We start from the raw sequence: 144,179 nt of genomic DNA on the forward strand, positions 1-144,179 counted from the left end.
AATTTAAACGATGCTTGTTTGATCGAATTTGGTGACTTCGTAAAATACTTGTTTCCATTTTCCCCATTATTTTCAAATCAAAAGAACTCAATAAAGACATTTTGTGGGCATAAAAGATTTAATTTATTGGTTGGCCGACAAGACATTCACAAAAGAAGAATGACTTTGGATTAGCAAATAAAAGACGTGTTTGGAGAGGCGAAGAAAATTGATATTTCCACACAAACACGAATTAATTTTGCTTCATTTGAATGGCTGTTAATCGATTTTCTGTCAGAAAGCGATTTTCTCTCAATATTTATTTAACAAACACAACAGTCTGAGATTTCGATTCTGTCCATCCACTAATTTATTATTCACTTGTACGGATGCAATAATTTCCATGTGTTTGTGTGTTGCTTGTTTTGTGCAGTTTTGATATACTCGCAATGCTTATGCAGCATCGCTAGTGTTCAATATAATGGAGTTGCTTTGCACCAAAGAAGGCGTTGTACTATGCACAGCGACATGGCTTGCTTTATAACTCCAGAAGTAAATGAATACTTCAAGCAAAATATACCTGTAGAGTTTTATTGCAAAAGAATGCTCTTTAATTATAGAAACTCATTTTGCCGGGTGATGCGTTAGCATAATTCGTACATTTATCGTAAACGTTCCTCATTTAGGTATGTGCGTCCTTACAAGCTGTTGGTAACATTTACAGAAAACCAAATTCTAATTTTTGAGTTTGTTTTTATTCGCATAGATCTATGGAAGGCATTTGATACGAAACTAGTTCGAGCATCGTTATCACGTATTCTGTCAGGTTCACTAAATTCTCCGTTTCTGAATGAGACAACAAACATTTCAGTTACAAAAAAGGGGAATTTCAGAAAGAACCAGCAGAGCTGCATGCATGTCGCTGCCTGCATGGGCGTGATCTCTGTTCAGGATTAGGGGACAACACTACACATTAATTAAATACAACTGCCGTTCTTTCATGTTTCACTTAATTTTATGGATGTTTCGACAAGAGGGATCCGATGCATTGAAAAACAGCATTTCGTTTGTGATTATGTCACTTTTAAGACGATAAAAAAATTTAAAAAAAAGAATAACTTCACTTTGTTCTGTGACAAAAGAAATCAAATTAGGGTTATTCGTTAAAATTAGAGCGTTATGCAACTACAATAAAGCTAGCCTACAAATACGAATGAAAACAACCTGTCTACAGGGCTCTTTTTCTTTTCCACAAAAAATGGAGTAAACTTATTATTTCACCAGACTTTTATGGCGAATTACGTTTCTGCAGCACACCCAATGGTCATAAAGGGCAAAAGGTAAAAATAAAACACGTAACAGTTTTGATAGAAATGAAAACTTGCAATAGATGTTGCTATCGGAGTGAGTATCCAAAAAATCAAAAATCGATATGCCGAAGTAAAAACATAAGCCTTAGACACAATCGCAGAAATAAAAAGAGTGCCGCTGAGACGTGTTTGGAATTTCTAATTCGGGCACTTTCGTATGGGGCTGTAATCTTCTCACGTTCCCTTGTTTTCTTAGATCCCCAAGATGTATTCTATACGGAGAACTTCGGTTTTATAAGGATGGCACTGGTTGGTCCGTCAAATATTTCAAAGTTATTGCATTTTTCATCTACAAGAATCATCGTTTTGATTTCTCTTCTTTTCTGAGTAGTCCACCATTGACGATTCAACTGTAAAAAAAAATCCCTTTGCTGACCAGAGAAAGAAATTCGAAGCAAGAAACTCCTGCAACATAATTTGTCGTAGAGAAAAGCCTACAATCGCATGTTGGCGCTTACAGATGCTTCCTTTTTTTAACATATCACTCCTTGTTACAGTTACGTTTTTATGCACTAAGATAAATCCTTAAAATCTGTTAAAAGTTTGGTAATTATTAAATCTATTACAATTTCGTGTCTTAAGGTGATAGAAAGGTAAAGCCTAAAAGTTAATTTAAAGCTTTGGAAAATCGCATGAGTACGTTTGATTTTATTATGGTTAAGTTAAAACAAATGGCACGGCTGACAAAGCATCTTCAGCCAGTGTCAGATTAATGTTTATACTTTATGAGAAATTAAAGCTATTTCTCGAAATTAAAGATATTTCCAAAAATAGATTTGCAAACAATCTATACGTATGTTCTATCTTAGGAGTAATGTTTATCTTCAGGGAAACAAGAATGCGTATAAATGTAGCTACATGTAAAACAAATATTTAAATTGTTCGCTGGTTCTCTCCAGGTAATATCTACAACAATTTGATTCATATCCGTACTATAAGGACAAACAAGAGCCCAGTTTTATATATATCGTTAAAATCAACTAAAACGGAGAAATAGTGGAATGATGAAAACAAGTCCGAAAAAAAGCATTCCGAGGATAGATGTTATTAAAACACGTGATCAGAATTAAGTACACAAAAATACACGCTATGTTGACAATTAAACATTTTGCTGACTTTATTACGTGACTCGCCTTCTGTTGCCACGATTCGATGTCACTTTTCTGAGAAAAACATTGATTTCGTTATGACAATTATAAACCTCCCAAAGTGTACTTCATTGAGTTAAAATTAAGACTTGAATTCGAATGTGGACTTCACACTTCCATTCCCTCAACTCCGCAGGTCTTGCTGGTGTATTATGTTCATATCTAATTGGGCCACTTCGGTATAACCAACCCCACAGTATAAGTAACATAGAATTGTCTAGAATAATATTGTAATGTCTGGTTCATTTATGGACATTACAACAGGAGACTAAATTAGGAGAAACATCTCATACCATATTACTACATTTAGTAGGTGGGGGCGATTCAATCTGTTAATTATCATTCTCCTGGTTTGAACAAGTCATCCGATTGGAAACCTATGTTTCATGAATCAATGTGCTCCCTAATAGGTTTAAAACCATCTATTCTACGATTATGGCAATCTCTACACCGCGTAATAAGTCGAATCATGTACTTTTTTACGTCATGTTGATTACTTATGGCAGTTTTTCCATGAAAACAGAAAGTATGGAGTTGGGTATACAATACTCAGTCACGAATCTCAACTTCTGTCCTAACAGTTCATGTTCTATTGCCACACAGCAGCTTCTAGCATTCTTGATATCATCCTTTTCTGCCTTTGTGGTCTCTCTGACTACCTTACACGATTTTAATGATGTCAGTCACAATCACTTTAGCATGTTTGCCATATATATTTATATTTCAATTATGCATTTTAAGAAGTTCATTAAGAGTTTAAAATACTCATCAGATTTTTGCATTCCTGTTTATATTCTTAACTGACGTTTGAGTGGCCATTTCGATTTAATTCAAGTTCCTAATAACCAAATTAGGAAAATGTGCATGCTACTAAATGATGATATTGTAGCTGAGATTTTTTTAATCTATTCCCTAAAGAGGATAATAATGAAGTTCATTTTGCCTGAAATTTTAGTTTGAAATCATTCTGAGTTTTCACTAACTGATCTTCATGATGAAACAGATACTTTGCTCATCGCTGTGTATACATAATATGCATACCGGCCACTGAATTAGAACCTTTACGCAGATGTACGTAAATGTCACTTACGCAGCATGTATGCAAAATACTTAGTCACGTACATCACCAATTTTTCTAGGTAACTACTTAAGAATGTTGCTAGTCGGTAATCGTCAATAGCGTTGATCACAATGGGAAAAACAAAATATCTTTCGATGAAGGGCTTATTGTGGATACAACTCTAGCTGAGCCACGATTTTGAAAACAGACTGACTGATTTTTCAATAGGTGAGTTATCGATGGTGTTTAATCAGTGGTAAAATAACCCACATTACTTGTCTAAGAGGCGTAACTGTGTTCCTAAGAAAGTGCCAGGAAAGAGATCCCCGTAATCTGAGAAGGTTTCTAAGTACAAGCAGAACTTTCTGTGTGGAGCAATTGACAGAAGCATTTAATGATGGCTAATCCAAACGCATATCTCATCAAACTATGTACAGGGAATTAGAGGGGGGTCAGTATTATCTGTCGCCAAAGGAGGCCGAACACGGTATTAAATAAAAGTTTAGTTCATTATGCGGTATGTGTACAAACAAAGTATTTTTGCATGTACGGATCTTTTCGACAGCAAAACAAATTCACATTATTAACAAAAACCACCCAATGATTTTTTGTTTTCATTCCAGTTCTGCATTGTAATTCATTTCAAAGTAACAAGGTTTGTGTATTACCGGTTTCGAGTTCAGATTCTCTGTAACATGGAATTTCATTGCAGTGGAAATAGCTAAAGAAAATTAAGGGTTACACAATGCAACATTCCACTCTGCTACTCTATTATTATTATTATTATTATTATTATTATTATTATTATTATTATTATTATTATTATTATTATTGATAGTAGCCGTAAATTGATAAATGTGCTTCGACCCGGAATGCTCCAGTCCCAATGGATCATGAGTTAAAATCCGTTGATACTGAGCTGTAATTTACCATATAAGGAATGAGTAACATGAATTACAACCAAATGTTATACTATTATAATACTCGCCCTGTAAGCTATATAAATACTATAATTGCCTTATATTTATTGTGGTCTCTGTAAGTAGTGTACAAGGGCGCGTCAGTAGTGTCCGGCGCCTGTGTGCAAAACTTTACTTGGCGCCCCTATATCCAGTAGTGGCCGGTGCCTGTGTGTAAAACTTTAGATGGCGCCCCAATACCCCTCCAATAAAAAAATCACTTTAAAAAAAACGTTTTTTTTTTAAGTATTTCCTCCTCTTTGGCGCCTTTACTATCCTGGCGCCTGTGTGCGTCGCACACATTGCACACATGGCCGGCGCGCTCCTGGTAGTGAACATTAACATGTTCATTGCCAATCACGCGATATCGCGCGATGCGAGTTCTCGCCGAACGGCCGATCACGCGTTATCGCGTGGACGTCGCTAACTAAATAAAACAATTAAAAAAATTTGGCCACCACACGAAATTCCAATTTTCAGCTTGGCAATGAAAGTGTTAAGGAGGGCTTTCACTACCAGCATTAAACGACCATTTAGTGCTGAGCACCCAATTAAACATGCTACCCTACACGCAACACCATTCATTACACCCGCTTGTTTGTATGGAAACATAATCATTATATATCAATATCCCACATGAACGGTGTCAATTCTGTAGCACGACAGTGCAATGAGAAGATATGGTGTTACTTTAAACCATTTTAGGATCTCGAGGATATGAGGAGACCCAGCTGATGATGTGTTTCGGGGCTAGAGGAAAAGAGGAAAAGAGCGTAACGTGTCCGTTGACCACGGGTATGGGAATGATGAAGTATTGGTGGGGAAAGGGGATAGTGTTGGGGTGCCAGGTACGTGTTCGTTGTCCCCTGGGTACTTCCTATTGTGTGTGGAGAACACGGATGGTTTTGTATCCCTTAGCCTTGGATGCGTTTACTTTCACCGGAGGGTGCGTCATTTTGTGGGATGGTGGTGTAGTTGATTTTGGGTGGGTATGTTGTCCTCGTGTTTCGCCTTTTTTTGGAAGGTAGGATTAGGTAATTTTGTTCATTCATACATTTTTGTTTAGTTATTTTAATGCTTAATTAGATTGCATTAATGTTTTCGATGAACAAATATCATCACTGGGTTTTGCATTTCTTGCAGAATGTAATTTATAAATTTCAGATTGTCATTGATTTCTTGAGGATTTAATGATTTTTCCATTGTAGCATCATTTACCAAACTTAAGAAGAAAGCAGTGAAAAATACAGAATCATGTTCAAATCATCCGCAGAAAGAAAGAAACATAAAATCATCAAATAGACATTTTTCCACTTATTCATATTTGAGGCAAAGAGAAGTTATATTTCATGTTAGTGAACTATTAACTTGTTCACACAAACAATGCATCTAAAATCAACTCGCACAACTATGGAATTTGTCAACTGAATATAGGAAAAGGTATTATTTCGAAACAAAAAAAAGCATCATTCATAAACAAACCACTACCACCTATCAGCAAACTCCCTTTCATGAAAGGGAACTGATTCCAACTCGCCGTGCACAACTACGTAAACTCTGACAGTCAAACAGAGCAAAAGCAAATATTAAAATGTAACCTCGAAACGAAAATCAAGAAAAAAAACATGCGTAAAAACCACACCGACACTTCTCAGAAACACAGGCGTTATTGTGCGAACTGCAAAACAAACTGCTCTTCCCCCTACAAAAGTAGGAAAACAGACAAATATTTAAATTTTATTTGAACTCTGTTGTAGAGGAACGTTTCTTTTCTACATGAATGTATCGATATAAATTAAGAACTGCGTTTTCATTTAGCTTGTTTCTGCACTAAAGATTAAAACAAAGTACTTCATACGTTTCCAGAAAAAAACCGCCTTCATAAGTTACTACAGTGACTGACTATTAAGAAGCAGATTGCAAATTACAGTTAGAAATAACATTTGCATACTTTGTGAATTTCTCTTTCATGCTTTTCTGCGTGTTGTACTCGTACTTTCTTGGATAACTGACTAACAGAAGGACGATGTGGTACCTACACTGCCTTCGTCTGTACTGAGCTGATGGGAGATTTCTGAAAGTCGGCCAAGAGTAATAAATTACGTCACTTCTCAAACATAGACACAGGGTGAAAAATACATCACTTCGTTTGCGTGGATACCTGTGTAGACTGTAATTTACCTCTTTTCCCCCGAGTTGGGACACACGATTTCTCTCTATCTGTTTGTCTCTCTCTCTCTCTCTCTCTCTCTCTCTCTCTCTCTCTCATTGGATCAGGTTTTCATACTGATGTATGAAAATAGCTTTCTTGACATGTTTCAGCATACAAAATTTCTCCAACATGGGGAGTAAGCATTATTTCACACTATTAATATTAATTGTTTGTTTCTTTATTCTTAACAAGGATTATTGGTACTGTATATGTTATTACTACAACACAGGGGTTATTACTGAAACAAATGAGTAATATTTCCTTTATTGCAGTCTTTGTTAATTAATTTTTTTATTATTTTTGATATAACTTAATACATCAATTTATACAAATTAATACAAAGTTTTAATCAAAGTCTTCTCTTGGGGGGAACTTTACAAAAGTTAAATCAATTTCATTGAAAACAACTGAATTTTTTTTTAAAAGTTCACTTTTTTCAATCTCAGAATCTAAAATTTACGAGAGACTTGAACGAGTATTGCCATCCAATAACATTCAGTTAATGTATTTAATATATCCTTTTGTCAAATTTGAAAAGTAAAAGCTATCGTTTTTACTTTTAAAATTTGACAGCATACAAAATCTGTGTTCATTCTAGTAAAAAAATTGGGAGCAGGGTTTTTTTTTTAAAAACTACAAATACCTTTGACATTTACCAGGAAGTGATTCAATATGTAACTGAAATAGTTTTCACTACTTGTGCAATCCTCCTCTCATTAGCGTTTTTGCTTTTCAAAAATATTTGGAAGTTTAGAAAATCAGTAATCACCAATCAGTCGGATTTTCTGACTACTTTCTTCAATATTCAATCATTGGTATCATTAATTATGGTTGCAAAAAAGAAGTTCATTTTATGCAAATTATTATGTAATAGTTATCACAAAGCAATCTTAAGCTGAATTGATCTTAACCCTGCTATATGTAGGAATTTCGAAACGATTGGTAAGTATCAATTTGATTGTGGTAGTTATGTTAAACTTGATTTTGTAATTTAAGAGCAAGCGTGGTACATGCATTCGTCCAGGCTGCGTAAGATATGTCGATTCTTGTGGTTTGTTTCGTTTTGAAGGTTCCATAAAAATTCATCGAAAAAACATTTAATCGACAGACAATTGATCGAATGAACAATTCATCGAACGACAATTCGTCGAAAAAAACCAATCACCGAAAATTTAAACGAAAATTTCATTAAATTGATCCAGCCAAAGAGGATTTGCTAATATCATTTCGAAACTTTTTTTCGAAAATGTTATGATCAAAGTGATCCATTTGGAACAAAAAACTGAACCGTGCAGACAGCTTCTTGAACCGACAACTTGTACTAATTCCGCTAAGTCAGAGAGTTATTGTAATACATAATTTGAACACGTTATTTCTTTGTCGCCCCGAATATAGCCGAACTGAAAACTGGAAAAGTTCGACATTTTCTTGTAAAAGTTTCAAATAGTGAATCTGAATCGTTATTTGAAACTTTTATCCATCCCATAATAATTGCTGTATTGAAGTCGCACATTACTACTACTAACAATAATAATAATGGAGCCTGCGTAGGCTGGGCTTTTCCTCCCGGAAACAGGCAAATCAGCCCCATGAACAGACATGAAACAGTTATCGGACAAGAAAGACAATAGGAAACCATTTGTTCCATAATTATTCCCTATTAAAGTAGCATTGCTATTCTCCCTATGCACGGTTAAGTATTTGTTCTAAAATGGATCACTTTTATCATAACATTTTCGAAAAGTTAAAATTTTCGGTGAATTGTTTTTTCTGTGAATTGCATTTTCCACGAATTGTCGTTCGATGAATTATTCATTCAATTAATTGCCTTTTCGATGAATTGAATTGTCTTTCGATTAAATGCATTTTCGATGAACTCTCCGGTTACACTTTTGAAACTCACTTCTTTTGAATTTTATCTGTTTTGTTGAGAACGGTAACTGAAAATTATCTTTTATAAGTTCAATGAAACTATTTCGCTTCCACCAACTCTTATTAAAGACCATCGTATTATTCGAAAAACATAAATAGGAAGGAAAGAATGTGGGATGTGTCCGACAAAATTTCGATTGTGAATTGAAACTTTTCTGGGCACGGATTAGTTTTATTTCTTGAAATCCATCCCTGCATTATGTCAATTATTAACCTTAATTGATAATTCAGGTTAAGATTACTTTTGAGACACCTTTTACATAATTATCTGCATACAATGAACTTCTTGTCTTGTGAACATAATTAATGTTATGAATGGTTGAATATTTAAGAATCTACAGTCATAAACAAGACTGAATTATTTTGATAATTAGTCAGTCTTTATTTCTAAGGTGAGCATGTTTTTGATGGAAATGCGGAAGGTGTGCTGCCCTGATGTTTAATTATCCATTGTGTGGTTTCTGCTTGTTTTCCTAGTATTCAAAAGGTAAGTTGCATTCAAAAAAGAGGGCACACCTATCGCTAAGTAGTTTTTAAATTTCCAACCATGCAGATGTCTCATGAAAAGGAACGACATTTTTCCTTGTTTTCTAATTGGTGTTTCTTCTTTAAACATTATCGAGGCAGAGAGTGATTCTTAAAAAACGGAGATGCAAAACTATGGTTATTTCAATTAACAGTGATTCCAAATAACAGTCTTCACTATTCTTACGAAGTGGGTTGTTATTAAAACAAAATTGGTATTTGTTGATGTACATGAAACGCAAGCAAAAATATGTTCAGGAAAAGAAACTTTTATCAAGGCTTTGAGGGTAAAATATCGACCTTCAACTCGAGCTTTTCTGATTCTTAAAAATTGTAATTCTTGATTATAGCAAGAAACGTGTGAAAATTAAAAAGAAAAGAAATGAAAATGAAATCAGAAAATCAGTTTGTCTTCTTTTCTGACTCGAGTTTCTTAAATATTTATTCATTCATAATAAATATGGCTGCAAAAGAATTTATTCTATGCAGAGTTATGTAAAAGATATCCTAGATTGAAAATGTAAGAAATTCCAGTCAGAAAATAACAATGGCTGGTGATTACTGGTTTTCTAAACTTCAAAAATTTTTTGAAAAAGTAAAAACGGTGTGGGATGATGAAACCGCACAAGAAGTAAAATTACTCCGGTTACACATTGAACCCAATTGTGATAAACACCGCAAGGTATTTGTAGTTGTAGAACAAATGCGTGTAAAATAGAAAAATATATTTTCCATTAATTTAATCCTTTCATACTTGTTTGAAGAGGCCCCTATTATGGTAGTGTAAGGATATTAAATGGAATTGTAACAAAGAAATCGTCGTCTGCCTCAAAACCTTTTTTAAAGAAGAAACAGCATTTAGAAAACAAGGAAAAAGCATTTACTTAAGTAAACGTTTACACGACTCTCCTGCAAAACAAAAAAACTTGAGTAATTAAATTATAAAAGAGCAACACAGTTCGCCAGTTCACGGAGTTCCTTTTAATGAGACATCTGCATGGTTGAAACATGTAAAACCTACTTAGAGATAGGGGGTGTGCCCCTCTTTTTGAATACAACTGATATTATGAAAACAAGCAGTAACCACACAATGAATAATTAAAAATATGAACCGAACACCTTTCCATCAAAAATGCTAATTTACTCCATTTATTAAGGCTGAGGGTGAAATATCAACTTTCTAGCCAAGCCTTTCTGATTCTTGAACATGCTAATCCTTTATCTTTAAGCAAGGAATAAGTGAACATTCAAAAGAAATGACAGATATCTGTGCAGTTTAGAAAATTTGTCTCGTTTTCTGAGTAGAATTTCTTAAATAATCAACCTGTCATATTAATTATGATCACAAGAAAAGACGTTCATCGTATGCAGATAATTACGTAAAAGTTATCTCAAAAGTAATCTTAACCTGAATTATCAATTACATAATGCAGGGATGGATTTCAAGAAATAAAACTAATCTGTGGACAGAGAAGTTTCAATTCACAATCGAAAGTTTGTCAAAATGGACACATCCCACATTCTTTCCTTTCTGTTTATGTTTTTCGAATACTATAATCTGTAATAAGTTGTTGGAGGTGAAATAATTTTGTTAAACTTATAAAATATACTTTCCAGTTCGCTTTCTCAACAAAACTGATAACATTAAAAAGAAGTGAGTTTCAGGAAGAAATAAACCAGAAGAATCGACATACCGTACAACCTGGAAGAATGAGTGTCACATTGTGGTTGTTCTAAAATTACAAAAACAAGTTTACAATAAAAATACCACAATCAAAACGATACTCGTGTACCACGCGTAATACCGTGTATATCGTAAGCTGATAATTCAGCTTAAGATTGTTTTTGTTATAAGTTTTATATAGTAATCTGCATAAATAAATTCTTTCTTGTAATCATAAACTCTTTCAAATATTTTTGGAAATAAAATGGTAATGAGAGGGCGAAAATCGGACAAGCAGTGAAAACTGTTTCAGTTACATATTGAATCGAATTGTGTTAAACGCAATAACGTATTTGTCGTTTGTAAAACCCTGCTTGTAATTTTTTTTTTACTAGGTGGAACACGAGTTTTATATGTTGACATATTTGAAAGTTTACTCATTTTAAAAGTAAAAGTGATAGTTCGAGTCTCACTTAAATTTTAGATTCCAAGTTTGAAAAACGTGAAATTTTTTCATTCAGATTCTCCATTTGTAAAACTAGCTGAAATGACGAAAAACGAATGCGTTAGCAAAATATCTTTTTGTTAAATTTTAATTCTACATTACGAAACACAAGTAAAATAGTTACTTAGAAATTCTTTTTTTCAGAAAAAGAGAAAGTACCTTTCATTATGTATTAACCTCAGAATAGCGACTTTTTTTGGAAAAAAAGCACGATTCTTATTATCAAAATACACAAATGAACACGCACAAAAACATGAATTAAAACTCAGTTTTAATTCATGTTTTAACAAAATTCAGTTAAATTGAAATTTTAGAAAAACATGCAACCAACACAGACGCTGTATCTTGTTACTACATGGATTGAAAAAGTACAAATGCCTTTAGAAAACAAATATAAGACTTGATAATATCGGCTTCTTGACAGATTATCTGGAAGAAAAAGGGTGGCGAGGATTTAGCAATGATGTAACTTTTTCATCTAGTACTATAATTGTGTTCCTATAAACCCACTGTGGATAGATGGCAAGACATTGATGACAAGGATTTGTAATTTTGATATATTTTATTTATTTTTATATGAAATAGAAAAAGATTAGTTTCTAATTAATGGTATTCAAGGGAAAATTCTTCAGAATAATAATAATGGTGGCTGTTATCTAAAAAACCACATCAGGATATTTACCCCATTCATAGGCACAGAAGCAAATAGCTAAGATTGTTCAAAATTTCTATATGATGACCAAACTATTTCCAAAACTACGGCTCTGTGAAATGTTTGCTGACAAGAAAAAACTTTACATGAATTAAATTATTTATTAGGTAAAAACAGTACCTGATGCTTTTAAGCTACATCAAAAATAAAATAAAATGTTAATTAACCAACAGACTGCATTAAAGGAAGTATTTTCTAAGTAATACCTGATGTGTTTCAAGTAATAGCATATACAGTACTCATACTAATAATCCTTGTTAAGAATAAACAAACAATTTATATTGATAGTTTGGAATAATTCTTACTCTTAACGTTAGAGAGTTGTGCTTGTTGAAGCATATACACAAAGCTACATCAGCGTGAAAAGCTTATAAAAAGAGAGAGAACCACGTAATGCGGGTTGTGGGGTAAATTACAGTCTACACAGGTATCCACGCAAGCGAAGCGACGTAGGTTTTACACTGTGTTTATGTTGGTGAACTGACGTAGTTTATTATATTTTGTTTACGAATGTGAAGTGATGTAGTTTGTTACTCTGAGCTCACTTTCAGAAATCTCCGATCAGCTCAGTACAGACGAAGGCAGTGTAGGTACCACATCGTCCTTTTGTTAGTCAGTAATCCAAGAAAGTACGGGTACAACACGCAGAAAAGCATGGAAGAGAAATTAACAAAGTATGCAAATGTTGTTTCTAATTAGCAATCTGCTTCTTAATAGTCATTCACTGTAGTAACTTATGAAGCAGGTTTTTTTTTATATGTATGAAGTACTTTGTTTTAATCTTTAGTGCAGTAACATGCTAAATTTGAATATACGATTGTATAAAAATATTGATATATTCATGTGGAAAAGATGCATTTCTCTACAACAGAGTTCAAATAAAATTAAATACTGTATAGGTATTATTTACTTACTTTTGTAGGAGGAGAAAATTATTTTTTCAGTATCACTCGATGTCTGTGTTTCTGATAAGTGTCAGTGTGGTTTTCTACACATGTATTGTTTCTTGATTTTCGTTTTGAGATTAGATTGTAATATTTCCTTTTGCTCTGTTTGACTATCAACGTTTTTATAGTCGTGTAGGGTGAGAATCAATTCCTTGCATGAAAGGGAGTTTGCTGGTAATGGTTTTATTTTTTTAACGATGTATTCTTTTTCGTTTTGAAAGAAGATTTTAAAATTTCGTTTTCGTCTATTAGAGAGGTGGCTAATTTTAGATGTATTGTTTATGTGAACAAACGAACAGTTTCCTTTCCCAAAAGGTACCTCCTCCTTGCCATCCCGTCTGAAGGAGTAGAAAAATGTCAATTTGATGATTTTGTATTTCCTGTAGCGGGTGTTTCTTTCTTCCTGAAGGTGATTTGAACTTAGTTGATTTTGTATTTCTCACTGTGTGATTTCTTAAGTCCAGAAACGATGCTACAATAGAAAAATCATCGAATCATCAAGAAATCACAAACCAGTGCATCTAAACATCAATAAATAAATAAAACTTATAATTCAATTACAACCTTACCAGTTTTCAATCCTACATACAGAATTCTTTTAATCCTCAAGAAATCAAATAGAATCGGAACTAACTAACCCATCTTTTGCAAGAAATAGAAATCCAAGAATGATATTTGTTTATCCGAAACATCAATTCTACACAAAGCTACATTAGCGTGATGTAGTTTTGCGTAGTAACTGACAAAAGTAACTAACCCATCCTCTTCAAAACATACGAGAACAACATACCCACTCAAACTACAACATAAATCAACAACACTTTTGCAACTTTTGTATAAAAATATACACTACCATCCCACAAAAATAGATGCAGCCGCCAGTGACAGTGAACCCCACAAAGCTAAGGGATACAATAAACATCTCCGTTCTCCACATACAACGAGGAAAACACCAAAGGAATATCGGGCATGTACCTCTCTCTCACCGCAGCAGCTCCCTCCCACACACACGAGCGTGGAGATATCCGTGGATAACGAACACGTCAGATGACTTGCATCTCCAGGAAAGAAGTTCATTCTACAAGTGGGAAGCTTTAAGTGAATTCAAGAAACATACCAATTTATTATATAGAACCGGAGATTTTCTGACCCATGGCCATTCCAGTGCCAAACTTGCTTTATATTTGCAACCTTTCATGAGAGAAATATTCCATAAGAAGATACAAAGGAAGTTATTTAAGAATTTAAAAAAAAAAAATTGATTGGAAGAACTGACACTTTATCAATTACATTTAATTTATAGTTTCTTTGTATAAGATAGTTTTTATCGCTACTTTTGCAGATAAGCTTAAAATTGGAAATTTTAGGCTTATCTGCAAATAAGATACACCGGAGTATTTGTCTTTACATCCCTTACACCAGAGTATTTGTCTTTATTCGTTATTTTACACAACTTTCATACTAAGTTTAGGATATTATTCTTGATTTTAAAAAATATAAACGTATCCCTACCATTTTAAGATTTCTATATTTTTAAAGATGTTGATTTACTTGTTAATTATAGATGAAGGCCATTTTATACTGATGTAATTCGTCTTTTTTTTATTTCAAGGTTCTGATTAAAAATGTTATACAGTACCGAACATATTAATCCGAACAAGTCGAATTTTCAGTTTTCCTTTTTGGTTTGGTTTTGCTTTCGGTTTACTATTCTTGGGTTTGATTGAGTGCTGCGTGTTTTAACTGTCTTTATGATGTTTATTAACAGTGTTGGGCGTTTTTAATAGTGTAAACAAGTTGACATTCGTAATGTTTTATTCATTTTGTTGAGTTATAAAATTGATACAACTCCACCAAAGTGTTCAATTATATGTACTCTTTCTCAGCACACAGCCCTGCTTCAAACACAAATTTCCAACGAGTTTGGTGTTGATTTGGGTACTGTTAATGCGGTTTTAAAACGATTTAGGAGGCAGGTACCTTTTCTCATGAGAAAAAAGGAAAACTAAACTTGCTCAAGATCATTTACTAGTTAGGAAAAGCAAAATCAATCTAAGATTGTATGCTGCAGACTTAAAGACTTGGAAGCCAGTGAGATTAATGTTTCTGACATTAAAGTCCGTTAACAATTGTTGGAAGCCCGTTAAAGATTGTTGGAAGCAGGGAGGACTCTCCACAGACCAAAAACGAAGCCATTGTTCTCGAAGGCTTCAGTGGGCAAATGTGTACAAAGATTGGACTGTTGAGAAGTGGAACAAGGTCATATTTTCAGATGAGAGCTATTTCTTTGTCTAAGGAGAGCGAGTACTCCATGTTTGCAAATCAGCGGCTGAGAAGACTTCTCCCGCCCACCTTCAACAAGCTCCTAAACACCCAGCTAAAAAGAGATTATTGGGTTGTTTTAAAAATGATTGTCCGGGATCACTTGCGCTTGCTAAAGCTGTGATTAAAAGTGACCAAACCAATACATAAAAATGTTGGAGCAAAGAGTATTCACACAGATCCAAAAGGACAGAGAACTCTCTTCCAAAAATATCTCGCTCTATGTCGCCACACTTTAAAAAAGTGACAGAGTTCCTCGAAAATCATACATTCAAGTATGATTTTCGAGGTATAAGTGCCCAGGTAACTCTACTGCCATTACCCCAATAGAAATTTTGTGGGCCATGGAGAAACAGACTTGCTAAATTAAATTGCAACAAAGGAGAACTTAATACAAAATGGTTATAAAATTCAGAAATAAGAAAAGCCTGTTCTGGGGCGTTGGTAGAGTCCATGCGAAAGGGAATTTATGAACTTATTAGGATCAAAGGAGCACATATGAATTATTAGGTAAAGTTGAAGTTTAATTTTTGTACTTATTTTCTTGAAAAATTAAAATTCTTTAAAATATGAGTGCTCGGATTATTTTGATCGCTACTGAACGTCTGTTTGCATATTTCAGTGGAACGGGTAGGCTAAGAGTTTGTCAATGCAAGAACCCTGCTTATGGAACAAAATAGGAAAGCTTTCCCAGTCATTTCAGGCTTCGTTCATATATTAGGGTGGGAAGTCTCGTATCGGATGATGAACATTATCTACCTCTGAACTTCAAGAAAATCTTGTGATAATACCAGTTGAAGATGCTATTTTAACATATGAAATGTTAATGTCATAGCTCTCACTCTCGCGTACACACACACAGACGCGCGCGCGCGCGCGCGCGCGCGTGTGTGTGTGTGTGTGTGAGTGTGTGATATTCTTTAATTTAGCTAAGACACATGGAAAGATGCTTGTAGTCTAAGCAAATGAATGCGCGCACTTCGATAAATGCATCCTCAAAAAATCCGTTTCTTCAATGCGGATGTACCAAGAATTTATGCATTTTAAAATTTTCACAGTCAGCTCAAAAAATACTGCACAATCCGTTCTTTTTAGAGAATAAGAAAGAGACTATTCTATCAAGAAGAAGAAAGAGACCGCTTTCTGGAGGGACAGCAGAAATTTGAACTCAGACTTATGAAATTTTTATCATTCACGAAAATCGATTTGCGTGCGTGTACTGGTTTCAGCTTATATTGGACGCACCAACAATCGGACTTGTGTGAATGCCTCCTGTGCGACTTTTAGGCGATTAATATTCTTCTGGTCGTTTTCTGAATATTTCTCCATCTGTGTGCTCCTACGTTTCAGCTCCCTCGATTCCAGCTGGAAACCCTGAATGTGTGACTGCGAAGGACGCAGAGTCGTGAATTATAAATAGAGCTTTTCTATATTTCATTTTCTTCACTTCTGACGTAGAATTGAATTTTCTTTTCCCTCTCGGCCATACATTTCTGACAAAGTGGGTAGTGAGAGCACACATCGATGTTATCTTTGATTTATTGAACTCATCCTTGGCAACTCGGACTCTTTGTTCAATAATTTCCACCCGCCTTCTTCAGAGTGGACATCATTGCCTGAACCAACATTTAATTCCATTCCAAGTTAAATCAGCCCGGTCAAGTCGGTATCGCCAATTAGAATAACTCGATGTTCATCCTGATCTCTATTCCAAATTCAAAAATATGTAAATTGCAAACATTTTGCCTGAGAAGGTAGGAAGAAGATCGGTGACCTGTTTTACCTGTTTTCATGAATGGAGCTGTCGCATCTTTTGCTTATTTTGATTCTAATAATTTATGAATACGCAGTTTTATCTGGAAACATAAACAGCACTCACTAAATTTCCAAACCACAATCGTTCTCTTTTATTTTTTGATGATAGCACTTGAAGAGGATCCTGACTCGCAAGGGCATCAGATGTCTAGGCTGTAATGCATATTTTTTAACCCCAAAACAGTCATTATTTTCTCCAAAACATTTAAGTACATCCACGTGCTTCTTAAGAGAACTTTAATTAAAATGCTTTATTCGAAAAAAAAAATTGAGTGCAACCACAGCGTGCTTTAGATTAATGCGTTTGTTTAACCTAATATTAACATATTAGGAAACTCAAGATTTTGTCGGAAAAATTCTAGTAAAAGCGTTTAGTGTTAGTCGACTGTTGGGTCTGAACTTTCAATAATATTTCAGCTATTCGTGGGATGATGTCAATACATAATTCATAAGATTTTTTCGAACTACAAATATTCACACCTCGTTTTCTTGGCTGAAGAATTGACTCTATACTTGAATGCTGTAATCGATCTTCCAATTAAACGGTTTAACAAGAATGGTCGAAGTAGTGAAACCTCAGTTCTGTGAAAGGGAAAGAACGAACTGCGCAGATGTTCAAGAAAAATTGGAATAAAGAATGAGTAGTTTATATTATTACAGGCTCATACGAGTAATATGAATCATTGAATCGGCATTTGTCGAAAACAACCCTAAGAACAAGTCCCTTGTTCTTAGAGCTATTTTCGTCCCTTTCACATTTGTGTTATTTTTTCTGTAAAGTGCTCCATTTCGCAATAAGCGATTATAGCACAATTAGTATCGACGATACGTTTAGGCTGGAAATTTCGCATGGGATTTGAAGAGCCACTTTTTAGGTGAAAGTTAGTTTGGCCTTATGCATAGGTGGCAGGGGTTCCCCTCCCGGAAATTGGTTTTTCACACTGCGACACACACAAATGCACAGTATGTGTATGTGTGTATCTTGGCCTCATGTTGCTTCGGTAGGCAGTAATTCAAACCAGTAAGCTGTTTCAATACACGTTTTTCATCTTAATTCAGTTTCAACCAAGAATGACGTACTTGGCCTCAAGCTAAATGATGGAAGGGAAACTAGTTTTCCTTCCACCTTGAACAATAAACTGATCTCGGTACACATGACATAGAATAACTTTCAGTATGTGTGTGTGGAAGTGTGCAAGGTGTGGCTATTAAATAACGAGACTGGTTGCAAAAATGTGGTTTATTATTACAATTGTACAACTTAATTGTTATCCCCTTCAGGCATACTCCCCTCCTGAAGCAAATAACACCTGATGACTTGCAGCACTGCTTCCAACAATGGAAAATTCGTATTCAACAGTGTTTAGATAGAGGAGGGGAGTATGGTGAAGGGGTAGCAATTAAATTGTGCAATTGTAATAATAAACCACATTTTTGCAACCAGTCTCGTTATTTAATAGCCACACTTCATGTGTGTGTGGGGGGGGGGATTCCTCCTGATAGTAACCCTACCAGGAAGTAATTTATTCCTACATTCTCCATTGCATTACAATGCTTATATTACATGTAGCTTATAAGTACTGATTAACATTTCTATTTATATTTTTGTATCAATTTTCATATTTACATTTATATTTTTATATATACATATATTAACACTATACAGTATAATTCATATCATAACAGTATTTATGTTAGATCGCAGGGACTGGGAATTGATTTTATTAGCAAATTAATTAATTCTATGTAATAGTTTTCAATAAGTCTCTGTCTTGACACGGGCCACTTGTCTCCGGAAGTGATGATGTGTTGTATTAGGGTCATCCGGATGGAGTCCAATAGCTGACAGTCGTAAAGTATGTGGTCAACAGTCTGTTGAAGGTGTGGATTGCAAATGCACGATGGTGATTCCAGGATATGGAATCTGTGAAGGTAGTGTCTTAGTTTTCCGTGTCCTGTTAGTAGCGTGGTTAAACCTGAAGAAATGATATGTGTTTTCAGCCGGAGTCTGTTTCTGATGCTAGGAAAGAATTCTTTTGTTGTTTATCCGTTTTTTGATGTTTTCTATTCTTCTTCACACATGTCTAGGCTTTTCTCTTCTGCAAGTGTTTTTATTGCAGATTTCTAGAATTTCTCGTAACTTCTTTCTAGCCGTTCATTTCTAGCTGCTTCTTTAGCCAACTGATCCGCTCTCTCGTTTCCTGCTATTTCAGTATGCGCTTTCACCCAGCAGAACTTGATTTCCCATCCCTCTAGAGTAAGACTCGAACCAGATTTCTTGTCTGTTCTATCAATGCAATATGGTTGTTCTGGTTTTTAATGCCGTCTATAGTGCTTCTACTATCGCTGTAGATTGCTGCTGTCTTTTGCTGAGAGGTGTTCAGTTCTAATTCCTGGAGATATGTGAGTGACTGAACTATAGCAAGTTGTTCTGCTTGGTTGTTGGAACAGAGAGGATGCCGTCTAGAACAGCGTTCTTGTATTATGGACTGTCTGTTGTATGCAGTAAACGAACAACCGACGTTCCTTTCGGTTTTGCTTCCGTCAGTGTATATTTGGAATTCGTCACTTTCAGAGCTTTCCTTCTCCTTAATATTTGTTTTCTTTGCTGGGTGAGGCCACTTACTGTAGTGAAGCTGACGTTCGTAGCAATTTGGATCGATTTAGTAACTTTCGATATATCTTCCGGAAGTGACTTCATATATAAGGGATAATTCTTGTATTTTCAGGCAGATCGGTGTTAGAGCTGCAATAACGCACGCTGCCTCGAAAGATATTGTCCTGTATCCTTTGATTATGCATATGGCTATAAGGCGTTGAATTCTGTTTAGTTTTTGTCGGTTTATCTTTGATTTTAGTGTATGTTTCCAGGCAGGTGCAGCATAAGATATCAGTGGTAGTATATATCGTTTACATCGCTCGTTGGCCTAATCACCACTTAATCCTTGCCGACTTAGCTAGAAGGTTTACTATTTGTAAGCTTTTTTCGGCAACATATGAGATGTGCTTATTGAAGGTGAATTTTTCGTCTATTGTTATTCCTAGGTATTTTAGCTCACTGGCTACCTCGAGAACTTCTCTGTTTAGGAAGACTGTTACCGGTTGTTTTGATTTTTTTCGTGAGATGTGGAGCACTTTAGACTTGGTGCTGTTGAAGATTACTTTCTTCTCGCGTGCCTACTCTGCAATTTTAAAGAGTTCTTCGTTGGCCGTTACTTCTAACTGTAAGCCGTCGCGTCCCCGAATCATTATCATCGGCGAAGGCTATGACTTTTGTTTCAGTTGTGACAGGCAGTCTTAAAAGCGAGTCGTACTAGATGTTCCAGAAACCTGGCCCATAGCAGGAACCTTGCGGACAGCCACGTTTGACTTTTTTCGTTACAGTTGTGTTTTTTAGTGTCGTGGTTGCTCTTCTGTCTGAAAAATAATTTTTTGTAAGGTTGAGTAAGTTTTAGGGCATTTTAAATCTATTAATTCATTGATTATGGCTGGCCACCAAGCAGGAACGAAGGGTCCTTGTACATCAAGTGAGATCAGTAGTACGTCTTTTTTTTTTTTTTTTTTGCTCTAGACTGTGTTCTGCGAAATCTTTTACTTCCATAATTGCGTCTATTGTGCTGGACTGAGGTCTGAATGCGTATTGATTACTGCTTAATAAGTTTCTTGAGTAGACGTGGTGCATTATTCGGTTTATTAGAAGTTTTTCTAGTACCTTACCGGCAACGTTTATGAGGCTGATTGGTCTGTATTTGTTAATTTCGCGGATGTTTCTTTTCCTGGTTTGATTATAGGTATAATTTTTGAGTGTTTCCATATTGAAGGAAATCATGCTCTTTTTAGGCATTTATTGTAAACTGTTGTTATGAATTCGGGGAATTGGAGAAAAGCTGTTAAGAGTATGTCGCTGCTTAATCCGTCTTCTCCAGGAGTTTTTTCTTGGATCCAATGATCTTAATATTGACTCGATTTCATTAGTTGTAAATGAGACGTCATTCGGAAAGTCTATATCTATTTCCATTCTTTGTCTGCAAGTTTTGTGGATTTCTTCATCTGTGGATTCATCGTCATCGGGAATAAACTTCTCTATCATAATAGCTGCAGTTTCTGCTAAGTTTTCAGTATAGGTGCCGTCTGTTTTCTGGATAGTGTTGTCTTGTTCTTGTTTTCTGCTAATTTATATATGCAATTCCAAGGATTCGATATGGTTGAAACTGTACAAAATATTTTCGATGATTCTGTTTTCGCGTTTGTAATTTTTGGACTGATAGCTGTATTTGGCTTTATAGTAGTTCTGTCTTCTGCTCTCTCTTAAATTGTGGTTACTGTATGTTCTTTGGTATAATCGTCTGAGTGCGTTGACACGTTTTCTTAGGACTGTTAGTTCGTCGTTCAACCACGGTACTGATTTTCTTCCATCGATGTTTAGCTTCTTGGTTGTTTTGGGTGTTTGATCGCTGAATTTTTTCAGACTGCATGAGAGTGCAGAAGCAAGGAAGTCTATATCGCTTTGTGCCGATGCCCAGATGGCTAGGTTTTTGTCTAAGCTGAGCTGTTTTTCGCTGTTCGCATTAAAGTGATGTTCTGAGATTAAGAGTGAAAATTCTCTTTTTAATGCTTTTATAAATTTCTCTAGGTTGGTTTTATTGGTGAAGTAGTTCATGTTAATGCGGCGGTTTTTGTTGTCTATTCCGTTTAAATTTTTGTTACTGACGATGAAACTTATTATGCGATGGTCAGAACAGCTTTCCTCTTCTTCGTATTTCCATTCAGAAACCTAGGGTAAAATGGCGCTGTTTACCATTGTTAGATCGATGTGCTTCCTCTGGTATTTTTGAATGATGGAGTGTTACAGTCTTCGTTTAGTATGTGTAGGGAATTTGATGCTATGAACTTTTCCCAATTTTTACCTCTATTGTTTGTGCTCTTGTTAAACCATAAAACCGAATGGGTTGCTATCTATTCCCATAATTAAGCTGTGGTTGATGGTAAAATCCACAATGTTGCTAATTTTTTCTGTCATATTTTATGTCAGCGTGATAGTTTAGATACATACTTGCAGCGATAGTTTTTATTCCTCTGTAAGTAATTTCAATTAGTACCGAGTCCTCGTTGCTGTGCTGAGAAATTAATATTGCCTCGACTTCAGGGTTGACCACGAGTATTGCAGCTCTCTTTCTTTCAGATCCTTTAGAAAATATTTTAAAATTACTTGTAAAGCCGCATATTTTGTTGTTGATGTTGTAGGGCTCTTGTATTAATGCCACTCCTATATTTGTTTCTATTTACGAGTTCTATTAAGTTATTAACAGCCTTGATGGAGCGTTGTAGATTTATTTGAAGACATGCCAAGGAAGTAGTGCTGTTTCTGCAAGCTTTAGTATTGCTCTCCGTATTCTATGTTTTAAATTTTGAGCTGTTTGTGGTAGTTGTATGTCGGGCAGTCTTTGCTTAATGCCATGTGTTTGGTGTCGTTCTTGGTTTTGGCATGCTTGTTGTGATTTTAGCAATTTATGCAATTCATCTCGGACTTATTTCGTGGGCTTATTTCTGAATTTACGTTCTTTAGAACAGAATGGACAGGTGGTTTTTCCCCTGCAATGTTGTGTATGATGGTGAAATTTATTGCAGTTAAAGCATCTCAGAACGCTTATTCTGCGCAATGGCAAATTCTCCATAGGATTTTAACACCGGTTTTCAGCAGTTTGGTCCTCGCCATTGGATCGACTTCTATAATCAAGTTTCTTTTGTTCGTTTTTTTATTTGTCATGATAAATTTCTGTGTCATCTTTGTGTCCCCGATGAAGAGTTCTTCGTTCTGCGTGTGGATTGAGTCTATTGCGTTGTCCCTATCTATTTCACGGAGAATACCATATATTATCAGCCTTGGAAGATGTTTCTTACTGCGATTTGCTACTAAGTGTCTTTGCATTCCTTAGATATTGCGTTATGTAGCAAGTCTATATCGGCCTTTTCTTTTGATTCAACTAACACTCCTCCTTTATTAATACTTTTCATTTTTGTGATTCCGATTCTTATTTTTCTTGGGTCTATTTTTTCTTTTATAAGATTTTTGGTTTCTTCGCTGTTTAGTTGAGCTATCGGTTTGACTATTAATTTATAGCAAGGATTGTTTTCGGATTCATCTTTATTTTTAGCGTCATTTTTAACCACTTGTGAGTATAGCTGAGTAGGCTGAGCTAAGTTATGCTATCCTTGGTTGTTTGTATTAGCCTGTTGTTCTATCGATACTTTAGTTTCGTTTTCATTCTGTCGAAAACCTTGGTTAATTCACATACTGCGGTTAGGATGTCCTTTCTTAAGTCGTTCCTTAAATTGCCGCTTACTTTGGCTATAACGCTGCAAATCTAGGACTTTTTCGAATTCTAATTCGTACCGAGCCGCCATTTTAATATTACTGGAAGTTGTAGTATTATATCCTCCTATTGAACGGCTAACTTTTTTAATATACGAAGTTCAAGAAAATATACTTACAGTTTTGCAGATTGTTCCTAAAAGCGACGCTTCCATTGAATTAGGTTTCCAGTGGTAGCAGCTAACCCTAATATGCACGGGTCGTTGTTTTAAGGGTAGCTGAACGATAGATACAGTCAGAACAGCAGTATTCAGTCCATGAAGATAGAATAAAATTCACTCATATACGCGCTCAGAATTGTGAAACTATAGAGTAAATTACTCACTGTTAGATGGATCACTGTACAAGCTATCAGTCGATACCAGATAGATCTAGTTATTCTGTTAGATACCGCACAAATCAAGGTTAAAGCAGGAGCGATTTCAGGCACGTCTGCTCGCGTCCGCACTCTCAGTGTGTGTGTGTGTGTGTGTGTTAAAGATACATGTGTGTGTTACAGATATGAGGCAACTCGTTGCAGAGGTGGAGTGAGCTCCGATCAATTTTCTTGGTATTTTCCCCTAATGCAAAGCACATTCCCTTGCGGAGATGTATGATGCTATGCATTAAAGGTAATGGTCACTACCCAGATAGCGTTCGACCTTTATTGAGGTGTCGTCAGTGGGAGCCAGACCTAAAAAATGCCAAGGTTAAAGTAATACAGACCTTATAAATTTTGCCTAAACAAGTTGCCACAAGGTGCTTTAACCTCATTGAATATAAATCTCTTATATAAACTACTAATATAATATCTAAATAATAATGGCCTCTTTGGTTTTCCTCTGCTCCGTACTTTAGAAGTCCTGCATATCGCAAATACAAAAGAATAAATTTATTAAGTAAGTGGTAAAAAAATTGGGAAAAAATGTATTTTATGGAATAAATATATAATAATTTATAGATTATGTTGCATCTTTATTTTATTAATCATGCAAACATCGTTGGCCCATCTATAGAACACCCACACCTGCGCAATAATAATTAAATTCAATCACCGTTGATATTTTGCCGAATGTCAATCGTATCAGAAGTATAAATTTGCGCATATTTTTCCATTTTTGTCGTTATGAAGGTTATTTTTAAAGGTAGGAGAATGGATGTATTTAACAGTTTGTTAGCTTGATTTATAACTTAAATATTTAGACAATGTATGGGTAGCCATTTCTGTTCTTTCACCGAGTCCCACAAATGTTAGGGGGCGGGCCTGCAGTAATTGAGTAATTAATATCGATTTAAAAAGAACTTCAATAGTTCTTTAAGTATGGGTTAGAATAGGAATGATGCACATGCAAATGAACTTCGACAGCTATTTGATTTCCCGTTGGACTAAAATACGAAATGAAGGATCTAATGAAATAAATCAACCTTTGTCATCCATCTAATTAATAGAGTTTGCTGTTTGTAAAGCTTGATATGAATTCCCTCATAATGCTGATTTTCTATTTTTATTTCTGTTAGAAGTCCGAGAAATGGCCTATTTGTTAGACTTCAGAGATATGATAGACTTGATAGACTTCAGAGTCTATCAACTTCATTGCTGCAGTCTTATTTAAACTTTGGCAAATAAGAAGGAATAGCTGTTTCATCTGTAGTAATAATTGACGAAGCAACTACGGGAATTAGAAAATGGAACCTGTGAAAAGCTTCAGGGTCATACAGAAACTGAATAACCTCGCTATACTGAGCTCTAAAATGTGAAATCTCGACTGGTCCGATGTTTTCGGAGTTGTAAAAAGAGGCCACTTTATGAAATTGGCTCGTTCAACTTGAATGAAATATTGGCATATTGGAATACACTTCAAATCACGACAGCCTCCCACCAGAAAGAAATCTATAGTTTTCATTAGGTGAAATATGCTCCTGCAAGAGAAAGAATAAGATATTTCGTTGGGTTTATGTAGCTTGACGCAATTCGTGCTGCTGCTGATGTTCGCTAGCCTTGTACGTTACGTACAATGTATGAAACGTCAAATAGCCAGCAAATCTATCATTTTTGAGGAAAGAGTGCATGGCAAACACACGCAGATCATGCGTTCATTTCAACATGATTTACTGCCAACAGTTACAGTACCGTTGGCCATTATTTCTAGGGAAGTGAATGATTTTGGTAGAAAACTCTAGAAACATTGAGCCATTAAAATGTGCGGCAGGCGATGGTGCTTTGGTACATAAACTTGGCCTCAATTGGCTTCTAGCAAGAAAATAAAATTAACATACAATGAAAGCCATTTCTCTCTAATGACAAATTGTATCCAGGAATTACTTCAGAAAATGAAGTATTTAGACATCCGATTTAGACTGAAACTTTGTTCTTAAAACAATCTCTCGTAGAATAACTAAGGGATACTTAATCTTTTGTCTTGCATCGCATTACTAGGTATCATGGTACAGTATATGTATAAGGTGTTTAAAATTCCGAACATCATTAATAAAGAACGTGACTCTGTTGTGTGTTGACTAATAACAAAAACAAACCTTGTCATACTTGAAATGAGCGAAGGATGGCAATGTGTACTGCCTTTGTGCAGGTGAGTTTACTCCCACGATATTTCAGCGCTTGTAAGAAAGGCCTCCTTTTGTCAATCACAAGTGCTTCCCAAACTACTTTCCATACTTCACCTATCTCTCACTTCCGACAAAGTGCATTATGCACTCACACCTTTTGCCATTCTTGACGCCGTATTCTCTATTTGTTCAATTTATGTTCTCACTCACTGCTGCTCCTCCATTATCTCCACTTTGCTGTCAGCACTTCTCTCTACGTCTTTCATAAACCTAGCGATGTTCAGTACGTGCAGCACAGTCTTAGTGATGATAATGTGAAGGAAAATCAACACGTTATCTTCTGGGTGTTGTATGATAGCGTCGGGTCCGTATTAGATTGCATTATAGCCCTGACGTTTAGTTTTTTCCCTGAGTTCGTTGTCAAAGAGATATCCAACTAAATTTAATAAGATTCTATTACCTTTTTCTCCAAATATGAGATATGGAGAATGATTTGTTTTCCATAGTTCTGATAAATATGGAAATAATATCAAAAAGAACCCTACCCTCACTGCTTCTTGAAGTATATCAGGCTCACTTGGGAAAAGAATTCTCAGCTCAAGGTTTCGGTTTTGTATACTACAAATATCCATTTAATTAAGAGTGGGACTGCCAAAACGATGCCTTCAATATTTGGTGTGGGAATGATTATTAATAAGTAATTATATTTCATTATATTATAAATTAATCCAAACCATTAATATTCTCTTCCTCCACTAGTTTTAGTCTGCCGATTGAGAATATAACAAAAAGGCCTTTAGAAAATTATTCATAACTCGGATCTCTTAATACTAGCTGTTACTAGCTAAACTCCATCTAGTAAAACTGCTCATATTTTAAAAACGAACTCATTGTCTTTTCTCACAGAGATGATTACGGCATGTTGATCTTTTCTAAAGTTGTTTTCCATTTTTTTTTCATTTCTCTCCAGTAATTTATTTCTTTTCTGTAAAACCATAATCGGCATACCTTACCGGATTTGCAAAGTAATTTTGCACCCTTCATGTTACCAATTTAATTAGCTTCGGTTTAAAAGTGTATCGACAAACTACGCTAAAATTGTAAACCCTTTTCAACTTCTGCACAATATTTGTGTAGGAAATTTAACTGATATTGGCTAAGTAATGCAGAATGAATGTAGCGAAAATGTTATTGACTTTGCATGTCATCTTCGGAGTGAAGAAGGGAAAATTGAGGAAGAAAAAATTAAATATTTATAGACAATAGAAAACCAAACTGAAGTTATGCAGTGGTGTAGGAAAGCTCGAACTAAAAATAATCTTCAAAGCAGCTGGAGAGACGTTAGACTAATCTTAAATTCGATTTTTGGTGGTGGATGTTTAGAAATTCTCCTAAGAACTTAGAGTGATGTAAAAAATACTGTAAATATACAATTTAAATGAAATTTGATTAAATTTAAATATCAAATCAAAATATATTTAATAAACCCAAGTGAGGAATTTTATTCCAATTTGTCTTCGCGAATTTGCATATACAAATTCTGAATTTCATTAAGTATAAACCCACTGCTCTCCAGCATTCCTCCATTTACGGTGATTGATCTAAATCGGATGACCACCATTTTGGTATCCTTCGTCACACCCCGCTTCAGGTTGGTAATTCTCCGAATCACTCTCTCAACATTTAAGTATTTATGATATAGAGAGATTTTATTGCCAATGCTTATCGAAATCTGTCACGACGAAGTACTTATACATTAGCCTAAGTGCTAATGTATAAGTACTAATTCATAAGTACTAATTCATAAGCCTAAGTATTAGGCTAATGAAGGATTATTTAGTTGTTGCTTTTGAGATAGACTTGGCTGCAAAAAATGTGGGGAGGATAGTACGAGTCACAACTCCAAGTTAGCACTTATGCTTATCAAGAAATTTGCATTTGTTAAGCTTCAAACGTCGTCAATGGTGGGGAAGACACGATGCAGTCCGAGGAAATGATTCTAGACATAACGGATAGGTTTCTTTCTGTTAGCAACGTATTTTACTGCTTTCTCCGGGTTATAAACTTCTACTTGATGCACAGACAGCTACAATTTCTTTCAATGATACTTGCTTTTTTCTTTAAATAAAAGTTATGGAATACCGCATGAATTAAAAATTACAAAAATTAATTCCAGTAATAATCAATACACTCTTTTTTAACGTAAACTTTGTAAAAATGTAAAATTCTTGAAATATATTTCACCACCATAATTTCTCTTCCTGGTTTGGAGTCCAAAATGAAAGCGTAGCTTACTATGGAAGGAAGAATTAAAAGCATTAATAAGTCAATTTTGATTCTTTAAAGTTTATCGAAGGAATAATTAAACGAAGTGCAAGTAATTTTTCGTTATTTACGACTTCTTCGAAATTTGCCTTTAGAGGAATTATTCTACTAATTACTTTCTTAAATTAAGGAGGGTTATTAATTTACGATGGTGGATACAGAAAGAACATTGTAATTAACAAACAAAATCCATTTCGTTCTCGGAATAAAAAAAAAATATTATGTACGTCAGTTGCACCAAATACGCAATTAATTTTGCTCTATAATGAAATTATAGGTAGACAAAATATTAAGGTAATTAATTCATTACCGAATTCACGTTTTAATGCGTTCTTATCGCATTACTTTCCCGATAGTATTTTAAAGATGTGTGAAAATAACCACAGGCGACTGATAAATGGCACAAGTGTGCATTTTGCATTCTCTGCCCGCCAGTTATTCTAACAGCGACTCAGAAAAAAAAGTGGCGATTAATGAACTGATGTAAGGTTAAAGTATTCTAAGTGACGATAGGCCAACGGACAATTTCGTCTTTTTTGGCCGTGATTGTTTAAAATTAAAAATGCTTTGGTAGTCTTTCCTTTTGCGTTCGTTTACCATGCTTCATCGACTGTCTTCATTTCTTTTATGATCATATAGAGTATATATTGTGCCGTTTTTCTCAAATGTCAATACAACCGCTATTAACCTTTATGTTTCTGGATTTACTCTCTTTTTGATTTGTCTAGATTTTATGACCAAATAAGGAAAGAAATTTAAAAAGAAAAAAAAAAAAAATCGAAATTTACTATTTAAAAGCCAAGGGCTCCAGGGCAGAGTCATGTCTTGTATATCAAGACAACCCTGATGCTAAAGGTTATATACGCATAGGCCTTCTGGTAATTTTGAAACATTTTAAACTTTCTTTTCATATTTGGCTCTGAAATATGGATGGATACATAATAGCTTCCATCTTAGTATCCTACATATGCCAAATTGAAGCCATTCTACTCTGTACTTTAACCAAAATGGATATTTATTTATTTATATTCTTTTTAATTCCTTCGTATTACGTAGGAGTGTAAAGCAGTGTTTCATTTATGAGGCACTGTCTTCTTACAGCATGTCAACCCATGTCTAAAACTCGAGCGCATGCAACTTGCTGTAGGCACGTTTACAAACCAGACACCGTACATTCAGTTGTAGTTAGTCTTGAAAATTCGAAACACGCATCCCCACTTGTATTAATTATTATTGTGTGACACTCGAATGTTAATGTCGCCGGTAATGACAGATTCATTAGCAAATGTTTTGCCGAGTGCATTTATTTTGCACAATCCGATGTTCTTGAGCAGGTTACATTAATCCTGTCCGCCACCTGCAGCATTGGGAGTTAGCAAAGACGTGGTCTTCACGTTCAGGGCGTAACCCAGATATCACACATCACGGGATCGCAATCAGTGGTCGGCCAGAGACGAAGACTCAAGCTGAGAGCGGCGCTGTGAGGTTGGCATGACATGCGATTTGCAGATGTTACCTGCAATTTACATGAACGTGCACGGCAGATCCGCCAGCCACGGGATTTATATTCAACGCTCTTAAGGAGACGACGCGGCTGAACACCGAGCAGAAATGGAATATGAGATCGTTAGCGGATCAACAATGTTTCGCACCCGCTTACATTCGGGAAGTCTTTCGTCACGGATTTCTTCAATAATACCTCGATGAAAATAAATTTCTAATATCATTAATTGTGTTGCAGTCTTTCTCCGTTTACATTTCCTGATTTAATAAGACATACGTTTCTGTCCGCTGAGGATTTTACGCCTGTGGAAGTTTACGCGATGTGAAGGCTCTCCCAATGATGTGACATCTTCCATTCTTTGTAGTAATGTTTTATTCTAATTGCGTTGATAAATGGGAATGAGCGAAGTGTTTCTTTTAATGAGATCAGAAAATTGCTTACAATACGCTCTCAGTTTGTGAAATGTAACAGTTATTCTTCATTAAATGATTTTGTCCATTTACAGTCGATCAGCTAACCCAGAGTGGTTCTAATTTATAGAAGAATCATCGGATGTGTAAACTTTCCCATCGGTGGTAATAATTTAAACTTTCGTTTATTAGTCCTTAATGGATACATTATTTTCAGATAACTGAGATTTATGTTTTCCTAATACGTACAACGCATTAAAACGTTGTTGCTAAAAGGAATAAATTAATTTGACTTCACAAGGGGAGGACATATTTCAAAATAACAAATATCTGCTCCGGTGGTATCTTATATGATGTTAGATTTGTCGAATGTTTAATATACTGCATTTAGTTTTCTAATGAAAATTTATTTCAACTATCCAATAACCACAGACATTACTTATTAGCAGCATATTCAAACAATAAATATTTTTAAATATTAATTTCTCAGATATGACAATAAATTGTAATAAATTCAGTGGCACGAAGAGTAGCCTGCTCGTGTCGATTATTCTTTAACTGCCATTTTGTTTTGGAATTGTAAAGATTGCATGAAGGGTTGAGTGAAATTGATTTCAGACGTTATTAGCAGTGTTAAATAAACCGTGTGATGCATTATGCGCAGATCTCAGCCAACTATTCTCAAATCATTCTTTTATAACGTTGTATGGAAGTTTTATTGCATTCTTAAACTCGAAATGTATTATCCAACCTACAAAAACAATGTGCTGAAATGTCTTCAGCAATAAAATTATTACTATTATGAGCCGGACTTTCTGTCATCACGATATTATGAAAGCTAATGCCCACTAGACGATGTAAAGAGCGTTCCTGTGAAAGAAAAACTCTAGTTTGTTTTTGTTTTTCTAATAAAACAGCAATTATACACTCAGCTGTGGTGCTGTAAAGTTCTTTTGCACACTTAAACTCATTTTTGCTAAAATAAAGCAGAAACGTTTGCTGAGATTATAATCGTTGTAATTGTGTATTTTGAAAGAAATTATTGTAAATTATTACTAGCGTGTATTTGCGATCGGTGATTAATCCTGTGTTCTGAATTTTATTAAAGACAGAAGATAACATTTTAGGCAATAATAATGATAATTAAAAGGAACTGCATTAAGAAACTTCAACGTTTTGAGAGCACGAAGTCCAGATCGAAAAGTAGACTGGCAGCTGCAGTAAATTCTATAGAAATGGTAAATTCGGCTTCTGAGAACTTGGCCAAAGTGAAATATGCTGTTTTATCCTGGCAGAAATATCACACAATAGTATACTGATAAATAAATAAAAATAATCTGCTAATGCCTTTCATTCCCATGTAACGGAGACTGTTTAGTCCCAAATTTTGGCAACTACAGGAAGATAACCTCCATCGTTAGCCTATCCAGCCATAGGTTGCTGATCCAAGACAATAATATTGGTTGGCATCTGAAAGGTATGGTAAACAACTACCGCCATTTTGTGATCCCTAATCCTGTGCATTATTATTTAAAATAGTGCAAAGTCTACGGTCGATCTTCTTGACTTACAGAATTAAAATGGCGCGTTTCCTGGAGGGAAAAACGCAATTTACCTGTTCCAGATATTGATTAACTGGAAGAAAATCTTCGAAAAAATTCCTCATTTCGGTGACGAGAAATAAACTTAGAATTGCCTTTCTTTGCGTTATGGATCCAATCGCCATATCAACATGGCGACACCGGCCCATTCCCATATTGGTGTCTCTCTTCAATCACATCCCATATACATTTCGTCCCTTGCCTGATCGTTGAACTTATGCTATTAAATATTAACGTCATCCAATGAAGATATGGTACAAACTTTAAAACCAGTGATACAAAATTGTCTAATTGTGAACCAGTAATTTTCTGTGACATCAAGTTTATTTGGTGAATATGTTTTAGTTGTGACTATTTTTAGCTGACTTAATGTACTACGAAATTTGTAATTACCGAGTAATAAAAATTAACATGAGTAAAAGAATATTTTTGTTCTGGTTTTACTAAATCCAATATTTTTTACATAGTAACTACTGTTTTGTTAAAAATCACAACTTCGAATAACTGATTTATTACTTCTTAGCAAGGATATGTGGTACGTGTTCGTATATAATAATTACGTTTGGTCTCTAGAACAGGGTTTACTAATCAAGCAGCAATTAATAAAAACATCCAAAAAATTAAAAAAACAAGAAAACAAAAATCCTTAGCCTTCCCACAGTACGAATCTACTATAGTTCTTCAGAAAACCTTTCGTGGTTGAGAATCAAATAATTTCTAATGCAATTTGATCTAAGCTGGTCAAATGTATCGTTTTTTTTTTTAATTATTTTGCTTATTTTAGACTTCACATACTCATATTATCTCCGCTGGTATTTTGGAATATTTGTCTATTTCTCTAATTTCATTTCTTCGCAGGCTCAAGTCTCCAACTTTGAGAATGGTTCGTTGCAATGACACAACCTCTTACTGTCGTATACATAAAACTCAATTACATAAAATGTAACTCACCCTTCCTTATTTTTGACGTCACAGCTAAAGGCTTTTCGAAGTTTCGTTATTAAATATACTCCAACGTATTTCTAATCTTAGTAAAAATATGATGTATCGCCCAGGGCTGCACTTTACTCAGTAAAATGTTGAAAGTGATATAATCAATAATTCATATTTAATACTTTAAGCATCACCTGAAATATGGATGAGAACACACACGAAGTAGAAGAAATGACAGGATCATTTCAGTCTCCAGGCCATCGAAGATAACTCATCTCGATAGTCGAAGGCTGTTTGATACTGTGAGAAAACGTCTCTCACTAGCTTGTTGGTAATTGTTCAGGAGAACTTCACATTTCATCACATCATTTGTGGTGAAAGTTGTTTTACTCCAGATGCAAGTCCATGAAGTTGATTATGATAATTTCTAGAAAACATCACTTTAAGCGCGATAGGATATATGAAAGAGAAAAGTGAGAAAATATTTCTTTAGATAAATGATTTCAATTTTTCTTTTCCAAGACCCTCGCCAACCTAGACACCTTCAACCTCCAATTTTGATTTCAATTTTATTTCCTGGATGATTAAACTCCTCGTTCCAGACTTATGAGCATGGAATTCTCAAAAATGAAACGTTAAAATAAACAAGCTATCTTGAAACATTTCTTATTCGGAAGTTTATATTGTAAAGCCATATACTTAAAACTGGAAACATCGCTACTCATTTAAGATTATCAATTTATTGCAGATATACCAATCGGGTTTCAGAACGATATGTAATTATTGGAAAGCGAAAATTGGAACTTGAAGATGTACGGACAGATGTTCTTTCATCTAAGACAACGATTGGCACAACATTTACATCAGTGAGACTTAGAATGAAACACTATTAGTATACTCATTAACGAGGATGAAACTAGCAAAGAATTAATAAACAGAATCTTCATACTGCATCTTATCAATTTGTGGATTAGTAGACGAAAGAGTAACTAGGCGAATGAATATTTGCAAAACAATGATGTCTTTCTCGTTGTGAAAAAATAAAATAATCCTTGAATGAAACCTCACGATAGTAGATGCAGAAATTAAACACATTGCTAATTGCACACTCACTGATCCAAACGGCAGAAGACAATTAAACATGAGTAAGAAAGATAAAAAGAGCTTAACAGAATACTTGAATTATCACAAGTCGAAATTTTTAAATTCGACGCTACAACAAAACTATATTTCAAAATTATTAAATGATGTCTTCGATTAGAGTAAACTACTTGAATGCTTGATTATTTTTTAACATCAAATCAAAAATCACTGCAATGCATCCTGGTCTGAGGATAAGTAGTCTTATCACGTGCTTCTCAAAAAGACTTGGGGGGGGGAGTTCATTTATACCTTGTTACAAGGCCTTTCTTAGGCAATGATAACTTAGTAAGTGACCAGTGTGTGTGTGTGTGTGTGTGTGTGTGTGTGTGTGTGTGTGTGTGTATACACACACGCGAATAAGCATAAAATTAAAATGTAATGTCCAAGTTCAACAGCCAATCAACAGCAAACTGTTATGCAGTCAGTTACTGGTCCCTCTGTGAGAACAGTCAAACATAATACGTTGTATAGTTTGGTTATCCTCACCATAGTTACGAAATGAGTTTGGTCTTATTCCCCAAGTAAATAAGGAAGCTCCGCACCCACCATGGTTGGTGCGAACCCTACTTAGGGAGGCCCATATTTTTCGAGGTAGGTCGAACCCTGATAGTGAGCTGTTAAAGACAGTCTGTCAGATTACCGGGGCTTTGGCAATCCATTCCGTCTGCCATGCTATTGTTGCATCATAGCCCTCAGTGACAAGTTGTGCTGTTATAATAGACGGGTGTCTTGACTTAAGCCTCTGTGATGTAAGCTGTCGATATCAGAGTGTATTGGAAGCAGTGGATTCCGGCAAAGTTTGTTGTATTCGCGAATCACGTTGTCTTGGCGTCGTAGTTGTGGTGGTTGTATGTGGTTCAGAACTGGTAGCCAATACGATGGAGTAGTCTTTATTGTTCTAGAAATGATACGCATTTTCTGATTCTAGACGGTATCAATTAATTTAAAGTGTGCACTGTTCAGTAGACAGCTGAGCAGTATTAGCAGGTCAATTAAACATGAGTAATGCAATGCATCCTTAATGTGGGAACACAAGCCTCCCAAGGTTGCTCCAGAAAGTTTATTCAGTATGTTATTTCTAGTTCTGAGTTTGGCAGCAATATTGGAGATATGTCTATTATTAAAGGAAAGTGTTCTGTCCAGGATTATGCCCATATACTTATTAGGGTTACAATTGCGCTGTAGTATGTTTCCATTTAGTGGCATTCTTAAGATGTCTGGTGCCATGGTATTGTTCAAATGGAAACAGCATGTTTCTGTCTTGGTAGTGCCTTAGAATAAGACGCCACTTCTCAAAGAAGTGGTTTAGCTCCTTTAGGTCACTAGTTAGTACGTGCTCTATAGTAGGGAGGTTCTGGTGTTGGAATATGATACATCAGCATATGCGAAAGAATTTTCTAGACGTTGTCATTGGAAGGTCAGAAATTACAAATTGAATATGGTGATATGTATTCAACACATTGCTAATAATCTCAGCTCTTTCAGTGCTATTCTAATCAGCCCAATATCAAAATGCGTTTTTATTTAAAGGGAAATTTCAATCAGATTTAAAGGGTGCAGCTGCTCCAGCGGTCGGTTGTTCCAAGAGTGAAACTTGAAATTAACGTATTTCATCTTGGTGCTGTATTCAGTCTTCAGGATAGGACGATCCTCTTGCAGTATGTGCAAGGTGCAGATTTCGTTGTTGCATTCACATTCAACATTTTGTCGGCTTTGATGATGATATAAACATCTAAGAGTATCACGCAGTTTAACTGAATCAGATCGGCTCTATGCAAAATTGTCACTGCTCAGTAATGACAATCATCAACGATTAAAATAAAACTTCTCACAAAGAATATCAACCACTCTGTGGATTCGTATAATTCTTGTGTTTCACTGGGAAATGCTGTTTTAACGTATCGTGTATAGTGGCGAATCATTTAGCATAACGTACGTTATGCTAAATGATCACAGGCATCATTCTGATGTCTCCTGAGATGTAAAAGAATGGTATTTATGGAACTCTCAGTGATATCGAGTTAATAGTTGTCTATAGATCTTATTAGGTTTGATAATAGTAACGACCAAGCAATGCCATCGCATTTCAACTAAACTGGTGAGAGATGAAATAACGGAAAACTTGATTTGGATTTATGTCGCTTGGAGTGTAACAAAAAGTAATCCTACTTTAAAGATTCAGACATTGTCAAAGTTAAAATTTCGGAGGAGATTTTCTTCATGGAAAATAAAATAGGATCGAGTTTATATAGCTTTGTAACTCAGTCTGGAGATCAAAAATTGAAACTGCCATAGTTGATAATCAATTGATTATCAACTATGGCAGTTTCAAATATATCAAATCATTGGAAATTCAATTATTTTTGTTTTTACGTTTTTATTGTACGCATGGCAGATTGTAAATCTACAGAAAGCAATGCTAGTGCATTGGTTTAATGATTAGATAATCCCGAAGTCCTGAACCAGGGACATTTTCAACCTACCTCAGGTCCTTAATAAGCAGGATGTTCGTCTCGCGCGTGGTGATGAAATTCAATTCCAGCCTCGATACATTCAATAAAACACTGCCCAAGAAGGGATGGGTTCGAACTAACCAGACGCCTGTTGGCTAAGACGCAGAGGCGTTAACCATTTCGTCAACAGGATCTTCAAAATAAAATTCATTTTAATGGAAATGCTACAAAACCACTTTCTTTTCTTTAGAACGTCAGTCAATTTTTCAATTTACGATTAGAACAGAATTTTCTTCTCTCAGGTTTTCAATTATTTTTTAATTTCAATCTTATTTTCTTATGTTTTTTCCTTCTAGAATTCAGACTGTTTGGTTTCTTTTGTTCTCATCAGCGTTTCCTGTTTGTTGTGCAACATTAACCAGTCTATGAAACGATATTCTTTAATATTTAGTAAACGCAGCCTTAATTCTACCATCACTAGGCACGAAAGTGTTTTCTTCCTTCAAGTAATCCTTAAGCGATGGCATCCTTCATAGGATTTACTTTTCTTCCACAGATGAAAGCGATGTAATTAAGTCATTTCTTACAGTTTCCCCATTCTGTATCCAAATCCTCTTAATCAGAATGTCTGGAGTTTTGATACCTACTTTAAAAGAAAACCATTTTTAAAACATAACAGCTGTAACGTATAGACCGAGAGGTAGATTACTTTACGATTTGGAAATAATGCCGCGTAGTTGAGTTACAGCTTGTTGCCTGAGCACTTCCAAACTGGTTTTCACTCATCTTTAACTTCAAATTCATTCACGAAATACAAATTTAATTTTTGACTAGTATTTTATTTACCAAAATTGTTGGGTACTCCTTTGGTACTTCATTCTTAGTTCACCCCTCGGATTTCGGACTTGAAACGATTACGCGCTCAGATGCACTAAGATATTCGCACTGACACACACGCACGCGCACACACACGCACGCACGCACGCACACACACACACAGGCACACACACATGCACACACAAATCTTTCCAACCCCACACTGCTAAACAGACACAAACTAATGGTCCCGATTGCAGTGCTTAATATCTCACTCCCTCGCCACTCCACACAGACATCGGGTTTTCCAGATTGTGAACATCCGTGAATCCTCGTCCTAATCCTCCTCCCCGATCCTTGAACTAAACCTATCCGGCTTTGTTTAAGGACCATCTCCGAAGTACTTCATATCAGTGGTGTTATTGGAACTATGCTGTGAATTCGATGCGAATTCCGGTTACATAGATCTATTACATGCACATCCTTTCCGAGCTATTTACTGTCTGTTTACAGCATGCTTAGTAAGTAATCTGTAGTAATTAATAAGCCCATATGACATCAAATAACTTGCGGTATTCCATTTGCACTGAAATATATACACACATAACAATGCCTTTATCTTGAATACATCATAATATTCTCTTCCCATCATTTGCATTGTTATACTGATTGCTACAACACAAGAGCAATAATTGACGAAATTCAACGCAAAACTGCCGAGCGAAATGTAGGAAGTTCATAAATTGTTATTGTTCACAAAATATATTTTTATTATTTGCCACAACTAGGGAGTCCAAGACTCATCTCGTTATGAGGATTTGCAGGCTGCTTCTGGGTCCGAGCTTGTATAATCACTCAACTATTCATTCCAAGTGCCTGTCGTAAGCAGTGGGTTTTAATATGCAAATTACATTTTGGCGTTACCGACTGTCCAAACTTCTTCCACATCGATATGTTCTGATAGATTGCAGCACCTAATCATCCAGAAGTCATCTCCTATTATGCCCTTGTAAATCTTAAACAAGTTAATCGGTTCCGAATGAAAAGGACTTGAATTTCACGGTCTGTCGTACTCAAGTAAATTGGCTTCATTGAAACCTAACGAATGCTCTCAAACGGCGACAATGTTGGTCGGTGTCTCTGGTCACTGCGTCTCATGGTATGATAATCGCTGTTTTCTGGGAAGTGAACCGAATTCTCGTATGACAGCGACCTACAGCCGCACCTCCTCCAAAACACAAGAGCAGAAGTAGGTATGGTAAAATTGTTTTGGTATGGAATAGGTTTCTTCTTTTCCTCTGAAGAGAACCGAACAGTTCGAAACATTTCTCAGGCCTGTAATGAATGATAATTTATGTAGGGTAATTTTAATATCGGTGATAGTGAATGGGCCAATGTAGGGTCACAAAGGGAATACGAAAAACTTGAGTTTATCCGTTAATTTGTTTTAGCAACATGCCCGTGAATCTACAAGGGAAGAAAGGATCTGGGAGAATATTAGGAACTCGTCTTAATACTGCATGAGTTTCTTAAGGTTATGCGAAGGAAACAGATTAGCTGAATTGCTGCGCAAGTGTTAGCCTACAAGGTGAGAATGAAGATGGGATAACGCGAGTTGAAAATACAAATGCATTTGAAGATGTAATCTTCTGGCTCGATTCTGGAAGTAGACGGTAAACAAATGTGCACAGCAGACAACTAAACGGCTGAGTAATTTTCAATAAATAACTACAATTCGAAATCAGTGCTAGAGATTGGAAGTTTACAGGAACCATACCAATTTATAACGGGGAGGTGTAAAAATATTTATGTAGCTATAACAAGTCTAAATATTTTTACATAAGGTTTACCAAGGTCGAGCCCAGTAAGACTTGTAACATGTAAATAGTTGTATGTTATATGTAAATAATTCCAATGGGAATTTGTATGTGCTCTATGCCAAATAAGGGAATATTCTAGAAGGTATAGTATTAAGGCAATACCTTACCAATAGTAAAGCAGTATAATTTTAGATTTTTGTAAAGATGTCAAACTTTTTGCGTGTTCTACATGGGAAGCTGAAGGTCAGGCCTAGGTGGACCGACGAAAGCTTCAAACGAATGTCCGCTGCCAGAACGAATAGAATTTAGGATTTAGGGCGTGTAGGAGAAAAACAAAGAAAGGGTTTTTCAAAGATAAGGTTCAACCGATTTCGCCGAAACGTTCGGGGTTCACGTATCTCCGCACAAGGATTCGGAAGTGACTGAATAAAAGGCATAGGCGAAAAGATCGCAGGATCGGTTCGAGAAATTTTCGTCAACGATCCAGAGCTCAGGATCGAGAAGTCGCCAAGGGTTGTCCAGCTGATGTAAGCCGTTGAGGACGCGACATCGGTTCGATAAATTTTCGTCTGTGATCCAGAGGTCGTGATCGGAAAGTTGCCGACGGTACGCGACGTCCGGAGAAATCATGCCAGAGATCCGAAAGAAAGATGAGAGGAATCGATCCTAAAGGCAAAACTGATAGTCGATGACGAATTGACGAGTCTTCGCCGGGAGCTGCTGTCAGAGGGAAGAAATTGCTCCGTTGATCCAACGCGCATGCAAGCATTCCACAAGCCGATCATCTTCGCCCGAAGTGTGGCAGGACAGAGTATCCTAGAAACATCAGTAGACCTAACGCCGGCGTAAAGAGGGATTGAAAAACCTGACACGGAAGAAAGAGGGAAAAGAAGTCCAGCCAAGTACACAGTGGGTAGCAGCTTGTAAAGTGAGTTGAACCGATTGTTAAATTTCCTTGAGCTTTTAAGAGAACTCTTATTAGTGGGCTGTAAATAGAAGCTGATCTAAATAGGCATATCTAGCAGTTAAAGATTATAAAGTGATTACGTGTCAGGAATTTTTTAGTTTGAAATAAGTCTTAGTGTAACTGTATGCTGAAACTTGCCTATAGAATATTCCCTGCATAGAAAGGAAAGAGCAATTGTGTGTAAAAGATAGTGTTTATGTGTTCAATGAGTATGATTTAATAATTTAGTAACAAGTACCATTGCTCGGTATAAATGACTTATGTTGCATTAAGAAAATTAGTTATATGTGTGACATGATTTTGCGTGAGATAATGCAGGAACTTAATTAGTCTATTTATGCAGATTTGAATTGTGATGTTTCGTTTTATTATTGAAAATGCAGTGTAAAAGTGTGTCTTATGTGAATTAAATTTTTGTTGTTTAAACATTAATAGTGTTGCCTGAAAATTTAATTCTTTGATGCACTGTTCTAAAAAACAACCGAACTTGTGAGCGGGGAGTACAGATAATTAATTCGAGAATTAGATAAAGGCATAGCCACGACTGTATATAAGAGTAAGGAATGATATCTACCGAAAGTAGTAATATTTAATGCCATAAAAGGATTTCCGGAGGCGCAGTCACTAATTCAAATAAATATCTAGAGATCCTTGGTATAATAAAATAGGAATACTGGAGGTAAAGTTAAGGAATAGGAGGATATAAGTTTAAAGTTAATAGAGATGTGAAATAACATATATGAAGTGAATGATAAGATATTAAAGATATATTAAGAAGAAATAATAATATTAAACAGGATAAGAATAAAATAAAGATATAATAAATACAGCAAAAACACAGTCTCGTTTACACAGGGACACATTGTATAAAACGGAAACTGGTTGATGAGGAAGGGTAAGCGATCGCTATTGTCGTCCAGATGAGCAAATCTCTTCAGAATGATCTGAAAAGACTGGAAGAGCACGTAAAGAAGTCGATTAACATTCAATTCGGAGAAATGCAAACATATTTTGTTTGGTAGGAAAGTAAGTTTTGAAGGATACAAACCAGACGAAAAGGTTTTTGAAAAGTTAATATAAGGACGTGAGTGTCACGGTGGGTTAGGAATGTAAGGTCACGTGAGGTAACTGGTGGAGTCCAGAAGATTGTTGGTCTGATTTGAAGAACCTTCACTTGCTGCAGGAAATTGCGATTCTCGTAGTCTGGTCAGCCAGTCTCGTATTATTGTTATCAAGCTGGTTTACCAGATTCGTAAGAGATGCTAAAATGCATCAAAGTATATAGAGGGCGCTCACTAAGTATGCTGATGGATTAAATTAGTAAAGTTGAAGGACAGTAAACCATAATCATTGACTGATCTTGTCAGAAGGGGGGGGGGGGACAAGTTTGTATACGAGGAAACGAATATTATTATGATAGCCAGTCTTTTCGACAGCTGGGTCTGGACCTACTTAAGGACAATAACAAGATAATTAAGGAATATAAGGAGTTCAATTTTTAGTTTGTGTTTAAAATTAATGGAATGGTCTACTTCCAAAGTGAATACAGGGAGTGCGTAGGAGAGTGTTTTTTCAAAGCATTATTGCAACATAATTGTGGAAATATCAGTTTTCAATACTCTTATGAATGGCGTCGAAACTCATCACAACAGGGCAGTGTCTAAATTAGAGATACGACAAACGTAATTGAAAATCGGAAAAGAAAAGAGAAGTAAAAGAGACGGTGGTTCTGTTAGGTAGTATTGATTAAGTTGCGAAAAATATAGTATGAGGGAGGATATGAAAAGACTGTTGGAAGAAGCGAGAAAGCAATGGGAGAAATTAAAAATTGTAGGTTTGCTACCCAGATACGACAATACCGATTTAAGGAGGGTAATGATCAGTGGCGGCTCGTACAAGCACTGCGACACTACAACACCCCCAAGGAAAAAAGGAAAAAATTAAATTTTGTTTGTGTTTATAAATAATAACAATGCTTGCAACATTATATAAATGCAATACAACATGTTAAAGGTTACAGCTTATGTTTTGACATTGATTGAATAGATCGATTAACGCTTTAGATTACGAAACAAATGCACTGCGATCTAAAGCACTGCCAGAATTATCACGTTCGGCCAATTGTATCTAATCTCGCCAATATTCGTTTCCGCTTCTCATTGCACGTTGCAAGTGATTCCATCACTGCTCGTTTGGGCAGTGTCGTTTACAGAAAAATTGTATGTTTGCGCACGTTATTTCTGTGAGATACGAAACTTTTATTACTGGTGCGTGTTCGTGGTGATGGTGAAATATTTTCAATAAAGCAATTTTTTAATACGTAAATTTATTTATTAATAAATTGGTTACTGATAAGGAATAAAATATATTTTTTGAAATTTTGTATATGAAGCACCTCCACATAAAATTTTCACCTGCAGCCACTGGTAATGATAGCAAACATATTCAACAGGCAAACTGTAGATAGGAATTTTTAGATATGTGGGCTGTGTTGGATGGTGGAAAGATATGTGTAAGAGGGTCAGCATGCGCTTGAATTGTTTGGCATCAGAAACATGGAAAAATTGCTTATTTGGATGACATTTAATGCAGAGAGTCAAGGAATCTAGCTCATCAAAGCGAAGGGGTGTAAAAATATGTTTTGGGATCGGACCTTTTGAGTATGTCTGGGGAGATTGCATATCGAATTCTAAAGAATTGGATTGGTGGTAATCTTTTATATCTATAAACAAATGCCAGGAGAATAAGAAACAAAGTTTGAATAGGAAAAATGACAGCAATAAATGGAATTTGTAAAAAGTGCTTAAATGGGGTAGTATCTGAATGTATCCTTAGTGTTAGAAGAATAAATAGGTTGAAAGTGAAATGGATGTGCAACCTTATTAACCAAGAGATTTATAAGATCATGTGGAAATAATGTCTTGTGAATAGGAGTGACTGGAATAACGAAATATAAACTGTAGGTCCGAAAAATTACGACTATTGTGCGGGAATATAATTGGAAGTAACAAAAGAAATTGGCCATGGAAGCTAAAGGCAATCCAAAAGAATTTTATCGTTATGAGAGCAAAAGAAAGAAAATGTGGAAGAATAACGTTATTGAATGCAAATGGTACGCGAGTGTCAGAAGCTAACGAGATTGTTCAGATTGCTCACTTTGCTAAGAAATATCAACCAGGTGTATGTAACGTGTGCACACTGCTACTGCTACACTGGATGAAGAGTTAAGAGGTTCATGAAAATGAGGTTGAAGAACTCTTGCATAACTGGGAAAAGAATTTATCAATAGGAACAGATGGAATATCTGCCCATTTGCTAAAGGAATGTTCAGCCGAATTGGATAGGCCATTAATACATTTTTATAACTTGAGTCTCACTCAAGAATGATACCACAGGAATGGAAGAAATATATGATAGTTCCATTGTACAAGGGTGGTGCAAAACCTGATGTATCTAACTACCGACCTATCAATATCTCTGCTGTGCTGTTAAAGATTTCAGAGAAATTGTTAAGAACTCGCATACAAAAATGGGTATACAAACCAGCTATATTCTGCTATGTGCATCATGGGTTTACGAAAGTTAGGTCATGTTGTAGTAATTTGCTCATATTTTGTATGGGAATGGATACACTGTGATACTATTGGATTTTGCTCAAGTATTTGATAGAATATCAATCAGAGGTTATTACATAAACTGGACAATATGGGATTGGAATATAATCTCTTGACTTGGATCAGGGGATGGTTGACAGACTTATCAAAAAGTGGTATACAGAGGGTGTGAATTTGCAGGATTTAAAGTGACTGGTGATGTACCACAGGGTTCAGTCCTTGAGCAATTATTGTTCAATGTAAACATTAATGATATCAAGTAGGGTCTAACAGCAGATGACAGACAAAAGAACTGGACTGCACAACAGGAAAAACGATCACGACGCCGACATAAATCACGGTGGATTGATGATATCGTCCGACTGGAAGGAGTCGCATGGGAAAGAAGACTCACCGAATAATATTGCAAAGGACTTCATCCAGCAGTGGTTTAACAATGAGTGATGACGATGATGAAAAGACTGGAGATTTGGGAAAACGGGTAGCGGTTTAATGATAGTAAGTGTAAATGTATGAACGTTAGCGTGATGAGACTTGTAGCGGCATATTATATTAACATGATTACGCTAAAAGAAACTAATGGGGGTAGAGATCTTGGCATAATGGTGGGTAGGAATTTTAAGTTCAAAAGGTGATATAGGAAAGTTTCAAACACAGAGGATAATTGCGATGTTCAAGTGAACCTTGACGTGTAAGGATAAGGAAGTCATTTTGTCTCTTAACACTTTCATTGCCAAGCTGAAAATTGGAATTTCGTGTGGTAGCCAATTTATTATTATTTTTTTTTATTTAGTTAGCGACGTCCACGTGATAACGCGTGATCGGCCGTTTGGTGAGAACTCCCATCGCGCGATATCGCGTTTTTGGCAATGAACATGTTAATAAGGCTTTGATAAGCCCACTCCTGGATTATTTTGCGCAGATTTGGTCTCCCGGGTTCCAAGTGGATAAAGCAATTGCAGAAAGCGTGCAAAGAAAACTTAGAATGATTATATCCGGATTATTTAGATTACGAGGTCAGATTGTGAGTACGTGGATTACAGACTCAGGTGTTAAAAGGAGAAAGAGGGTGATACGATAGAGATTACGAACTTCTAAATGGTGTTATAGGATATGGTACTGATTAAATCTTTCGTTATATGGAGATAGGGAGAGAACACGGGGGGGGTATGGAAGTTAACTTTGTTCTGAGTCAAGAAAGGGGTAAGAGCTAGGTTCTCTCACAGAACAGTGAGTGAGTGGAATAGTTTTTCTAAAGGTAGTGAGTGAGTTTAGGGGAAGTTCATTTGGGTGACAAATAGCCTCATGCGGTGAATCTGAGGCCCTGGAAGTGAATTTATTACTGGAAGTTAAAATATAAAAAATTACAAACATATCACAAAATGGGATGAAAACGTAATCATATAAAAATAACATAAAATTGACCACAGACTCAGGAAACGAAAATATACGAAGCAGTATCAGATGTGCGACTGAACAAGGGAAATCTCACATTTAAAGTGCAGCGAAATCACAAGAAACAAAAGTACCCATGGGAATACCATATTAATTGCTTCTGTGATGAGTCAAACATATAGAACATCTCTGCTACGTTTTTAATTCGTCTTAAAAATTAATAAATTCTAATTGCTACACCACAAAAAGAAAGAAAAAAAAAATCATTATATGCATAGTACAATACAGCTTAATATGCGTAAATTATTACAATAAAATCGTAACACACTATTGCTAAACACAAAAACATACCTTGGGAACCAATGGCTATTCTCTCTCACCCACAAGAGTTTCATCCCCTGAAAGTTTAGCACGTCAGAGCTAAACTTCCAGGGGAGAGCGATAATTGTCCACCAGTTATAAATATAGTTGCGTTTCTTAGTGTAATTCCTTACACATTTGCCCACTTCGTTTTGCATATTTACGGAATATACAAAATGCCAAATAAAATATTTTACAAGTGGAATCTTCTGGAATTTTGGAAGTTTTCTTCTGACCTGCAAACGCCACACGTTTTTACGAATTATGCCACAAAATGTGGAAAACATCGGTAGCAGTGTGACCACTACTAGTACTTTCGCACTAGATCTAGTACTTTTTATAAATTTTTAGTGTTCTAGTACGTTCACCAACGGCCTAGTACTTTCTTCCTTCCGAATAATAATAACAACAACGTGAGAGTTAGACATATGGGTTTAATATTTTTCTCTTCTCCCCTATGTCATATTCAGTCACAAGCACCATTTCTCTTCCCCCCCCGATCCCATTCTCACGCACTCTGACCAGCAGTAGCCAATGAAAATATATTCTTCGCTATTCAAGCACTTTTCATACTTTATAAGATTATTACAACGATCGTAACACGTGGAAAAATTAAATATTTTACTATGAGTAACCACCTTTTATTGATACAAAGCATAATTTGGATCCCATTCCATTAATGTACAAGTTTTGTTCCACATATAAAACTTAGCTCACAAGAATGGAATTGTCGGGATATTTAAACAATCGATATTTAAAAATTTTGAAACTTCGACAGTGAGATACAATCCATGTTGTACGAATTTCAGTTCATTGCTCTTATCGCAGTTTGATTTGAAGTCGGTGTCTGGTCAGTATAGTCGGTTTGAAGTCCAGTGTTTTTATTAACAAAATCTTGTTTAGTTCTTCATCAAAAATATTATTATTTAGATTTTCCTTTTAGACAAGTGGCAAGAAAAACTTTCTAAATTTAAATTTGATTCTAAATGTCAGGAAAAAAAACGTGTAGTACATAAACGAGCCACTGAAATTTAAAATCTCAATGTCAGCCCTTCCCACTCACAAGAAACCACTTTTGACTCAAGTAATTCAGATAAAATAGTGATGCTAGTTATGATTCAAATTCAGACTAAGTTTTACAAGGTTCTTTTAGAAAGATAAAACAATCATAGAAGCAAAGATTCAAAGAAGAATGGTTGGAGGATCCCATTCTTAAATCCTGGATCAGTTCAGGTAAAAGTAAAGGACACACTGCTTATTGTAAGTTTTGTGATATAAGCATTAATGGTAGCAAACGTCTAATGATTCGTCATGCAAACACCACAAAACACAAGCAGAATGTAGAATCTAAAAGAAGCACACCAGATATAATGTTATTGTTTAAATCCAGTTCCAAATACCAGTCGGAAAACCAAATTAAGATTATGTGCATATGTTGCAGAACACAATCTGCCTTTGAAGCTTATGGACACTCTTCCAACTCTAACGAAAAACATTGCTCCTGATAGTGAAATTGAAAAAAAAATACAGTTTGAAGCACTAAATGTAATCGTCTCACAAAAAATGCTTTTGCTGTAGATTTACTCAATACAATCTCAAAAAACTTAAAAATACTTATTTTTCTTTAATTATTGATGAGTCAACTGACATTACAGCAAATAAATCTCTAGCAGTTGTGGATCGTTACTATGATGATTCCACAAAATGTTAGTGACGAAACAAGTTCAGCGTTGTTTGAAGCTCTAATAGAATTATTAAACAAGCTGAAGGTGCCTCTTGCAAACTTGTTAGGCTCTGATGCTGATAATGTTTCAGTTATGATGGGACAACATTCTGATCGAAGCTCGCTTAAAATGATTAAATGAACATTTATATGTCACCAGATGCATACGTCATAGCTTTAATTTATGTGCAGCTGAAGCATGTAAGGAACTACCAAATTCAGTAGGAGAACTATGTGCAAATATTTACGGTATCATACAAAAGAAACCGAAAATTTAAGAGAATTAAAACAAATTCAGTAACTTAACACCACACAATTCGCTGAGGTTGGGTAAAACTCCTTGGCTCTCAATGCATCATGTTGTGCAAAGAATAGTAGAACAGTGGAATGCTTTGGTTTCATACTTTATCTTGAGCGCAGCAGAAGATGGTATTGAGCAAGCCAAACCAGTTTAAAACTGCACTAACAAAATCCCTTAATGAAGGCATATTTTCTCTTCTTAGCAATCATCCTACCAACAGTAGTAGATCTAACTTTAGATTACCAAGGCACTGAATATCGTCTTCATCTTCTAATTTCAAGGAGATAAAATGAAAATGATCATGAAATATTTCATCAAATCTATATGTTACAAATACACCAATTGAAAAGATAAATACAGCCGGCAATGATCAGTTTTTGGACATAGAAAATATCAAGGGGCTAGCGTGGAAGACGTTCTAATGAGTTTAGATAAGAGTTAAGTTTCAGAAAGAGACATAAGACACTAATGTGAAATGTTTGTCCTTCTATGTTGAGTTCTGTAGCCAAGTTTTCAAACGAATAAATTTCAGAGATCTTGTATTAAAAACGTTTAGCGATGCTGAATCCTGAAATATTCAAATCAGACTGTTTGTACAGTATGATGCCACTTGCTGTAAATTTTCTTAATGTTGTTGAAGAAAATAGTTATGAAGAGCTTGATTGAGAATGGCAACTATTGATGACTATAGAAGCATTGGAAAAAAGACAAGAATGCATGGATGTTTGGAATAAACGTTTCCTAATTTAGTAACATTAGTTAAAGCTGTACTGTGTCTCCCTCATTCTAAAGCAGCAACTGAAAGAATATTTTCAGCAGTGGCAATAAATAAGAATAAAATAAGAAATCAACTACAAACTCCCTTAATCAAAGGACTCCTTTTGACAAAAGAAAAATCCATCAGCTACAGATTTTGCTGTTTCTGAAGAGTTAATTAATTTAGCAAAATCTGCTTTAAATAATGAACAAATACTTCCAGTGTTTTTCTTGTGAGTGGGAGCCCCTGCACAAGAAAAACACTGGAAGTATTTGTTAAAATAGCATATTAAATATCTGATAATTTAATGTTATAATATTTATATAAAATGTTACATAAAAAGCTAGTACTTTTTTTTTCAGATTTAGTATCTATTTCCTGCAAAAGTTGGTACAAAATATTTTTGTTGGGTGGTCACCCTGATCGGCAGCTAACTGGAGGTCTGCCTACAGTTCAATGCAAACACGAGAATTGTCCTCAGCGAAACTCGATTGCTTCCAAACCAAGTAACCATACACAAAAACCAATGATAAATTAATTAACGGAACTATTCAACATAATTACGTGCTTTTGTATTTGCATTTACCGTTAAACCTTCCGTGAATAATTAAAACCAAAATTTATTTAAAATAAATCTTACCTACCTAGATTGCTTTTATTCTCCTGTTTCATCAGTTGACTGCTTAGTAGTAGGGGAGCCACTAGTGACAAGATCAAGATCAAGATAAGATAAGGAATCGTGACGTGATTGGTTGATGACGTCATTGTAGGCGTGGCTTGATGGGTGTGGAATGTTTGGAATTTCCGTGTGGGGAACTGTGTCACTGGCTTCAGTTGTTGTGTTTTGGTTCGCGTATGGGATTATGGGTGATGATAGATAAGGATTCGTGTTGTGATTGGTGGTGCACTAGTGACAAGATGAAGATCAAGATAAGATAAGGAATGGTGAGGTGGGTGTGTGTTGTTTTCAGATGTAGAAAAGTGACGTCATTTGTTATTTGTAAATAAATGTCGTCATTTGTTATTTGTAAATAAGTGACGTTGTTGTTTTGAATGGAAAGGATGATATTTGTGGATAAGGAATCGTGTCGTTATTGGTGGGACACTAGTGACAAGATCAAGATCAAGATAAGATAAGGAATCGTGACGTGAATGTTTGTTATGAGATGTAGATAAGTGACGTCATTTGTTAGTTGTAAATAAGTGACGTTATTGTTTTGAATGGAAAGGGAAATATATTAGTGTATAAGTAATCATGTTGTCATTGGTGGACACTTCTGACAAGATCAAGATCAAGATAAGATAAGGAATCGTGACGCGAATGTTTGTTGTTATTGAGTTTGGAATTTCTCTGGGCCCCCTTCTGTTAGAAATATCACGTGGTGTGATGGGTGATATTTAGAGATAAGAATCGTGACGTTATGTCTTTGTGCGGTATTTTGGTTTGGCTATGGAATTGTGGGCTATGTTTTGAGATAAGATATCTTTGAATTTTCCCAGGGTGACACACATCCGTCATTGTCGTCTATGGGAATTCTTAGCGTATGTCGTGATGGCGGGTGTGATTAGATTTTTCTGAATAATTAATTATATACCGGTGTCACTCAAACATACGTTTTTTTTTTTTTTTTTTTATTTTCCAATACATTTGGGGTATTTGTTTCCTGTTAAAGGGTGGGTATTCTTAGAGTAAGTCGTGATGGCGGCAGTCTTTCGAGTTTTCTGTATAATTAATTATATACTGATGTCACTCAAACACACATACTTTTTTTTTCCCATACCTCATCTGTATTTTCTTCTATATACATATTCTAATCAAGTTCATATTTTATTCATAATTCATCCGGATATTTTGATTTGTCTAAAAGTAAGATCTTAAAGTTCAATAAATAAATAAATAAACAAATCGTGCGTGTATTCACGGTTATTTCAAAAGTGTTCTTACTTAAACATACATACATAACACATCAAAGACACTGTTTGTTCTTTTAAGTTTACATATTTATTTCACAGATATTATTTACATTGCAATATGCAAGAAATAGGAATTGAATTTACATATATCACCAATGCAAATGGTGTTTTTCATGGCGTAACTTTTCTTTCACATACACTTTAGACATGAAAACTCGCTAATGTGTCCATGTTGGTACTCTAATATACCCTGTGATTATTCTTATGGAAAAAAAAAAAAAAAAAAAAAAAAAACGTTCAGTTTTAGAATTACGTTTACTAAAAACATACGACCACTGATTATCGTATTACAATTATCAATTGTTATGTTTAAGTTAAAATTCACTTACATTTCTTTCCAGAATGAGAACATATTAGTACTATCTAGGTTTTCTGAATATTCCAAATTGTTGATTTTTAACATATATTCACAGCACAGAACACAAACACAACTCTGAAATCCATTTGACTTTTTCATTATAGGTTTTACTTTTTAAAATTCAGTTAACTACATATTATAACCAGAATAACTGAGTAAAATAAATAAATAAACTGTGTGTGAATTATTTTCCCACACTGTTAATTTTCATTAAACTTATCTGTAGATAACTGAGTGACTCATTTCCGGTCAGCCAGTCATCGTTCTTTTCTTACCCGTATATAGCGCTTACTTCAAAGGTAAAATATTTCCAGGGTAGTGTATTAGTCAAGCTTTCATGTGAGTAATGTTTACAATAGTGTTAGGTAGCAAAGATTTGTAAATGACCTCATGTGATCTTTGAGACCTGACTTGTTCGCATCACATCCTATCCTACAAATATTGCACTCCAGCTTAATGTTGTGACTAAGTGTTTTCGAGGTGATACCCTACTGATGGGTAGCAAAGGTTCGTAATTTGACCTTGAGTGATCGTTGAGAACTAAATTATTCATTGTCACATGTTGTGATTATTGGTTTCCCATTGGTTCTGATTTTTTATAAATAGACTAATGGGGTGGGTGGGTGGTTCCATTTGCGTTTCTAGTAGTAACTTTCTAGTAGTATTTGGTTGTATTCCTTTGAGTTTCTAGTATTGGTAATTTGGTATGCATTCAGAAGATTGTAGTTTGAAAATGAGTTTTTCTGGAGAAAAGGTAAGTTAATTTTGTCATTTTATAGCAATGTCATTTGAATTTTAGTGACTACATTAGCGATTTTTGTCTATAAAGTTATAAGGTGGTTTTTGCAATGGAAAAATAAAAATCATGTTTATGATATTCAATCTGTTTTGTTTTTAGTGAAATCCCATAAGTCATTATATATATATATATATATATATATATATATACTGTATATATATATATATATATAATTTTTTTTTTTTTTTTTTTTTTTTTTTTTTTCCATAAGAATAATCACAGGGTATATTAGAGTACCAACATGGACACATTGGCGAGTTTTCATGTCTAAAGTGTATGTGAAAGAAACGTTACGCCATGAAAAACACCATTTGCATTGGTGATATATGTAAATTCAATTCCTATTTCTTGCATATTGCAATGTAAATAATATCTGTGAAATAAATATGTAAACTTAAAAGAACAAACAGTGTCTTTGATGTGTTATGTATGTATGTTTAAGTAAGAACACTTTTGAAATAACCGTGAATACACGCACGATTTGTTTATTTATTTATTTATTGAACTTTAAGATCTTACTTTTAGACAAATCAAAATATCCAGATGAATTATGAATAAAATATGAACTTGATTAGAATATGTATATAGAAGAAAATACAGATGAGGTATGGAAAAAAAAAAAAAAAAAGTATGTGTGTTTGAGTGACATCAGTATATAATTAATTATACAGAAAAGCTCGAAAGACTGCCGCCATCACGACTTACTCTAAGAATACCCACCCTTTAACAGGAAACAAATACCCCAAATGTATTGGAAAATAAAATAAAAAATAAAAAAAAACGTATGTTTGAGTGACACCAGTATATAATTAATTATTCAGAAAAATCTAATCACACCCGCCATCACGACATACGCTAAGAATTCCCACAGACGACAATGACGGATGTGTGTCACCCTGGGAAAATTCAAAGATATCTTATCTCAAAACATAGCCCACAATTCCATAGCCAAACCAAAATACCGCACAAAGACATAACGTCACGATTCTTATCTCTAAATATCACCCATCACACCACGTGATATTTCTGACAGAAGGGGGCCCAGAGAAATTCCAAACTCAATAACAACAAACATTCGCGTCACGATTCCTTATCTTATCTTGATCTTGATCTTGTCAGAAGTGTCCACCAATGACAACATGATTACTTATACACTAATATATTTCCCTTTCCATTCAAAACAATAACGTCACTTATTTACAACTAACAAATGACGTCACTTATCTACATCTCATAACAAACATTCACGTCACGATTCCTTATCTTATCTTGATCTTGATCTTGTCACTAGTGTCCCACCAATCACGACACGATTCCTTATCCACAAATATCATCCTTTCCATTCAAAACAACAACGTCACTTATTTACAAATAACAAATGACGACATTTATTTACAAATAACAAATGACGTCACTTTTCTACATCTGAAAACAACACACCCACCTCACCATTCCTTATCTTATCTTGATCTTCATCTTGTCACTAGTGCACCACCAATCACAACACGAATCCTTATCTATCATCACCCATAATCCCATACGCGAACCAAAACACAACAACTGAAGCCAGTGACACAGTTCCCCACACGGAAATTCCAAACATTCCACACCCATCAAGCCACGCCCACAATGACGTCATCAACCAATCACGTCACGATTCCTTATCTTATCTTGATCTTGATCTTGTCACTAGTGGCTCCCCTACTACTCTGCTTCGAAATTTGCATATTGTATTACGTTAGCTGACAGCGAGTATACGAAATCATAACGCAAGCACTCCTCTCAAATAAGGACTTGATCCACTTGCTTGTTCACTGAGTTCTTTAATATATTTATTTAAAACAGAAAATGAATCACAATGTCACTGTAGAAATTTCCGCGCCGTGAGAGAAGAACGCTAATTTAAACCCACACTGAATATTGCATAATCAAACACAAGCTAAACTTAAGTGTAAAAAATAAAAAGAGGAACTTGCAAAAACGCAAAACGTTACTGTCTATAAGGGTGAAGCAAAATATTTTGATAATCCCTGCTATCTGATAAGTTATTGTGTAGGGGAGGGTTTATGAGCTAGGTGCTCTGCCCGAGTGAGTGCGAATTATAGATCCTCGTTTGGAATTAAGATGGCTCTTGGTCTCCTATAGTTGGAGAAATCTGATTCATCATAATTTGCTGCATGTTGTACTAGTTCATTTGGATGTGAAGACGATGTTGAGAAGAACTTTACTGCTAAAGATTGCAGGAAAGAGTAGATATAAGGGATATTTGTGTCTCGATGAAGTTGAACATTTCTGATATACCATGGCGCATTTAAAATCATGCCTAAGCATTTGTTTTGTACTCTCTGCAGTTTGAGCATATTTGTGCTTGAAGTGTGGCTCCAGGCTGGGTACGTTAAAGTTATAATGGGACGAATCATTAACTGGTAAAGGAGCAATTTGCTTTTCGTATCCAACTTACTATTCATATTGATAAGATGGTAAAGCTTTGCTATGACTTTTGATGCCTTTGTACATAAGTCTTTTGTATGCGGACTGAAGTTTAGTTTTCTGTCCAGCAGTACACCGAGATATTTGGCTTATGCTTTCCAGGTAATTTTGGTATTAAATAGAAGGTCATCTTTAGGAGATATTGAGTTTTTAGTGAAAAGCATGGTGATACACTTCTGAGGGTTTACTTGTAATCTCAATTGGAGAACCAGTGCTCTAGTTTCAGCAAATTTTCTTGCAGTTTCTTGGTGACGAGATGCGGTTTAAGAGATCTGGCTAGTATTGCTGTGTCGTCAGCGTAGAAGGCAATGATAGATGTCATTGGATTGTGCGGTATGTTCGCCATGTAAATCGAGAAAAGTATCGGTGCCAGAATAGACCCTTGAGGCACTCCTGCCATACTTCGTCGCTGGGTAGATAATGCACCATTTAATTTGACTTGCATGCGCCTGCCATAAAGAAATGACTTTATAAGGTGGACTAGATTCAATGGAATGCTGGCTAAAATTAGCTTGTATAGTAGTCCAATGTACCATAGTTTGTGGAATGCCTTTTTTAAATCACGAAAAACTGCTCTGGTGTATTGGCAACAATTGTAGCTTGTGGTAATGAACTCAATTAGTCTGTGGACTTGATGAATAGTGCTGTGAAGCTGACGGAAGCAAAACTGTTCTTTTGGAAAGATATTTGACTTGTTTACAAAGACTTGAATTCTGGAAAGGATAACTTTTCTGCAATTTTGCCGAAATTAGAAATCAGACTGATAGGACAATAACTTTGAGGCAGCTGGGGACCCTTACCAGGCTTATAAATAGGGACCACATCTGCCAGCTTCCTGCTGAGGGAAAGTATTTAAATCTGATCTACCAGATAAGTTTAGGTGTTGATGGTTATTCATGACTTATTTTTCACGGTATTAACAACACCACAAACACTTTTAACAACAAAGATGTTTTATTAACGCTTATATTTCGCTGATTTTCAACTCAGCATCATCAAAGCACAACACACATGTAAACGCGACAGTTTCGTAAATTTTCTTTTCTTCTCCGTTAAATTATTGTTCAGGAATAATTTACAAAAATTTCCCCTTCATTATGAACAATAAACGAAAGAAAACATAAATTGAGTCTGACATTCGTTTTAAGTCCATCTTAAAAGAAAATCTACTTCTGTTTAAATACGTGCAATGCATACTAAGAATTTAGGAATGTATAGCTCGTTTTGTCAATATTCGTTTTCGTTTTTAACATCATCAGATTTATATGAAGTAGACTGATACCTTGGGCGAATAAATTTTTTTTTTCTGGCTAGTAGATTTAAGTTGTATTTTTGAAGCACTGCTCAAAGGATTATTCCTTTCTAGTTGGCATCTCAGTTGCACTATTTACGATGTCGAAACTCGAGGATTTATGAAATGAATTTCGTTTTGATAATCATTTCATTTAATGTGTAATATGGAAAATATATATGCAATATATTTCGCTTGGTGTCGCACGGATTAGATGGTCGGTTTGTCGAGAGCTCCTGAAAAGATCAGTATTATTTTGTGTTAACATTAGATATTTTACTGAAATCTTAAGTAGTATTGTTTGCTTTTTGTTTATTGGTGTGTCTGTGCAATTTTTGCGTGTTTTCTGTTATTTTAATTATTATTTTTAAGAAAAGATAGCGTACACATGGCACCGATAAAGAAAAAAATGGCGGCCAGGTCGCCATGTTTGTTTAAGAGTCTTGATGTAAACGAATTTATGCAATGTGCTGTCTGTGAGATGTATGCCTCGCGAAGAGCGGTAGGAGTCTGGTTAGAAAGTGATAGTGGAGTTAATATGTGTAGAAAGTGTAAAGAGAATGAGGACTTCAAGCGCGTTTCGTGTATCGAGACTTATATCGTTAACGGTAGTCAGAATGTAGAAAATGGCGGTGTACTAGAGAATTGCGTGGTAGTGCCAGATAGGTGTGAGAGCGTCGCTGAAAATGTAAATGAAGGTAGAAACACAGAAAGAATGGATGATTTGATCGATAATGAAAATGGTGAGATAAATGCGAGTAGCGAAATTGCCCGTTTGAATGGCGCGATTCACAGAGCCAGAAGACAACTGGAGCGTATGGAAAAATGTGTGTTGAACGTACCGACAAATAACCGGCGGAAGTCTGTGACGGCAAATAATAGAATGTTCGTAAACGTCAATAAAATGAAGGAGCGAGTGCTGTATGGGGATTCGCTATTAAGAGGCGTAATAATTGAGAATTTAACGAAGTCGTACCAGCCGGGTGCGAACATAAAGGACGTCTGCGAATCTATTCGACTGCAAAAACAGAGGGTGAAAGAGATGATAATCGTGGCAGGAACGAATGATTTGAAAGAGGACAAAATGGAAATGATAGAGGATGTGAGGGAGTTGTTTGAGGTAGCAAAAGAGAAGAGTGAGAGAGTTAGGATGGTGAGTATCTTACCGCGGTATGACAGCGAAGTGCTTAGAAGGAGGGCCAAAATTGCCAATGACTTTATGTGGGGGTTATGCATGGAGAGTGGTGTGGAATTTGTGGATGTGTGGAATGAGTTCGATGGGCGAAAGGACTTATATAAGATGGATGGGTTACATTTGAATGGAGTTGGTGTACGGAGACTTGAAAGAGTGTTGATGAATGATGTGGAAGTGGATGTACAGACTCAGGGAAACTAGATTTATTAAGAGCTGGGGGGGGAGTAGATATGCAGACTTTAGGGGGGGGGCAGTTAAGTGTATGAATGAGTATATTATGCCCGGGCGAGTACAACGGACAACAAATCAGAATGGGACAGTTAGTATAAGGCATCAAAGTAGGGATGGGACAAATGGGCATCTGCGATTCATGTACACTAATGCCAGGAGTATTAGGAACAAGAAGGAAGAGTTTTTGGCCATGGTTGGCACTTCCAGGCCACAGGTTGTCGGTATTAGTGAAACATGGCTGACAGAAGATGATAAAACTAGTGGGATTGAATGCGACGGGTATAGCGTGTTCAGGAGTGACAGGGTGAATAAAAAGGGGGAGGAGTGTTATTGATGATAGCTGATGAGCTTCAGCCAAGGAGTATAGAAGTTGAACTGCAGGATGGGGAAAAAAGCACATTTGAGGCTGTTTGGTGTGAGATAGAATCTAGCAGAACAAAATATACAATTGGGTGCTGCTATAGGCCGGGTGATGGAGTGGATGGTAGGGATAGTATGCATAAGCAAATAGAAGAAATGAGTGGAAGGAGGGTAATTATTATGGGTGATTTCAATTATGGTAACATTGACTTGAAAGAGGAGAGGGCAAATGGGAGGAAGGAATTGGATTTTATGCAGTTATTAAGGGACAACTATCTACGGCAACATGTATTGGAAAATACCAGGGGGCAGAGAGTGTTGGACCTAGTAATTGCAACTGAGAATGTAACTGTAACGAACATGACCATGTTGCCACCAATTGGTGAGAGTGACCATAAAGTCATGACTTGGGAGGTGGCTAAAGGAGTCGAATTTACAATTAAGACAGGGTACATGTGGAATTACCGGGCTGCTAAGTATGACAAGCTTAGGTGTGTGCTTGGCTCAATGCCATGGCATGTAAAACTACAAGAGCTGGATGTTGATAGTGCATGGGAGGTGGTTAAGAACTGTTTGCAGGAGGCAATGGTTGACTGTATACCAAGAGTCCGAATAATAAATCAGGTAGGGGTTAAATGGATGAATAACACTGTTAAGCTTGAGCTGCAAAAAAAGAAACAATTGTGGAGGGAATTTAAGGAGAAGGGTGATCATCAGGTGCATGAACAGTATAAAGCTTAAGCCAGGATGGTAACAAGGGTGGTAAGAAAAGCAAAAGCAGATTACGTAAGGAAATTGGCCATGCAGGCTAAAGAGAATCCCAAACAGTTTTTTCAATATGTTGCAAGTAAAAGGAAAAATGCTCATGGTAGAATGATCTTAAAAAATGCTGAGGGTAGGGAGGTAACCGAATCAGTCGATGTTGTGGAATTACTGAGTGAGCACTTTGCAAGAGTATATCATCCAGGTGGTGACTTTGCGGAAATGGAAGAACCAACAGCTTATACTGGAATTGTGATGAATGAAGTAGAGGTAACTAGTCTATTACAGAACCTCAATGTCAATACATCTGTGGGATTGGATGGTATACCAGCTCGTGTCGTACGTGAAGCGGCCAAAGAATTGTCAGTGCCCTTGACCATTTTGTTTAATTTGAGCCTCAGGACTGGGTCAGTCCCAAGGGGGTGGAAAGAGGGGAAAATAGTTCCACTGCACAAAGGTGGTTCCAAGGCTGCTGTTGAAAATTACCGGCCAATCAGCATAACAGGAATCATTATCAAGGTCTTAGAGAAAATAGTCAAGAGGAAAATACAAGATTGGATAGAAGAAAATGGGATACTGTATCGGGGACAGCATGGTTTTGTGAAGGGCAGGTCATGCCTCAGTAACTTGCTCACGTATTATAACACAGTGACGGCTGAACTGGATAAGAGTAATGGGTTTACGGTGATTCTACTGGACCTTGCCAAGGCCTTTGACAGGATACCACATGGAATTCTAATCAGTAAATTGCAGCATATGGGAATGGACATAGGGTTGGTGAGATGGATAGGAGGGTGGTTGACGGAGAGATATCAGAGAGTGGTTTACTCAGGAGTAGAGTCCACAAGACGGCCTGTGACTAGTGGTGTACCACAAGGATCTGTTCTTGGACCACTGCTGTTTAATTTGTTCATAAATGATATAGGAAAGGATCTGAGAGGAACAGTTCAATTGTTTGCGGATGATGCGAAGTTGGATAGGGCAATAGTGAATGCAGATGACGTCAAAATTTTGCAGGATGATTTGGATAAATTGGAGGTCTGGGCTAGGGAGAATGGATGTCAATTTAATGTGGCAAAATGTAAGGTTATGCATTTTGGTGTGAAAAGATTGGAGGCAGTTTACTACATTGGTGGAACCGTGCTCCAGGAAATTGATGAGGCACGAGATTTAGGAGTGTTGGTGGATAAGGAATTGAAATTTAGGGGACACATTGCAAAAGTGGCCAAATCAACTCATCAAATCACTTGGTTGCTGAAGAATACGTTGACAAGCAGAGACAAGCAGGTTATTGTTCCTCTGTATCGAGCCTTGATAAGACCTCATCTCGACTACTGTGCCCAGATTTGGTCACCTAGGTTTCTTCTTGATGGGGAGGAGGTGGAGAGGATCCAGAGGCGAGTGACCAAGATGATAGCAGGTCTGTGGAATGAACCGTATGAGAACAGGTTGAGGATTTGTGGGTTGCAAAAATTGGTTGATAGGCGGAGGAGGGGAAATATGATTGAGACATTCAAATTACTGAAGGGTTTCTATAAAATTAATTCAGAAGATATTTTTGAGAACAGGGCTGGTTGTGGGAGGACTAGGGGACATCCATGGAAACTGGGCAAAAGTGTGGTTAGTAAAGGTGTTAGAGCTGGGTTCTTTACTTTTAGAGTAGTGAATGAGTGGAATGCGCTCCCTGAGTCTGTGGTGGATGCTGTGACAGTGAATGAGTTTAAGACGAGGTATGATAGATACTGTATGAATGTCGAATAGTTGTGATGAAAATGATTTGGGTCCTCCCTCGATGAGTCTAATGACTCCCCGGAGTTGCCCGTAATAATAATAATAATAATAATAATATCTAAAATAATCACCTTCCATTTTACTGTTAGTCAAGTAACACACAAATTGATAAAATGCAACTACATCGAACAAAATACACAAGTCAATTTCATACTTTCTGATCCGTTGTGTACTCCTCTGGGAATACAAGGGATCAGAACTCATATCCTGTTTGCAAAAAAATACAGGAGCCAGGCTAGCCGAACTTTTATATACTTTTTTGAAAAAGTATTTTTGAGTGTCTGGTACGAGAGTGCATTTAAATAAAATTTGAATTTCCGTATGATGATTATGCATTTTCATGCATTAGCTAGTTTTAGCTAGTTCCTCTCTCTCTCTCTCTCTCTCTCTCTCTCTGTGTGTGTGTGTGTGTGTGTGTGTGTGTGTGTGTGTGTGTGTGTGTGTGTGTGTGTGTGTGTGTGTGTGTGTGTGTGTGTGTGTGTGTGTGTGTGTGTGTGTGTGTGTGTGTGTGTGTGCGCGCGCGCGCGCGCGCATATATATATACACACAGAGTGGCGTATCTCTGGGTGCGCCACTGCTGCCTGTACACTACAATCTGTAACATGTCACTCCTTTATTGATTGCTTCGCCATTAAATTTTGAAAGATCGGAGAAAGTATTCTGATAAGCCAAATCAATTTCTCGCAGGGCAGCCCAGTAGGAGAGCATAGTTCCTTTGCGAACCTAGTGCACACGACACCCCACCGAAGCAGTGGAGTCATAGCAAGGTCAGATTGTAAGATCTCTTGCAGTTTATGAGCGGGTAGGCACACAGAAGAGGTATTAAGTCTGTTATTAAGGTAAAGATCTTATTAGCAAATCAGTCACCTTCCCTACATTTTTTCTAAGCAAAAATGTAATTCCTATAAAAGCATAATAATCACTGGTGTTTATCATTCTGGTCAATCGAGGTCATCATCGAAATACTGCCATCAGCAGGCTTAGATAAAGTTAGGTCTTAACAGCGACTAGTCCGAGTCAGTCAATCCTTGGCTTGACACACGCACACACACACACACACACACACACACACACACACACACACACACACACACACACACACACACACACACACACGTTGAATTTCTTTCTAGAAAGCAATGCGACGTGTATGCGTCAGATTTTGGTATTCTGTGGAATGTATCAAACAATGCCCCATTTTGAACGTAATTCACCGCTTTGCGTTCTTTTCAATTTAAGTTCTTTTATAACTCCACTCTGCTGGATGGGCAACAAAACGTTCACGATAGAAGAAAACAGATTTTTTTCTTTTAATAGTGATAACGTAATCACTATAAATTTAGTCAGGAATTTGCGACGGACGGTCAAAAGAAATCGATACGTTAAACGACAGCTTAACATAAGAGGAAGTGTATATAAAATTCAGCCAGGTATTTTGAGGCTATTGTTCACTAAAATGGAGTCTTGGCGTCAAGGTTAATTGATAGCATGGCGGTAATTGCAGCATCGTTAGGTTCATCATGAATGCAGGAAGTCTGCTTGGGGTTTATAAATTCTATTAGTATGCCAAATATATAATGAAATTTTCGCCATTTTCCTTCCTGATTTCAGAACTGATTTTGAAGTGTATATGGTTCGATTTTAAATCACAAGGAAAAGAATCGTTGCATATTTTACTCGAGTAAGTTAGAGGCGGGTTGAGAAATAGCAAACGACTTCCTTAGCAGATAGCCGAAATAACATCCCTTCTTCTCTTGCATTTGTGAACATTGCTGCGATCTCCTTGCAATAGGATTTTGAACAAGTAATGCAGCCTGAATATTTCTTTATTCATTAAGTTGCTTCATGCTATCCAGAGAACAAGTTTGTCTACAATTTCCCTTGCGATTTGGCTGAATTCCTTACTCTATTCATACCTGCTTTCTTTCTCCAGTTTGTCAGTTTCTCAGTTTTCTCATCACCTCCACATGATATATTGCACTATAACACTGTAAAATTATATCCACTTCCTTTATCGTGTACTAATCTCTCTCTATTGTAGATTTTGACTAAAGTCAAAATTTGTATGACGTGATGAAGTTTTCTTTCGGTAAGTTTCTACTGCTGTTTATCACAAATGGGTAAACTTAGGTTTGACAGAATTTTTTGTACTAAGTTTTGCTTTAAAATTAATTGTTTTCATAGCTTGAGGCTTTCCAAAATTATAGTAGTAGAAATTTTTTTTAAAATATCGAAATCGTAAGTTACCTGCTCGTGACAAAACACAAGTGACCTATTTAAGTCGTGTAGAAAATTAATCATAACTTATTACTAAGCATGATATAATTTTAAGCATAAGCGTACTGTGGCAATTACCCTAACGAGAAACCATTAAGGAAATTAGATTGTGTTTTCTCCGTAGCAAATATCTTTATTGTGTTTATCAAGCTTGTCACTCACAAAGCATTCACTGTAAAAGCTGGAAGTGCCAATATGAAAGTATTGGCACTTCCAGCTTTTTATTTGTAAATCTACAACTATCATTAGTTGTTTAATTGTAAATCTACAGCTATCATTAGTTGCAGTTATCTGAATCAACTTGAGCCAAATTAGTTGGCAGATTTATTAAAGCACTCGATCTTCAACCCACAGGATGTGAATGTTTTGATACCTTTAGTTGAGAGATGAATTTCATCGTCCAGTGTGACACCTCAAGTGTGAAAAAAGCCTAGCGTAAGGTTAAGGATTATATAACTTTGGCTTACCCACAATGCTATTATTGGACGAATTATAGCCTATGGTGGGTGTGATTCGCATAATGAAAACAAAGCCTAGAATCAATGAGGTTGCAGCTGTGGCAAATAAACTAAATCTGAGTTTAAAAAAATCTTAAAGCCAAAGACCTTAATCAACAACGCATGTTTTCGGCAAGTCACTTGATATTTTATCAAGTGAGTGACTCACTTGATAAAATATCAAGTGAGTCACTCACTCGATAGACAGAGTCCCACTTATAGTTCACGGATCTTTCACTTCCAGCATTTGTCATTTGTTTCCCGTCTATCAGAAAACCAAACATCTTTTTGCATGCAAGTGCCGTCTGCACTGTTCAGGCCATTGCTCTTTTCAGGTTTTACAGAAGCAGAATATTTTGCTGTTTCTATACTCCAGGCAAATCTACCATTTTATAACAGATTTACCTTGCTGTTGGGAACTGAAGAATTTGATACCTTATCCCATAAGCCTAACTGAACGCAATGCCTCTAATAAATAAGTAGAAAGAACACTGTCTGTAGTATATCAATTTTATCTCGGGCAAAGTCCTTAGATATCAGTGTTCTAAAAATGAAACTAGTGGAGTGCAGTGCAGCGTGAGATCTCTACAGCAACATACAGAATCATCTCACAGACATGTTAAAAATGAACTTTTGGTGACGTATTCCTTGTTTCTTGTTATGCAAACGTACATCGGATAGATTTGTATAACCCAATTAGAGCAAGATTATGAGAATTGCAGGTTTTCCAAGGCAAATTTATTCAGACCCTAAATTAATTAGATATTCTCATAAAGCGCACAATAGTTATGCAGACAGAAAATTTTAAGTCAAAAAACGATTCATTAGGAGGAACACAGCAATAATTAAATCCCACACACTGACACTAAAGGATATGAAACGTACTGTGCATGGACAGTAAAAGGGGGAGAAAGCAGAACTTTAACATTCACGTACCTTAGTTAATAATGAAGCATTTTTCCCTTTAATCCTTGTAATATAGTGTTAGTCCCTTGTGAAAGGCATTTCACAAAGTTCTTCTTGTGCCCGTAACCTATCCTTAAACATGGTTTTTAGTCCTTACAGCCGAGAATTCTGTCTATAGATTTAGCTGGCAGTGTTTACAGCGATCGATTTGCTGGTGACTTTAAGGCAATTTCCATGTTTTGCACACTTCATAAGCTCTTTTTCTACATCTTATTAACTTCATGACACGAGCTTAAGAGATTAAAATTCTTTTGTTAAGAATTGTTTAAAGTCGTACGCTTCTATAAGATTTTTCGATGCTTTTTTCTAGTGGATTTATCTCGAAATGGAATAAAAGAAAATACCGTAAAAGGAGGAAAACAACTTTAATAAGATTAGGATTTGATATTATGGTTTGATTCAGAAAGCTTGTTTTTAGGTTTAAACTTCCTTTTATTTTTCTTTATGCTTTTCTGTTGTAAATTTTTATCGAAGAACACTGCAGACTGTTCATTGTGTTATGGTGTGGTTTTAGTTTGTTTTCAAGCAAACATATTTCATTTATAAAAAAGAAATGGTTTTATTAGCATACTTTTTGAATCCTCCAAATCAGTGTAGGCAGTACGTACTTTAGTTGCTATCGATACTAAATATGGCAACAGTAGAAATGATAGTTCATGAAACACTTTTAAATTCTTACCATAAATGTGGAAGAAGGCGCAAAGAATAATGAAATGAACAGTTAGGGTTTGTATGATTACCAAAATTAGAAAACGTGTAACTGAATCTACCAGAGTTAACACAGTTGTCTTTACTAGCGATTCTTGCTGTTTTACGTGAGCACTGTTTTAATTGAGCTGTGGTAACATTTACGGCAGGATGACATCATGCTGTACGTCATCACGTTTTCTGTATTCAGAAGCAAAATCAAATCACGAACAGACTCCTAGTATTCGTAGACAAAATGCAAAATTTATTCGTGTTTGAAATATGTGGATAGTTATTATTGCTTTTGCGTACAAAGCAACGTCGAGTGAGTTAAAATATCAAGTGAGTCACTCACTCGATAGACAGAGTCCCACTTATAGTTCACGGATCTTTCACTTCCAGCATTTGTCATTTGTTTCCCGTCTATCAGAAAACCAAACATCTTTTTGCATGCAAGTGCCGTCTGCACTGTTCAGGCCATTGCTCTTTTCAGGTTTTACAGAAGCAGAATATTCTATAGAGGATACTGTGTCTTACTGCTCCACAGAAATGATTTCTATTGCTGAAATCCAGCTTCAAAGTACTTTGGCTTTCTGGCTCCGTAGAACAAAATGTCATTTTTCCCAGTACATGTTTAGAGAAGTGCAATTGCATTATTCATTTTTATTTTGCATGTAAATTTAGTTGTTCCAGTGAACTAAATTTACATGCTGAGATATTACGAATCTTTCTATTCTCAGATGAAGGACCAAAACTTATATTTATAGCTCAATTAAGCTCTAAAAATTGAACTGTTCGTTAAGCTGTTCATTATGACAATTTTGCACAAGATTAGTTTTCAAATGAACGTCTTATATGCCATTACAAGCAGTTTTGCGCAAGGGCAGTCGAACATTCTCTAATGTACTGAGACACATGTCTTTGATGGAACCTCCATTCCTAATCAATGCAGGCAAGACAACTCGATGTGCGAGTTGTCAGGATTATGCTAGTTCATGTCACTTTCATGTTCTTCTCCTCATTGCGAAGTGATCATTCCTTACGTCAATATGAATAGCTCACATTGAACACATCGATATTGGTATGATCGATGTGTTCAATGATGAACAAAATAAAATTTTAAACCGGCTACTGTAGTCTAATTCCCAAGAATAACCTTCACTGTTGGTTGTTCCCGGCAGTAAACCATAGTAACAAGTAAAGAAATTTATTCAAACGTTACGTTTCATTTCAGTAAAAGCCGTCGAGCTATAGTAATGTATTAAATTGTGTATGGGTAAAGCCAATAATAGTTTATATAATATCGGGAATTCGGTAATGTATCGTTAAATTAACAGTCACATTATTATACCATACTTTTCTGGTCTTTGCATTCAACCAATGCACAAATCTCATTGTCTTTCTCAATGCAAAATGCAAAGCGTTTGTATCAATATTTGTTCTAAACTCGATACAGATGCTTGAAATTCTTTCTGGAATGTTCAAATATTCGCCCCAAACGCCCGTTAGCATGCCGCGCACGCATGCACTCACACAATGATTAATAGTGTTCGGTTATTACTTCATAGTCTGCTTAAGAGATTTTAGCTAAATACAACATGACTGCAGATCCACACCGTTTCGACCTTCCCCCCCCCCCAACTATTTTCGAAAATGAAATGTCAAGGTCACACGATGGAGATCTGAAAGCAATTCAAAGATCGAGAGATCAAAGATATTGCTGAAAACCAGTTTAAATGACAGTCAATTGTGTAAAGTTTTCCAGCAGAAGCACAAGCCAGATCTCGTTTTATACTCGTAATGGGGACTGCTTTAAAGAGACCACCAAATAGATGTAATTATATCAAGTATGTATCCATTTTTCAGCCAGGCTGGGGAACTTTTAGGAAACTCCCTTGTGTAGTTTTATCAAAGCCTACGTTTTTATCAGTATTATTTTTTATAGAGAGAGAGAAAGTCTAATTTCCCAAAATCAATACTTTCTCTATTCTGCTATTCAAATATAAAAACAATCACATCACTGCCAAAGTTCTATCCCGAAAGACTGGCAAGAGTGAAAAAATAAATTTAAGTCGGCTATGATTAAATAATGTATTGTGTATATGTTCGTGAGCTGGGCAGAAAATGCAATGAATTAACCATAAAGAAAGCTTTAGGACGATGCTGAAAAATAAATTCTTCGGTTGTTGTATTTATAATTGAAATCTGACTGTTTTTTCCTTCCTTACTGATTTTGCTCTTAGATTGTGGGTTTCAATCTTCAAACAGGAAATAGAAAATACTTGGCTGATTGGCAACAGAAATACGTTGACACTGTCCATAATTTAAGCAACAGATTAAACCAAGAATTATACCACGGAAAATGAGCTTTTGCGATTTATATTGGTAACGCATGTGCTATTGAAATTTATTCTCTACTGATTGGTTAATATTTATGAATGTATAACTAATTATATTGTTATTTTCGCCTGATCCCAGAGCGGCCATTATGGACTCTTAGATTTGAGTTTTAAGTTTGGGATTTCATTGTTTATGGTCATTCTAAATCAGCGCTTCCCAAACTGTGGGCCAGGTCCTCTTGGGGGCCGTAGGTTTTGCTGAGGGGGGCCGTTAAATAATGAAAACAAATTTAAAATGATTTAAGACTAAGTAGATTTTTCTTATCTTAAAAGAAACGTATTTAACTTTTATTTTTTTTTGTTATTTTTTATATTTTAATGGAAAAATTCACACATTGGTGTTGGTTCACAAACTTTGCTTCCTGCGTATTTCAGCGGTTAATGAATATTAGTAAATGTATGCTTATTCATATAAGTTTCATTTCAAAGCAGTGGTTAATTGTATTTACTTCGAATGCTCTCCGGGGAAGCTCCAAATCTTCCTGTCCCTTTCATCACGCGCTCGTAATCAGGGACTGTTGATATTGACTTTATATACATATCAAAACTCGTGTTATATTATCACTGTCATCCAAGCTAGTTTTCTGTTACCAATAAAAGTTTCGCATATACTTCACACATGAAAAAAAGCTTATACAATTTCATGTGGGGAGATAGTAACTCGTTGTAGTGGTAAACAACACGCTCTGCAGTATAATGGCTGTTAGTTTACCTTCGTGGTAAACTAACAGCCACTATACTGCAGAGGCAATAAAAGCAAAGTTCTTTTATTATGCCAGTGAATAAGGTATGAGCAGTCTGTGTAATATATTTCTCAACAAATAGCGCAATTAGATAAACTGGGATGAAAAAACACACTAATTAATGAATCACATGTCCCCTCATACAGAAACTATGCTATATAGACTGAAACAAAACCATATGTTGCATGGGCAAACACAGTATCTAACTAAAAACTATTGTTATTAATTAGATGTGTGTGGGTTCGATTTCGCAAGGCAGCAATAAAATTCAACCGAACGTATTAAAATTCGTAAACGTGTTAAAACTAAGAAATATATATATATAGTGAATGTTATGGCAGTTTCACATATGGAATTCGGTTGATGAGAGTTAGCATTTCAACTCAATTATCAGCTATGCTTTTATCTTTCGGTTGCGCGGTCTTTTGTTAATACCGCACCAATCATATCCACGTTTTAATAACCTGCCTTTGCTGTTCTGTTTCGCGTTAGGCTTAATTACTGTAAAGGAAGAAAAGTCACAAAAGAGAAAAATGTTCCTGGTCCGGGGATTCCCTTATTCAGGTAATATTCACTAATTCATGTTGTTAGTCTGTGGTGTGCCAGTATCGGTAAGTGGTGCTATTATTTGATCTATTCTACGTTAAAAATTTAACCCTGAGATGGATAAGTGGCTGATAAAATAAAATCCGGCAAACAATCAGAAGAAGCAGAAACAGACTCAAAAAAGGACAGTATTTCATATTTTACCAGAACAGTCCGCGTCGCCTTCAGCACCAAACGGTAAGAGGCAAAAAATGTCGCATGAAAAAATTCGAAAATACGATCCTTCTTATTTGAAATATGGGTTTGTATCATCATATAATAATCCAAACAAACCTATGTGTGTAATCTGCTGTAAACAGTTATCAAATGATTGCATGCGACCCGGAAAACTTTGTCGCCATTTAGATACTGTTCATGGGGAATATAAGAGAAAGACAATTGAGTTTTTTCAAAGAAAGGCGACAAACTAAATGTTTTTCAAAGCATGTTAAACTGAATGACAAATTAGTAAACGTATCTTTCGAAATCGCTTTGTTAATTTCAAAAACAAAGAAACCTCATACAATTGGTGAAGACCTCGTCTTACCAGCAACAATAAAAATTTGCTAAACTATCTATGGTTCCGAAATATCAGAACCTTTAAAAAAAATTCCGGTGTCTAATAACACAATTAAAAAAAGAATAGATTGCATTGCCGATAATATCATGTCTACATTAATTTCACGAATCAAACAAAGTAATGCATTTGCCATTCAGCTTAATGAATCTACGGATAATACAAAGGACGCTAATTTAATGGTTTTTGTTAGATACCGCTATAATTTTCAAATTCATGAAGATCTACTGTTTTGCAGAAATACTTCCGGTACAACCAAAGGAAAAGATATTTTGAAAAAGTGAATAATTTTTTTAAAGAATATGAACTTGATTGGCAAAAGTGCATCGGGATTTGCACTGATGGTTCCGCAGCCATGACGGGGAGAATTTCAGTTTTTGTAGCAAAAGTAAAAAATTGCCTTATCCAAAGAGAAAACTTAGTATTTCGACAAATGGAAAAATCGCAGAGTAAAGTGTTATCAGAAGTTTCTACTGTCGTTAATTATATAAAAAGTAATGCTACTAATTCAAGACTGTTTCGTATTTTATGCCAAGAGATGGATTCCAACTACGACACTCTTTTATATCACACAGAAGTAAGGTGGTTGTCCCGCGGAAAAGTTCTAAAACGAGTTTTAATATTGAAAGATGAACTACGAATTTTTCTTCTTGATAAGAATCCCATGTTAGCATCTTTTGTGATCAAAATTTGTTGTGTTTCATTTCTTATCTGTCGGATTTTTTCGAAAAAGTTAATGAATTGAATCTTTCTCTGCAAGGAAAAAGCACCAATATATTAGCACTAAACATTAAATTGCAAGCATTTCAAAGTAAACTTTCTGCGTGGTTAAAAAGTTTTAAGGATAATAAAACGGAAATGTTTACTTCTCTTCATAAATATGTTAAAGAAAATAATATTTTACTATCAACAGAAAATAAAAGGATAATAATTAACCACCTCACAAATTCTATGTTTTTTTTCGAAAAATATTTTCCTAATTTGAATGAAGATAAAGAATGTGATTGCATAAGAACACCATTTGCTTCTTCTCTACAATTTAGCAATCTTCCATGGTCACCCCAAGAAGAACTAATTGATAGGAGAGCAGATTCAACCCTCGAATCAGAATTTCTTAACAGTGATTTATCCGAATTTTGGATTCGACGACAAAAAGAATCTTCATTAGCAAAATCAGCCTTAAATATGTTAATTCCTTTCGCATCTACATACCTTTGTGAAACAGCATTTTCATCGTTATTGGTAATTAAAAATAAACATAGGTCCTACTTATCAATGGAAGAATTGGAAAGAAATCTAAGTATATAGCCATTTCAAATATTTCACCCGATATTGACTATTTGTGTAGCAGTATTGAAACGCATCCATCACATTAAATTGTTATTAAACTTCTTTTATGTTTTAATTCTTTCTTTATTACTAATCGTATTACGTTTCATGTGCTTGTGTAAAATATGCAAATGTACAATAACAATATATCTATCTATATAAAAATAGGAGATAATGTGCCATGTCAAATGTGTATGTAAGATGCTAAAAAGGTAATATTTGCATTTGATTTTTGCAATATTCGCTGCATATGTTTTTGGATATAAATTATAAATTAGAATTGAATATAAATACAATAAATATTATAATAAAGATGTCTCAATTACGATTTTTTTTGAGGGGGGAACCTGAAATATTTTAATTTTTATAAAGGGGCCCTGACATCCAGAAGTTTGGGAAGCACTGTTCTAAATAAATGAGGTTGGTAGGCCCACCTTGTCGAATTTTATAAATACGGGATTATCTTCTATAACGTCTGGAACAATGCCGAAAACATACCTAGTTGCGGTTATGATTTTGCGTGGATATGGTATATATATGCTTCCGCGCGGTTAGCCTATTGGCTTTGCGCTTCGCAACCATATGCCTGGGGAAGGAGTGTCCTAGGTTCGATTCTCGGCGACGACGTGAGGAGCTTAAGGATCTTCCTCAGCCATAGCCAAATTAGCTGGTCTTGGGCGTGGAGAGCAGGTTTTTTTCCACCAGTATATCTGGGGTTTTTCATCCCGCAAGCAGGCAAACCGGCCCAGTGAACACACAGGCTACAGTCATAGGATATATTACGGCAAGGAAGGCAACGGAAAACCACCTTGCTTCACTATGTCCATACTAATCAGCTGCAACCCTCTCAAGATATATATATATATATATATATATATATATATATATATATATATATATATATATATATATATATATATATATATATATATTGTTTCACTGGTATCGAAGTGCTATTTGACTGTTAGTAGGGTAGAACTTCACATCCATGTAATTATACGCATGCATGTTAATAAGACCTGCACACATAATAGAGCTAAACATGGTTATTTAAAAAAAGTAGAACTAACATTACATATAAATGAATGTTAATTCTGGTGGGTAGGCGTTCTACGAAAAGTCATTTTTATTCCCAGGGTGAAAAATTAAAATCTGGTGATTATATTGTTATCAAATGGTCAGTCATATTTTCCGCCAATCTTCGCATACCGTATTATCGGTGAACATCATTCATAAAGCTAAAGCCGACATGCAAGCAATATCAGCGATCACAAACAGTGATTACTTACTATCTCCATGGAATTCTTTGGAGAAGGCGGCCTTTTAATATGGGATCATAACTTAGTTGATATTGATATCTAAGATCTTTTCCTATACCTGCTTTATGGCTATAATTCCACCACAATATGGAAACGGATATAAGAGTTTTTCTCATTTCAAAACCCAATCAAAATCTATGTCTCTATATTTGTTTTCTTAAAAAAAAAAAAAAAAAAAAAAAAAAAACCTCAACACCTGTCATTTCCTAAAAAAATCATGAAGTTATGAATCACTAGTGCTAAAACAAAACAATTAGTTTCCTTAACTTCGTGCTGGGGCGTAGAATAAAGGACTGAGAAAAAGTGTATGCCTTCTAAGTATGTTTGTCCATAGTTGCTCGCATGCAAAATATCGATTTAATAATGTTAATATTCCTTAGATTTCCGCTGCAAAATATGTCGAAGGAATTTATCGAATACGATCTTCATTTAAATAGATTAACTTCAAGTTCTTCGATGTTTCGAAATTAGTTTTCTTGTAAAGCTCAGTTTGTTTTTCAAATGAGTGAGTGTGTACTGCAAGAGCTGAATGTCAGTTCATTAATTAACAGTTGTTCGGATTCGGATAACTAGTGTTATATGCCGAATAACACAAGAAAAAAAAACTATTTCCATCTCTGAATATTTTTTTCGTTTTCCTTCTCGAATAGACTGTACAAGCGTACTGTTTACTTGTTAGAGACGTTTCATGGAATGTATGCAGAAAATTAAATTAACATTTAGTTGGGCACAGTGTTCTTACTGATCATCGAAAGGGCCTGTTAATAATGCTAATCCACGGATATCATTTCTCAAGATATTTTACTTTTAAATGATAGCGTTGCTTACTAAAGAGAATTATGTTGAAGTTCTGAGCAAGTGGAACTTACAGGAATGGGACTTCACTGAAATAAGGATATTGAAATTCGTTAGTTGTGGGGAGTTTTAGCTATTTCATAGATCAATGCTTACATGGATAGAAGGCCATAACATTTTAATTCTAATCTTTCGGAATCGGATGGGAGCCTGTCCTGATTCTCATCTCATCGCAGAGTATCTTCCTACAGTGTGCTTGATAAGATACATGACTTCACAGTCATAAATGTTTGTCTGTTTGTATATGAGGTATCGTGCGGAAGATTTTCTATATTCCTGAGGTAAAATTTCATACCTCTTCTGATATGGGTCAAGAAACCAGCACTTAATTTGGTTTAACTCTCGAATCGAAATAAGAGGCATATAAAATAAAGTTCCTACAGTTGGCAATCAGAATCAGACGACTTGTTATCGCAAGAGTAAGAAGCATTCCTTGTTTCTGTGTCTGCAGAAATGTCACAAAGGATTATGAATTTAGAAACCATGGAAATCAGATTAATGCCGTGAGTGTGGATGGTGTAAAATAAGATTACAGACAAGGTGGGCTGAGTCGGTTAGGAATAGTTGCTTGATCCCTACTAGCTTTATAATAATATTACTACCGCATTATCATATATATCTTCAAATAATCAGACTTCTTTTGGACTGCAACGCGTCTGGCTTGCATCGTAGCAAGAGTGCATGCTTCAGAAGGCTCAAGGCCTATAAAGATTCAGCTTTGTTAGAAGTAAGTTCTTTATATACACATTCGCACATTACCTTCAGACTATATCTTAAGATCAACCCTTAGCAACTTCTACAGCATGCGAGTGTTGAATTTTTAATTCCTCTTATTTCATTTTGTGGTGACTTGTTGATTTAGACTAAGAGATGGCCCACTAAAATCCTGACGTGGGTGTGGAACTTATTGAACGTCTTTACACGTCATGTGATTTTCATCGCCTCGGAGACCACCGCCCAGCTTATTGGAGGCTTGAAGTGATTTAAAAGGTCAGATTATAAAAAAATTAAAAATAGAAATCAGAAGGAAAAAACTTTTCACCTGCAGTACAAGTTTAGAGGAGGTTTCCAACCTTTTATTGGGTATGTAGTTACATAAACATTGAGCCACAGAAAATAAAAGTATACTCCTAACTCGTTAATGTATTTCTTAGAAATATTACTTCTCATGAATATAAACTTTATTCCTTCTAAAGCCGCACTCTAACAAAGCAGCGGCTCATCACTAGCGAGTTATTCTAATGATAGCTGAAAGCGGTTATTTTTGTTGTTGTCAACGATTCTTTTCTCATTACAGTGCTGAGCAGAAACTATGACAATCTTTGGAGGTCATTAATAACAACTTTTACGGTTTTTAGATTTTATTCTTTATTGTAAACGATCGAAATATAATATGCCGTTAATTCTTCAGACAGGATTAGAAATAGAAGGAACTCTCTATACGATTAATGAGGAGTAAAAGTTAGTAATATACTGGATGATGTTTACGACATTTCCAAAAGCAAGTTCTATTTGCATATTGATAAAGAAGCTAATAATCTTCAATGCTGAAGTCTAACTTAATATGAAGAATGTTATCATATGTGCATCGGTTTTATTATTCTAGTATTTTTACCGCCCTCCCTTAAAAGTGAAACCTACTTATAAATCAGCATTAACACTGAACTAGTAAATCGCTGGATGATTCAGCTAATGTTGCTTTTCAACTAATGATTCAGCTAACCTGGGCTGTTGAAGGTGACAAGCAACAGCACTTCCAAGAGGTGATCGTGCTAAATCAATATTGCGAATGTGGTCAAACTCTCATTCAAATGCGATTACGCGCTAATATTATTGCTGACCTCACGACGCAATAAACACTGTATATTGATATGTATGCTCATAACAGCAGTAGAAGAGAATTTAATATTATTAGATAAGCTACTCTTCTGTTAAAAGGCCAAAACTTGAATTAAAATTGTATGAACATGGGTAACACCCATTCTGCTAAGAGCTTCGTTGCAGGCGATAGACTATGCGTAGAGTATACTAAATATTCAAATAATGAATATTATAAACGAATTTATTATTATTTACTTTCCCTTAATATAAAATGAGAAAAATACTAATTCATGCCTGATTAAGCAACTCGAAGTGGATGTTTTCCCTTTTAAAATTTCAAAAAAAAAAAATCAACTATACATTAATGAAATCTGACCCTGCACAGATTCTTGGCCAGATTTATCCCTGAGCTACGGCTTAGAGCATCATATTATAAGGGACTTTGCCACAATACAGATAACTTAAAATTTACTCAATAGATGGGGCGTTTTAGTAGCTTATTTTAATTTTTTTTTTTTAATTTTATAGCTTACTTGCCACAGCAACCTTAAATCTACGCTTGCATAGTTTAGTCTACTCTCCTCAGGAAAAAAATAAATTAAAAACGAATACACAGAAAATAATACAGCATAACTTGAACGAAAGATTGCTAACTCAGATTACTGCGTAACTGTGGACTACTTAGTGACAGAACAGAGGAACAACACTGAAAAGTAAATTTTAAAACCACACCAGAAAACATCTTATCCACTATATGGAATACCCAATTAGAATTTAAACTTCCCTTTCTGATGCAACGCAATAATCCTTTTCTACCCATAAAGAAGCACTCCTATAATCAAAAACGACACTCCTTCTTCCCTGAAGTACGTGGTTAAGTCTATTCCAACTCCTGAATCATTGGTCATTAAACTTTCCATTTATAAAGAAATTATACCTTTTATAAATACAGTACTTTTAAAATTCCTAGAACATGCAAGCGGTATACTATCCCACTTTGTCCTATGATCGAAAACCAAATGATTGGCCATGTAAATCTGACTGGCAAATTAACGCATAGCTGGATAACAATGGATATTGTGATATCTATTCCATCGACTGCTTCACTTTTAAATTTCATCTGATTTAGTTCTCAGAGTACAAAGAACAAACGTGAGATTTCGAAAACTACTCTTTATGCATGGCTAGTCACAGAGGAGAACAGTACTAAGACAACATTCTCTAAGTAGTGTACTGTCATCCCAATGTTGATGTAATGACCTACATTACCTTGCGACATATGCCATCAACTTTTACGGTTCCTTGTTGCCCTCGGCATGAAAATGCACAAAGATGCTGACTATGTAAATATTTGATGTGAATAATAAAAGAAGAAAACTTTCTTTATATGAGAAGAAAGCACCGCGAAATACCATGAATAACTACCTCAGAGACTTTATGTGATCCGAATTTAACCCATCGGCGTACTAAGTAGACAAAGGTGTCTCGTGCATTCGCTACTCGTCAGCAAAATGTGTTGCTCGACTTTTTTTTTCCTTTTTGTATGTCTTATGCTGACAGTGCATTTGTTCTTTGAACATCAAAGAAGAGTTTCCGTCAGATGACGGGTTTTTAATCCCCTAAGTGCAAATCTTTGCCATCTGGTTCTATCTCTGTATGAAGGTTTTGTCTAATACTTCATATTTATTAAGGATCCATTCCTATATCAGACGGGTGCTAATATGTTAAGTTTATTACTGCTTTAATATGCGAAGTATCTCTTGGAAAAATAAAGCAACATCCCATCCCTGCAGAAAACTAAACTACTCGTAAAATATGAATTTTTCTAGTCTAATTTTCTTATGCTCTGACATTCATACACAACAAAGTACAACATCAGTATTAACTGACATTTTGTTCTAAGCAACATCATTTTATATTTAATTTTCCTAGGAATTTCATGAGTGTGGTTTTCAGTTTATTGTTCAGAAGGTGCTAAAAGTCAAGGAATGATTATAAACAGGGACTTGAAAATTGGGATACATGGCACATAGAGATCTGCGAGAAATTTGTAGATAAATGCAAGAGGAATATTGTACAGGGTGGTAAAAGATGATGTGCTGTATCAATGCAATCTAGGAGTAAGAAATTTTGTAATGTAATATTATTAGAATTCTAGAAAAAGACAGTTTCAACTTCTTAAACTATTGTTAGGAGTACAAGGGTAGGCAGTTTCATTATCCCTTAAAGATTTATTCTCATAAAAACATCTGTTGGAATACATAATGCCAGTGTAGGCTGCAAATGTCTCCTCCCACGTCGTCAGTGTTAATATTTAATGGAGAAAATAAAATAAACTTTTGTCTGCTAAGAAAAAGATGAACAGATATACTAAACTATCTGGAAATAATGTCGTCTGAATCCAGAACCACTGGAAGTGAAATTATACAGTTCTTTCCTGAAACATTCTTGAAGACTTATCATATTCTGTCCGAATGTGTACACGAAAAGGAAAAACTGTGAGGAGAAGTTGGTAATTATAGTCGTCTTCTTAGTGACACATCACCTAAAGTGTCATCTAATCTTAACTTGGTTTAACAGTTATCATTCCGGGTTATTTATTATTCTTAATTAAATATATGATTAAGTGTAGCTGAAAGGAAATAAAAGTTGACACATCCATTGTGTGAGGTATTAAAGCAACTCTTTCAATAAGCCAGTGTAATCTGCTGTGCATTGGACGGCCCACTTTTTACGCGAATGATAGCCCGAAGTTGTTTTGTTGCCAGCTTAATTAAATTCCATAAATCATACACGGGATCTAGAATGCAAGTTTGAGTTAAAAAAAAAATTGTGGCGGATATAAAGTCTTCAGTTGAAACAAGAAAGTGCACATGTTTTCCTTTATTCGTTAACAGCGAAACTGGCGAGACGTATAAGTGTGTACTCTGAACTGCGCTGCATGTCAAATGTTCATAACAACAAATTCTAGAATTCTCTGAACTTAAATATGTTTTCTAGGTAGTTTGGAAAATTCCAGAATTCATCCGGTATTTCTGGATGATTTTATTTGTTCAATTAACATTCCAGAACCTCCGTAGCTCAGGCCACATAGACGAAGCCCTTCGGTCAGAAATGCCTTGGTTCGATCCCCGTCAGTGACGCGAGGAAACTTTATCTGATCTCATTCGACGAAAGGTAAGTAAGCTGGTCTCATAAGGAGGAAAGGATTTTTTCAGCCGGAAACTCGGGGCTTTCGTCCCCACAAAACAGGCAAACCCGCTCTGTGAACACACGCATAGGACACACAGAGAGGCACAGGAGCACCGTATCCTCGAGTTACAGTTGTGAAGTTCAAGAACAGTTGGAAGGTCGTGGGCGCTTATTTGTCCATTTCCTGAAGGAAATGGACAAATAAGAATCGCTGAGTTTCTATAAATACTGAAGCAACATTCATGATGGTTCAACATTTATAGAAAAAATATCCCTAAGTTTCCAAACTGACACTTCATTTCTTTGACCAATGATATCATACCTTTTACTTCACTTGTTTGAACTTGGATTATCCAAGTTGTTTACTCTACTGTGGATGCACTTAAACTACTTAAGAGTCGTTTAACTGCATCCACATCAAACTGCCAAATAATCGCTAGAACAGTTACATTTTCTCCCCACTCTTGTGTTGGCAGTCTCGCTTTTCTAAACTATTGAGAATTACCAAGGCGTGAGTTGCCGGAATACTAGCATTTCTTTTCAGCATTTTTGGAAACTTTTTCATTCCCGATAGCGTCATTTACATTAAAAACGCCTCACTTAACTTTTACTTCACCATCTCAACTTATCATCTTCCGTTTATGCTTCATTTGCTTCTGACTGTGAACTGCGTGACACTTCAACCACCCGCTAAGTACGAAGAAAGAAAGTTAAAAACACTTGAGATTCACATTAGACGGATGCCGATACTAAATAGGAAAACTTTCCCAACTTATGTGTGCTTCTCAAATTGCACTGTTAGAGCAGTTTACAAAATCCCCCTCCTCGATAGGAGCTCCTTAACGCTTGCCTCTGAAGTCATTCCTTCTCAAAGAAAACGACAATAACTGGTTCTATGCGAAGTACTTGTTAGTAAACACTTAGTCCTTATCTTATTAACAGATATGGTAATAAATCCCCCTCCCATGTAAAACTTCACTTGAGTTTTATGTCAGAAAAATCTTCCTTGAGACCTGAGGTTGAAAAGTAACTTCTCAGCGCATTGTAGGTTTTTTTTTCCACTTGGTTAGAGTATAATAAATTTTGTTTAACCTTTATCCAAGTGTAAGCAAACAACATTTGCGCCTGAAGTATCTTCAGGACTGAGGAAACTCGTGGCAAAGGTGGACGAGACCTCAATAAAGTCGAAACCGGTCTGGATAGTGGCTCTTCCCTTAATGCACAGCATTATACATGTCCGCAAGGAGATGCGCTTTGCATTATGGGAGATACTAAGACAAGGAGTGATGAGATCTTGGTCCACCTTTACCACGAGATGCCTTAGTCCTGAAAATACTTCAGGCGCACTTGCATACACTTGGATAAAGGATTAAACTAAATTTATTATTCTCAGTGCATTGCATTATGAGGTAAATAAGGAATTTACTTTGATCCAAATCTTTTTGAGATGCTTATTCCTTTAAATATTACAGTCAAACATGATAAGAAAACTCATGAGATATGATGAACAGATGATAAAAATACTCACTGTAAAAAATGCAAAAAAATAAATAATTATTAAACATATGCGATAAATTTAATAATTTTATACTTTTTAGAATGATAAGGAATTTAGTTTAATTTGACTTAACCATAAGTGGTTTTGTACTCTATAATATTAATTAGTATGGCCAATGTTTCATTTTTTATGATTTTATTAATTAATGCAGAGAAACAAAGGAAACTTTTCGCTATTTAAGGCCTCCAAAGTAAAGGGAGATGATCTCATACTGAGCAATGAAAATTACTCCAATTCAATGAGAACCACAAACACCCTGCCCACACTGGAATTAGAACTCATAGCCTATTAAGTGAAGAACAACTAAAATATCCACTCGGCCAACAAAATATCGGCCAACCAAGTCAAGTGGACATTGCAGCTTCCCCTACTCTAGTGAAATGACTACTGTGCAAACAAAATTCTAACATATAAGTAGTTTATTTACATATTTTTAACTTAAGAAACGCACATAAAGTCATAGCGAAAGAATGACATTATTTACAGCCAAGATACCCAATTAGAGAATGCACATGGGGATGAAACTGTGCGATAGTGGACGCAGTCAGGCAATTAAGTTTTGGATATGTGCCTGTTATGAAAATACTTTTTGTTCAGGAGACGAAGTTAAGCTAAATCGGGGAAGATTTTCACAATAAAAAGTAGTGAAAACCCACTAGGAATGAAAGAAGGAATAGCAAATGGAGTTAAGCAGATGAAGTCTGCAGACTTCATCTGCTTAACGGCCAGCTATTTTCCTACTTTATGGTGATTATTTGACTAAATTACAATCCCTGTATTGAAATTTCGAATGCAGATTGTCTGAATTGAGATGTCAGATGATGAAATATATCTCTAACTGAAATATTTCGTTTTTCTTATTTTTTTTATTTGCGAATTCTAGTGAACAATTACATAAATTATTCTAAATCATTACGATCAAACCCTAGTTATAAAATATAACTACGTTTATGTAGTGTTTTCCCCCCCACCCTATTTCGGCTCTAAAAGAAAGTACTCAGCAAGTTACTTCTTCAAACTTGCCTCGAATACTTTTAGCAATTCAATTACTAAGTGAAACCTTTAACATCAACTAATACTAGAATTAGATATTTGTTGACATCTTTGTTAGAATTCGATTCAAACAAATTCGTGAACACTTCAGGACTGCAAACGTACAAGAAAAAAACGAAAATTTGTAAAATAAGACCATGAGAGGAGAGGCGGCATTTTTGCTGGTTTCTTGAGAGTAAAAGTTCACATTTTAATTTAAAATCCCAGTCGATGCAGAGACGTTCAAATCTGACAATAGTGAATCAGTTTTAACACAGAAATCCTGCATCTGCTTTTAAGTGGCAGCTTGATTAACGAAGCTAGTTAGTAAAGTGCTGCACGTAAATTACTTTTGTGCTAGTTGAACGGAAGACCCGTGTAATACCCGAAAACGATTGTCCATTAGTTATTTGTAATTAGCAACGCTTATCTGCATTTATTCATAATTGAGAATTTTTACAACTTTAAGAGATAAAAGCCATTAAAAACAATTATTTAAATTTAGTGGCTTCATAATTTTACAGGAGATGAAGGCTCAATGAAACTCACTTGACAAATACTTCCACAATGAGATAATACATTCCAAATCTATTCACGTTAACCACTTGTATTTAATTAGGTTTGATTTATAGACATAACGTTTAACAACTGATCACATATATTTTACGATTTCTGTTAATAACAAAAACAAATTACTTCCGGTGGCTGTCTGTACAGTAAAGCGTTTTTCTGAGACAGAGAGGACAGAGTTTGTGGTATCTTTCTCTTCTTCTTCTTAATTGTAATAATTTCTGTGCACACTTTTGCACTCATATTTTTTCATTTTCATATACACTGAGCAGTATTAAGATTCGGATTCATTGCATCTTTCTTAATTTGTGATAATTACATCTTTGACCATTGGGTAGAATGAAACGATAAATGAACATTATATTTGTCTAGTTTGGCGATTTGATAAAACAACTTTCATAAATTTCTTTACGTAAGGGAAATGAGTGCTGTTACCGTTTTAACATACGAATATTTTTCTGCTTTGTTCCTGTGATATTCAAAGAGTTGCTTCTTCGAATGTATAAGAAAATTACTCTCTTTTCTATTTTGTTCCACGAGTACATTTTCTTATTTCAACATCCAAAAATGTGTCTTCTTGGTAATACTGAAACCCCTATAATAAGAAAAAGCAGTTAATTTTTCATTCGCAAGACTGCTGTTGCTATTCTAATGTGTTATGTACTGATTACGTGCATGGCTAAATAAGATGGGCCAGCTGGAAACAGGTGAATTGCTACGTTTCATTGCAATTATGGATTATCTGAATTTTTCCCTTCTTTTAACTGAACATGTCACCTCTGTTTTTGGCCGTCATTTTTCCAAGATGTTTCCTGGAGCTCAATTCATATTCTAACATTTATTTTGAATTTTGATGACGTAAAGAAGTATTCCAATTTTTCACACTTGGAGAAAGCATCCCGAAATCTTACAGGTTATATTTTTCTAAGTGCAGAGTGTACGAAAGACAAGTACTTCATCTCATATCGTTGGACGAGTGCTTCACTGTTGAAACAAGTACATGTGATATTGCGGCAAATTACCAGGGATATCTAGATAAATAATTGCGTACGTTCATAGTATAGTAAACGAAAAATACGTTGTATCTCTTTAATAAGTTCTTCCAGTGCGCTGGCTGTACAGAGTGCGGTGAAACTTGCCCCAACACAAATGGCGGCTCGTACATAAGCACTGCCACACTGCAGCACCCCTAAGGAAAAAATGAAAAAATTAAATTTTGTTTGTGTTTATAAATAATAACAATGCTTACAACATTATATAAATGCAATACAACATGTTAAAGGTTACAGCTTATGTTTCGACATTGATTGAATAGTTAATAATTGGAATTGTTCGATTAACGCTTTAGATTACGAAACAAATGCACTGCGATCTAACGGAGTGTCGGAATTATCGCGTTCGGCCAATTGCAGCTAGACTCGCCGATATTCTCTTGCGCTTCTCATTGCACGTTACAAGTGATTCCGATACTGCTCGTTTGGGTAGTGTGTGGTACGCTTGCGCGCGTTATTTCTGTGAGATACGAAACTTTTATTATTGGTGCGTGTTCGTGGTGAGGGTGAACTATTATTTGTAAATCTTATTTTATTTTATTAAAATAACATATAATTATTTATTTATTATAGATAGAAGGCTGAATTATGATGAGTGTCGCTGTTGAAAATATGAAAAGAATTATATATATTTTTTAATTATCGTTACACGAAACAAATGCACTGCGATCTAACGCAGTGTCAGAATTATCGCGCCAATTGCAGCTAGACTCTCCGATATTCGTTTACTCTTGTCATTGCACGTTATAAGTGACTTATTATCATAAGCACGTTATCTATAAGCAACTGCTCGTTTGGGCAGTGTCGCTTATAGATAAATTGTATGCATGCGCGCGTTATTTCTGTGAGACACGAAACTTTTTTTATTGGTGTTTGTTCGTGGTGAGGATGAAATATTTTTAATAAAGCAATTTTTTAATACGTAAATTTGTTTAGTAATAAATTGGTTAATTATTAGGGGGAAAAAAAGAATTTTTTTATATAAATTTTGTATATGCAGCACCCCCACTTAAAATTTTCACCGGCCGCCACTGTCCCCACACAAAACCCACGTCAGACAACCCGTTACGAAAACCGCTACTTTATTGTTACAAACCACCACTTTTCCAGATTACACAGCAACTATATATTCGTTACAAGCTATAATATTATTCATTAATTATAGATTAGTTAATGATGTATATGGTGAACTATATACGTCATCTTTAGAATTAAATATTGGGGGGAAAAAAGGCTATTTTTAACGATGTTTTCCTCTTTTGCAATTTGTCAGCTTTCTTTAACAACCAGATCCATAATATGAAAATATCCCCATTCACTGTTGAATATTATCTTACTTCTGCAGCTCAATTACTAGTTTTTATGGTCTTTACCTTTTATGCAACTATCTTCTGTATATCGATTCCAGTTTAGCGTAATTTAATTAAAATTGTCATCTTCTGCCTCACTACTTCCATCTACTTTAAATCGCTTATCGTTATAGTTTAGGATAAAGATAAGTGTTTTGCAAGAGTGAACGGCTTACTTTCACCTAGTAAACTTTGATTTCATATATAAAACAAACAAAAAATCCCGCTATGCCCCTATAAAGTGTATCCAATGTGAGAATGGTTATCGCCACGTAGCAATGCACGCTTGCGTTTAATGAATGCAAATTTTGGGAGAAATTTGATTTGCTAGTGCTTTGAAGTCATAAACGCGAAGCTGTTTTCATGGGTTATTAAAGTATTGGTGCTTCGTTTCGTACAGCTGGTAAACTACCGACACTACCCATACAAATATAGGTTTCGAAACATCGTAGGAAATTACTACCAACTGACTGCTATATGGAAGAAGTGATGCCTCTGATTTGATCAATAAAGTTTGTAATTTTGTTGTCTTCTGCAATTAAAGCTAATCTGCCTCAATACGAATGTGCTGTTAAAAAAACTAATAAATGTTAAAGGTAAAGAAATATAGGATGTTAAAAAGATTATCAATACTATCCTATTCTACAACCAGTCCAAAATAAAGGATATAAATAGAAATGGCTTTCATTTCGGTTGAAAGGCAAGTCGATTTTCTTTCATTTTAAATTAACTGGCGGTATTATTATTATTAATTCTTGTTCTTTACGGATTTTCTGAATCTTACAAAAGAATGAATTCTTTTGTAAGAGAAAATTATCGAAACACCTCAGATTGAATCGCATACGATGAGTATTAAACTTAAACTAAATTCATTTCCATAGAACATGTAAAAAAGTTTATTATATTATATTTCATTATCGAGTCGATATTGGCACCATGTTGCGCAAGGGATTTACACATTCAGTTATCAGGTAAATCTAAACCATTGCATAAACAAAGCAAGTCTCACAAAATCAAAACAACTCGTTCGTTATCACCAATTACAGATATTTCAAACCACATATGAAATTTTTTTTTCATCTGTTAAAAGCTATCAATAACGAAATGACTACGCACAGGTCTACATTCAATCATCCCACAAACCGAGAACTTTGGGCAAAATCAAATATATGCTTCTACGGTAAGCTCTGCTCTTTGTTGGGACTTAAATTTGAATCGTGATGAAGCATACCATTTTAAAATACCATATTAAAACTATGAGCATACCAGAATATCATGACGCACCTGGTGGTTAATTGAAAAAACAATCAGTACACCTGAATATTGTTTCTTCGCTGGGTGTACGACTGGATTTTTCCACAAACTGAATTCTTTGAAATGAAAAAAAAATTTAAAAATGCTATCAGCATTCGGCTTGGTTATCTTTGAAAGTTTTTTAAGAAAGCAGAGAATACTAAAACCACGTCTGTTGAATGACCTCCACTATGAAAATAATCTTTAAACGTCTAAGCTATCAATGAAAAGAAAGTACCAAGCCCATTAGAGAAACAGGGCGGATACCTCCAGTTTAGAAATAACTATTTGAGTGACATGTTATTTTGCTGAAAATGTACACGTTTAAGAAATGAATTTCCTTCAAATTGCCGATCTTAAAATGACCACTTTGTTAACAACTCTGAGTTACGCAAGACGTGGATTATTTTTACATAAAGCCGTCATTATGAACAGAATCTCGGCTTTTAGAGAACCTTCAAGTACGTGGCTCCAAACGTGGAAACCGTAATCTAGAGAATGCAGGATAGACCTCAAAAAAGGATATTGGATGGATAATGAGACTGGAACAGACCAAAATGGTCTATACCCGTATTTAGTGTTATGATGATGATGAATAACTAGGATTTCTTAAATCGAGAGAGAGGGTCAATGTTTTTTTTTTTATTAATATTTTTAAATGTTGATCAATGTTTCAGACTCCAAACACTTTCTGAACGTTGCCTCAGCTATGAACATCTCTTTTATGCCAGGAAAGATTATTGATAACCAATTATCCTGAAATGAGCATACGATCTAATCTGAGGATGGAGATATTTCACTGACATGTGTTTTAATCGCACTGATTCCTTGAAGCTATGGATAAATGAGCAGCGGACAGGTAAAAAGTGGACAACTGCAGATAGAGGACCATTGATTTATGGAAGTTAGCTTCATGCAAAAAGGAGGGTCTCAGAACCAGTAAGCATGGACTAAGAATATTGAAAGTTATAAAGCGATCAACAGCCGGCCTGGGTTGGCCGAATGGTTAGAGTACCCTCTCTCCAACCAACAGGTGTGGGTTCGAATCCCACCAGATTTCAATCCACGCCAGGGCCGGTTTTATCATTAGGTGAACCTAGGCAATGGCTTAGGGGCGTTAAGCTTCGGCGCAACAGATTTTGCTGCATAGTTCGGGGGAAAATATATAGAGACAACGTATAGGGGCGCCTAAAGTTTCTTTGCCTAGGGGTATCAGATACTCTCGGATCGGCCCTGACCACACTATGGATGGATGACTGTTACTCTACTGCGTCTTCCAGCAGACTTCACTGCATAAATGCTATCAGGGTACGCCGACCAAAAACACGGCTATATGACACAAAAATAAGACAAAACGATGGGATAAGAACTAACCAGAGCATTGTTGAGGATGAAAATCTTTCAATCCTTTAACTAAGATTATCGATGTTGATCCAATATTCAAGTATTACACTTAAAGAAAAAAGATTGGAATCAATAACTAACCAGTCATCTCCCTCTCACCAATATAAATGCATATATCCTGGTGCGGTTATACGTTTTAGATCTCTTGCGTGGTAGCAAATGTCAAGCATATTTTAATGAATTGTAAATATACCTTCGACAGTTTTGGAAAGTCCCTTGTTACCCTCATAATGGTAAATCATCTACACTGATGCCCAACACCTAAGAACAAACACTATTTCTGAAGATTGCAAACGTAAATTCAGACAAATCAACTTATGGCAGTTTGTATAACTGACGATTTCGAGTAGAAGTCGGGAGTACATTCAAATTCTCGAATTGCGCCAAAGCGGTCAGGTGGTACAATACAACAGTATGAAATGCAAAAGGCTGTGCTAAGTGAATTGTTTGAAGGAAGAAGCTCTTTCGTGAAGGAAAAAAGTTGCAAACTTGGATGTCTGGTAATGTCCCAAAGGCATCTAGTTGATTTTCACTTGGGAAGAATTATCAGAAAGCTTAAAGATGGCGCAGAATTTTCTAGAGTTTGCAATTTCACATAACATTGTATCTAGGCTCCGAGCAGCGTTTCAGACCAGTTGACGGTGTTCCAAACGCTTGCCACTGAGCATGAAGACAGATTTTTTTTTTTTTTTTTGGTTATAACAGCAAAAACGTAATCGACTCGCCACGGCAGGTCAGCTTGTTGGCAACTCACAAACGTAGCACACTTCAGTTGCAATGTATCTCATAGTTGGGCACCTTTCTCAAGGTAAGAGACTAAGTCCTACAGTCAAACACGTTTTTCATCAGTGCGGAAGGACCCCTGAAAAGTGAGTATAAGTTTTCTCACCATATAAGACTCCACCGCGAGTTCAGCAGATTAAGAGAATTTCTCAAATGGATACGAAGATTGTCATCTAACGCAAACAAAGGATTGAATAGCAAAGTTGTACCCTAGCTAAAGTCTGCTGAATAGTCAAGCAACGGGTGCGATATTGATCTGCATGTTTTTTGTAGGTCAGGGCTTCATCAATCATGTTTGAAGGCTGAACACAGGGGTGTAAACAACTATTATACGTCACCGCCTAAGATGTGTTAACGAAAATAATATTTCTCGTCTCCACTTTTAATAATTTAGTTTTCCTACAGGAAATTGCTATAATTATATATCCATCACAAGCTGATACGAGACCCATCTGTTATTAAGGGTGTCGGTAAGGAAAGGCTGTTCACAAGACCGTTACATACAATTCACCCGCTTTTTTCAGTTGGCGATGCAGTAATTATTTAAACGAACCCAGGTCAACGGTTTGTGAATGATTGGATTACACGAATAAATATAAAGGTACAAATGGACGTAACTTGCTCAACAGCGCTCGATATTTAAAAAAGGATTTGGCTACATATAGAATGTAGAGTTGTGTTAGGCCTTTATTTCGAGGCCTAACACTTCTCCATAATTTTTAACTGCACCGGTAGCCTAAATCTAATAATCTTCTAATCACCTGCATAAGACAAAATTCTAAATTCCAAATCCACCCAACCATCAAACACTGCCTACACACTCCATGTTGGGTGGATTTGGTTTCTTTAGAATGCTTAATGCTAGTCAACATCCCTTTACTATCCAACTTCTGACTCACCGTATCAACCACTTCTTTTTCACTCCATCTTCTGTTCTTCTGAATAGCCTCCCTCCCTCATTCTGTCCTTCTTTCCATAATAACAATGACAAACTATAAAACTGAACAAAACTCAAGTTAAAACTTGTTTGTAGTATTTTTCTTAAGTTTGATAGGCATCCTCCGTATACAAAAGAATAAACAGAATAGAAATTAAGCAATAACAAAAATCGAAAAGTGCACGTTAGTCCTAAAAGGTCCTTCTATCCCATTAAACTCTTACCCATACGCTCACTGATATGATGAACGTTTTCCAGGCTTTCACGTGTGGAGGTCGTATTAAAAAGAAAAAATAATTCAGTCGGATTTGGAGATTAGCCTGGTTGTCATAACTGATTTCGTATACCCAGGGCTAATCGATAGAAGAGATTTATCAAACTCCTGTGAAGTTCTCATGACGAAGAAAGTTGCGTGCTTTTCTAAATATTTTATTTTTAAGCCAATGTATTACTTGCCAAAAGGTAATCCCCTCGGATTATTTCATCGTACACAGAAATCGGTGGAGAGTAACTTAGCAAGTGCATACATCGCTGGAGCCAATCATAACAAGGCGTGTTGCGCAAAAGCCTTCTTGTTTAGTGACATCACTGATGATCACAGCCATTGAATAAGGCGCATTTTTGCTTTTAAGTATGCTGCAGGGAGTTTTACAAACTTTGTGCAACAAAAACTTTTATGCTGATCCGAATTGTGTTGCCATCTGAATTGGTCCTATTGGAAACAAAACAGACCACTCATCACATTTAGTAGTTTCAAAGTTCTGCAATTTTAGCTCAAATCTTTTTGCCACGAAAATGGTCTCACAAAATCCAAAACTGAAATGACTTAAGAATATCAGGAACGAACTTTGCATTAGTTACGGTTTAATATAAATAATAACAATTAATATTAAGCAAAACGGACATTTATTTGGATAGTCTATCACAGAGTTGGCCAACCTATGGCGCATGCGCCAAAAGTGGTGCATTGCATGATTAGAAGTGGCGCACTGAACCCCAGAGAAAAGTTTTAAAAAATGTTGTATACGATTTATATATATATATATATATATATATATGTAGAAAGTAATCTCCTCCAGAGATTTTTATTTAATAAGGTTAAAACACCTTATGGTAACTTGTTTTGGCGAAATACTTACAAGCTCAGTATTACTAAATCTTGGTATTTCTAGCCTAGCTCCCACTGACGAGACCTCAATAAAGGTCGAAACCGGTCTGGGTAGTGGCCCCTTGCCTTTAATACAAAACATCATACATCCCCTTCTTGGAGATGTGTTTTGGCATTAAGGGTAAATATTAAGATTAGTGATCGGAGCTTGTTCCACCTTTGCCACGAGTTGCCCTGATCCTGCACTACCCGTGGGATCAGTTAGACTTGCATCAATTGCAGGCGCAAACTTGACTTTTAGTCTGTTTGCTTACTTGGGAAATGGAGTAAAACCAGGTTTAAAATTGCTTGGTATCTTTAATCTTTAACATATATATATATATATATATATATATAAACACACAATTAACCTACCAGCGAATTCTATAGTGCGCACTTATTATACTTGTTTGAACTTGAAGTAACAGGCACCGGCAAATGCTGACATGCGTCACCAGTTACTCAATCAGTTTACAGCTGACTATCGTGTCATAACGTTCGATGAACTTCTGATTCGATGCGAGTGAACAATTCTGTGTTTTCAAACTTATGTTTTTATTAACAGTTCTTTAAATTTAACATAAGATTTCTGTTTTCGTGAAGGCTTAATATAGTTCTGTAAATTAAAAAAATTTTTTTTTTCATTTTGAAGGTGTATGTCAAGTTCTTGCCCGCTCCCTTAATTTGCTGATACTGAAACCTGCAATTATTCGGTGTATTTTTATGTGTGTGTTTTTATGTTTTTTTTGATGCAATATCTTTCCTTTTTATTTACGTATAGTAGATTTATTCCTAAAATTTAACTGATCATCAGCAAAGCTTTCGTAATGAGGATGTTTGGGCTGTGTGAGTGATTGCCAGCTGATCGACTGTTTTATGGCAGGAAGCGATCTCGTATTTCATTGGACATAATATATTACAAGAAAGAGACGAAAACACTCTATGAAAAAATATATATATATATATAATATTTTTAAACTTATAGAACTGCATTAGGCATTCATGGAAACAGGAATCTTACCTTAAACTTGTAGAACTGTTTTTGAATGTTCATAATGTTTAAAACCATAAAATAATTTAAATAAATTATTTAATAATAAGCTTTACTTTTTGAAATAATTTTTTTACAGTCAGTTACTCATTACTTTGCAAAAGAAAATCAGCAGAAGAAAAGCAGAAGGTGATAGCAAGCGCCAGTTTAATGAACTGTGGGAAAATTAGTTCTTATTTATTGCGGATACTTCAGGAAAACCGTGTGCATTGTTTGTGAACACTCTCTCAGATAATCGAAGACCTGATCTTAACAGACACTATAGAAAACATCAAGCTGAATTAGAAGAAAAACTGAAGTTAGTTCCTGGGTCTGAGTTGCGGAAAGAATAGGTGGTTGAGAAAAAGGAAATAAAAAAGAGACAAAATATTTTTCTGAAACGAAGTAGTGAAAGTGTGGCAATGCTGGAGACGTCTTATGAAATTGCCTTTGTGTTGGCTAAAAAGCACAAGCCTTTCTCTGATGAATGGAGAGGAAGTTGTTAAGCCCTGTCCCGAAAAATTTCCAAAATGTCTTGGTGATAAGAATGTTGTAAGAAAAGTAAACGAAATTGCTCTGTCCAAGCAACCAATTACAAGACACATCGAAGAACTTTCCCATGATGTTACTGAGCAATTAAAAGACCATGTTCATACTTGTTCTTTCTTTTCTTTAGTCTTGGACAAATCCGCTTACATATGTGATGTAGCCCAATTAAGCATTTTTATAAGAGGAATTGATGGTAATTTTAACATCTTTGAAGAACTTATCGGTCTTGAGTCATTTCATGGAAAAACCAGAGGGTCAGACATATTTGACAAAGTCATGTCTAGAAAATCAACAACTAGATTCTAGTAAGCTCATCAGTGTTTGAACTGATGGAGCACCGTCAGTGATAGGTAGAGTTTCTGGGACTGAACTTTACTTGAAAGGTTTTTAGATCGTTCTCTACTAAAGTATCACTGTATTATACATGAAGAATCTCTGTGTGGAAAAACTCTAAATTTGAAGCATGTTATGATACCAGTTGTAAAGTGCGTGAATAAAATTAGAGCAAGAGGGTTGAACAGAGGAGAATTCAGAGAATATTGTCAACTGCTAGATATGGAATATGGTGATCTCATCCTTTATTGTGAGGTGCGCTGACTTTCTTAAGGACATGTTTTCAGTAGATTTTGGAAGCTGAAAGAGAGTGCCACTTCGGCAACTCATGCAACTCATCCTTCTCTTCCAGAAGGATGAGTTGCTTAACAGTCGTTTTAGCGATTTTGTCAAAAAAGAAGACTGCATACTTGCATTTAAAATCCCTTTTCACTTACTGAACAAATAATCTTGACGATGCCTAGTAACATACAAATGGGACTTATTGATCTCAGAACCAATTCTTTATTGAAAATGAAATTTAATGAACTTCCATCACTCCTAGATGCTTCTGATATAATTAATGTCTGGTGATCGTTGCCCTGTGAACATTTTCCAGAACTGAGAAAATTTGCTCAGAGTTGTATCTGTCATTTTGGAACTATACAGATGCGAACAAGCATTTTCATCAATGAAAATGATTAAGGTCGCGACTGACTGATTCAAATATGAAAAACTGTTTGATGCTTTCTGTAACTGATTTAACTCCAAACATTACAAGCTTAGCAAAAAGCAAAGCAATTTCAAAAGTCTCAATAAAATAATTAATGTTTATCTTGTCTTTATATGAACTCCTTTTATTTAAAACTGCTAAAAGTGTCTATATTACCATATATATAATAAATCATTTTATGCATAACTGTTAAATATATCATATTACCATATTTTAAAAGCGCTGAAAAGTGGTATAAGTTTGTATGGCGCATCTTAGCTAAAAAATGAAAAACAATGGACTCATGAACTATAAAAGGTTGGCCACCCTTGGTCTATCAGGACTAGCCTAAGTATAAATCTCAGCGTGAGTGAAAAAATGGCTTCCTTTGATAATTCACATTAGGGATTGAAAAAGTACAAATGTTGATTAATATTTGTTAGTGCTTGGAGAGTTGAAGAAATATCGAAAACACTGGGAATTCTCGAATTTAGATACCCCCAAAATAGATTCTTGCTAATCCATCTTAATTACTCCGAATATTTTGGGAAGAGGGAGCGAAAACCGGTCAAAATGTCGTGCGATTTTTATTAAATTGAGATTACTTAAAAATACATTAAATAAGTACAAAATAAGATAGTTTGTGACACCATTTTAAGGAATGTGATTGAAGTCCCAACTACTCTCAAGAACTGTGCTTCAGTCACTACGGAGTTTTATCTTAATAGAAAGTTCTTATTTTTAAAGAAAAACTGAACTGGGGAAACGCTGACAACTATCACTACTTCCTTGTAATTTTGATTTCGTCCCTCTTCTCGCTTAAATCTGTTTCGCTCAGTTACTTAGAACAGATTACCAGCACCAATAAGAAGAGAGGATCATTTTAGAACTTCTTTTTCTTTTTACGATGTGTAAATCTAAGTTTTGCCGAAACTGTTTCCTCCTCCGCACAGAGAACATTGCGGTGTTGAGAAATAGCAAACTGCTAAAATGAATCTTCTTCGACACAAACTTTATCTTGCTTGTTAAGGAACAAAGTGACTCAAGAAAGAAGTTTAGACAGGTGGCATTTACTTATCACTAGAGGCTGTATCATCTGGCGGGAGAGGTGGTCGCCTTCTACTTGACTGTCGCATGCTGCAAGTTGCTCCAAAAATCTTCCTCGGGAAGTGCAAGAGAAATTCGATTTCAGATTTACTTATGGAAAAAATAAAGATTTCATGCGTTCAAAGGAACTCGTGTCAACTGCAGAATTTAAAATGCGTTGCATGTAAACACATTTGCGGGAGAGAAAGAATTTTTATTTTTTCCCTCTTTTGACAAAGTGAAATGCATTAATAGGTGATGATATATCTAGGAATGTTGTTCAGTCACCAGATGTAAAACAAATGAAAATAAGCAACAAAGAATGCTCACGTCTATAATATAAACCTTTCCTACTTTCGGAAAGAGAATGGATTAACCGAAGTTTATCTTCAGAATTGAAGCCGGAGATGACTCGAAAAATTAAAAATTTAGTTTACAGCAAACGCGAATTACAGTTACCGTTTATATGACGCCTTTTGAATCTACAAATGCCATTAAAAGCAATTTTATTTAATAAACAGATGGAAAATATAATTATTTTTAATTTATGATTACTCCTCTAAGAATAAGTTTTAATATTATTATGAGAACTAAGAGTACCTCCGATATTCCCATGAATGTTAAAATATCCATTCAACCCCTTCAAAAAAAGGATTGAAACTTCTTACGGTTTACAAAATTCAGCAGATGTCAAATAAACACTCAAAGTACCCTGACAGTTACTCATTTCCAAAGTAACTGTCAAGGTACTTTGAGTACCTTCAGGATCATGGCAACTAATTAGTTCCTGAAAAGAGTAGAAGTATTTATCGAAGGAAGAAATTTAGCAGTTTTCTGGTACCCACATAACTGACTATTATAAGCATAGTAATTCGTAATTATAGTTATTTACAATTGCTATGATAATTATCAATTACTTTAATTATAGATGTTATTAACTCGGCAAATAAAAACTGGTGGACGTATGTTATTACAAAAGATAGAAGCGTGAACGAATGAATGTCTGACATTGATTGACATTGATAAAAATTATGTTTCCTTATCAAAGTGAGCCGGCGTATCTTGCTTATGGGAGTTCCGAAGTGGCATTGAAATGTTGCCTGTTAGGTTTCTAGGGCGGGATTACGTTTTACACGGTTGGGATTAATAACTTTTCCTTGATTTTAAATTCTGCTTTTATACAGTTTTATTACATTTATAACACTTATCGAATACACGTTGCTTAATAATGATAACAAAAAAAAAGATTATTTTGAAAAATAAGTTTTTAAACGGACAGACACAACAGCAAACATTTCGACTAAACGCTGCACTTGAACTTCTTGTTCACAGGAAAAGATAAATGGACAGATGGTTATGTATCTTAAGATCTGATCCTCCTGTAGAATCTTTTTTTTATTCGCCTTTGGATTTAATACTAGACTCTAGTATCTAGCTTCTTTGCTCCTAAAAATTTTATATTCATTTGTGAAAAGGCGAATTTCAGAATGCAGTTCGATATCCCGTCTTTATTTGAAATTCTCTGGAGTTCAGAGTGGAGATGTGCCTCAGAAACGGAATTTAGCTTGCTTAGATTTATCAAATATACTTGCTATATTCATCAAACTGGACTCGCTCTTGGCGAACTGAAATGGTCGCACTATTTGATTTCCATTTAGTAAAACTCCTCCTAAGATGCAGAGAGAGAGAAATCTTTTATAGTACATATAAGGAAATAAACATGTATGTATTATAACAAGGCAGTGGATCAAATTTATAGCTTTATTTATGTTTGTGTGTGTATGTGCATGCTCGAGTAAGGTGGTTTCGACCGCAGAGTGGCGATTGAAATCCATTTCAGCACTGATAAAGGATTTTTATTCACAATCAAAAACAACAAATATAGGATATGTCGGTATAAAAACTAAGAACACAACCGAAATGGAATAAAATGGAAAAAAGCACTCCAAATAGGTTGGAGTGCTTTTTATTCCTCTAATAACACTTCGGGTAATTTGCCTACAACGTGGAAATGATTATGCAAAGAAAGATTGGTGACAGTTATTACATGTGAAGTAATCCCATCATATTCAGAGATTTGCATATTCTCGAAAGTAAGAATTATATTGTTAACCTCGGCTCAGCTAGCACCTAATGTTGTTAGATCACCTAATCTTGTTCGGTAATCTTAGAATACGAGTTTTTGGAAACGAGTATTTAAAAAGATATTCCAGGAGGCTTATAGTTTCGCAAAGAGTACGTTAGCGAAGAACGGAGTCGGTCTGCCACCTGCATCGTCCATTAGACGATGGATTACAGCGGACAGAGGAAAAAATGGCAAAAAAATGCTTTTTTTTCCTTCTAGAGATTATGCATCGTAAACAGAACTTAAACAAAATGGTATAGTTCGCCCACCGATTAGAGATCCTTCGACACTTCTGCGCATCTCAGAAAAAGAAGAATCCATTCCGATAATAGGGTAATCAGTCCGTATTGTGGGATGAGTTGTTTATTATTATCGGTGTCGGAAAATTAACTTCTCTTTTATGATTGTTGTAGTTAACTATGTTGCTTGTATAACAGTTGGAAAATTTTACACATAAAGCACGTGATTTCGCGTGTTGTCGACCAATTCGGACGTCCTTCATTTCTTTCTCCCTTCAGCATGAATCGACTATTCTTGGAAAGACGCGAAGCAGGAACCTACAAACGGTGGGCGAACTATACAAAACTGCATTATGTACTTGAACGATATTAAGAGCTGGTGTTTGGGTTTCCCACTGCACTTGAAGAGCTTCTCTCCTAAGGTAGGTTTAACGTAGAAGCGTGTGTGATGAAAAGTGCAGAATCCGTGCTAACGATTAAGGGCCTTCAGGATAGTGTAATTTACAGGAAAGGAATATCCATTCGTGACAACCAGGCGTCATTGATTACAGCTTGACATGTATTCAGAATTGAGGTTCTGTAATAGCGAAACAAAGTTAACCAGAAATTCAAAAGCACGTTAAATGTGCTAAAGACAGTTTTGTATAACTATTTTTTAAAGAAAATTGTATTAACTGATCATATTTAATGTTTTAACTTAATCATATACTATGATAGATTTTTTTTCTTTCTACATTAACACAAATATGAATGGTTTGGAATTGAACATGTTTTCAAGGCTGGTTTGACTATTTTGTGGATGAAACACATCTTATTGTGAAAGTAGATGACCATTTTTACTTGAAAACTCTCTAAAGAAAGTTCTTTTTTTCAGAAGAATTGAAACCCGCATTTTCAACCGAAGGGTAAACTGCGATAAGGAAGAAAAGGACATCATGCAAATCGAATTTATTAATTTATTGGTTTGTTCCGAACAAGTGGGGAATGCAGCTCAAACTGTTTTTGCAATTCGATTCTCAACTGTTTACACGTTTATTTTCATTCTAAATTAACACGGAAACTGAAAGGATAATCTCTCTCCCCCCTATTTTCTTCCCTTAAAATTTACGTACAAGAAACGATAAAACCCGCGTGCTATAAGAAGTTGGGAAATGCCTCTGAGAATGAAATTTAAGAAAGGCTGTTTGCTTTTCTTGTTCTATTCTTCCATATTCATTCTTTCTTTTGCTTGCTGCATAGTAAAAAAATTCTTTTGTATTTCCTTAGCCTGCATAGCCAATTTCGTTTCCTACTCCGATTTAGCTTTGCACATGGTACTCGTTACTTTTCGAATTTCTCTAATGACGTGATCATGATGACATCATAATAAAGATCGCCAGAATTACATCTCCTTGGTTAACTTTTTCCATCTTGCAATTTCACATAAGTCTCGTATTATTAAATGAGTTCCGTTACAAGCACTTTTTGTGGCTTCATAATAATATCCGAGCAATCTTCACGTGATTTAATTAAGCCCTTATGAGTTAATTGAGCTCCCGTCGGAGGTTGTTAAAGCAACGCTCTCCTTCGCCGATATTCTCGGCTGAATGAAACGAGGAGTGGGGAATGTGTCACTTTAAACTACCCAGAGGGACAATCATTTATTAATTATTCGGTTGTTTCTCTTTCGATCCACGTCCGTAAGTCCATCGTTAAAGACAGCCGAATTCGAGAAATAATCATAAAGAGCTAATTATTAAGCCACAATCATACACCTGTGACTTTATATGTGGTGGGTGGAGCGTTATTTGCGGCTCCAACTGATCCTCTTAAATAAACCCTCAACTAAAATATTAAATTTGAGAACTGTACAAGAAAGATAAGAATCATTTCTCTGGGTTGTTTCCTTCTAGGTTAAGAACACAAATCAGCTCCTTCATCCAACATAAAAGTGGATTTAAGTTACTGCAAGTTCCTTTTAATGGCAGCGACTTTTGTTACTTAACACATACTCAAATACTGCTTTATTTGCATCCCCGTACAATGAAGAGAAACGGTAAATTTCTGGGCGTTACAAACTATAACGTACTTTCTACTTGTATGTTTGACAACAGCAATGCAACATTGGAATAGAACAGTTCCACTTTTAAAACGATGAACTCATACTAACAGGTACTTCAACTATCTATTGAGAAAGAAGTCAAAATGTATTTAAACAAACCGTTTCGACAAAAAACGGTTGTGCTTCAGAATATTAGAGATGGAAAGACAAAATGAAAAAAAAATCACAGGAAACGAGATGATTACAACTAAAAAATAAGGTGCACACAATAACTAGATTCAATTTGACAGAAACACGCAATATCACACAGCAACGTAACAGCAATTTCAACCTCTTTAAGTGACATCAGTTAACAGTTTTTATGCGGATTCTCCTCACTAAAAGTTGCAAACCTATCATACTTTAACATCGTAGTCTAAGGCTAGATAATCAGTTCTCCCGCCCTCTCTAGAAAAATGGAACTTTTTCGAACTTGAACCTAAGACCTATTTGGTTGGAAAGTGGAGGCGATGTACATCGGCCAAAGGGGTGTTGGAAAACTATGATTATGAAAAACTTGGGAGATCAAAGTAAGAACAGAAAAAGGATTGTGGTTTGATAGTTAAAACGTACGAATCGTTCCTAATGTACTGCTATCTCAATTAATTTTGCAGTCCACTTACTAATAATTGAATTTCTATCCTTCCAGTCCTCACGTTATCAAGGTAATCTTTCTTCAGATATGTTTTACTTTTAATCCTAATTAAGCAATAACATTAGAATTATCCAAACAAAGCTTCATACATATCTCCTCCAGTGTCAACCGAGATTAAAAAGAAAGAAGGCGCTCTTACAGGTTTATCATCGATTGATGACGTGGCTCGTTATTGAAAATTAAACCCTTCAAGATCCTAAAACAAATTCCAGACTTTCGGGGAGTCTTTTTTTACCTTTAATTCAAGTGCTTTGAAGGTAAAATATCTAGAGATGACACCAGCGAATGGTTCTGATGTTTGCGATATCTAATTCAAATCCATCTTGCAATGTCAAGTGAAGTGGAGTGCCAATATAGTGTGTAGTTCGTCGATGAGGTCAATTATGCTAAATGCTCTTGGGCCAGCTTTTCTCTGAAGAATACAGTTTTGCGTTAACTGAATTATTTGTGACAAAACCCACAATTTTTTCAGCACTGATATATTTTACTAAAGTTTCTAAAATAACATGTATTCCCTTGCGAGCATTTGGGTAGGGGATCCACTTTCTCTTTATAGGCATTACAGTCTCGCTTTATGCAAAATATTTGATATTGAGTTTCCTCTTACAAGAAAGAAAACAAAACATACCCTTAGAAATAATAAAACGAACATTTGATTGCGAATGCTTTGTAAAATCGTTGAACTCCTTTCTTTTTCTGCAAGTGTATAAGTAATGAAGGTGCATAAATAAATTATTAACTGGATTTGCTGTTTCCTATTTTACCAACTAACTCTCAGAGGAGTCTCTATGGTTCATTCCGATACCCACTTTTTATAACAAACTTTGAACAAATTCAAACACGCTCTTTCAACCGTCTCAATTCATCGCAATCTAATTTTATTCATAATGAGCTATTTTAAAAGCATTATTAATATTGTTGAAGGCAACAGATTTTCCGTAACTGAGTTTCAATGGATCGAACACTGACAACAGCGATACTCTCGTCCCACCTCCAACACTTCAACTTATACGAAGCTCAACAAAAACCTCATTGTGTTGTCTGCCTACACCATCTGCTGGAGAAGAAAGGAAGACTAACTACAACGATGTGATATGGAAGAAAAATTGTTTTACAATTTGCCGTATCTTCGGTAAAGAATTAATCTATTATTAGACAACGTGGAGGACTGGACTTCGAAATGTATCATGTATACAGGTAAAGATCATCTGAATACACGCAGACGAATAATAAAGCTGATAAAATCTAATTATCAATAATTACCATTTACTTCTGGAGTTGTATCAGCAGGAGACAACTTCATGGAGTAAAAACTTCCCTTCGAACACACGAAACTTAAGAAGTGCCTCAACAATTAGCTTTCTTACCACGTTTTTATGCTGGAGTATTCTGCAATTCCGAAAGCTCTTTATAATATTATTTATTCATTTTTTAAATCTTTGTAACATTCAGGAAGTATGAGAACGTATTATGGAGTTAATTCCTTCGTAATATCATAAAACTTTGCAGACAAGTGATTCTTCTAGTCCATTAATAACTTGATTGCATGTGTTAGTTCTTTGGCTGATTATTTTTTCCCAGGACGAAAAATCATGCTGCATTTTACGAGCGTGGAAACTCATCTTTAACTCAAGTCTTTGTAAAATTTTTGGCTAGATAGGAAAGTGTGTTTTTTAATTGTTTACCACCATCTATTATTTATCCACCATTCATTTTCCAACTTTTACAGATGAGCCTTCTTTTAATATTCTGGTAACATTTATCCATTCAGAATTGAACTAAACCCACCAGGTGAATTCCATCTCAGATGGTCGAGTTTACCTCTGCAAGATAGTCGACATAATGGATCGCGATTAAAATGTTTCGGTAGACACAACAGCAACCATAAAACTAATCAAAATTGCGTTTAAAGAGCCAATTAAATTAATCTCATTGGGTCAACGTTGTCCTCATTCAAATGAGAACAACTACTCCATCTTACGTGTGCAATAAAACACAAAAGGAATCACTCGTTTAATTTATTGTAATTTTAAACTAAAGATTTCAAATGCTTTCAAGAAAGGGGAGATAGGAATCCGAGCAACCATTTTAAGAACTGAATGTTTGAAATTGCAAGTACAGCCAGAAATTTATTAATGAAGTTACGTAACTTATGATAATGTCTTTATCATAGGATAAATTAGTTCCTAATTTACTATTAGGAACTGTATCCTTATTTTGTCCTTGATATGTTCGATCGACCGAATGCTGACGCAAACCATCTGTATTCTGCTTTTGTTTACACATCCTCTCACACTCAATCGCATGTCAAGAATATGTTTATAATTTTAGGAGATGCGTCGGATGTCCTAGAGAGAGAGAGAGAGAGAGAGGGTTAGAAATTAGTTTTTCTGAGAACGCCAGCTTTGTTCTTTTTTCCATTTCATAGTTCAGTTATATGTGATAAGAGACCACATCTGTTGATCGTCCTCATTTACCGATACTAATTTTTATTATTTCATGTTTCAATACCGACTGCATCGCATGTAAGGATTCTTCCATTCAGATTGCTAAAAACCTTTAAATTAATCGTATCCATCATTTTGGCATGCACACGGAGTTCATCTAAGACATCCCTTCTTTGTTTAGTCAAATTACTTGTATTCGCCATGTCCTACTCTGAAACGAGAAATATTTTTCCTATTTTAACTTCATATTTATATACAGCGATTTGATTCGTGTCAAGATCGGCCGTACTTTTAAAACATTTGAATTTCTTTTAATTATCTGTTGAGATAAGCAGAATAATCCGACATGAAAAAAATAGCAGAAAACGATTCCGCATCCCCTTCCATCCCGAGACTTCATAAGATAAAAGAACTGCGCTATTTTACATATAAAAAGAACCCAGTAAAAAAAAGTGTAATGCCTAGATTGTTATAAAGTAAAACTTCACCCATACCAATAGAAAAGTTTTACTTTCTCAACAAAAGAGGCATCACGATGAAATAATTCGTCTACATTTTAACTCTTACGTAAGACCAATCCCAGACCAATTGAACTGCGACAATAAACAAAAACAGACGTGACAATTCCAAAATACAAACGTCAGTAAAATTTAGTAATAAATTGATATTAAGGGATTTTGCGGAAGAGGTTTAGTACTTGTCATCTGGATGCAGCGTATGTTCAGTTTGCTACATTTCATTTGTGTGTCATGAAACATGTTTCAAGAATAGTCACCAAAATACCATTAAAATGATGTTCTCCTATTAAAAGGTGGAAACCTTCCCCTATTCTGCTTTACGTTTCCAGTTAAACTATCCCTCTTCTTTCGTTGCCAGAACAAGTAATCGCAAATATATCTTGATTTTATCGTACTTAAGAGAGTGGAGGTAATAGCCCATTTCCAGGTTCATCTGAAAATGCACATTAATATCAATAACTTCTGTGTTTTTCTCCCAAGGTCCATTTATGTAGACGTAATACAGTTGTCTTATTTTATATAGCTGAGAGTTAAATGCTTTTGTTTTCTGTTTTCATTTTTCTAGGAAAACCTTACAAAACCAAAACATGAAATAAAAATTGAACCAATTTAATTTCCTTACGTCGAGTAATCATGACGTAATGTCAGAGATGTAGTTTATAAAATACTTCATGCATGCATTCATTTTTTTTATCTTCTTCGAAATTAACGTACAGTTGGCATCAACATGTCGCACTATCTACTGTTTATCTTCATTACGAAGATAAAGAGTAGATAGTGCGATAAAACAGGAATGTTTGTAACCTCTGAAATTATTCCTATTAACAGGACGTTTGTTTCATCTGAATACTATCTAAATTTGAGGAATTGGGCATCGAATATTATGAACCATTCAATAAACTATTCAACAATGAAAAAATCAGGTCATTGTGAATGATACCTTCATATGTGCATACATATACACACAAAAATAAGATAACATTTTCAAATATGCTTACAATGCTCAGAAAACCCTCATTAATTTTGATACTAATTAGGCTCCTGGTCCATATGTATTCCTCTGGTTGTGCTCAAGACTTGTGCTGCAGAATTGACACCCATCCTATATCGTGTATATAAACTTTCATATACTACTGGCATCTACACAACAGAATGAAAGCAAGCCAGCATCCAGCCTGTACCAAAAGAGGACGAGACAAAAAGTCAGCCATCTAACTAATGACCCATTCCTCTCAATTTAGCACTTTCAAATATAAACGGAGATGGTTATCGACAACTATCTTCATTAGCTGGTTCACTGATTAACTGATCACTAATTAACTGGAGACTCATCAGTTAATTAGTGATCAGCAATATGGATTCGTTTATTCTCGTTCTAGGTCGATCTCACAGCTAATCTCACACATCTTTGGACTCAGGCCAAGAAAAATTTGCAGAAACTCCTGCTATCGCTCTGGATATTTCTAAGGCATTTGATCATGTCGGTCCCGAGTCCTACTGAACAAGTTGAAATCTTATGGCCTCGCTTCTACATTCTGCGATTGGATTGTCAGCTTCCTCACTGGTCGTTCATTGTATCATGGTGGATGGCTTCGTCTCGTCAGATTACCCCATCAATGCTGGAGTGCCTCAGAGTTCAGTACACTCACCGACGCTTTTCCTTCATTACATCAGTGACATTTCCCCAACTTCCAATCCTATTCACAGCTTCGGTGATGACAGTACTCTTCATTCCTCTTCCTCATTCAAACTCTGCAGAACCCTAATGTTAGATGCAGCAAGATCTTCCATAAACAGTGACTTGAATACTGACCTTTTCAAAATCATGAAATGAGGCGAGGACAACTCAGGAAATTTCACTATAGAAAAAAATCTCAACGCTGCCGTATTATCCTCAAGTAAACTCCTATCTCATCCCCTGTCATTTTTGAAAATGTTCTGGTTTCCTTTCCAGATCAGCTTTCTCTTTTTGGATTGACTATCACTTCCAGTTTATCCTGGCACAAGTATATTACTCCCATAATCTCCTCAGCCATTAAAAAGCTTGGTGTTCTTTTCCGATTTAAACATTACTTCTCTTCCTCCCAACTTCTAAACTCTAAGTCTCAGATCTCTCCAACTTTTGAAGTACATGTTTTACATTTGGGTGAAGCACCCAAGACCCTCTTTAAGAATATTTGATATTAAGAAGAGGGCAATCGGCTTAATAGAAGCATCTTCCCTCATAGACTCCAGTCACTGTATCAAAGGCGCTCTCTTTCAGTACTTTGCCTTATTTCTAGGTACTTTCCAACACTCATACGCTGTCCAGCTTCAATTCCACTGAACCCACCCGCCTCCTTCATTCCATCCACCTCTATTCTTTAGAACAATCTTCCCAATACTGTTTTTCCCACTGAGTACAGCCTCCGGGTTTTTCCTTAATCACTTGCGCCTACATGGCACTGTCAGTGTTATAGGTCTTGTGACTTTTCATGTGTGGGGTCAACAAAAAAATGGTCATAGAGAAGAAGTGTGCGTGCGTGCTTTAGTGCAAATTATTTCCAGGAGCAAGAATAATGTAGCAGAATTAAGATTTCATCCTAGATCAACTCTAACGACAAAGAAGACACGCTGCATATTCTTATAGTTTCATATTTCTACTGAAGCTTGCCTATGTTGAAGGAATTAAGTCAAGCTTTAAAATATATTCGCACAAGAATAACAAAACAGTTTTCAGCCAACGATAGCAATACGGGAAAAGCGACACTCACTTCAATATCGATTTGTTGATCTAAAGATTACGTATTTATTAATAACCAAAACATGTATAACGCGATCTGAAAAACAAATTCAACTTTAAAATGAACAAATCTCCTAGATAATAATTTAGTTATAATGAGTGTTACTTCATAATACATAAGCCTTACCAAAGACCTTCTTGCTCGGAGAAACTAATGTCAGACTTCATGGAGTAAAACAGGGCTCAGAAAGGTTTTTAAAAATAACATTCAAAATTATGCACTCACTAGAAAATTTTCGAGTGAGCGCAAAATTTCGGTTGCTCCAACTTCCATACTAATGGAAACGCATTTCTCTTCCGTAGTTTCTCACGCGTGCAGACTCTCAGAAAAGCTCTTCCAGGAACTTGGTGTACCAGCCACAGTACACAGAATCACATCGCCATACAAAACCCGAGAATAGTTATCCAAATAACATTTTGAAAAGGAAATCTTTCTGCAAGGTACTTTAAGAATATGTAATTAGAAACAGATTCTTAGTCAATAACAGTAATACTTGTTTATTTTTATTATCGTAGTTCACTGTTTAGAGCTAACTTATTTTTATAGTTGGTTAAAATGTTGGTAGTGTGAAAGTTAAGAGCTAATCTACAAATCCATTCAGCATGTGACCACTTACAACTACAATAAAATACGTGAACACAAAGTCAAGATTTTGGTCACTTATATAAAAAAGATGGAGGAATTACACTTCTTGTAAACGGACACCCACCTGGACAATGTGCATCGTGCTATGCAACGAGTAGTCTTTGGCGCCGGTATAAATTGGAGGAGTACGATAATTCCAAGTCGGTGCAACTGTGTTCGAGAAACGAGCACCAGACGAACGAACATAAACTTCAGTTGAGGCTCTCGTATTAACTTCCAAAAAGGATCTGTTTGACTAACCAGCAATAAAATCTCTTATTTCTCCTAATGTGCCTTTATAATAACTTCCTCTATTGCTGTTAATTAAATGGTCTGCGCAAAGAACCGAATCATATTAGGCAACACTATTCAGTAAGATTCAGGTATTTTTCTCCGAAACGTCTGGATATATATCTTTTCTGTATAATAGACTTTTCTGGAGAAGAATTAAAGCAACCATAATTTCCTAAATTTGGTAAATCAGTATTAAAATCAGCACTAAATAAGTCATATTTGTTTAATATACCTTAATAATGCAATTAGTTCAAATGTAAATCCAAAACATATTATGTTAGCCTTATCAGCCAGGAGATGGCAGCACTTGCTTGACAGTCTTGGGCCAGCTATCTCCGATTGGCGGCTGGTGGAGCTTGAACTGTTAGAGTGAGGTTTAAAATGGTTTCGTCTGCTCCCTCTAAGACAGTGTTTCTCAACGTTTTTTCGATCATGCTCCATCTCAACGTCTCAAAGATTTTGATGCTCCAGCCAAGTTCTGAAAAAGTATAATATAAATATGTACATTTTCGAATTGCCCCCCCCCCTGTGGGGCGTACGCCCCACTTTGAGAAACACTGCTCTAAGGGAATAAAAGGCGTTAATTAATTTGATTTGAAATCCATAATGAAAAGTTCAAAAGATATTTATGAACCATTTTGCGTAATCCCAATTTATCTCAATATGAGATATATGAAAGAGCAACAACAAAATAGACGATTGAATTAAAAAATGGAAAAGTGTGTGTTGGGGGAAGTTCGTACACCCCTAATAGGACACAAGCTACATTTTTAATTTAATCAGAAATTGGAAGAAGTGCTCAAAATCGTTCAGCTCCGTTTTCATTGTCTCATTTATATTTTACTTTTACGATCGTAGATTAAAAGTATATTCGATTGGTGAAACAGCGGCTCGAATTTTGACCTTAATGATTATTTCCATAAGAACAGTCGGTAATTCGATAATACTACACGATTTGCTCTTGTCTTACTGATCTATTTCTGTCGTGTGATGTAAAACAACTGGTATTTTGTTTTAAAGCGAACGTGTGCACATTATGTGAAATAGTACTACCAATATATGTAACATCAGTAATCAGTCTGTGTAAAATTCAACCATATAATTGTGGTCTGTTTTTTCCTACATATTAAAAAAGAAAATATAAATCTGAATACATGACTGGAGCACCTTCTCGAAATGTGAAATTTCATCAGAAGACAAAATATGTTTTGCTGTCATTTATAAAGCTCAAACATAATGAATCTAACAAATGAACATTTTTTACGAATGTGATAATTTAAAAAAATGCAATTTACATACACCTGTACATTTTTTTTCTGTGTTCTGATTACTGTCCATTTTAAAACAGTTCTTTTTTCCATTGAAGATTTATTCTCCCAAATTTTAAACATATGTTAGTTCTAAACAAAGGTTTGTTTCATTTCAAATTAGTTAGAATATTGTTATACGTTGTTACAATGTCTCTAACAATTACAATGCAGTAATTATGATGAATATTTGAATAAACAGAAATGCTTTGTTAAAACGATGAAAACTTTTTCAAATCCAGCAGACGACTCATCTCTATCTCCGTTGTAGTAAGCAGCTTTATTTATGATTGAATTATCGCAGTATATTGAATTATGTTCTCTCCAGTTTAATCACTGTCAACTGCATGAAAAGCAAACTGCATCTCCGCTCATTTTAGCTGTATGTAGTTTCTTCATGCTACGCTGGCCGCGAGAACAACATGGGAGGCCCCAGCTGCACCTAATGGGGGGCTACGTAATCCAATCTTCCATTACAATCCCGTGAAAAATTCCTCCTCCTTAAGTTAGACTAATCGTAGCTCTGTTTCAGAAAATAGTCGGGGCATCTTTTACTGGTCTTACTAGAAACACCTTCTCCTTCCACAGCGTTGGACAGTTGGAAGAGTACCTTTGGAGTAATAAGCACTCGAGTTTCGCTTTCATAATAAAATCTGCAAAGTGCTCTTTTGTGTTTTGATAATTTCGATTAAAAAAAAACTGCTAAAGGTTAGCGACCATCTGCTACAATCAAGAGCATGGACTTGAAACATAGATGGGTCAGCATGGTTTTATTTACTATTTTACATTATTTTACAATATGAAGTTAACAAATATTTCAAAAATAAGCTCTAAAAATTATTTGTCCTTAAAAAAATAATACCGTTCAGAACTATAAAAATTTGAATCAATCAACCTTTTGCTGATGGTTAAATATGAATACACCACTGCTGCCCTCTATTTCTTCTGAAACATATTTCAATGAGAAAATTATTTAATTATATATTTTCATTGTTATTTAATGTTTGTCACGAAGAATTACAAATTGGCTCGAAGATCATCACCATTCCTAATCGCAATCTTCAAACATTAATTTTTTCCTTTGATAACCGTCATAAATCAGTATTGTCATATCCTTATAATCGTGTTTCCTTGCGCTGTGAAGAAATCTTAACAAAAAGGTGATCCATCTTAATATCAAATATGACGAAGAAAATTGCAAGAAAATCTTTCCAAATATCCTGCATCTTCTTGTAGCACGGAGATTGGAGATAAAGAGAAGAAACTTTTATTCTAGAAAAGTCTGAGAATTGAACAATTTTAAAGATGATCCTTAGCTAACAAAAGGAGAAAACGATGTCAAATTATCTTCTCCTTGGTCAATGTAATTTCAGTTTCTTGACACACCGCTTTGAATTTAGAATTAACTCTTAACACTAGATCTGAGCAAGTGCATACGTTTTCATAATATCGATGGATTAGTCAATACATGTTGTGTTTCCCACACAGATACATTTCGTTAGCATTCTGAACCACAGCTCACAGTGTATATACATGTAATGCAATTGCTCAGAGCTGAGAAAAGTGTGATACAGTTTACTGGGCACCATTTGAAAGTGTTTTAAGCCGTTTGTGCAGTTTATTATAGAAATTCCTATTTACTTTTTGTATGAATTACATACTTTCATATTAATGTACTGCAATAGTTTTGTTTACAAAACGACTGAATAAAGAACGTTTTATTAATTATTTATGGTTTCTAATTGGTCCAGAAGGAAGCACTGCTCTAGAGACGAAGCATGGAACTTAAAGGCACTTCAGATTTCCCTAACAGGAGCTGTTGTATTGCACAGGAAGATGAAGTCCATCTGCCACCTACATTAAAAAGGAAAATCAATTATAAAACAATCCCACATTCTAGGCAAATAGGTATTTAAAGAACAAAATGAATCGAGATGTCCTAGCTCTTTAATTACTTCGCTTTTATAATATCTCAGGTATAACACTCTCAGAGTTACCATTGTACGCTCACAGTTCATAGAACCGGGTCTGGCAGGTTTCCAAGAATAGTGAATTCATGCTAAAAGGAAGTAAGAAATTAAGGATGTACGAATTGTCACCAATACGCGAAATCACGTGCTTTATACGTAAAAGTTTCCGACTGTTATACAAACAAAATATTTACCACTTTAAAAACTACAATGTTCATAAAAGAGAAGTTAATTTTCCGACGTGTAATAATAAACAACTCATCCCAAGTATTGATTACCCTATTATCGGAATGGATTCTCCCTTTTATGACAGGCGCAGAAGTGTAGAAGGGTCTCGCATCAGTGAGCGTATAGTAATAAAAATGTTTATTATTTAAAATCACTTGAAAATATTACAGTGAATTTATGATGAAAAACAATCGAATTCGGGGTGGGGAAGAGACTATTACTACAGATCCAATTAAGATAACAGGAAAATTATATTAATATTTATTCTCTTGTAGATCCAGAAATAGTTATTGAAAGTATTCCCTACAGATCCATGCAAAAAACTGATATTTTTTGTACTGATTCATACAAATGTCAATCTAAACGAAAACAGTTAATTGTCAAGTGAAATCCTCCCAAGTTGAAAGGGGTCTTGAAGCCCTCTTTCTAATTAAAATTATCACTAGCACTGAAACAATGAGAGCTAACCCGAATATTACTCACCTGTAGAATTTCAGATTTGCAATGCAGAGAATGTAGCGAATTCCAGTAAGTTTTTTAGTGTTATTCGTTGGTTATTTCTAGAAGGAACTTTTTTATCACTGAATAGCCTATTTCTTAAATCCCAGAAGAATTCAATTTATTTCTTTCGCGAGGAATAAAATATTTCAAGATTCGATCAGCCATATCGATATAAATGCCCAAGCACCAGCTGTGTTGGCTATAACAAGATTTCCTTTTTATCTGGAATATTTCACGCGAGTTTGATCTCTTAAATATCTATGCAGCACTCGTCCTTCAGATGCTCTTCAGGCTCATTTCTCTAAAGTCTTGAATTTACTCAAAATGTAATCAGAAAAAAGTTTACTAATCTTATACAACGGTTAGAAAATGTGCATGATAATTAGAAGGAAATTTAATTAATACAGAAATCTTGATATATCTTAATATGAGTTGCTTAAAACGAAACAACTAAATTTAGATTTCTCTTCAGATTCAATCAAAATATTCTACTCTTTTAAAACTAATTGTTTTAGTATAACAAACTAAAAATGATGGTAAAAACCAGTTAGGATTGCTCTCATAAATATAAATGAGACGGGATTGAAACTAATATTTGCTTAGGAAACATGAAGAAACTCGTATTTACCATAATTGACTTGACAGATATTTGTTCCCTAGTAGGGAAGTGCAGATACAGAGGATGAAATTGTCGATATCATTGTACCCGTTTGTTACGAATCATTTGTACATTAACTTTTGTTTATGGTGGACACAGACCACTCAACACACATAAGCAAGCAAGACCATTCCTTTTTTCCGAAGTTGTGAGATTCTCTTCAAATTCTGATTTCCATGGAAGGGGTTGCCCTTCCATGCGCAGGACAATATTTAACCTTACGTTTGGTCTTGATTTGCTATGAGGATGCAAAAATCAAAATAACGCAAATTAAAGATTTCAATAGGGCTTTCTTGCAAATTCTCTTCGTTCTTCACCTCTCTTCGTCACATGTGAGATCAACCTACTTAATATAGTACATTATTTACATGACCAAATTCTGAACCACATCATTTGCAAGAGTTTCCTCCTTCGATAATTTACAATCGAATTACTCAACATTAATTATGTGTTTTACTAATAATGTCTTTTATTCGCACTTCCCAATCTCTGCGAACTAAAACGCAGTACCAATAGAACACGTGAAGGTTTAGATAGGAAGTTTACAGAACCAGAGATTTTTTTTTACTTTTCATTCATACATAATTGAATATAACATTTATTTTATTTAATGAGCTTAGTATCTTCCCGGTATCTGCTACTCGTAGATAACTTAAAATGCATTGCACAGTGGAAAAAAAATTTGAATATTGTAATAAACGAAATCGTCCCGGAAGTAATGTGCAGCTTCCGGTTTTATATGAGATTAAGTTAGCAAATGATGCCAAGAGATTTTATGTTGTTTATTTATAAAGTATCCCAAAAGCGTGTTTATTTACACTACAAGCAGTGTTTTAAGGGGCGTTGGTTATGCAAATACAAACGAAAGTCGAGTTGCACTTTGTGTTAACTAGGAAATTGTTATTTACAAGGCTCTCGGTAAGTAAAGTATTTTTTTCTTCTACTGTACGAAGGTTGCTAAGATAGTTAGCAGAAAAAATAAGGCAGGAAAAAAGAAAAACCTCTTATTATTAGCTTTACTATAATTGAGACAAACTTTGCAATTTAGAAGCACTTCAGTAACATTGACTGTGTAAACACAATTGCAAAGACCAACGAAATGCTGTGTTTCAATTATTGGTTTACTTCTGTCTTAACGAAGATTCTGCGATTATACTATTAACAGTATAAAGGCCGAGTTTATGTTCAAAATAATAACCACATTGTTCCCTGAAAATACACTAGATATGGTGGAAAAAACAAAAAAACTGCTTACTGAAGTCTGGAAGTAGCTTGAAGGCTCTAACTCTGCTCTCTATTAAGGGGTTTCGGATGATACCGCACAGTATCAAATGCCCACACTAGGTTTACAATCTTCGTAGAGTGGAATCATCATAAAGTAAAAGAAAATCAGCGTTTGTTCTGAACAATGTTTGGTTACGTCATCAGAAGAATAAATCCCTGCTTTCAAAACACAACGATCAAGATTAATATATCAAACTAAAATCAAGTTTACTCACAAAAGATAAGTGTGTATGGTTTTGTATGTGGAGTTAATTTTATAATTAAATCATACTAATATTCATGAAATATCCAAAGCGCACGATACAGAAACTACGCTGATTTTTAAGAAATTAATAATCGTAATTTATGGAATCAGTTAGCATCCCTTCAACTGTACATTATTTGAGGAAGTCCAATCCAAAGAAAACGGTTTGTAACAAGTCCTGATAAAATGTTTAATTTCTATTGGTAGGTGAGGTAAAACACAAGCGAATCTCAACTCCTCTTCTTGGCAGAGAATTTCAGTTCTGTTCAGGGAGTTAAAGTTTGAGCAAGTGTAACAAATGTTACTTCTGTTATACGAGTGTAGATTTCATGGTGTAGGGTCAACTTTACTTTTAGCGTTTACGAAATCAGTGTGTCAGCAATACATTTTTGTTAATGTTGCTGAAATACTACGCTAAAGCCTCTGTAGACTTCTGGTATGTAGAAATATTACTACAGAAAAATATATTTGGAACCTAAAATCAATGGAGTCATATTTTATGTATGAAATTATTTAATAACTAATTAAAAAGGCTAATATACAAAGAGGACATTTCTCTAAATTAACACCATTATAAATAAAGTACGAATTTTTCACAAATACATCTGCACACTAACAGCCATATTTGTATTTACGCGATTACAGCAGTAATCACGTTAATCACAGCAAAATTTCTCCATTTAAAATCAACGAACTTCATATTTTCGTATTGACGGAGAACATGTCCTTAAACGTCGGCTATTTTCCCGTTAAAGAGGAGAATTTTTTGTTTAACGAGAATCACGATTGCTAATGTCTGAAAATTCCGGCATTTTCTATCTGCTGCTGTAATTAGCAAACGGTAGTGGAGAAGGATGGAAATAAATTCTTTTAATGTGTGTGCTCTTTCACAAAATTGCAGGATAGCATGAGGTGTCCTTTTAATTAGATTTTGTAAGGTACAGAGAAAGAGAGAAGCGCAAATGAAATATAGTAAAATAGGATTTGCTTTTCGTAGTTACACCGACGTTCAACGCCGGTAACTCCATTAAATCGCTGCATCTCAAGATATTATGTAACGCTTCGTTACCTGCTGTGCGTATTCCACATATTTTTTTTTCATCTTTGGAAAACTGAGCGATGCTATGGAGAAAGCAGTTCTCTCAGACAGTTCGTCCATAAATGAACCAACATCGGGATTACAGTACACGTACTGTATACTGCTGCACGTATACTCTCAGACAGTTCGCCAGGGAACCAGGGCGAACAGCGGAAAGTCAGCTACTGGAACAAATCTGAAAACAAACCCCAACTCAACATCACCAGAGTTAAAGATCGGTACTATCAACGTAAGAAGCCTGAATGGCAAAGAAATGGAGCTAGCTGAGGAATTAGATAAGTACCAGATCGACATAATAGGGGTGACTGAAACAAAAAAGACTAAAACTGGTGAGATCTTTCTGAGCAATAAATACAAAATGTTATATTCAGGCAATGACAATCAAGGAAAAGAAGGAGTAGCCATAGTATTCAACACAAAATACGAGGCTAATCTTCTTGAATGGCAGTCAGTCTCAAGTAGAGTAATGTGGGCAAATATGAGAATGGGGAACTGGATAATGAGACTTATTTGTGCCTATGGTCCCACAGAAGGTTCTACTAAGGTAGAAGTGGAAGAATTTTTTGAAGCTTTAGAAAAAGCAACTGACACAATGAAAAAGGAAAAGTTGGTCCTTGTTGGGGATCTAAATAGTAGAGTAGGAAATGATTGTGAGACATACAAAAATATTTTGGGAAAATTTGGAGAAAAGAGCAAAGCTAATAATAATGGCAAATATCTGTTGGATTTCTGCTCAGGACATGGACTGGTTATTACTAACACCATGTTCCAACATAAAAATGTGCACAAATTCACATGGAGAGAAGAGGCTAGGAATAAGAAAAGTCTCATTGACTATGTTATTGTTGATAGGGATGTTTTCTCCCTGGTGCAGGACACCAGAGCGTACAGAGGATTTGAAATTGGAAGTGATCACTATTTAGTCTTGAGCAGAATAAAATTGAATTTCATATTGAAAAGAAGAACATGTAAGAAAGTTTTAAAGCGAATAAAAGTTGAGCAGCTCTCAGATGTGAACTGTAGACTAAAATACAGAAATATTATTGAAAAGAAAATGAAAGAGTTTGAGAACAGGAATCAAACCTTGGAGATTCAGTGGCAAACTCTGAAGGAAACATTGATTGATTCTGCCAGAGAGGCATGTGGTGAGGTTGTGTGCAAGGATAAAAAAATCAGAACTCCGTGGTGGACACAGGAAGTTAAAGAGGCAGTGAAGGAAAAGAAGAAAGCATATCAAAAGTTCCTGGCAAATAAGTCAGCTTTTACTCTTACAGAATACAGAGACAAATGTAAGAAAGCTAAACAGTGTGTAAAACTAGCTAAACAAAAGTCATGGGAGGATTTTGGCAAGAATATAGAAAATAAATATCAAGAAGGTGGCAAAATATTCTGGAGGTTGTTGAAGAAGCTTAGGAATGGAGGAAAGAGTGCTGTAAAAGGAATTAGAGATGATAAAGGTGAAATGAAAACAGGAGAAAAAGATATCCTTGAAGTATGGAGTAATTACTTTGAAAAACTGCTAAATGAAACAAGCAGTGATGACAGCACAATGATAAAAAACACTGACCAGGCATGCAGTCAGGAATACATATCCATACTTGAAGTAGAAAAAGCCATTAAAGGCTTGAAATGTGGAAAGGCAGCAGGAGTAGATGATATTCGACCAGAAATGCTGAAGTATGGTGGTATAAGAGTCTTACAGTGGCTGCACTGCATAGTTCAGAAAGCCTGGACAGAGGGACGAATTCCCGATGATTGGAGTAGAGCTCTCATAGTACCCATATATAAAAAGGGAAATAAAACTGAATGTGAGAATTACAGAGGTATTTCCCTACTGAGTGTTCCTGGCAAGATCTATGCAAGTATACTTGAGAAACGGTTGAGAAGAATTGTGGAAGAAAAGCTTGGTGAAGAACAAGCTGGATTCAGGCCAAATAGAGGCTGTCAGGATCAGATCTTCACTTTACGACAAATAGTCGAGAAAGCATGGGAATATAACAAAGATCTGTATTTAAGTTTTGTCGATTTGGAAAAGGCATATGACAAGGTGCCAAGAGAGAAGCTATTCAATACGCTGCAGTTGTATGGTGTCAATGGGGCATTATATCAAGCAATACTTAGTCTTTATTTGAGTTGTGAGTCAGCAGTTAGAATTGAAGGAAGTACATGAAGATGGTTTAATGTTAAATCTGGTGTGAGACAAGGATGTACATTATCCCCTCTGTTATTCATTATCTATATGGATCACATTATGAAGGAATGTGGTATTAAACCTGATATCAAAATTGGAGATGTTAATGTCAGCTCTTTGCTTTATGCGGATGATCTTATACTTCTAAATAAATCCGCTACAAGTCTGCAAGATTCTCTGACTAAATTGAATAGCTGTTGTAATAGATATGGTATGAAGGTCAGCAATAAAAAGACAAAGACAATGAAAATAGGCAGAATCATTGAAAATGTCAACTGTGTTGTGAATGGAGAACCAGTGGAACAAGTAAAACATTTCAGCTACTTAGGCACAATTTTTACTGAAGATGGTAAACTAAATATAGAAATAGACAACAGAATCAGCAAAGCTGATATCGTGGGAAGTCAATTGAATAAATTCATATGGAATAAGAAAGAAATTAGTCGGAACACTAAATTAGCTGTACACAAGACTGTGTTCAAACCAATTTTAACTTATGGATCTGAGAGCTGGGTCAGAAGTAAAACACTTGACCAAAGACTAGAGACCGCAGATATGAGAGTCCTGAGAAAGATTAGAGGCGTGAACAGATGGCATCAATGGCAATATCATATTAAAAATGAGGATATTAGGAAAGAACTTGACATTGTCAGCATCCAGGAATGCGTTAGCAGAGCTAATCTCAGATGGTATGGTCACTTAAATAGAATGGGAGAGGAAAGATTAGCAAAACAAGTGTTCTCTGCCAGGTTGGCAGGAAAACGACTCAGAGGAAGACCAAGATATAGGTGGATTGATACGGTACAAAGTGCCTTAGACGATAGAAATATAAGATCTGATAATGTTGGAGTCTTGACAAGTAACAGACTGATTTGGAGGAAAATGGTAGATAGGAAGTTAGTAATGATGTAATTTTTTCATGTAGTACTGTCATATCCTGTACACCCCTTGAGGGTACATGGCAGGAATTTGATGATGATGATGATGACCGACGTTCAACGCCGGTAACTCCATTAAATCGCTGCATCTCAAGATATTATGTAACGCTTCGTTACCTGCTGTGCGTATTCCACATATTTTTTTTTCATCTTTGGAAAACTGAGCGATGCTATGGAGAAAGCAGTTCTCTCAGACAGTTCGTCCATAAATGAACCAACATCGGGATTACAGTACACGTATATTGCTGCAAAAATTGACCTAAGTGAAAGGCAAAGGAACTAGCCTTCTTTACCCACTCCAAAGAGTTTTTTATTACTTCAATATGCCCATTTGACAAACATGACAATCAATTTCCAGTATTGTTATGAAGCTACTTGAATATCTTGCACCATAATGACGAAAGGACTAATTATTTTTTGATTTTATTCTAGAATCCGGGTTGATTCCAGAATTAAAGCCTTGCACCTAGCATGCGAGGACAATTCTACTCGTGAAATATTCTTTTTGTCTTCCGATACTACAGCAAAGATATACAGCAATCCCTCGATTAATGCGCTCCCGATTAGTGCGTATTTTTTTTCGATACCCAAATTCGATTAGTGCGCCTATATACATCTTAAAAATAAATGTTAAGGTTTTAAAATTTTTTCAATCTATACATTTTTTTATGGCTGACTATTTAAAAAATCACTCACCAGGATGAAATAATTTAGTTACCGATTTGAAACATTTTACAAAGTTATTTTTAATGGCGTACCACACTACTTCCATGTATACTATGTTCCAAATTTTATTCAAAAATTTATGTCGTCTGCTTTACATAGCATTTTGCTGATCATGTCACGTGCAATTGTTTTTTTTTTCCTTACTTTTTTATTTTAAATTACTTTCCTAACCTTTAATCATGAGCAAAAGAGTTTGTGTAAAAATGTCGATGAAACCGACTTTTTTTGGAAGCCTTCCAAGACTTTCTAGCCAAATCAGAGAAATCTCAGCCTGGTTATAAAGTCGTAAAGTCGAATGAAATTACTGCTAGCAATAGGCGAGCCGTTTGGAAGCACATTCTTCCACATTGTGCAAATGATTTTAGAGGCGTTTCAAATGAATCTAAGTTAATGAACTCTCATTCTGAGAAGTTGAGTGATTCCGACCCTCTAAATTTAGATGCACAGCGGGAAGATCCTGGAGAATAAGAAGAAAATTTAATCAATGACAAGCCCAAAGAGATTTCACAGAAACAATTTGAAAATAGTTTTCGTACAATCGAAGTTTTTAAGCAGCAATGCTTAAAGGCTGACCCTGGTGAAGAGAGAAGCAGTAAAATCTGCAGAAGACGCAATAGGCCCATACAGTCAGTTGTATGAAAAAAAGAAACAGAATGCCCGTCAAACTACGTTAGCTCAATTCCTTGTTAAGAAGCATAATAATAAAATTTATATTCTGAATATGTTTTGTTGTCTTTCATCTTCATGGTTTTTCCTTTTACTAGGCCCTGAGATATACCCTAATTCTTTTATAAAAAGAAATTAAGGGTCAAAAAAGACATCTGAGGAACGAATTATACATTTTCCCATAGGTTATTATATTCGATTACTGCGATTTCGATTAATGTGTCTGTCTGTTTTGAAGAACGCATTAGGTGCACTAATCGAGGGAGTGCTGTACGTAAATAAGACCTCTAACGGTGAAAGAGTGATAGCTATTTTTGTACCAGATAAGCTTAACAACAAGATAATCGGCGCCAATCAATGAACATACAGAAAATTCGAGATCTATAATGTTAACAGATACCAGGAGTTAATTCTGCCGAAAGTGGACGTGTACCGAACCTTCAAATTGGTCGCAGTGCATCAAATAGTTGTTGGTGAGGACATGCAATCTCCCGTGGATATATCTGCTATCTGGTCATCGTAATCTGGTGTAGGGGCAAGGATGAATCATGTGTCGTCTAACACCAATGAAAGCTGAGCAGTTAGACTATTAGGGAATGATTTTATAAACATTACGTAATTCGAATAAAACGAGATAATATTTCATTGCATTTAAACCTACTAGAAACAGACATTTGATTAATTAGTTTCATTAAAATCAAGCAAACCTTATTTCATTGTAATCAACAATTATTTTTGTTCTACATGTTGGATCTTGCTAATTAAAAAAATCAATTCGAGCAAAACATAATTGTTGCCATACGTCACAAATGGAAGTTAACGCCTAGCCACAGTTTATTGGAAGAGACATCGTTGCGACAACTATTAGAAAGTGATTGAAATTAACATTCTGATTATTTTCGCCTCTGTTTATATTCAATTTCCCAACGAAGTTTAAGTTTTCAATTACATGCAGAGTATTGATTTCTTATCAAAAATTGAACTGTTGGGTAGTTTATTATAAATCTTCTGTTAAATATGATAATCAATACGGTAGTGTTTATAGTTTATGTGAATACTAAGTAATATTTGGTATTCGATATCTTTATCATCATTAATTCCGATATCATAAGTTAACTTTACGTTTGTTATGGACAGTATGGATCAACAGATTTGAAACAATCAAACGCATATCAGAGATTATAAGTAATGCTAATCAAAGCTCTAGGGAAGGGAGGATTTAGAAATTCGCCTCGTTGTGTAGTTTAAAAGCCACGTGACTTGTCCTGCAGACAGCGCACATCCATTCCATGTGAAATCAGCCTATTTGTGTATCCCTGCAAGAAAAAGGTATAAATCATTCCATCTATGTGCCCCGTAGAAATGTTGGGGTGGGGGGGGCGTTGTGATAAAGGGAGCGTCTAAAATCCGGGAAACTGTGATGCGTCATTCATGGACGTGTCCTTAAACGAAACATTATTCTGCTCCCACTGCAATGGCTGTAATACCACTGAAGCAGTTATTACGTTACCAAGGAAATCTGTACCCATGGAAACAAGAATAGGATTTCTTCTGGATAGGCTGCGGAAAGGAAGTGCAACAGTAGAAATGTTAAATAAGCAGACATGAGCTAAGCTTAGAAGAGATTCCTGGATCATCGATGCTCTTTAGGGCAATTATCTTCTATAGCAAAGCAAATGTGAGAAATCGGATCCCAGAGGAATCATGGTTTCGTGGCTCTTTGGAGTCATTTATGGAAATACGACGACAACTATTATATTCTCTGTATGGTGGACTTTTACGAATCTGCTGAAAGAACATTTTACTTCGAAATTCTTTTTAACGCATTAATTTTACGGAACGTCCCCTCACTGAGAATAAATGCAATGGAAAAAATTGAGGGATACTTACGTGCAGCATATCTTTCTCTTTAGGTTACACTATGGACAGCATTCAGAGTAAAGAATATATGGAGACAACACACGTGTGAAATAAGTATTTTACTTATAATTAATAAAATAGCATTCGACGTTCCGACCTCTCTATTGGAGTCATCATCAGGAAAGCATATGTAAAGGACTCAAGCTGCATGACGCTACACAAAAGTAAAATGAATCTAAATGTTTGTTAATCATTCGCCCTAGCGTGATGTCTGGTGAGAAAAAAATACAACATTTAAAATTAATTCACAAAATAACCTTTTCATACTAATATACAGATGATGAAAAAATTATAGCAGAACAACATTGAACAATTTCTAAAGTCCCCGTTTATTTGGGTTGTTCTGAATGCTATATGGGTTGAAGTCGATGGGTGAAAGACACGAACAGTTAAATTCTTCACTGTTTGTGCAGCATTGGGCCGATCACGGTTGTAGAAATTTAGGTGTTCAAATGTATATACGTTTAGCTATATTTTATCCACTGGAAATTCTGGTGTTTACAAAAACAACCAGCCAATCTGAAGCCAAAGTTGATGTACACAAGCATTAAATTTGTCGACTAATTTAAAATCTATGAGTAATAAGATTTAATTTACCACAGAATTTATGTGTATAATAATTACAAAAACGAATTAACTTCTAAAGAATAATCCATTTCTAAAGATTGCTTAAATTCATCTAAAATTAGCCAACCACAAAGAATTAGCGACTTATTGCACATGTTTAGATACATGTGCAATGTATCTAAACATGCAATTTGCATATTTGCAAACAAGCGTTTTCAAATTAACTGTCCTGGATGGGAGACTAATTTTGAAGAATTGTGATGTGTGAGACTGACTATACACCAGCATTTTTTTCCAGCTAAGAATAACAGATATTAAAGAAGAATTTTTTAATCTCCTTCCACAAACTCGGTTTTTATCCTATAAAATAATCTTAGTGGATAAACAGTACACAAATCTGAGCAAATGGCCAAAATACAGTGGCATTGTTTAACATTTGCTTCTAAATCTACCCGCCAATATGGTGAAGCAAGAACACAGCTCACATTTATGTGCACATCAATCCCCTATTTTCTATCATTCACCAATAATTTATTATCTCAATGTTGCACAAATATTTGAAACCCACGCTTTATGTACATCCTTCAATTTCGAGATGATTTCTATAATCAGGATGTTTATAATGATGTAATAAATTCTCTGGAAATACTGAAAAGCAGGCCACAATGTAAGACACAAAGTTTTCTTAATATAATTACGGAACCGGAAAATTACTTAGGAAATATTCTTTTAATAATTCGTTACGTGATTTTTCGGTAAAACCGACATTGTAAATGAAACTACGACAATTCCTCTCTGATGTGAATTTGTCAAAAACGTTAAACAAAACACTACTGAAAATGCAACGCCAGATGTCACATGCCAGAAACAGGAATGCGTGTCACTGTAGTTAATGCAGTCTAGATCCAAATATCAAAGTACCCACAGCACCTGTGTTTACTAATCTTGGTTCCTCTTATAAGGTTAGCGCATCCTCTCCAGTAATGTCTACATTTTCGCCATTGGTACTAGCATTTTGTTTCCACACAATACATCTCAGATTTCCGAAATTACAACGAAGTTTTTCCGATCCAACTTGTCCATTTCGTAATGCTTTGGGCAGCTGTAACCATCTCTCTGTACAACTTCCTTTGTGCGTATTTCGTAAATACATAAATGCTGTCTTTACGAAATATGCATAGTTCAATTGAACTGCAAATCTTCTAAGGAGATAGAAACAAAACCCTTTCCCCAAGAGGAACGAGAACTTTGATAAACACACGTATGCTCTAACTAGAGAAAGAAGAAGAATCATTTACTATCTCCTGATGTTCAAAAACAAATCATTTTGTTAATTAAGGGATTGTCCAAGTATTTTTCGAAAAATCGGCCGAACCATCTTCTATAAAACAAAAGGTTGAAAAACAATTTTGCGGATTTTATTTTACCTTAGCACCTATTTTAAACATTGTCATCTTATGAAGTTTCAGTTACTGGGAATGATGAATTTACGGACAAAAATACAGGCAAAAATGAAGCAGTTTTTCAATGTTTTCTCTTCAAAACAGTTCTTTTTTTAGTGAAAATAACATTAAGGTGCTGAGGCATGCATACTTTACCATAATAACATTCAAAAGTGCCTGTTAATTAGGCATATAGAATTCTAAGCAATTAATTCGGCAAAAGAAATAAAGTCTGCCTAAAATAGGATTCTGATCATTCAGCCATCTTAAAGCAATACAAAAATAAATAAATAATAAAACGAATCTTACGGAATAACTACAGCACAAAGAAGTAATTGAACGGCAAATTTAATCGTGTAAATATTTCATGTGTCATCATAGAGCCATCTTCAGAATACAATGTTCAATTTGTAATTTATAATTTTATTGATTTCTCAATTCTGCTTCTTTGTTTTTCTGTTTTCAGTGTACAATTCTTTACGATTTTCATGGCCTACGATATCTAAAAAGAACGAATTCTTATGATTATATCACTGTCCCCAACCGAAGACTTGGGAAAAGTAATTTTAGTTGAGAACATTCGCGTGGGCAAAGATAATCGAGGAAAGAAAAAAAAAGCTATAAAACCCCGTTTGTTTCTACTTATTTAAGGTCATCAGAGACCTACATAGAGTGAAAACACACCCAATATACATTATATACAAAACGCACACATTTCTCTTAGAATTTCAGGGAAAAGGCCTTATCGGTAGCTAAATTCGAGAATTTGGCAGACAAATAAATGGCCTGCGACCAATTTTTCTTCCGTCAGACCAGATAAATTTTCCTACCAAGAAGAAATTCCAAGATTTCTTTCTGGATCGATCACTGCTCAAAAGGTGAGTAGATAATCTTTTTAAAGCGCATTTCTTGTATAGAAAAGTGCCCAATGGAGAACTTCCTTCATTCTTCGTGCAACTTTTAATCCCACGTAAAGGCAAATCAGCCATCAGGAACACTGGCAATTTACAGATGAAAAACGGTTGGTTACTGTGATAGGCAGTAATGGCGTTGGTGGTAGTTTGGTCTAGTGGAAAAATTAAGTAGTAGGGAGACGGTTAGATGTGTGTGTGTGTGTGTGTGTGTGTGTGTGTAGCAGAGTGGAGTAGCGTGCTCTCCCTCGACGAGTTCTTGAACACTTTGGAAGCGTCACGTAATAAGCAATTTCAAGTCTTTCATGTAAGAAAATCCATGTGGTGTGTTCCATTTGTTATTAAAATGCTGAATGATCAAAAATTTAAAGCGACCTACTTCAAAAACGATTTTTTTAAATAAAAGCAAAATCTCGAACTCACAGGCCTATAGAACTCCTTCAAAACAGGGTTTTAGAGACTGGATGCCTTACGAGGTGATTCAAACTCACAGCCTTTAATGTAAGCGATGATTTCTTTCTTAATTGAACTACTGGGGCAGGCAGTATTAATGCCACGGAATTTCATTCTTATGGTACTAGTATTGAAGATAAGGATTACAACCAGTTCTGATGACGAAATAATTACTGATAATTATATCGTTCGTCCTTCTTGAAATTAAATTCTTGTGAGTGATTCAGTTTCAGAGATGCGTATTACAAAATTTGCATATGAAAATTGGTGTTTAAATTATTGTGTGTGTATTCTAACTCACAAGATATGAGAACCCTCGTCTGAACCTCGATCTTCAGGAGGGAACATTGTACAAAGTCAATGTTTCCTCTCACGCATTCTCTCTTGGATCCATCTTTTTTTACATTTTTTTCGAATAAGACAAACTGATTTGGGAGATTATATATATTTCCTTTATAAAGCACTTCGGTTTAGTGTTATAGCAAGATAATCATCACAAGGATTATATGCTGAGTAATCTGGACAAATAGAATTTGAAGATAAAATTAAACAGTTTCGCTATATAAATCCAACTTGACTGCTACACAAGCAAGCAAGATTTAACTTGTGTGAGAGAATATTAATATTGCACTTGAATAGAGTTTGGAAACGTTGGAAAATACATGACGGAATCAGATAAATGTAATTCTCATAATCTCGCTTCAAGATTGCCAAAACTCACATCAATGCTAATTTGGATTTTGACAATAGACGAAAACGTCTTTTAATTGCGTACAGGGATTGGATGATAACTTATTAAAATATTCAAATTCGTTCGAATATTGCGTCATTTACGCATGCCTTTTGGATACATTAAGCGCCATTCCATCAGTAAGTTCAAACCTGTTGTCAAAGCCACATTTCGCATTCATTGGAAAATGCGCAGGAATTTGACGAACAACATTACGAATTGATATCAGGGCAGAGTATATGATGAAGAGTTCAATTACACCGTGAATCACGGGTCAAATCTTTTACAGATAACCGCTTATTGTAAGAATCCGCGTAATATTCTCCCTCCCCCCCATCCTCTCTACAAACGCGTGGGTATCGGATCAATAGCTGAGATCTGCTCTAATGACAACAGTGAAGGAATTCGTTCCTAGGGAATCTGCGTCCCCTGGCCATGGTCATTAGGGCTGGGAATACATCCGGGAATAATCTTTGAAATGCAGCTTTTCACAACCTTGTTGATAGTCTGCTTCTATGCTTCAGAAACAAGCAAATCGTAATGGCTCCTTGCAAGTATGTATTACGAGCTTTATTAGCTATTGCGTTACATCCCCTTGTTGCTAAAAGGGTTTACGTGAAACGCTTTTGGAGTTAGGAAGGTGTGAGGTCGAAAATTTGCTTAAAGTACTCCATGTGTGTTTATTATGAGTTTGGATATTTTTTTTTTGTGTTTAATCTTTTCAAAGCAATACGGAATAATTTCTTGAAATGGAAAAGATGTCTTCAAGCCATTTGCATAATAATGGAAAGATAGTTGAAACTATTCAGGTTGCTGAACGTTTTCAGGAAATCTAAGAATACAGATTTCTAAATTACTCTTTCAAATATATTTACTTTACGGTCATTTATTCGAATTATGATAAGCTTGTACATTTGAAAATGAAAGAGTGGAGAAACAAAAACAAAGTCATATCCTAATTTTAGATTATATTCAACGAGAAGGATTTTAAGTTTTCAACCAGTGAAACTCACGTTTTACACACTTTCTTGGGAAATGAATATTATTTGTGTAGAAACTACATAAAAAATTGCTTATCCTTTGGGGATTGCTGATAATATGTCATCTCTATACATCTGCACTGAAAAAGACTAAAATAGATACCCGAATGTTTAACTTGGAATTGATTAAAAGAAGGCGTGCAGTATTTTATATTGTTGGAATACCCACAGATAAAAACTGTACATTGTAAAAAAAATCCTTAATCTCACCAAGGATTTTTCTTTCCAAAAACTAAACTAGCCAATGTAAATAAATACCCTACAATACATTTTAATGGAGTTGTACATTTTCATACGCGTAGCATAATTAAAACTGGAAACTGTTATAGGATTTATTAACGCAAAAATGTATATATTTTTCATAACTGAACTGTTAAATAATTATTAAAGAAAATTTAATACATCTAAAGAACTAAAGTGTAAATTGGTAGATTAATAAACATTTTATAATTTTATAGAGAAATAAAAAAAAATTTCTTATTTGAAATTTTATTTCTTATTAAGATAAAAGAATAGTCGATGTTTACTGTCCGTTATTTAATAGTTTGATGACAACATAAAGCTTTTGGACCTTCTGTTATTATTAACGGGTTCCATGAAGTCAAAAGTCTCACTCACTTTGAATTATGTTAGCTAATGTGAATAACTATCGTTCAAGTTTGACGAAAATGGCTTAAATCTTTCAATATTAATGCTCTTTTGTGCATAATGTTTAGATTCATTAATCTTCAGATGCTAAACTGAACATTAATTTTCCCGAGCATTTTTCAAATGAGGAAATGTGAATAGGTCTCACGTGAAGATGGCAGATTTTTTTATCACTCCGGAAAATTAAGTTTTCTCTACCCGTCCAATTAGATCAGAATATGTACACAATACAGAGCCATAAACAGGCACTGCGATCAACAATCACCAGAAACGAGAATTAGGAAGGCAAAGGATGGAACCTGTCTATGAAAGTAGAACGCATAAACAGGGGAACTAATAGGGAAGCGTCATTGTTATGTGAGATCAGAAACGAGGGTTCCTTCTTATTTCCAGGGTGAGTCTGAAAAAAAGGATCACAAAAAATTTCAACAAAAAGAAAAGTGAAATCGGCAATGAAAGTAAGAAAAGAGCAAATTCAACTGATCCTCAAAACTAGTGGAAAAGACCCTCAGCCTTTTCTTATATTTTGAATCACCAGAAATCACTAGGGAAACGGGATAACAGCGAACTCCCTTGAAATGTAACCTCTGCTGAACTTGTTTATATACAAGTTCAGCAGAGGATTAAAAATAAAATTATTGCTGTTGGTGCTGAATTGATATGCTAACAGCAATGATTACTTGCTCTGTTAATGTACCAATCATTTATCATTAAACGTTTTCTAGCTTAGCTCTTACATATAGATAGGAGGGATGTTTTTGGAGTCTGCTTTCAAAATTGTTCTGTGAAAGTTTTCAAATAAATGTGCGAGTCGGTTGTTATATTTTCTAAGCATCATCAGTATTATTTATCGCTGCAATTCTTGTGTGGGGCCTCTAAACAATCTCCGAATTACGGCTTAACGCGAACTGGTGAAGTGATGCTGACAATTTTCAGTACGAAGTTATAGGACAAGGGGAAAGTTTATAAAATAAAACTGCATCTAATTGCGCCTGAAAAGAATCCGATGACGTAAATCTGCAATACTTCATATGTTATTGACGAGAGATTAAAGAGGAAGTTAGGCCTAATCGGGCGGTTATTTTTCCATTTGTTAAACAAAAAATGAACCTATTCGTTACAGCCATAAAAAAAGAAAAGAATGGCTACCATTAATAACGCTACGGAGTGCAGACGAGACATCTTTACACCGTGCCTCTAAATGACACTTCGTGTAGCATACCCATAACTCACAAGCTAAGAAAAATGAAAGAAAAGAGTTTGTTCCAACATCTGTCTTCGCCGTGCCAGTTTGCTACTGTAGGCTATCATAAACGATAATATAGTGACATGGAAGCGCCAGGATAGCGAACTAACTAAGAGGACAGTGGAAGTAATAATCGAATACGGGATATCGATGAGAATATTTATTCTTATTTGACCGATAATTTCTAAGCATGTTGCTAATATTTTATGCCATGAACGAGACTACTGGAAGAGCCATCAAAAACATTGACTACTTTTACGCGATTGGAGTTTCGCTTTATCTTCTACACCTTTTTATTCGTTATTTAATAAATTGTTTATTTCAGCTAAGGAGGGTGTAGCGGCCTTTTTGAATATCGCTAAAAATAATTAAATAAAAAAGAATATTCCCAATAGGGACTGCTTTCGCACACAATGAACGAAACCAAAAACCCAAGAGGGAATACACAAACAGCGCCATATTCATCTTACAGAACCTTTTGTTAAACACAGAGGTGACAATGATAAGCTACAGACAAACCTTTAATATGAAAATATACTTGACATTATCAATTATTTTAATCTTCAGTATGGAAAGAATTAAACCTCTTAGCATTCAGTCATTGATTTTTCTCACAATTCATCTACGAGTATGTTTGCAAAGTCTTACAGGTTACGTTTTCATCGTATTTTATTAAGTCGATTATAATGCCAAGACATAAGACAAAGTTGTTCACTTCTTCCTGCATGGCCCATGAGATACCCGTATGATGGCTTGATTCATTGGTATTATTTCAAAGCATTCGCTGTTTGATATAACCCTAACATTCGATAAATTTTTATCATCTTAGTAATTCTCCTGTAATGAACTTAAAAACTGAATTGTGTTCTCGCAGATCGGGGTATTACACAGCGCAGTCGAAACTAAACGGAGTATTCCAAGTTTTAAGCAGTGGAATAACGTAGATAAAAGCATCTTTGGATATCTGGATGAAATTCAGTTAGTCAGGGGATGATGCTTGCTTCATTTTAATTTAATATCGCAGGACAGATCCATTTGTGGGTTTTAAGTACAACCCTCAAAAAGGGACGGCTGTTCAATTTCTACTCAGTATTTTAAATAATTTATTTACGATACTCAAGCACAATATATTCGAATTAATGCTTTTTAATACTTCAAATTTTTTCGTTTCATTTTAATAAAAATAGCGTAAAAGAGAACTGACATGAACAATTAACTATCTTTCACTGTCACAAACTTTCTGCTGTGTCAAGATTTCTTACATTCTGAAAATAAACCATGGACAGAGTTCATCCCGCTGATAAACTATTATTCGATTCGACATTCTACCACAAAGTTAAGTTATCGTTGTCAAGATATGAAGAAGGTGCAATGGACGATCAGTTGACACATTTGGAAAAATTTTAAGATCCAAATATGAGTACAGCTGTCTGCAGTCCCGGAACTAATGAGGCATTACATCCACGCCCACAGTGCCTGTTGCTGGGACCAGATAGGTTATCCATTTGGCCAACAATGCCTTAGTTCATTGGGCAGTGCATTAGTTATCTTGGGGGATGTTGGATGTTCTTCGTTTTATTAAAAATTTTCTATAATGTAGAAGTTTATTCTGCATGTACAATTTTATTAAGGTTAAACATATATGGTATCTGGTAATTTATCAGGTGCAATTAAATTTGACAATTATTACCAACGTTTAAAAAAACCGCATGAATAGATTCATGAATCATGTTTCTTGGGGGAAGGGGAAATTACATCTCGCTTATCTTTTCCCAACAAACGAAACAAAAATAAACTGAAATAAGCTTCGTACTGATTGATTTTTCTGCCTTAAGTACGAACAACAAATGTCCTTCTGAAGATACACACTCTGTCCAAAACGAAACTGAACTTTTTGAAAATAGAAGAAACTAGTGCACAACTTATTGTATCTTTTTGTTGTCGAAAGTGGCAACCTTCATTAGTATTGTGTCAACTGTTTATGACATTTGTTTCAAAGCCGAGTTATAGTGCCAAGAGTGACTGTGTTTTGACGAACGGTCGGAAAATGGGTTTCAGACAGAGAGCTGCGATTGACTTTTCTGTAAAACTTGGTAAACGTTTTACCGAAACGCATCACAAAGCATACGGTGATGTATGCTTATCTCGTACACTAGTTTATAAGTGTTTTAATCGATTTCAAAGTGGTCGTGAGCCGCTTGAGGACGACGAAAAGCCGGGTGGTCCAAAAACTGGACTGAGCGAAGTTAACATCCAAAAAGTGTGTGATTTCATCAAAGAAAACCCGAAATCGTCAGTAAGATTGATTGAAGATGAATTATGGATTCCAAATTCAACTGTGCACAATATTTTTACAGAGAATTTGGGCCTTCTGAAATTGAATTCGCGATTTGTACCCCACAAGTTGACCAACGACCAAAAAAAATGTTTCGAATTAAACACTGCAAGGACCTCATTAAAACCGCTCGTAAGCAATCAAACCTCCTTGCAATGATCGTTACTGGTGACGAAACGTGGTTTTTTGAGTATGAGCCCAAAACAAAAAAGCCAGAGTGCTGAGTGGAGACCACCAGAAGAGGGGCATCCGAAAAAAAAAAGAGTCGTTTGGAGAAGTCAAAAGTAAAGACAATGCTGATTTGTTTCTATGATTCCAAGGGCATTATCCACATAGAAGTCGTTCCGCCTGGCAAAATGGTTAATGGTGAGTTTTATCTCGAGGTTTTGAAGCGGTTGATAGCGAGAATTCGTCGTACGGCATGAATAACGTGACGACCGACCGTTCGTGAAAACACACTGTCACTCTTGGCACACGGCTTCTAATGAAACAAATGTCATAAACAGTCGACACAACACTAACGAAGGTTGCCGCTTTCGACAATAAAAAGATACTTCAGGTGGCGCCACTAGTTTCTCCTATTTTCGAAAAGTTCGGTTTCTTTTTGGAGAGAGTGTGTATTTCCAACTATCATACCCCGCACTGATACGGAAATATACGACAGCGGGCTGCTTTCCGTAATATTAGCAAAGTTACAATAAGCACCCCAATTAGTAGCTAAGACTTGCACGGTATTCCTGTTGTCATTTTTATTAGATCACGTTCATGGCGGAAACACAGAACAGCCAGAGTTTATGAGCAGAAATTTCAATTCTACTGTCAACACCACTGTGGTATGCTTATTGGACTTCAAGGAACGGAACACGACATGGATTAGTTGCCTTTGTCATTAAGCTACGGAATTTCCAATACTCTAAAGATGTATCGCATCCGGTTTCTCGGCAACCGTAACGAGGTAGAGATAATGCCGATAACATCAAAGTTCAGACATGAAGGAGGGGAAAATGACAGGAATTATGACGGATTTGTTCCCGTTTTCTGAGGTAAACAGCTATTTCAATGATACATTGATACTTTGTGAGGGATGGCCAGAGAATTATAACAAAATCTTCCTTCATAAACCAAGTCAGTTTTAGTCAATTCATCTAAAAAGGCATTTATATGAACTAAATTTATTTTAAATTCTTATTTTGTTTTCACTTTAGTATTATTAAAAAACTGTTTCTTATAATATCCATTCGCAGTTGCGAGTACTTTGATCACGCCTCCAATACTTCTTGATGGCGATTACCGCTTAATCAGTACTGCCTGATCACTAATTATTATAACAGGATTTGCTGGAATTAATCATCGTACATGAAATTCATTACATTATCACAAAAATATTAATTCTGCTGACACAGAGTTGAGGAATGCACTTCGAAACTTCGGTGGATGAAATAATAGAAAGCATGCATTTGATTCATTTTAACAGAGCTTGAATCCTAGCGATACGAAATATGATTTGAAATCTCTCACGCACCCTACTCCATAACTCAATTAACAGAAGAACACAATTTTGAATGGACAGATTGTTAGTAATCGGTTGGCTCAAACTCCTCAGTAAAGAAATGGGTATTGGGTTGGTTAGAATTATAAAGGAAACAACTAAGCCTGTTTGAGGAAGTGCACTGTGACTGTTAATTGTCACTGTGCACGTCATTTTCATTTTCATTTCAAATCTCTTGGAAAAGGCAAACAGTTTCCCATTAGTGATAATAATTATAAAAGAGCTCAAGGAAACGGCAACCTGATTAAATTAAGGATCATAGCTTAAGGATCATCCTAATTAGATTAATCTTACAAATATTCAGGCTTGTCTGACCGTTGGTTTATTGAAAGGTCTAATCCATTTAAGATTTACAGCTTATTTTTGTTATTACGTCACACCTCCAGGGAGTCCAAAGACTCATCGAGGGAGGGTACCTACTCCACAGCTGTCTCCACCAAATACATTCAACCGCAACTACTATCATCAACTACATCAATGCCATCTACTGCCCACCACCACCACTAGTATTTTCATAGACAATTATTACAAACACCCATACCCATGGCGTGATTCGAACCCCCAGCCTTGGAGAGCGGATACGCTAACCACTCAGCCAATTAGGCTGGCTATTTTGGTAGAAATATTCATTAAGAAATAGGCGCAAGCATCTACAAAAGGTTGATTAAAAGAATTATTCATCAGGACTCAAACGAAAATTTTCTCAATAGAATACGTTCCAGATAAATTTCAATCTCAATGATGCACAAGTAGCAAGTGAAAGTTTTTATCGACTAGATTTTAATTTTCGGTCCAACCACAGTTGCTTTTTTGTTTGCCAATGACGAATGCTCCATGGATTTAATTTTTATTTTAACTCCACAGAATCCTAACTAGTGTCTTTATTAAATTTGAGCGATTAGCCACTAATCTCTTAATATCCGCCGATTGTTGTTCTCCGTTATATTTTATATCAACATCTTACTTCTTGTACTCATAATAGTGTCAATTTATTAAGTTTTGTTAATTCTATTTTGCAAAAATTTCGGATAAATAAATAAATATCAGACGGTGGAACATTATCGATAAAATGTACTTCCAGAACGTTTTTTTTTTTTTTTGCTCCTCCCTAAGAGTAAAACGTTTTTATCCTCTTGTCTCGATAGCTATAAATAACGAGGTGTTCCAATTTTCCAAGCACGTATAAAGCCTTCTGGTTGTTCTTATGAGGTTGACTTTGCTACTTTGGACTTCGTGTTTTTCCCGTGTTCAACACAATGGGATCGGTAATTGCGAATTTCATGTCTTCCTTTACGACGAAGCAATTCGCGCAACCACTACCAGAGAATATTAAGAAAGCCTTCTTAGTAGAGAGAAAAAAGATGACGGAGATAGTTTTGCGAAAATCCACATATTAGTGAATTTTTTGTTGGCTTCATCTCTTCGATGAAGCCGATAAAGTTGGGTTTAAGTCAATGTAATAAGCCTTCGGAGTTGCTCTATCCAAAAAAGCATCGCTAGAAATGGTGAAACGTGATGTTGATAGCAATACTACTAAAGAATAAAATAAACTTATTTCGTGCTATATACTCAATAGCAAGCAGAACTAGTAGTCATTTGTGCCCTAGAATTTTAAATTCTTGGAAACAACGGAAAATTGTAATTAGCCTTCAATTATTAATTTTATCATGGCTGCAGTAGAATGAATAGCATTGAATTTTATCGCTGTGAAGTTGAGGAAATGCAAAGTACATCAGAAAATACTTCTCAGTATTTCCTCAACTCTTATAACCTCATTGAAGATTTCGGATTACAGATCGCAAACAAAAAACAAAGCCACACATTTAGACACTTGTTTCAAATACTCACAAATATCACCGAATTATGCCTATGAAATATGATGGGTCAGAGCTCAGACTAGGGTGAGAGACATAACAGCCATTAAAAGATCCGCATGGCAATGGGCAGGTTATATTTCAAGAATTAATATGGACTTCATTGGCATAGAAACGCTTAAGATATAACTGAATGGAGGATTTGGAGGAAGGTCTTCGTTCAGCTGTGGACAGAAAAGGGCAAAAGATTCTTATGTCAAATTGATTTTTCAGTGCTACGTTTTAGGATCAATAATCTGCAGGGTATATAATCTTACTTTACTATTTTTAAAAACGATTATCCTGGAAGAATATTAACTACATTGTGTTCAGATGGAATTTGAAGTCAAATAGGAGAAACATTACATTTTCCAATAATCCCTATTCATTTCTTCCTCGAGATAAGGTTGCTAGCTTAAAAGCATTTTTGTCTTAATGTTATCTCCTTAAAATGCATAAAGGGACACTTGACACTATCGCACCTTCTGAGGCAAATTATTACAACGTGCATGCGAGTACGCAACACAAAAGAAATCGAAAGCAAACAAGAAATCAATCTGATATTTATAATCTATCACATAAGCACACCATTATAGGATGCAGTTAATAGTTTCGATTATAATCACAGCAATAATTGCGTTTTGACATCTCGAAAGAATATGCACATCACCAATAAACAGAATATATAAAGATTTTAAATGTGTGTTTTACTTTATATTATTTTCTAACCGATTACGACAAAATAATTATGCAAATAAAGTAAAAACAAAGCTGAGTTTAAGAAGAATCATATAGGAACGCTGAGAATGGCACATCTTACTTTTCAAATGATATCAATGCTCCCAGTGAAGCGGTCAACAAGTGATGTTAACATAGTTTCACTTATATCTATCCTATCTATCCCAATGGCTTTAACAGGCCTTTAAGGCCCACAACCTTTCAAGCATGCTTGGATTTCGTAACCGAAATACGAGGATAGAATGGTCACTCCTATGCCTCAAGGTATTCTTGGCTGTATCCCTGTGTGTTCAAGGGGCCGGTTTGCCTGCTTGCGGGATGAAAAACACCAGATAAACTGGCGGAAAAAACCCTACTGCCCGCGCCCAAGACCGGCTAACTTGGCTATGGCTGAGGAAGATCCTTCAGCTCCTCACGTCTCCGACGGGAATCGAACCTAGGACACTCCTTCCCCAGGCATATGGTTGCGAAGCGCAAAGCCACTAGGCTAACCGCGCGGACAGTTTCACTTATAGCAAGCAATAAATTAAATAGAAGTACTAAGGAACTCATGGGCTCCAATAGGTCAAGCAATTATCAAATCGCTGGAAAACTAATGAAAGCTGAGAGCCTTAAATTAATATTTCTGAGTATGGTAATAGTCCGATGAGACGAGTTATCACAGATACCAACCTCCCTTCAAATTGATTTTAAGAATTGTACATGACTGTTGCTCTTTCGGTGTGCCAAATTCAGATAAAATGTTGGGAATATAATCTATCTTCTGTGTGGTCGACAACATGGACCTTTCACCGATGCAACCACATGATTCAAGAATGCCAGTTAGTTAAATCTCTTGTACAGTGATTGCAGGTGACACAACGTACTTGTCAAAATGCAGCTCACCCAAACAGCCATTGAGCCTTAATTTCTCCCTAGTGCTTCGGACAATGTGCTTCAGAATATTATAGCTCTCAAAAAATAGCACAACATTAAGGAGGTAGCCATCACTGAGATATGGGCCCAGCCAAAGCAGATGAAAATTTAGGAGTTAGATTCAAATTTAAGTTCATCATGAATTTCAGGTGAAAAATATAAATATTTCTCAAAGTAATTTAAATTTCCTTCTAAGTGTTGAAACGAAGGAACATTTTTCTAGGGATTCTCCTGTACGTAACCTAGGAATCTCAAAAATGATTTGATGAAAAACTCAGTTTTATCTCTGATCGGTTCCTGACTATAGAATTTGAGCTAATTTAAAGCTTACGAATATATATATATATATCCTCGATGGGTTTCGTGCCATTGCACTACTTAAGACATGAATTCTAAGAGACATTTACAAACTGCAAGAATTGTTCTTAAGTTTCAAATACAACATTTTCACTCATTTGACATAAAATAATGAATATTCTTTTCTAAAATATTCATATTTAATATTTAAAAAAGGCTATAATTTCTCAAATTATCGCCTTTCCCAAATTCAAACACATAAGCAACGATTCAATTTTTTTACATCAAAAGTAATACTTATTTTTTTTAACAGAACTTTATAATAAAACACCAACGAAACTAAAATTGTGTCGCATCATTCTGATCAAGCGCTGAGAACCTTCGTTCGCCATGTGTGTAGCCTTGGTGTCCGAGTTGTCCTCACGTTAAACCAGTTTCAATCTTCTTGTTAGAAGGCAGTGATCAATAATGACTGTCTCAGATTTTCTTAAATTATAATTAAGTTTCTGTTCGCCGGATTTCCCAGGCAAATATGGGAGAGCGACAATCGAAGGGAGGTTCATGAATTGTTTTCAATTAACTATAATTGCATATCGTGCTGTTGTTAGGGATGGAAGGTTAAAAATAATAACGAAGACTGATTGTAGAGGATGTGTTAAAGACTGCTGTTTATGAAATGTATCTCGATACAGCTAAACGGGTAGATTTCGTAAACGTATTCTTCAATGGCAACACCATTCATTGTCACAAAAGAATTTGATATGGAAATAGTCACACCGCCAGGTTTTAAGAATTAAAAATTTTTAATTCTTAAAGAAATTTATCATTCCCATATACAAGACATTGTAGAGCCTATAGCAAACGAATACCTTAAGTTGTGGCAAAAATCTCCATCTCCCTGGTGGGGAAATAGAAACCCAGTTCTATCGCGTATGAAGCATTTCCAGTTTCGCATGCTTATTACAGGGTGGAGTAATCAATTTAAAAATAAATGCTCCGTGAATTTAAGTCTGAACAGTATAATATTATATGAATAGGATTCCGAAACTATGACCATAATGCCGTACTCTTATAATAAAATTTATTCACAGAAATTAATCAAAGGGCTTAAAAATAAGACTTGCTGTTGTCAAATAATTGTCCCCACCTACTTAAAAATTTTGAGATTTCTTATCTAATTATATGTTAATCTCACATGAAATAATACCGAACTTATAGCACCCATATACGGTACTAACGTACTATAGGTTGACCAGCCAACCCCTTGTATATGGCCCAAGATAAAAAATAAAAAATAAAAAAAGGCTGCTTCACATATAAAGAAGAGACTTGAACAAAGGAAGGAGCGTACCTTACTGTTGTTGCATTTCTGAAGAGCTGTAAGAGTGTAGCATTCGAGTAATCTTATAGTACAAAGTGCTTGTTCTAGGAGAACGAGAATAAGGGAATACTTAAGTAAAGGCAACTCTAAAAATTAAGCCGATTCCCCGGACCACTCCCTACGAGTGGCCGAAAGACCGTCCAACTCAGCGTTGGCTCCACTCAGTGACCTCCCCCACACACACACACCGAGCAGAACCGCTCATATTCTGGGGAAAAGCATCTACCGACGAAGCCCCTCACCGGGCTATGCAGGAAAACACTTTAACCGGGGACTCAAATTGCTCCCTTAAGGCAATAACCTTAAGAGAGCAAAACTCAAACTCTCGAAACTCAGCGTCCATTTAGTTGCCTTTTACGACACGCATGGATTTACATTGGGGGCTATTCTTATCCCAGCCACCACAGGAACGAGAATAAGGGGTGGTTCTACCGGCGGGTTTGAAGTTGGAGTGATAACTGACGTTGACCAGCTGCTTCCCTTTTATAGGCTTACAGGAGATGAGTTGAATGATAAATCTGACTACCTTCGCAGGGGGACACTGCCCTTGAAAATATCTGCAGAAAACGTACACGGGAGAAAATCCATGTTGCACATTGCCCTCCCTTTTGTAGACAGCAAACAAGCATTCTAAGGGAGGTTTGATGCGCATTTCAAAACGTGAGAATAGTGTTTGCTAACTGGGGAGATTTGCAGCTTACAGTGTTAGTAGTAAGGCATGTGAGTAGCAGTCGTGAATGAATAAGAACATCCCATTTGGGGGAGGGAAGGCAGAAAGCTATGGATGTGTTTCTACTATATGTGCCAGTGCTAAGCTAAGAAAAGCTAGAGGTGCTAGTCAACCTAAAAATATAATTTAAATCTTATCTTTATAATACATCTCAGTACTGAGAGTGAAAGTGAAATAGTTACTGCGAAAAGGTCACAATAGTGACATGCAGATTACAAATATCTGTTAACATGCACTTATGTTCAGTATCAGATTCTTTGGACCCTACACTACTTGTGAGAGATGACATCCAGATATATCAGATGGATTTTTAAAAAATATGGGAAGGGGTTGAAGCATAGGCTAAACGAAAAGGAATCTATATTTCAGAAAGGTTTTTTTTCTGTTGTTTTTGGTTATTTGGGGCATTGAAGTCTGCTTTAATATCACAAAATATCCACAAATCTGTATTTCCAAAATAGTTCGTATTAGATGCTGGATTTTGACTAAAACGCTTAGACCGCAATCATTTGCGGTGTTACTTTCCATTATTTGTTCAAAGTTTTGAACTAATATTCGTTATTGGTCTTTCTTGGGGGCATCTAAATGGCATGCGCAGCCTCGTCGAAACTCTGCACCCATCTTGATGTACAGATTTCCTCTATGGCTTTTTTACAATGAACGTCTTTCAAATGATTTTCAGTGAAGTGCATGGGGCACAATGTTTCAATTTTCAAGTTAGAAAGTTGATCGTAACCGTTTATATTAAATTATTTGGGGCTATCGGGTTAAATGAATCACAACCGAATGTCCGAAACTTCCTGAAACGCTGAACTGTTAGTATCTTACACCAATTATACTTTCATGAATACTTTGTTGAATATGTTTCTTAATTTTTGGTTATGTTCATTGCTAATTTTAAGAGCACCTATTACTATAGCGAGAAGGACATCAGACATCTGTTTAATGACCTACTAAAACACCTTTCTAGAAATACTCTTCTGGATAGAAATATTAACCAAGCGATTTTAAGTTGAAAACGTACGATGCTAACTTATTGTAGAACGTTGTTTTTTCTTGCGAAGTCTTGGTTTTTCATCCCACAAACCAAATGCACACAAACCTTATGGATATAAAAGACTGCCAGGATAAGGCTATGTTATCGCTCTTTGCGGATCCCATTTTTCGTTGCCATTATTCAAGGAAACGAGATGATAGTGTGGTTTGTCAGCACTCGAATAGAGTATCTAAAACTTGTCTTTTTGGAGTATCACCTCCTCTGGTTCCGGAGAGATGGTTCTCTTTAGTTCAAAGTGACCACTACGGTGAACTGTTGATATAAAAATATGCTGTTTTCGCATTCGGTGTTGCTCCCTAGTTTCTCCCTAAACACCCTTCATCTAAAGGAGGCAAAATGTCAGAGTGATAACTGTCCCAGGTTCACTCCACTTTTATACAATGTTTTTGTTGTATGCGCATTTTCTGGAGGCATTTCCACTGGATATTAAAGACAACCAGTTTTGAATTAAATTAACCTTTTAGAACTTTCATCTCTCTCTCTCTCTCTCTCTCTCTCTCTCTCTCTCTCTCTCTCTCTCTCTCTCTCTCTCTCTCTCTCTCTCTCTCTCTCCAGTATTTTCTAAGGAAAATGATCTGCATTTCATAAGTTTCAATATATTAATACATTATGGAGTTTAAAAAAGTATATTGTCGATTACTTCAGATATGTTTTTTATTCCAAGGAAAACCAAATAAACCTTATTTATATCGCAGTTTATACTTGACATTAAAATTCCAATTTCTTTATATTATCCCAGATTTGTCAGGCAGCAGTTTCACAAAGAGAGAAAGGTGTTCAAAAAGAGAGGAACAACCTTTTGAAAAACCGCACAGCTAAAAAAGTAGAAACTTATTTATTACTGACCATTACAAAAAACAAACTTACATTATAGCCTACCAGTTTCGCCAGTAAACTGTCTGGCTTTTTCAAGGCGTTTACGGAGACATAAAAACTAGTAAATGCAAATTGCAAGGAACATAAAAAACGTTGTAAACCAACTAGTAGCTAAGGTTACACATTCACGTGACAGAGAGGACTTATTGTTCTTGTTCATTATCACGCATGCGTGTTTGTTGTAAACGTGTAATGTGATTAGCTAGCTGTAGTTCAAATTGATTTAGAGAGAGGATCAGGTTTTTCCACGAACTGTTTAGGATTGCACCCTGATTTCTGTTAAGGTTTCCGCCGGTTATTGACACTATTGTGGCTTCCTTGAATAAACGATGTCTGTAGTCGTCATCCAGATATGGCATCGAGCTGTTTTGCCACTCTATCGTGTGGTTCCACATTTTGATATTTTATCAATCATTTTTTCCACTTACTTACACATTCGTTTAGCCTTCAGTTTCAGATTTTCATTACTTGTCTTTTGATGTTTGTTTTAAATTTTTGTAGTTCAACGTTAATTTTCTTTTTAAAACCTGTGAATGTAAGATTATTTTTCTGGTTCCATTTCCATTTTTTACGTTTCTACTGAATTCTCATGAACAGGTACATAATGGCAAATTCCGAGGGCAAAGAAATGGTCTTCACCAAACCGTAAGAAGTTACAAAACCGACCGAGCACTGTGGACAGGCAAGAGTCACGTAATCTGCAGAATCCAAACATTAAGCTTTTAAGCCATTTCAGGTCCATCCTGTTAAGAGGAAGCTTTACCAGGTTGTGGATTCGAATGCGGCCATGAGTGCCGATGTGGTGAATGTCTTTAGGTAGCAAATGATTTTGATTTCTGGTGGGAGACAAACCACAGTTTGGCAAATTTTTTGCATTAAACTTTAGAGTCAATTACGACTTACTTTTTTTTTTGTTAGTTTTCCTTTCAACCGATTATCAACATTAATTTTTCTTATATCCGAGCTCACAAAATTACCTGCTTTCACTTCGGAGTCTGATAGTCGTCGATAATTTGTCTCAGATATAAGATTCAGAAAGAGAATTTTTGCTCCTTCACAAACTGATACAGTAAACATTTATTTACCATATAATTCACAGCCTGCTTTATTCTTACGAAACCTTAAGACATGAACTACAGGTAGACGTGTTAGCCTTAGTAAAATATGTTAATAAAATTGATGTCTGCAACATGTTTTTATATCCAGTTAAACAGGAGGAATGGCATCGCATTTGAACATTGCTGATATTTATTATTATTATATTTATTTTGCGAACGTGAATTACTGAGTTTGTAGTCCATACGACATTTTAATATTCGGCTGATCTTCCTGCATGCATATTGCATTGTAATTAGTCCCTGAGTACTGAACTGCGCAGACGTAAACTGTTCCTGTTGTGGAAGAAGGGCAAACTTAGTCCAATATTCAAATAAAACAATGCATCTATTCAAAATTTAACAACAATTCCCTGTAAGAATTAAAATCTAAATGGACATTAAAAAGAAATATATCATCTTTAATGATTAATTAACCACTGTGGAAGAAATTTGAACATAATAGATAAAAAGAAATTATTAATAAACATAGAATAATAAGAAACTAAACAGAAATATTAATACGCTTCGAGTAAAATGCAGACATCGGATATAAAAATATTCATTATTGAATACGAGTGAACAATGGAAGTACTTTCGAATGCAAAATTTAAAGAATGATAAAGTAATTACAAGTTCTTAAATATGATTAAAATTTTAGCTCTTTTAATGAGGGAAAAACGAAAGTATTATTACGAAAGTTTCAAACAGAATTGAGAAATGGAAGATTTAAGCGATTTTTTCAATGAAATTCTAAGCCTTAAAAGCACCAAGGTTGTAAAATTTCTAATCTTCTTATATCTTTCCATATTCAAATTCTTTTAAGTCAGCAAACAGAGTTTATTGATTGCTCTTACGTGGAAGGACAAAAGGAAAGTCCCTTACAAAACCTCCACACACGATAAAAGGGTCGTTGTGAAGAGCGTTCTTACATCAGTTTGCAAATCCTTTCGCCTTCTCTGAATTACTTCCTCTTTAGTAGCTTCCTTCGATTCGGCATTAAAAGAACTTACTTCGGTCTTGATAGAATTACTTGAGTATCTCAAAGGCGATGAACCAGAAATGCACATTCGACTTGAAAGGAAAATTGCGATCTTGTGCGGATAGTAAATACCGGCCACAAAATAAACCTCTGACAGAAACTAGATACTCTTTCAAACTATTTCTCTTTCATAAATAGAGCCAAGTGGATCTGTTTATGAAAGGGAAAACACTTCGAACGACTGCTTTGTAGATACGTTTGTAAACAGAAATTAAACAGTAAACAGTAGCACAAACATTTGCTGTTCGAGTCTTAAATTTCTTTGTAAACTCTCGTGTTTGGATGTTGCAGTCTCAATGAAACTAAAATCTCTGAGGCAGTTTATTACGTACATTCAGAGCCTTTATATGCTTAGAAAATCTTATTGAAAATTACATGAGAATTAAGGGTTGTATTACTGGCTTCGATATGTAATTTAAAAATTTCTAGCACGCATATTGCACTTAGATCGTAAACTGCACTGCTGTGTTACAAGGATGCAAATATTTCTGCAACTAATCACATAAAAATCCGGTTAAAATATTTTGTTTGAAAACTGCGTTGCTACACATTAATTGTAAATATTTCTACGACCAATCAAAAGTTTCTTTTTTCTTAATCTGGTGTTAAAAATAAATGGTTAAAATATTTTATATGGTCCTACATGAAAAAAAGAAAACGAAATACTGCTTTTCCGCCAAGGTAAATCCCCAATATCCAGAATATCAAAGTATCACCATTGCGAGACGACTAAAACATGATAGAAAGAAGGAAAAATTTGTTGGATCACGGTTAAACAACCTCGTCATTTCTTTCCTTTATAACAAAGGGCTAGTTAAAAACAGTGAAAAAAAAATGTTCTTAGAAAAACGTAAAGAAAAGATTATACCCTAAGGCCTAAAATAAAGAAAAAATATTTTATGAGCCGATAGTGATTAAACATCTGCCACCCATCGATTTTTGTGAAGTCTCCATACTGTCTCCGTCTCCAAGCACGTGTTAGTGTATCGAGTCATTAAACAGTTAATAGCGTTTAGAACAAGTGCTTTAAGCTGACCTGCATCTGTGAGTTCGAAGATCACACAAAAGCATAAAACACTAATCCAAGAATCGACTGATATAAATAAAAATGTTTGTATGCTGCAGGATTTGATGCATTCTTGGTAAATATGCTAGCAAATGACTTCATTGTTTAATAATTATCGCGTGAAAGTGAAATAAAATTCTCGAGAAGTCACGCGCAGAATTTAACTGAAACAGAAAGGCAGATATTATTCTTCGTGGAAAATCGATTGTTCTATTCGAATAATCATTTGCTTTATTTCTCAACTACATCTATACAATGCGTAGTTTTAGCTGAAAATGTAGCTTTGAATATCTTAAAATATTTTAACTAACATTTCTAATTAATATATCTTATGTAAAAATTGATTACCGTCCTATTCATGCAAGGCCCGGGTGGACTTGAAAAGGAAAAATACGGCTTTGCGAGAGCTATTACTATTCGGAAAATCGAGAGATCATGACAACCACGTGACAAAGTGTTGATGACGTCACCAAATGTGCCGTCAGGCATAATACATGCCGCCATGCAGAAAAAAAGAAATAAAATTTGAAAACTAAAAACTACAAATGAAATAAATACTTCCTATCACACGAAATCAAGAAGCCAAGGGAAAAAATAAAGGGAAAATTAATTGTTTATATTACTCGCAGCCCACAAACATTATATACAAAACCTATAATACATTTTGCACTGGCTAAGGTTTTTGATTTATTTTTTTTTAATTTATTTTTACAAAGTCCCGTAACCCTGTTCTAGAAACCAAACATCGACCTTCTGCAAACCACTTCAGGCCTCCAATAAGTGGCAGTGATCTCTCTCTCGCCGGACGATGAGATTCATCTCCATAGTGAAATTACTACAAGTTAGTGAAAATTGGTATACGGTTTGAAAAAAAACAAATGGAAAACTATAAGAAATAATAGCCATTACAATATTATGAGCATGTTTATCGTATTCCAGACATTAAAAATAAATAAATAAATAAAATAAAGACCAGGAACTAAAAGTAATAGATGAAGCATTAGTGGACAAGTGTTTATTCTGACGAGAAGTCTCCGGTATTAATTCATTGCATACAAATTTTTAATAGAATTAGAAGAAATATCGATGAAATGTAGTTCGGAACGAGGAAGAACACAAAGGTGTGAGATGAATTTCTCTCGATGAATGAAATCCCGAACTGACTCAAGAAAAGTGTCACATGATTGGTCTCTAGAGTAGGGTTTTTCGGACTATATAAAAAATAATTAAGTGATTAAAATTTCTTTCCTTGGCACAAAATACTACTGATGCGCTATAGTGTTACAATGTTTGGCAGAAAATGCCAAGATCTAAAGAAAAATTCAGTAATCACCGAATGAGTAAAATGCAAGTCATACGAGTAAAAGTGGCTTAATTTCAAAGAGATAGCAGGATCTGTTTATTCTTATTTAACATTTCTTTAAGTTGATATTTCAAATGTCATTGACGTATGTAAATATGCTAACATTATTATTATTACATAACGCCTCTAGGGAGTCCAAAGACTGATCAAGAGAGGGCACCGCATCTACTCTACAACTGTCCGTCTCCACCAACCGCAGGTACCTTCATCATCTACCGCCGACCACTACCACTAGTATTTTCACAGACAAACATCCATGCCCACGGCGGGATTCGAACCCGCAACTTTTTGATTGGGGAGCGAATATGCTAACCACTCGGCCAACTAGGCCGCCATGCCATGGTATGGTATGGTTTGCTCTTCCACAAGAGCATAGAAATGAAAATCATTCAGTCGAGTAGAAATTGTTTTATCGCATTCTCTTTAAATAATCTTTTGAAGTGTAGAGTCTGAAAGATGATTCCAACAAGATATCTCGTTCTTGTCTTAACTTATCGCTAACGGATATTGACCATCCCCTCAAATGGTTCGTCTTGACTAAACTGCCACTCGTTTCTGTTTCTTCAACTGCTACAGAAATAACGACCACCTTCCACCGTAACGTTACGAGAAAAATACGGAAATTACTTCCACAAGAGCATTAATATTTTCCTAATCGCAGATTACTTCGGCAAAGTCCACCTGCCCATACATCAGAGTCAATAATATATTTGACTTCGAGAAAGCATCTTCTAAGTAATCTGTTTGCTCGCAAGAAAGTAAAAGATTTTACTTTCTCATAGTTCACCATAAAATGCACATGCAGGCTGTCTATAAGTTAAAGCAGAACATGCGTAAAAATTAACTCATTTTTCAAATAATCCTATCAAGTATAAAGATTGCGCATAACGGAAGGCATTCTTCCCGTTTCCATAGAAATTCAATGAATACCTTAAGAAGAGTCCATCATACTCCTTAAAGTGATTCCTGCTCGCATCCCTTCTCTTATGAGTTTGGCAGGAATCGTTGCCTCGTTTTCAGTGATAAGCTGTTTTAAAAGTAATGGTAATATGAGCAAAACTGCGTGGGACACTGCCCTAAAAGGGAAGTTATTTAAATAATATTGTAGAAATTAATCATTTTCTTCTATTGAATCAGTAATTGTTTTTCAATCACAAACTAAAAGTTTTATATCTCCGAAAACATTTTATTCTGTTGGTGACACTCATCACAATCATTTTAACTTTTTGCATTTCTTACAAGTAAAAACGTAGTATAGTTGGCAACACATAATTTAGATTGGTTCTTTCCAAATATTCTGAGCAACAATTCTTTTCTCAGGTTTCTACCAAACTTTGGTTTCTGAATAATTATCAACTGCCACATAATTGTCAACACAATTATCAACAATAATTTTACGTTAATAGGTTACGTATTTCATATTACACTGGGAATTATACTCGTTCGTCTACTTTTGGTAAGGATTTCAAGATTCACAAAAATGGAAGATTAGCCAAAGATCGCTGCCATTTAAAACAGAATTCACGTGTAATAAATAGATCGCTTTCCTAAGAGGAAAACAACAGGAAACCCCACACACGAGTTTCCTTGTCAGTTGTCAGCTGGGGGTGATGGAATTTGATGCAAGTTTCCGTAAAGGAGGAAAGGCGTAGTAGCCTTCCGGAGAAGGTGAAAGGTCGCATGCTTGTTCAGCATTCCCTGTCCTCATCTACTGTGATAGCAAGGCGTGACAGCTGCTCAGTAATGAATAAGAGAATGCCAACGTGTATAATCTGCTGCTTTTGAAACTCCCCATACAATGAACTTCTTGCAAACAAAACTGTCTTATAAATCAAAATAACTCTAGGACATTCATCGGTGATCAAATTATGAGCAGACTTCTGAATGCATCCATTTACTCATCCTGATCTGACCAGTTAGAAATGACGATTTTAAAATGAACTGCGAACTTTGGAATAATAGTCACTTGTACACCAAGCCGTGGGTTTGATATTACTGTCACCAACTGCATATATTATACTAATTATGTCCTAAGTGTTGTCCATTTTGTGTGGTAGATTTGTGTAAAAATCCAGTTTTCAGAACTCCCCACCTCCATTACTCATTTTCTAACTCTTTTATAACTTTCTTCGCATGGTACGCAAACCTATATTCATTCATCAAAAGATACGTTTCTTACAGCCTGTTTGGCAGTGCTTCCAGCTTTTGATATCTGTTTATGTTCCTCATCCGCACTACTTAGAAAATGAAGGTGAAATTCTTCCGGTATAATTGTCATATATATCACTTTTTGATAAATGAATAATTCTACATAGGAAAATAGATATGGAAGTAAACAACGGAAGTATGGACCGTGAAATCATTTACGCTCTCTCCCGTTAATTCATAACGGGAGGTTATCAATCTCATGCAGCCGCTTGATCAAAATTAAATACTTTTCCTTAGATTTAGCTGTCAACATAAATATGAAGCTGAGTACGCGCACACGAAAGACAGAACAATTTTACATAAAATGTAACTGAAGGGATTCGCTGATGTGAACATACAGTATGTGCTTCTCGCTACTCCTCCGCTTTTGTTCTCCACTTGTTATGAGATATCAAAAAGGCTTCCAGATGACGTTTATCGAACTGAGTGACAATTCGCCGCAAAAATCTTGCGTTCTTCAGAAGTAGATGGCACTGTCTCTGACAACTTCCTTTCTTCTCGGGAAAAAAATCTAAGGCAGATGAGTGAGGGACACAAAGACGTCATTTGACAACTGCATTTTGAAGGAAAATAGAATCTACAAAGAAGCTCTGCTCTTGAGGGACGCAAACGTATCCAAATTCTTCTAAGAATAAAATAAAAGGCTTTAAGTAGAAGGTTACTATTTTTGGCGTGCTTTACAGTAATACAGATAGCTCAATCAATGGAAAGTAATCCTGCATAAAACGTTTCCTTTGTTCTTGTATCATCACCGCAATGTTTCATCGATTTGCGAGTTCTGTCAAAATAATCTTTACGGATATTTATGCTAAGAAGAAAATGGGCTGTGACGTCTTAACTTTTAATTTCTTGTACACTTCTCAAAATCATGTGCAGAATTAGAAAAAAAAATCGCGAATGTCAAGTGTCTGGTTTGTCTGGTGCAGTAAGTTCAAGATCTTTACTTGAACTTACTGCATCAGATTTTCTTTCTCACTTTTCTTTTCCCTATGCTCATCTTCACTATTTTCATCCCACCCCTCTGAAATATAGTTGACGAATCCAAGGATATTCGGGAAAGGGGATTTTACAGCACAGTAAGCAGGTCTCAAAAATATAAAATTTTGAAAGTATCTGCTGTGGCTTGCAAGTTTCGTCCTTGCGTAGGGTCCAGTGTATGCTCTACAAGGCATCAGAAGGTACCAAGAAAGTGAACTTGCTACAAGTTCAAGTTTTTTCACTGAAATATTATAAGAATGTGATTTCTGGCCTTGGTAAAGTAGGCACAGCATCAACCGATCTCCAATAAACAGACTGCCGAATTCAAATCCCTAGCGTCAAGGATGTTTGCGAATCTAAGTAACAGTTGCGACAGCACCTCCCTGCTCATTGGAGACGAGAAGCAGATAGAAAAGTGTTCCGTGTTCGGTTTCTGGATTACCTAACCCTTGCCACGCTCACGGTGTATATACAATCTTATGTGAGTGGGATTCACACAAAAAAAAATTTCTTTGACAGGCAATCAATGTTGCTGGAGCTCGAAAGCTGCCAAGGAAGGAAAAGTATGCCAACAGTAATCCGATTCGAATTCCATTGATATAGAATGCATTTCATGTGCTATTCAGCATTACAATATTTCTTACTTAAGTAAGTTTTCTCCGC

The sequence above is a fragment of the Typopeltis vanoorti genome, chromosome 16 (genome assembly GCF_054136105.1).
Source record: "Typopeltis vanoorti isolate ZY-2024b chromosome 16, IOZ_Tvanoo_1.0, whole genome shotgun sequence".
Lineage (NCBI taxonomy): Eukaryota > Metazoa > Arthropoda > Arachnida > Uropygi > Thelyphonidae > Typopeltis > Typopeltis vanoorti.